Below are 111,476 nucleotides of genomic sequence, written 5' to 3'. Positions count from 1 at the left end.
ATCTTAAGTGGCCATAAACCCAGCCAACTCCCTGGGAAATCAGAGAAGGCTTTTCTGAGAAAAGAGCATTTGCTCCGAGGCCTGACGGAAGAGCAGGATTAACGGGTGACTGGAGGGCTGGGAGCCCTGGGGCTTGAGGGGGAACACGGCCTGCACAAAAGCCCGGAAACTGGAAGGAGGCTGTTTGTCGATCAGGGGCCAGGGCCTCGTGAGGGAAGCAAGAAAAGATGGCACATCGAGGTGCGCTCTAGGAAGCTCTAGGCTCCCGGGTAGGGAATGGACTGTGTGGCAGAGGGTTTAAAGCAGACCAGGGAAGGGGCTGCGGCTACCCTCTTGGGGAGATGTGACCAGTATGGGGATGAAGAGGTGGAGTACCGTAGTAGTCTGGTGGTACTGGTTCTATTCAGTGATAGGAAGTTTCTCTTTGATTTCCAAAAAGCCCTCCTCTTCTGTCTCTACATGCACACTGCACTAGCACCCACAAATAGCATGGTCCAATCCTGCATTTTAGCAAAGTGCTCCATCTTCCAGCTCACAGCCCAACCACAAACCCAGGCAGCCTCCTGGACCCCTCCCCCAGAGCCAGGGGCTGGAACCCCCTACTTATTCTTGGGATCTGGCTCAGCAACATTCATATTAAAGGTGGTTCTCAGTGGGGGCATTTCAGCCCCTATGAAACTTTTTTTTTTTTTTTTTAAATCGTAGGGATATATTTGGTTGTCTTGCTGATGGGGACTGGGAGGCCACAGACATTTAGAGGGCAGGAGACAGGAATGCTAAATGTCCTGCAATGCACTGGACAGTGCACCCAGAGAATTGCTCCATTCCCACTGACCTTGACCTTATGTTGGTGGGAAATCATTCATAATTCTGTGAAGCTAGAACCTAACTCCTTTAGATATCAACACAAAGTCTCTTTCATTGAATTTTCAGAAATGCAACTATGTTTAAATAGAGGGAAAAGTATACTTGGAGAGCTTTGTCTGGAGTTGTTTACCATCTGGGAAAAATTTATGGATACCAGCACTACTCCTAATATTAGAGTAGTTGACCCAGCACGTTTGATTTTGTCGCTGTGATCTTGGCTGACCAATGGTCATACTTATATAGGGTTTATTATAAAATATCAGTTATAACACAAAATTAGGGACAAAAGTCAGTTGAATGATGAATATCTTACTCCCCAAACATATTCATTAAAAACAGATGCACACTGCAGTGCCTGGTTGGCTCAGTGGGTTAGTCTCTGCCCTCGGATCAGATTGTGACCCTGGTTCCTGGGATCAAGCCCCACATCCAGCTCTCTTTTCAGCGGGGAACCTGCTTCCTCCTCTCTCTCTCTGCCTGCCTCTGCCTACTTGTGATCTCTATCTGTCAAATAAATAAATAAAATCTTAAAAAAACAAAACAAAACAGACACAAGCTTCTGAGACTCTCCTGTGTCCTGGGAAGTTGTGCCCAAGTATTTACATACCGAAATATGTGTTTTGCTATGATTTATTTTTCTTTTATGTCAGTATTACAGTTGGTGGATTATGGATTTGGGGGGTATTTTTACATTTTTATTTTATTTATTTGAGAGAGAGACAGAGACAGCACAAGTGGGAGAGGGAGAAGCAGACTCCCCACTGAGCAGAGAGCCCAATACAGGACCAGACCCCAGGACCCTGGGATCATGACCTGAGCCAAAATCAAAAGTGATGTGGGGCATTATGGTTCAGAGACTTTTGCCAACGTGTCTTTTTAATTTTTTTTTTTTTTAAGATTTTATTTATTTACTTGACAGAGAGAGAGAGATCACAAGTAGGCAGAGGGAGGGAGGAAGGAGCAGACTCCCCACTGAGCAGAGAGCCCCAGGAGCCTGAGATCAGGACCTGACCCAGCAGCCTGAGATCACGACCTGAGCGGAAGGCAGAGGCTTAACCCACTAAGTCACCCAGGCATCCCAACACTAGCATTTTATAGTCAAGTGTTTGAAAATTCCCTGGAGAAAACACAGACCTCTAGGCCCCAACCTTTAGAGTTTCTGGTGCACTGTTTTCATGGGAGGCTGGAAATCTTGCATTAATTTTAAACAATTCCCTGAGGAAGCTAAAGATCCCGGTCTGGGGATTGGGTAGTAGGTAGAACCACTACCTACACAAAGGTCAAGTCGTCCCTCTGCTCTTCATTCTATTCTCTTCCAGCCCAGTTTATCAAGACAGCCTCTGGTCCAGGTTCCGCGTCCTTTCCAGGATCTCATAACCCCTATTCTATCCCTGAAGACACAGCAAGTGTCACTGGGTATTGTCATAAGTATCCCTGTCTTGTCACATGGTCCCTAAAAAAAAACCTCAGGGGCAGGGCTGGGACCAAGGTGAGGGCACAAAATTTAAGGGGGCACCAAAAAACAAACAAACAAAAACCCACCTCAGTAAGTAACCTGAAAAATATTTTCATGCAACATATTCGGGAATCAAACTTGATGCCAAAATCCATGAGAGAGATCCTGCTTTGATTCTGTCCTGATTTCAAAGTCTGGTCACTCTAACCTCCTGCGCAAACGGTCTGGGGGCTTGACTCAACCTTGGCACTAAGGGGGTGATGGGGAAAGGAGAAGTGAAAGCTATTTTCCGCTATTAAAAACAATATTTTGTTGAGTTATTTGCTGTCTGCTAGGTGCTATGCAAAATGCTTGGTGTGTGTGCTGGGGACACAGTTTATTGACACGTGACTGCCCCCACTCAGGCTGCAGGCTCACGTCCTCCAGGAAGCCTTCCCTGATGGAGGCTGGATTAGGTGCCCCTTCTCTGTGCTGCTATGGCCTCAGTATTCTTTCTGGGTTGGGCTGCTTTCTTTATTTCTTGTCACTACTGTTGTGATCCTTATTTCACGGCTGAGGAAATTGACGCACAGAGTTGTCAAGTCACACACCCAAGGTCACATAGCTAGGGAGCCATGAAGCTGCTATCCAAGATCATGTTTTCTGCTTTCAAGTTCAAGACAGAGGTCTTTCCAGAACTCTATGGACCATTCCCTTTTTAGTTTATTATTATTATTTTTTAATGATTTTATTTATGTATTTGCTAGAGGGAGAGAATGAGAGAACACAAGCTTGAGGGGTGGGGAAGGAGCAGAGGGAGAAGGAGAAGCAGCCTCACTTGCTGAGCAGGAAGCCGGGCAGTGGTAGAGGGGCTTGATTCCAGGATCTTGAGATCATGACCTGAGCCAAAGGCCAAAGCTTAACCAACTGACCCTTCCAGGTGCCCCTTAGAGCAAACTAATTTGCAATTCCTCTTTAACTATTCGGAATTGAAATTCAGAGGTAATGAAGCTTTGGTAGACTAAATAATGACACTCCAAAAAAAAAAAAAAAATGTCTGTATCCCATTCCCTGGAATTTGTGAATATGTTACCTGATCCTGGTAAGAGGGATATTGCAGGTGTGATTAATTAAGGCTGTTGAGATGGGGAGAGTATCCTGGCTTATCCAAGTGGCCCCGATATAATCCCAAAGGTCTTTATAAGAAGAAGGTAGCAGAGGGCGCTTGGGTGGCTCAGTGGTTTAAAGCCTCTGCCCTCGGCTCAGGTCAAGACCCTAGGGTCTTGGGATCAAGCCCTGCATCGGGCTCTCTGCTCCGTCGGGAGCCTGCTTCCTTCTCTCTCTCTCTCTCTCTGACTGCCTCTCTGCCTACTTGTGATCTCTTTCTGTCAAAATAAATAAAAAATCTTTAAAACAAACAAAAAAAGAGGTAGCAGGATCAGAGTGAGCAGAAAGAGACCTAACAACAACAACAAAAGGAAGAGGTTGGAGGGATGTACGCAAGACCCTGAGCCAAGGCCTCTAGAAGCAGAAAAAGGCAAGCAAATGGATTCTCCACTCACTGTCTCCGGAAGAATTCAGCCCTATCTGATTTCAGAATTCCAGCCTCTAGAACTACAAGAGAAAAAAATCTCCTGTAGTTTTAAGCCACTATGTTTCTGGTAATCGGGGATAGCAGTCATAGACAATGAATATGAAAACCTACCTGTATATATACTGTAAGAAAAAAAATCATTATAATGTCATAATGCAGTATATACCAGACACTTTCTGGATGTTGTATCACTTTCTCATTTACTCAGTTCATTCAACAGGTGTGTATGGAGTGTCTCTGCTGTCCATAGGAATTTGGGGTCCACAAGTGAACGGAACAGTCACTGTGTGTTGAGGGCATTCAGTCAAGGTGGGGAGGGGGATAGAGCGAAGCAACATATAAACAAATATATTTGCTATAATACATGGGAAATGTCTCTTGCTTAAATAAATATCAGCAAATTTCTTAGACTAAGGCAGGTACGGATAAAGATCAGATAAATGAAATAGGATGTCAAGTAGTGAAAAGGGTTTGAGAGAAAAAGAAAGCAGACCAAGGGGAGAAGGGTGATGAGTACGGCTGTTTAGGCGAGTGATCAGGGAAAGCTCTGGACAAGGTGGCATTTGGGCAGAAGGAACACATGACAAGCCCACCGGGGAGGTATAGAAACGTTGGGATCTGCTGGGTTCAACCCAGCGTCCTGACTTAGGACCTACAGAACTCCCTCATCCGAGGCTCACCTTCCTCCTCTGTAACACGTGGATAAGAATGACAGCACTCATTTATTTCACGGGTTGGTTGTGAGGACTGAACCCCACCAGGCACGTCAAAGGAATAGGCAGCTGTTCCGCTTGTTCATGTTACCTCGTGTAGTGGGTTGAACTCTGTCCTCTCCAGGGAGATGTCGAAGTCCTCCCCGTCAGGACCTGCGTATGTGGCCTGATTTGGAAGCAAGGTCTCTGCTGATGATCAAATGATGATGAGGTCCTTGGGGTGGGCCCTCACCTGATGTGACTGTGTCCTTATGGAAATGGGAAATCCGGACACAGAGGGGGACACACAGGGAAATTGCCATGTTGAGGTACGCTGCCACAAGCCAGGGAAACACTGAGGTCCCCAGCAAACCACCAGAAACTAGGAGAGGAGCATGAAACAGATTCCCACAGTCCTGAGAAGGAGCCAAGCCTGGCAACAGCCTGATTGCAGACTTCTGGGAGCCAAAGCTACGAGGTGACAGATTTCTGTTGCATAAACCACATGGCCTGTGGTTCTTTGTGGCAGCAGCTCGAGGAAATGAATACCCCTAATAATGTCATTTCCCTGGTGCAGAAACCAAAACTCCAAGCAGAGCTGGTCTTCGAACCCAGGCCAACCAGCCCCCAGGGGCCACATACAGGTTGTCAGCCCTTCTAGCCCAAGAGGTAATGGTTTGGATGGGCTCCCCTGTGCAGGGAATGGTGTTCTGAGACCCAAAGCCTCAGTCACGGAGTGTGGTGTCCAGGAATGGATCTGGCAATGGGTGGTATCCAGCACTTCTGGTCAAGGTGTCTCTCTGGGCTGATGGGCACCGGCGGCCAGGCAGTCTCAGAGTCCAGTGTTCCTGGATGTTGGCTAGAGGCTCCCTACCTCTACCTACTTCCTGCTTCAACCTATGGGTTTTCTCTGCTAGGTGGGGAGGCCCTGCCTGCCTCTAGGCATCCCCAAGGCTCCCCAGTGTGTCATTCACAGGCAACAACCTCTATGTCCACGCTGACCCTTCCTGGGCCTTGGAACCTCAGCTTGTGAGACAGAGGGATTAAATGTTCCCAGGAGGGGAATGTTCCCAATGGGGGTATCTGCATATGACGGCCCTCCTAGAAGGCCCTCCATATCCCCATCTCCTGGTACCCGCCCCCTGTGGAACATTGTCCATGATGAATTGGGTTGATCTGCGTCATCACAGCTGTGACAGTGCGTGATTTCTGAGGCGAGGTCATACAAGATACCATGGCTGTCATCTTGCTGTCCCTTGGATCACTCCCTCTCAGGGAAGCCAGCTGCCACGTCATGAGGACACACTCCAACAGCCCTGTGGAGAGAGGTCCTCCGGGGCAGGGAATGGAGGCCAACGACCAACACCAATCTACCACCCACATGACCGAACCACCTTGAAAGTGACTCCTCAGGCCCCATTCAAGGCCTCAGTGAGACTAGAGCCGTGGCCAACATCCCGGATGGGACTAGAGAGAGAGACGCAGCCAGAACCATCTGGCAGAGCTGCTCTCAGATTCCAGACCCACTGAGAAGGTATGATAATACATGTTTATTGTTTTAAGCTGCTAAATTACGAGGCCATTTGTTATACAGCCACAGAAAATGAATACAGCAGCCATAGAAAAATATGTCATGGGGTGCCTCGGTGGCTCAGTGGGTTAAGCTGTTGCCTTCTGCTCAGGTCGTGATCCCAGGGTCCTGGGATTGAGCCCTACATCGGGCTCTCTGCTCAGCGGGGAGCCTGCTTCCTCCTCTCTCTCTCTCTCTCTCTGCCTGCCTCTCTGCCTACTTGTCATCTCTATCTGTCAAATAAATAAATAAATAAATAAATAAATCTTAAAAAAAAAAAGAATAGTATGTCATAGTATGTCATAAAACAATGCATTGCTGCAGAAAGATTTTCATAAAATATGAAGTCGGCCGTGGGGGAGAGGAAGTAGGTCACCATATAGTATAAGACAGGATCCCAGTTTTGGAAGAAAAGTATGAGCAGTTAGAAAGCTACCAAAGAACAAAAGAGGAGACATACATGGAGAGATGGAAACATTTTTTTTTTTTTAAGATTTTATTTATTTATTTATTTGACACAGAGAGAGATCACAAATAGTCAGAGAGACAGACAGAGAGAGAGATGAGGAGAAGCAGGCTCCCCGCCGAGCAGAGAGCCCAATGCGGGACTCGATCCCAGGCCCCTGGGATCATGACCTGAGCCGAAGGCAGAGGCTTAACCCACTGAGCCACCCAGGCGCCCCGAGATGGAAACATTTTAAAAAGATTTTATTTACTTATTTGACAGAGGGAGAGAGATCACAAGTAGGCAGAGAGGCAGGCAGAGAGAAGGGGGAAGCAGGCTCCCTGCAGAGCTGAGAGCCCGATGCGGGACTCGATCCCAAGACCCTGAAATCATGACCTGAGCTGAAGGCAGAGGCTTAACCCACTGAGCCACTCAGGCGCCCCCCAAAATAATAATTTTTAAGTAATCTCTATGCCAGTGTGGGGCTTGAACATACAACCCCGGGATTAGGAGTCGTGTGCTCCACTGACTGAGCCAGCCAGGCGCCCTGGAAAAGGTTGCCTGTTTTTGTTGAAAAGACTTATTATAGTAGGATTATCCGTCTCTCTCTCTCTCTCTATTAAATCAAATGCAATTCCAGTGAAAATCTCAGCCTGATTTTTTAGGGGTGTAAGGGGTCCTGACGAGAGATAACAGAACAAGCAAATGTTTGTTGGACACATACTATGCACTGCGTCCTCTGACAATCACTATTTCATCTTAATTCCACAGTAGGAGAAAGTCCCTAGTTATGTAATTTTTCCAATAATAAGGAGCAGTTCCCAGGCCCCTCCCCTATTTCACATGAAACATGGTGGGGGAGGGGCCACTAGCTGGAGATCGGGAGGACCATGAGGTGTGGAGCTGGGGGTTAACATGTCTGATATCAAAGCGTGTGCTCTTGGACCTCCTGCCATGTGCCTCCCAATTGTGCTCTGATTTCCTTTTTGCCTTCTTTTGGATAATTTCATAGTTGGCATTTATGATGATTTTTTTTTTTTAAAGGAAGCTCTAGGCCCAACGTGGGGCTTGAACTCATGGCCCTAAGATTGAGAGTCCCATGCTCTACGGTGCTCTGGTTTCCTTAAACATCAGTGCAAGACCACACAGGTAGAGAGGGCAACGCTGGGCTGCCAACCGAGTCTGCCTGTGCACTCCAGAGTCCATGACCTTAACCACTCCCCGCACCTCCCCACCCCTGGAAAGGTAACTGTGGGAGAAGATGGAGGGATAAACTCTGAGAAGGAAAAGTAAAGAGAAGGGGTCTGTTCTACCAGATATTAAAACACATGATGAAGCTGCAGAAATGGAAACAGAATGGACACTGGATTAGAAAGCCACAGATAGATCGATGGAGAGTTCAGGAATAGACTCAGACATATGAGGAGTTTAGTGAATGATAAAAATCAGGTAAGTATTTCTAGAGAAAATCTAAGTGACTTACCCAATGGTTTTTGTGCCATTAGCTAGCCAGTACAGCAAGATCCATATCCCGCTTCTAGTCTCCAAAATTAATTTCAAATAAATCAAATATCTAAGTGTAAGAAAAATAAAAAGGGCACCTGCGTGGCTCAGTTGGTTAAGTGCCTGCCTCTTCCAGAGGTCATGATCCCAGGGTTCTAGAATTGAGCCCCACATCAGGCTCCCGAGGTCATGATCCCAGGGTTCTAGAATTGAGCCCCACATCAGGCTCCCTGCTCAGTGGGGAGCCTGCTTCTCCCTCTCACTCTCCCACTGCCATTCTCTCTCTCTCAAATAAATAAATAAAATATTTAAAAGTTAATAAATAAATGTGGAAAAAAAGCCCTCAGAGGTTCTTAAAAGTCTGGGCAAGTAATTTTTTAAAAAAGATTTTATTTATTTATTTGACAGAGATCACAAGTAGGCAGAGAGGCAGGCAGAGAGAGAGAAAGGGAAGCAGGCTGCTGAGCAGAGAGCCCGATGCGGGGCTCCATCCCAGGACCCTAAGATCATGACCTGAGCTGAAGGCAGAGGCTTTAACCCACTGAGCCACCCAGGTGCCCCTGTGCAAGTAATTTATAATAAGGGGAGGGGGGAAGGGAGGAAGCAGGCTTCTAAATATGACATTAATGGCAAAAGCCATGAAGGAAAATAAAAAGATGAGTAGATTTGATAGCAAAAAGTTTTAAAATCTTTGTATGACAAACAAATTGGGGAAAATAATTGCAACAGAAATTCTCACAATTCAACAGGAAAAATAGCCAGCTCAATTCAAGAGAAAAATGATAAATACATACATAAATGCATGAGTACATACAAACATACCGACATAGGCACTTGGTAAAGAAATCCAAAAAGGGGGACACCTGTGTGGCTCATTCATTAAGCGGCTGCCTTTGATTCAGGTCTGGGATCAAGTCCTGCATCAGGCTCGCATCGGGCTCCCTGCTCAATGGGAAGCCTGCTTTTTCCTCTCCCACCCACCCTGCTTGTGTTCCCTCTCTGGTTCTGTCTCCCTCTGTCAAATAAATAAATAAATCTTAAAAAAAAAAAAAAAAAAGGAAGGAAGGAAGGTAGGTAAGGAAGGAAAGGATCCAAAAGGGCCCATCACGATATGAGAAGATTTGCAATGCCACCAGCTGGGTTGGACGGAGGCTGAGGCCTGTGCTGTGGGGGCGCTGGGCAAAACCTAGGAGGCTTTCACTCTTGGGATGGTGCAAGTACAGGGTGGGCACCTCCTTACATTTGTCAATTGATAGAGCCCTTCTGGAGGGCCATCTAGCAAAATAGATCAACATTTTATTTTTTATTATTATTATTTTTAAAGATTTTATTTATCCATTTGTCAGAGAGAGAGAAAGAGAGAGAGAGAGCACAAGCAGAGGGAGCAGCAGGTACAGGGAAAAGCAGGCTCCCCGCTGAGCAGGGAGCCCAATGCAGGACTCGATTCCAGGACCCTGGGATCATGACCCGAGTCAAAGGCAGACACTCAACCGACTGAGCCACCCAGGTGTCCCTGGAGCAACATTTTATTGTTTTTTTTTTTTTTTTTTTGAATATTCTACTTATTTGTCAGACAGAAGGAGAGAGGGAGGGAGCACACAAGCAGGCAGAGAGGCAGGCAGAGGCGGAGAGAGAAGCAGGCTCCCTGCTGACCAGAGAGCCCGATGCAGGGCTCAATCCCAGGACCCTGGGATCATAACCTGAGCTGAAGGCAGTGGCTTAACTCACTGAGTCACCCAGGCGTCCCTGGAGCAACATTCTAAACAGGCAAACTCTTTGGTACAATGATTTCATTTTTAGGGATTGAGTCTAAGGAATTAATTAGACAGGTGTGCCAAGAAACATGTTCAGGATATTTCTTTGTAACATCAAAAAAAAAAAAAAAAGAGTATAGGGACAGCCCCCCATAGGGACTGACTTGAAAAACTGTTACATCCGTAGACACTTGTACCCTGTGCGAGATGGATGCTGTTGTTCCCTAGTTGCTCAGAGAGATATTCCAGGACCTTCCACACTGGTAAGTGAACAGAACAGGAGACACGGCAACATATAACACAATCCCATTTTTTCACTTGGATGTTCATCTGACATTTTTTTTTTGAAAGATTTTATTTGTTTATTTATTTGACAGAGAGAGACACCGGGAGAAGGAGAACACAAGCAGGGGGAGTGGTACAGGGAGAAGCAGGCTTTCCCACTGAGTGGGGAACCCAAAGTGGGGTTTGACCCCAGGACCCTGGGATCATGACCTGAGTAAGGCAGATGCTTAATGACTGAGCCACGCAAGTGCCCTTATTTATTTTTTTTTAAAGATTTTATTTATTCATTTGACAGATAGAGATCACAAATAGGCAGAGAGGCAGTCAGAGAGAGAGAGAGAGAGAGAGGAGGAAGCAGGCTCCCCACTGAGCAGAGAGCCCGATGAGGGGCTCGACCCCAGGACCCCAGGATCGTGACCCAAGTGGAAGGCAGAGGCTTCAACCCACTGAGCCACCCGGGCGCCCTTATTCATCGGACATTAACAGCCCTATTTGCTAGTGGTGGGATTGGTGGCAGGTGATGAGCCCTTTCTTCTTTACCCCTCCACTGTTGTACAAGTTTACAGAGGTTCTGATGACCTTCATACTTAGAAAAGTTAAAGTAAAACTTCAGTTTCTCTGAGGGAGAGCAGCTATGTGCTAACTTGTTCTACAGCTTCACCTGCCCCACCTCGAATTCCCTGCGGGACGCAGAATTCTGCCTCCCGCAGGGAATTCTCTAGGTGAATGATTCTTTCGCCTTAACCAAGAGTATTTCAGAGCTGCTACGAGGTCACACTGTTTGTCAACCAGCCACTGGAACAGAAGGATCTTTTACTCCCAGAGCTCCATCCAAATATACAGAAACTGCTTCCAGAGGTCCTTTTGGGGGGCTCTTTGGGAAGCTTCTACCAGCACAAGCAGCGAGCTTTGGGGATTTAGAGTAGATTTTTAAGGGCCTTAATGATCACTGAGACCACGTGAGCCCTATACCCAGTCTGTGGGACTTCTTTTCTTCTTTCTTTCCCTCTCTCCCTCCCCCACTTCTAAAGATTTTATTTATTTATTTGTCAGAGAGAGAGAGAGAGCACAAGCAGGCAGAGTGGCAAGCAGAGGCAGAGAGAGAAGCACGTTCCCTGCCAAGCAAGGAGCCCAATGTGGGACTCGATCCCAGGACCCTGGGACTATGACCAGAGCCAAAGGCAGCAGACCAACCCACTGAGCCACCGAGGCGTCCCGCCCCCCTCTTCTAATTGATCTTAATTTTAAATGTGCAACCGTATGAATTTTTATGTATACATATTCCCGTAACCACCAACTTATTAAGGAGCACATTTCCAGCCTCTCAGAAGATGTCTTTGTGCCCTGTTCTCCTCAGTGCCTCCCCCAGAGGCAATCGATCTTCCCATATCCTCTATGACCATTAATTTGTTTTGCCTTTTTCTTGTGTTTCACAAATACGGAAGCATGCTGTTTGGGTTTCCTCCACTGTATGGCTTCTTCTGCTCAACATAGCAACTATGGCATTCCTCCGGGCTGTTGCATGTGGCAACATTTGACTTTTTCATCACTGTGTAATATTCCATGGTAGGAATTGTACGAAAACTCTACCACTGGTTTCATTCATTCTCTAGCTGATAGATAATTTGAGTTGTTTCCACTTCTGGGCTGTGAATGTTCTTGTACAAGCTTTTTGGTTGAGGCATGTTTTAATTTCTCTTGGGGATGTGTGTAAGATTCGGGGTTCCTGGGTAGGGGGATAATTGTGTGTCTAGCATGAGTGGACATGGGGAACAAGTTTTTTAACTGAAGGGAGGGCTGATCATAATAACCCCTAGTGTATAGGGCAATTGTGAGATTAAATGAGATAATCCAGAGCACCTGGGATAGCTCAGTCCATTAAGCGTCTGCTTTTGGCTTGGGTCATGGTCCCGGGGTCCTGGAATCAAGCCCAGTATCAGGATCCCTACTCAGTGAGGAGTCTGCCTCTCTGTCTCCCTCTTCCTCTGCCCCCGACCCCCAGCTCGTGCTCTTGCTTGTGAACACTGTCTCTCAAATAAATACATAAATAAACTTTTTAAAAAATGAGATAATCCAGGCAAAGTATTTAAAACTGTCACATCATGGGGTTCCTGGCCGGCTCAGTTGGAGGAGAACAGGACTCTAGATCTCAGGGTTAGGAATTCGAGCCCTGTGTAGAGATCACTTAAAAGGAAACCCTTTTAAAAAAACAATACATAAAACTGGCATACTGAAATTTATAAGATATACATCATTGCTGGTATAAGAGTTGGCGGGCACGTGAAGCTATCTGGTGAATTTCTGTTAACTTTAAATTAACTGTTAATTTAAAATATTCCCATGATGAACTAGGGGCAAAAGGAATTAGGGACACAAGGTCATGTGATATGAAAGTGATACATGACTATTATTTTAAAAATTCAATTGAAATAGAAATATATAGAGTAAAAAATAAAGTTCACTCCATCTTTTAAAAAATTATTATTAAAAAAGGGACACCTGGGTGGTTCCATTGGTTGGGTGTCTGCCTTTGGCTCAGGTCATGGTCCTGGGGTCCTGGGATGGAGCCCCGCATCAGATTCCCTGCTCGGTGGGGAGCCTGCTTCTCCCTCCCCTGCTCCCGATGCTTGTGCTTGCTCTTTCTCTATCTCTGTCAAATAAAGAAAAAATTTAAAATTTAAAAATTAAAGTTATTATTGAAAAATACCGTGCACTAAGTTTTTTCTATGCATTTTCTTATTTTATCCTCACTTGTTTATTCGATGATGCTGAAGACAGGGAAGTGGAGGTTGGATCTTCAAAGCTGACCCAAAGGATGCCTGACTTGGGGCTGGTTAGTCCGTGTCTCCGGGCCTCAGTCTCCCCATCGACACAGTAGGCGCCTGGTAATCCTTAGGCTCCAATAATCACAACTCCACATCTAGCCCTGGCAGAGGAGGGACCTGGAGTTCTGCCGCCCGTGTCTCTGGGATACGGCAGCAAAGAGCCACGCATCCTTATGGCCCAAACAGGCGTTGCCTTGAGTCTCTCCTTGGCCTCGGGCATCCAGCATCCAAGAATGGCATTAGGCTGGCCGGCTGGCCGCTGGAGGCCCTGTCCTGTATCTGTGGCCTCCCCACAGGGCTGCCAGGCAGACCAGGCTCACAGTGGCCCAGGGAACAACCCTCCCTTCCCCCAGGGTGGCAGCAGGAAGAGGGAAGAAAGGATCGTCTCCAGCTGGCCCGAGAGACAGACCTCCTTGTCCCCATCAGCCCTCCCGCCCCCCCACCCCCCCACCGAGGGCTGTCCCCAGAGGCTTAGGATCAGCCAGAAAAGTCAGGCAACTTTTCAGGGACCAGAAGGAAGGGAGCGAGGGGAGGTCTCCCAGCCTGTGAGCAGCACAGTGCCAAGCCCCGCCCCTTGCTGTGCCCTGTCCGTAACTCCAGATTTTGACCCTGAGCTCCAGTCCCAGTTTGGGGGCAGAGGGCTGAGGACAGGACGCCCCAGAATCAGGAGGCTCCCCTCAGGAGATAATATCCTGCGTCTACAGCAGCTGTCTCTTCAGAAGTCTGGAAATCCAGGTGAGTGGGGGTGGCGGTGCCCCGGGACTCAAATTCCTCCCAGCGCCAAGGAGAAGGCTCCATGTCAGAGCTCAAGGCAGGCGACAGCTCAGTGGCTAGGCAGGTGCCTTCACCTCTCCAGATCTCCTTCTCCTCTGGAAGACAGGGATCATAACCACCTCTTACAGGGCTAGTCTGAATATCAAAAGAGGTGATGAACAGAAAGATCTTAGCACAGAACTGGGCATGTAGCAAGTACTCAGTAAATGGTCATTATTATTTGGGGACAGGGGGCTGGTAGCCTGCTTGTCAAGCATTTATTGAATCCTAGCCACTAGACCACCAGGGAGCTTCAAGCATTTATTGAATCTGTTCCTTTTAAAGGTAAATTGTGAAAATATCAGCGGCAGAAGAAGTAGCCGTATGGGACAACCTGATTTAGTTCAGTCAAATACCTTGCCCGATTTTTTTTGTAACAAGTGTCTCTCTCTCTCTCTCTCTTTTTTTTTTTTTTGCTACACGCAAATAGAAATCAAAGGCACAAGCTGCCCTAAATTCTTTTTGAGGGACAAGGGAGGTTATAAGCAAACAAACACAAGACTAAAAAGCAAGCAGAAAGCGTCAGGTGCCCACTTACCGCCTTACCGCCTGTTGGCTAATAGTTACCTAGCACAGTGTGGAAAGCCCAGAGCAGGGTCCAGGTCCCAGTGCTGTCCCACACTGGCTGTGTGACTTTGGCAGTGACTTCCTCTCCCCGAATCTCAGCCCCACATCTGTAAAACCTCCCAGAGCAGTTGAGAGGAGAAAGCAAGAGGACCATCTGTACTGAGCCTACATGTGCATGGCGAGGGGCAGACGCCCAAAATTCCCCTCCCGCCCCACGCTGACAGAGACATTAAAATGACACACACACACACACACACGCAGAAAAATGTGAGAACCTCGGCATCTTCCTGAACGTACCCCCTCCCCATCCCAAGCCTGCATGGTTGAAGTAAGGGCATAAGACACAGGAAAAGCCACACTAACAGGAACGCCAGCAACAGCGAGAAATGGCTGACCTAGCAGTCAAGCCGTGTGCATGCCAGTCCCCAAGTTCATGATCCACATGCATGAATGATTTTAACCGGAGGCTGGATCTGTCCGATCCTACAGCTCGGCTTCTGCTTCGTGGAAGAACGTCACGCGTTTATACTGTGCTTTAAAGCACACCACAGGGACGCCTGGGTGGCTCAGTTGGTTAAGCAGCTGCCTTCGGCTCAGGTCATGATCCCAGCATCCTGGGATCGAGTCCCACATCGGGCTCCTTGCCTCACAGGGAGCCTGCTTCTCCCTCTGACTCTGCCTGCCACTCTGTCTGCCTGTGCTCGCTCTCTCTCTGACAAATAAATAAACAAAATCTTTAAAAAAAAAAAAAAAAGCACACGCACAATTTGCTCTAATCAGCATCAGATTAGATTCACGCAGCTGAAGATGATTGGCTTTAGGAAACATTCTTCCTTCTCGAGTCTGTGCGTATCAGCAACACGCTAAGAATTCACACGCACGTTGTATGGTATGGGTTCTTTCAATGCAGGACCCTGAAATACTGTCTCTTTATGTTCACCCGCTTAGCTCTCGGATGTTTTTTCAAATAGTGTGATTTGCCAGCTTCTCTTGGTGTTGTTTAGGGACATGGGCTCTGCTGCTGGGTGTCTGAGCCTCACTTGCTTCATCTGAAAAATGGGAATGATAACCCCGAGGGCTGTCAGAGGATGAAAGCAGATAAAAGCACATAAAGTTCTTAGTGCAGTGACTGGAACATACTAGCAGGCTTATTGCCGTCTCTGTATGGCCCGTTCTTTTCCTGATTCAACCTACGGAGACTTTTTCATCCCAAGACCACACAAACCCTTTTATCACAAATACAACATTGGCTCAGTCCCTCCGCTTTTCTGGACCTCAGTTTCCCCGTCTGCATGACAATGTCTAACTCATCTTTAGAACTTTACCCGCTGGAGAAACTGAGTCCCACGCTGTGACTTGTCCCTGTTCGTATTGGCCATTTGGTTCCAGATGTTGTTCTGGGTGTCCCCCAAGCTCTTCTCTTCGGCACGTGCTCCTGCTCCTAACCAGAGGCTTTGACACACCTGACCAGCCTGGTTATTGAAAGACAGGCAGTGTGCCTGCTTTGCTCTGTCCGAGGCCTCTTTCTCCCTGCCCAGAAACCTCTGGAGGGTTTTCACGCTTTCCTCATCCCTCACAACCTCCCCTTTAGAAGCAGCTTCTTTTTCTCCATCCTTTGCTGGTGGCATGAGAATGGAAAAAACAAGAACAACAAAAACTCGGGCCCTGGAAAAGGCAGAGTGGGGTTCACACCCCACTTTTCCTCCAACCCTTGTTATGACTTCAAATAACTTAGCTTCCTCTCTCTGCCCTTGGCTCCCTCCCTGTGAACTGGGATGGTGAAAATCAACTGCGGTAATTTATGAGCTTCCCAGCACTTAACCAGTATTTTCTCTTTTGAGTCTCATAAAAACTTGAATCATTCATTCATTCATTCATCCCTGCTATAGGCAGGGCATTATTCTGGGCCCTGGAGATAGGGCAGTAGATTAAAAAACCCTGCCCAGGGTCCAGTTGGTTAAGTGTCTGACTCTTGGTTTCAGCTCAGGTCATGACCTCATGGGTTGTGAGATCGAGCCCCATGTCAGGCCCTGGGCTCAGCAGGGTGTCTGCTTGAGCTTCTCTCCCTCTGTACTCTCCCCGCCCCCACAAACTTGTGCACTCACTCTCTCTCTCTCAAATAAATAAATAAACCTTAAAAAAGGAATGCCCTGTCCTCCTGGAGCTGATACTCTGGTAGGGAGACAATGGGCAGGAAGCTTTGTTAACCCTTAAAAGTCCTCAGTGAGGATGACCAACTCAGCCCTGTTTGCCCTAGGACTCCCCTGGTTTTCTCTCAGAGTTCACGTCCTGGGAACATCCTCAGTCCTGAGAAATGGAGGAAATTGGTCATCCTCACTCAGTTGAGTTAAGCGACTTGCCCAGGGACACACAGCTGGTGTGGACAGATGCCAGGCTATGAACCTTTGCATGCCTGACCCCCATCCTGGGCTGTTACTACCACCTCTGGGATTCATTCAGGGTATTTGGAAATTACAGGAAAGCCCTCTATTCTTGCCTTCTTATTGTTAATGCACAAAAGTGGTCAACTCTCCGGAGTTTCGTAGAGAGAGTCAGAAGGCCCAGAGAGGGGAAGTAACTTGGTCAAGGCCACACAGAGAGTCAGAAGTGAAGCCGGATTTGATTCTCCCTTCTTCCTCTTCTCCTTCCCTCGGTGTTCTTTCCCTTGTTATCTTCAAGATGCCGTGGGACCTAAGGAGTTCACTACATACCAAGGGCCTACTCTGTGCCAAGGGCCACACCAGAAACTTCCGCCAGGCTAGTGGATTCATTTTTAGGGTGACTCTCTGAGGTCAAGGTCATTCTTAGTTTACAGAAGAGGATATTGAATCTCTTAAGTCAAAGTAGTGGGGAGGAGGGATGGGAAGAGCCTAGGGGTCCCTGAGAGGGTCTGCCCCTGCAACCAAGCCTCTCAGCGGGAAGGACAATGAGCAATGCCTTTCCGTTTCCTGGTTTTACCTCCAACTTGGCTGCTGAAACCCCAACGGAGTCCAGTTCTTGTGGGCTGGAGCCGTTTTCCCCTTTTATAAAACTAGGCCATATTGAGAATGTCCTGCCGTTCAGGGCCACCGGGTTGCCAGGAGGCTCGGTCTGTGGGAAGAGGGCTGTGAGTGTAGAGGAGGGAAAGTTGAATTTGGCCCTTCCGGGCATAAAAAGTCCTCTTGTTCTGCCTCAGCAGGAGCCCACAGGGTATTTCCCTGCTGTGCAGGGCCCAAGCAGCTTCAAGGTCAAAAGCTGCTAGGCCTTTTCAACTTCTGAGGACCCAACCAGCCCAGCCACTGAGGCGTTCCCTGAGTGGGTGTGCTGGAAGACCTGAGTTCTATAAGTCAGACCTGCACCCACTCGCTCCCAGCTTGGCACATAGTAGGTGTGCCCTACGTGGACATTGGGTTTTCTTGAATTGAAATGAAATCCCAGCAGCATCACTTACTGGCTGTGTGATCTCAGGTAACTTACTTCACCTCTCTGAGCCTCTTTTTCCTCAGCTGAACAATGGGGCCACTAACACCAGCCCCAGCCTCCTAAGGACGTGGGGAGAAGCACTCAGCACTGGGGTTGCACGCAGTAGGTGCTCCACAAATGTCAGTAAACATCTTCTTTCACACTTGACACTATGTTGAGATTTTCACACTGGCCATCTAGTTAAAAGTCCCATCTCTTCTCCAAGGCATAAGTCCTTTTCCCCACCGTTTCCCGGAAGGTGAAGGCTCATGAGCATCCTGCCCAAAGTCAATGGCCAGTAGGTGGCAGAGTTGAGGCAGCGTTGAAGCTGAAGCTCGCTGCTACCTCCCAGTCAGCGGCTGGCCAGAAAACTCTCTGGTCCTAGTTACGTTCCTGGCTTGGGGCAAGGTCTTTGGGCAAGGCTCGCCAATCACAGCTGCTTCACTTACCCACTGTGTGACCTTGGGCAAGTTGCTTTGCCTCTCTGTGATTCCATTTTTCTGTTTCTGAGGGTCAGTAGGAGGATCAGGTGTAGAAACGCTTGGTGGTGTCTGGCACTTTCCAAGCTTTCAGGGGACAGCGGCGATGGTGGTGATGGCACACTGCAACCTTTCCTCCCTGTAGGCTGGCACGATGCGCGTGGTGGTGATTGGAGCAGGTGTCATTGGGCTCTCCACTGCCCTGTGCATCCACGAGCGTTACCATTCGGTCCTGCCCTTGCTGGATGTGAAGGTCTATGCGGACCGCTTCACCCCGTTCACCAACAGCGACGTGGCTGCTGGCCTCTGTCAGGCCTACCTCTCGGACCCCAGCAACCCACAGGAAGTGTGAGTGAGGGTCCCAGAAGGCGGCCCGGGGGAGTGGAGGGGCTGAATTCGAAGAGGGGACACTCCCTCTCAGGGTTCCCATCAGCAAGAACTAGCTCCTTGTTGGGAATGCAAATTGGTGCAGCCACTTTGGAAAACAGTGTGGACATTCCTTGAGAAATTAAAAATAGAGCTTCCCTATGACCCTGACATTGCACTACTGGGTATTTGCCCCAAAGATACAGATGTAGTGGAAAGAAGGGCCATTTGTACCCCAATGTGCATAGCAGCAATGGCCACAGTCTCCAAACTATGGAAAGAACCAAGATGCCCTTCAGCGGACAAGTGGATAAGGAAGATGTGGTCCATATACACTATGGAGTATTATGCCTCCATCAGAAAGGATGAATACCCAACTTTTGTGTCAACATGGATCAGACTGGAGGAGATTCTGCTGAGTGAAATAAGTCAAGCAGAGAGAGTCAATTATCATATGGTTTTGCTTATTTGCAGAGCATAAGTAATAACACAGAGGACATTGGGTGAAGGAGAGGAGAAGTGATTTGACACTTCAGAGGGGGTGATGAACCAAGAAAGACAGGGGACTCCAAGAAATAAACTGAGGGTTTTGGAAGGGAGGTGGGTGGGAGGTTGGGAGGGCCTGGTGGTGGGTATTAAGGAGGGCACGGGTTGCATGGAGCACTCGGTGTGGTGCATAAACAATGAATCTTGTAACACTGAAAAAATAACATAAAAAAAAAAGAAAAAGTGCCTTGTCAAGGCTTAGAAGAAAATACTACTAAATAGTAAGCCCTACTATGTGCTAGATGAATGGAGGCTTTCCTCCATGCCTCCCATAAACTGGGTGGCTGTGGATGCCATGTGCATGGATGGGTCAGGAATATTGGGATATTTTTTCCTAGTTTATTTATTTAAAGGTTATTTTCATCTGATTTCTCCAGGGGCTAATAAGAAACAGAGCCCTTTGGGGGCACATGGGTGGCTCAGTCATTTAGGCGGCTATCTTCATCTCAGGGTCCTGGGATGGAGCCCGACATGGGGCTCTCTGCTCAGTGGGGGCTCTACTTCTCCCCCTGCCGCTGCCCCTCCTTATTCTCTCTCTCTCTCTGTTTCTCTCTCTCAAAAAAAAACAAACAAACAACTAAAAAAAAAAAAAAAGAAAAAAAGGAGACAGAGCCCTTCGAATCCCAGCAATCATTACAAAGAAGGGCAAAATGCACTAAAGTCCTTGATACTGGGTACAGTAGGGGGCAATTTTGCCCTTGGAGACATATTTTTTTCCATATATGAATTCATAAAAAGATCTTTCGGTTTATTTGAACTCATTCCAATTGCCATTTCTAACAGTCTCTCGGCTGTATTTAACAGCATAGAAATGTATCTCCCCCGAATTTGCCCATTGCGACAATCATTTTTTTTAAGATTTTTTATTTCTTTATTTAACAGAGAGAGAGATCACAAGTAGGCAGAGAGGCAGGCAAAGGGGGAGGGGGAAGCAGGCTCCCTGCTGAGCAGAGAGCCCGATGCAGGGCTAGATCCCAGGACTCTGAGATCATGACCTGAGCTGGAGGCAGAGGCTTAACCCACTGAGCCACCCAGACACCTGCGACAATCATTTTTATTTAACAATTTTTAAATGTGTTTATTTTAGCTCCAGTCAGGTAACATACAGTGTTACATTAGTTTCAGGTATGCACTACACGGACGGAATGCCTGCTGCTTGCCCCAAGTCTTTTCCTTCATCCCCATCACCTATTTCCCTGCACCCCCCCCACCTCCTCTCTGGGAACCATCACTTTGTTCTCTACAGTTGAGTCTCTCTTTGTCTCTTTTCTCCTTTGCTCAGTTGTTTTGTTTCTTTAATTCCACATAGGAGTGAGATCATAGGGCATTTGTCTTTCCCTTATTTCGCTTAGCATTGTCCTCTCTAGCTCTGTCCATGTCGTTGCACATGGCAAGATTTCATTCTTTTTTATGGCTGAGCAGTAGTCCATTGTATATATAGACCACATCTTTATCCATTCATCAATTGACAGATGCTTGGGCTGCTTCCATATCTTGGCTATTGCCAATAATGCTGCTATGAACCGGATGCATGTACCCATTCGAATTAGTGTTTTTGTATTCTTTGGGTAAATACCCAGTAGTGTGATTGCCGGATCGTAGGGTAATGTTAGTTTTAACTTTCTGAGGATCCTCCAGGTGGATGTTTGGGTAGGTGGATGACCAGGTGTAGCAAAGGTTATTTTGTCTGTTTAGAAACTGCAAACTGCTGGCTGCTTCAGGAAAGAATCCCCAAGTGTGTAAAGACTCAAACAGAAGTTACATTCTCCCATAAATTCTAGAACTGATGTTCCTGACCAGTGGCTGGCAATTCAGGGGCCCGTGTTCCTTGCATCTCACAGCTCTGCTGTCCTCCTCTGTGGCTTCTCATGTGACCACAGTACCTGTGTCATCAAGCCTTCTGATGTCACTAGGCTTTGGTTTTGGAAGGAGTACAGCATGAAGATGACGGGTGCAGTCTTAGGGTCCATTGGGTGGAGTGCAGTCAAGTGACCACACCCGGCTGCATGGGAGCCGAAGAGACGTAGCCAGGTTCTGTGCCCAGGAAGAGGAGGAGGAAAGTATTTGGGAGCAGCAAGCTAAGGTCTCCTGCTGGCATTTATATGGAGGGGGGAGTGCTTGGAGTGAGCCTGAATTATGGGACAGATCTCAAAGCGGACCGAAGCCATCATTTAAACTTGCAGCTACATGATCCCAAGGCTGAAGTGGGCTCCAAATGGTTGTGCTGGATTATCCCTTGCTTCCTACCTTCTCTTTCCTATCAATGGGGAAAACTACTAGAAAGTCTGGGGATAGGGAAGACCCATAAGCATTTGAGATATTGCAGAAGGGAACGTGGTGGGTTTCTGAATTTTGACCTATCCCCACCAGCCTGGTCACAATCTCAATGCAAGCCAACCCTAAGAGATTTCTCATCCAGTTTGGGGTATTAGGTGACCGAGAATCTGCGGGATCCTTCCAGGCATTGGAACCGGCAGACCTTCGACTATCTCCTGAGCCACATCCATTCTCCCAACGCTGCAAACATGGGCCTGGCCCTAATCTCAGGCTACAACCTCTTCCGTGAAGCTTTTCCGGTGAGTGAGGTGTCACAGACCAGAGCTGGGAGCCCAACTCTAGGGAGTACTTTGAGCCTTGTAGATGACAACCTCTTACATTCAAATCAGGTTTCCTTTAAATTCTATTTCCGTTTTAAAATTATTTTTGGTTCTGATTTTGTCCTTAAATTGGCAGAGACCAAAGAATTTTCTGATGAACCAGGGGAATTAGCCTTTGGTAGAGGCAAATCCAGACACGTTCTGTACTGGTGGTGATTTCATGCTGAAGTCACAAGGTTGCCTGAGCCCTTGGAGATGCCAGGACTTTCCACCAAGAGAGACTAAAACACTCATCATGACACAGGAGCCTTACTTTGTACCAGGCCCTGTGCTAACTACTTTACAACTAGTGACTTGTTTAATTCTCATAATTAACCAAAAGTGCTATCATTAGCCTCTTTGTGCAATGAGGAGATAGAAGCTCAGAGAAATGGAGTAACTTCCTCAAGTCACAAATCTCTTACATGATAGACCTGGGATTTGAACCCAGGTTGTCTGGGACCCCATGGTGCCCAGTGCGCTAAGAAGGACACAGCCTTGGGGGATGTTCTCAAGTTGCTTCGAGGAGATGGTTTTGGCTGGGCGTCCAGAAACCCAGGCCAGCTCTCTAAGGCTGAGTCAATGTTTAGCACTGGGTGACGGGCATCACCCATATTATCTGTTCTCTTCCATGGGACCAAGAGTGATTATTAACTCCATGATACAAGAAAATGGAAGTCTAAGAGAATTCAAGGTGGTCTGTGGGGAGGCCCAAAACTCCACCAGGTTGTCTGATTCTATGCTCTGCTGCCTCCCACCCTCACCCGTGGTATAACCCTCACTGTCAGTGGTTTCTGTCCTATTTCTGACTCTTACCCTATCACTTGCCCTCAGCCTTATTCTCACCTTACCCTTCCTTCGTATAGCATCATGGTTAAGGCCATGGACTCTGAAGCCAGACTGTGTTGGTTCAGCTCCATTGTTTATTAGCGGTGTGACTTTAGACAAGTTGCTTAACCTCTTTAATTCTCAGCTGGCCCATCTGTGAAAATGTAGATAAGAAAAGTATGTATCTCAATGAATTGTTGGGGATATTAAATGGATAGGTATAAGTAACGTACTTGGAAAGGCACCTTACACATGGTACACATTGGACAACTTTCAATTCACTTCCTCTCATCCCTGTTCCTCCCTCTCTCTTCTCTTGGCAGGATCCTTCCTGGAAGGACACAGTTCTGGGATTTCGGAAGCTGACTGGCAGAGAGTTAGACATGTTCCCTGATTATAGGTGAGGTTGTTGTCAGGGGCAAAGGGGCTGTGGTCCCATGATTCAGACAGATTTACAGAGAGGCTGACATCCCAAGGTCACACAACCAAGCAACCAAAATGGGATTCCAACCCAGTCTGTGCGACTCCAAACACCTCTATTCTTTTTCTTGCAGCCTGATGTCTCTTTGGCCCTCCCCTCACCCCACCCCATACCTGAATCCCCTCTAAGAATGCACATCCAGTCTCCATGTGCACACCCCAATGTCAGAGATGGGTTTTCTGATAAAAAAATTTTTCTTTGCGCTGAAAACCAGTCCTCATTTGAACTTCACTCAGTGGTCCTCACTCTACACTTGGGGGTCCCCCAAAGTGAGACTCTTCCCACCTCCATTTGAAAGTCTGAATATCATTCTGATTCTGATTCTTTATCGCCTCTCTTGCCTGGTTTTGCCTTTAGCTATGGCTGGTTCAACACAAGCTTGATTGTGGAGGGGAGGAGGTATCTACCATGGCTGACTGAAAGGTGAGAATTTCAACTTTGGTGTAAGGAAAGCATCTCCCAAGGACCAGGGTGTCTACAGACAATTGTTTATGGGATTTGTTTTTGTTTTTGTATTTACAAACCCCAAATGTTAAAGGAGAGCTCAGTCTTGGTGGGAGCTATCATTGGCTATGATCACCTCTGTGTACTAAACCATGGTTTCCATATCTGATGGGGCATCAGAACCACCTGGGCAGCTCTTGACCTGTGATATTTATTATTGACCTCACCAAAATCCATAGTGTTTGTGTAATTGTTTTAAATGGATTCTCTTAAGTTTTCCAGATATATTTACATCATTTGCAAAACATAAGTTATCTTTTATGTTTATACCTTGTTTTTTTTTCTTGTCTAACTGATGTGGCCATTACTTCCAGAACAATGTTAACTAATACAGGGGATAGTCATTGTCTCTGTCTTGTTCATGATGTTAAAAGAAATCCTGCAGTGTTCTAAATTAGCAAACACTCGCTTGAGAGACATATTTATATTTATATTAGTATTAAGGAAGATTCTATATATTTCCTATGTTTTACTATTTTATTAAGATTTTTAAAAAATCTAGAGTGGATTGCAGTTTTTGTCAAATGACCTGAGGAGAGTTTTAGAAATGCAGATTTCAGGACCCCACTTTATATCTACTGAATCAGATCCTCTGGGGTGGGACTTAGAAAATTGTGTTTTAAGAAGTTCCCTTAGTGATTCTAATTATCAGCCAGGTTTGGGAATCATCACACTAAATCATAGTTATTTTTCCTAACATTAGGATACTTGTGACTCCTATCCAGTCTCTAACTAAACTAAAAACCCCACTTTTTCTATCTTTAGGAAATAGTCCTGGAGTTATGCTTCACCTTTCATAGGATTTATTTCCTGTTCTTTTCATGTTTCTTTACATCTCTAAAAATGACAGTTATTTTTCCTCTGGGACATTTTGAGGGAGGGGTGGATGTCTGCAGCCCACCTTCCTCCTCATGCCTTGCTTCTGACGAAGGGGTTTTTAGCATTGGTCCAACTCTGCCCCTCCGCCACCCTGCATCTCATTCTCTTTGATGGTACAAAGCAATGTGGTGGTAGTAAGAAGAGTTTTGAACTAAGAAGTCTGGGTCTAAGTCCCAATCCCATCATTAACTCACTGTATGACCTTCACCAAAGCTCTTCTCCCATCTCCATCTGCTTGACATGGGGCTTGGGCCATCTCAGGTTTCTCAAGGGACATTTCATGGACCACTAGTCTATCAAGGTGCTTATGAATTGATCTGATCTGACTACACAGCCATTTTCTCAAGGAGCATCCTGTGGGACTAACATCCACAGAAGGTTCTTTGAGGGAACACCCACCATGCCATCTTCTTGGAGAGATGGGACAAAGAACTGAATACTGGGCTTTTTGATGTGTCTGATCCCCCCAGGTTAACTGAGAGGGGAGTGAAATTCTTCCACCGGAAGGTAGAGTCTTTTGAGGAGGTGAGTTGAAGGGCTGGAAGGGGCTGGATGTGGGAGAAAGGTGAAGAGGGGAGGCCTCTGCTTCCTGTTGCTGGGTTGGGAGCCCCCTGATCAGACTCCCAGGGTCCCCTCGAGGCCTGTTCTTGTCTCTAGACCTTTCTTCAACCGCACAGGGACTCAAGCATTCTGTCTTGATGGTGGCTAGAACAAAGGGATGGTAAGATAGTGGTGGACATTAGGGGCTAATCTACCTCTGAGCCTCCATGGGTTTTAGTGCCAGAGAGCTAGCTGCCTCTTACGAGTATCAGCTGCACTCCACTCTTGAGTTCCAGATACTTGGTTGCCTCCTACATAAATCAGACTTAATGTTTCTGCAAAGTTAAGGCTCTTAGCTGACTTGGTTCCAGAGTGACACCATCATCAATAACAATGATAGTAGCAGCTATCACCATCAGGCACTGGCTCAACACCAGGAGCTTTGTTGCAAGTCTTCACTCAATCCTAGCACCTAGAATGTGCTTGGCATGTGAAGGTGTTGGTAAATACAGTTACTAGCATTATGTATGAGTACCTACTCCAGGTTGAGTCCTAATGGGCACTTGGGATACATGGTTAACTCAGACACAGCCCCTTATTCCCAAGAAGCTCACAGTCCACGGTAGCAACTACTGTCTCTTGAATGACAACAGTGCCTTACAATGTGTATGTCCCATGACTGCCCTGTGAGGGGAGTCCCTGGCACTGGTCTGGGGGGTTGGGTGCCCATGATGCTATACCCTTGAACTGTCAAGTATCCCACACCTGCACAGAGCCTGGGGTTCCCACATGCCTTCTGAAAATGCCTCAGCAGAGCAGAAGGCAAGAGAATGAAATAAAAAGGAGTCAGAAGGAGGAAGAGAACTATCTCTGCATCTGATTTCTTCTGGGAAGTCCCAAGAAGCTTTCCCCCACTCCACAGTCCTCCTTGCTGAACACTTTCACATCCAGGGTCACACTGGATCCTCACACAGCCTAAGAACAGATATTACCAGCCCTACTTAATAGGGAAGGCAGATGAGCCTTGAGGAAGTGATAGGACATTTCTGAGGTCACATAGCAGGTAAGTGGGTGGAGTGGAGATCTGGAGTCTGTTCCTTGTGTTCCTCATTGAGTCCCCTCCCTGTTGTTCCATAGGGGGCAGAGAGCTGCAGGGTGAAGGGTGGAGGGAAGGAGGATGCAGGGGATTCAAGCCCCCCCCCCCATGCCACCTGCTCTGTTCATTGCTGTCAGGTAGCAAGAGATGGTGCTGATGTGATTGTCAACTGTACCGGGGTGTGTGCTGGGGCATTGCAGCCAGACCCTCTACTGAAGCCAGGCCGGGGACAAATTATTAAGGTGAGTATGAAGGTGAGGGGTGGAACCTACTGATTTTCTTGACAGAGAGATTGTAGCTGCCTGTTTATTTCCTTTGTGAAAATAGAGGATGTGTTGGGGACATCTGTTAGAGGAGCCTCACAGATTTTGGGCAATTGACATATTAAAGAAATAAGAAGGACCAACATAACCCCTCCAAACATTCTCTCTTTTTTTTTTTTCATAATATAGCAAAGCATGCATGTATGTGTTTGTATCTATGTAGGAGTTGCATATTCCTGTATTACAATGAAAAGAGCAAACAATTTTGGAGTGTTTATTAAGTACCAGGTACAGGTGTGAGCACTTTATTGTGTTATTAATTTCATCCTTACTGGAACCCTTTGAGATGAGATCTATCATATAGCCATTGCTATTTTACAGATGAGAAAACTGAAGTACAGAGGAATTAAGTAACATGCACACATTCTCATGGTAGTGGGTTGTGGAATTGTGATTGATACCCTGGCAACCTGGTTTAAGAGCTTGTGTCTTATAAACATCATCCCACATTTACCTTCACTGTGTATGTGTGCCTATGTGTGAAGGATTCCCATTTGTGGACATGTGTGTATATGTGTGCCTGTATGACTGTTGGTGTGTTCCTGATGTGGGCTGATGTGTATGCATATTGTTCATGTGTGCTGGGCTTTTCTGTGGTCATGTAAGTGAGAATGTGTGATATCTCAGGGACCAGGGATGGCCTGCAAGGGCAAGCAGTCAGTGCAGACTTGGAGCACAGGGGTCAGTGGAGTGCTGAGGAATGGGTTTTGCCACACTTGTCAAAACATCTAGGCAGACAGGGGAGCAGGGCAGGGAAGCCCAGTGATCCAGCTCCTCTAATGAGACTTGTCTGCCCTCAATCAATAGGTGGATGCCCCTTGGATGAAGCACTTTATTCTCACCCATGACCCAGAGAAAGGCATCTACCAGTCCCCATACATCATTCCAGGGTAAGAATTTGACATCTTAGGGCAGAAGAAGGGACACCTTCATGGCCTCTCCATGCTGCCCACCCCAGGCCCTTTGCTTAGTCCCTGCAGGTTTTTTCTTCCAATGTTTTCTAAGTGAGGATGAACCATTAAATCCCTGGAAAGGCAGGACTCAGCCTTAACTGGACTCCATCTTGAATACGCTTTTGGACAACGGGAGTGGTGATCCTGGAGACAAGGGTAGTGGGTGTGAGGGCAATGACATTGGAAGATGTGAACAGAAATAACAGGAGTGTGGTGGAAATAGGGATCTGGGTGATTGGTGATGATGGTATTAATGGGAGAGGTGATGATGTTAGTGAAGATGATGGCCATGTTGATGGGATGACAATGTCATTGAGATAGTGGTGATAGTGGAGATAGTACTGTCATTGTTGGGAAAGTTCACAGGGGATTGGGACAAGGATGGTAGAGTGCTAACATTAATGGGGTGGTGTGGTGTTGATGAGGATGTCAGTGATGATGGCAGTGATTGGGAGTGTAGACAGTGTCTGGTGCTGACTGAGAAGATGCCATCAATGATGATGTATAGTGGAGATGTGGAGGCAATGTTAATTCATGTTGACTGGGACATTAATGTTAAGTGGGGCTGTTCTATCTTCATGAAAACGTTAGTGGTGTGGCAGAGATGACATTATCAATGGCAACATGAATGCTGATGGTGGAAATGGTGAATGGGGTTGATGGTGATGACATATTCATGGTAGCAAAGAAGGCAATTGTGAAGATGATGTTGTTGACATAGATGACATTTTTTCCAGTTTCATTAAGATATAATTGACAAATGGTGAACATTTACAACGTATGTGACAATTTGATATATGTATATATTGTGATATGATTACCACAATAAGATTAGCTAAGACATCTATCATGTCACATAATTATGATTTCCCTCTGTGTAGTGAGAACATTTAACATTCACTCTCTTGGGGCACTTGGGTGGCTCAGTGGGTTAAAGCCTAACCTTCTGCTCAGGTCATGGTCCCGGGGTCCTGGAATCGAGCCCCGCATCAGGTTCTCTGCTCAGCGGGGATCCTGATTTCCCCCCGACCTCTGCCTGCCTCTCTGCCTACTTGTGGTCTCTGTCAAGTAAATAATAAAATCTTTTAAAAAAAAAGATTCACCCTCTTAGCAATTTTCAAGTATGTAATACAGTATTGTTAACTATAGTCACCATGCTGTGCATTGGAAGAGATGATGAGGTTGACAGTGGCATTAATGATGACAGTGGAGATGGTGGTGGGTGCTGATGACAGTGGCAATTGCAATGGTGTTGATGGTGGTGTTAGCAAGGATGACAATGCGGATGGTCATGGGGATTTAGGTAGAGATGGCTGGAAGGGTGAACATAGCAATGGCCCCCATTCACCTCAAAGACTACATGTCCCTTCGTCATTGACCCTCGTCACTTTTACCTAGGATGCAGGCAGTGACCCTGGGAGGAATCTTCCAGCTGGGGAATTGGAGTGAGGTAAACAACATCCAGGACCACAAAACCATCTGGGAAGGCTGCTGCAGACTGGAGCCCACACTGAAGGTAAGGCGGGGAGGGGTATCAGTACCCTAGACCAGGGTCTTGGCAGCTTGATCATTAGGCCCCTTGAGGATGGGAAGACACTGTCCCTGGGATAACTGGGCAGATTTATTCCAGCAAGGGTCTGTGAAATTCACTAGAATTTGATAATGCACAAGGAAGTCCTACTGTGAGCTGGTGACCCCTATTGATCCTTGACTAAGAGTTACTGTCTTTCGAGGTGACATCCCTAAAAACACTTTTAGTCTGTCTGCACAAGGAGCAGATACATTTGTCCTAGAAATCTCAGTGTTTGCTGTTTGTGTGTTTTGAAATCTCAGTTTTTTCCTTTGCCTGTTGGTGACAATGACCCTGGTGGTGATGATGGTGATGAATGTGCTCATTCATGCAGGATTGTTGACATCATGGTGGTGGCTAGTAGTGGTGGTTGATGGAGATGGGGTCATTGATAGAATCGGTAGTGGTGTGGTAAGAGTGACAATAATGATGTTGGTGGCTGATAAAGGTGGTAATGGTAGTGACGGTTAATGAAAGTGATGGTGTTCTTGTTGGTGATGATAATGAGACTCCAAAGGTAACTCTATCACCCAAAAATGGCAGCAGAAAAAAGAAAAAACCCAGAGATTAATTCTTAACATCTTTTTTCCAGGATGCCAAAATTGTTGCTGAATTTACTGGCCTCCGGCCAGTACGCCCCCAAATTCGGCTAGAAAGAGAACGGCTTCACTTTGGATCTTTAAACACAGAGGTATGTTCTCCTGATAAGGAAAGCAAAGTCCTTTCCTACCCCTGATAGGCTCTGGAATTTCCAGTCTTGCCTGACATCCAGCTTCACATAGCCTATTGGCAGACCAGGACAATGCTGGCTAACCTCCCCTCCTCTGTAAAGAAACTGAGGTTCAGTGATGGTAAGGGACTTATTAAAGATTACAGAGAGGACAGTGCACCTCGGTTTGTCAAAGCCTGTGGTCCAACGACCTCACTGAATCTTTCCTCCAGCTCTTTGGGGCAGGGATTGCTTCCCCACGCTTCAGGTGAGGATAATGGGGATCTAAGACCCGAAATCATTTGGCTAAATCAGACAACTGGTGAAGGGCATGGCTGGGAGGTGGTTTGAACTTGACTCCAGAGCCATTTTGCAGATGTCCATTTTGTGGCTGCTCTATCAGCTCTCTGGGGTTCTTCTTTCATGTTCCTTCTTCTGGGGTAAGAAGGGGGCTTATTGAGATGGCAGAGGATGCCCTGGCTTAAGGAACTGACCTGACCAGGTGGTAGCTGGGGTCGCCACAGGAACGCCATCCTCCTTGTGTAGGTCCTCCTTCCTCCGTTATGCCGGGGATGTGATGTGTGTGTGATGTGTGATGTGTGTGTGTGTGTGTGTGTGTGTGTGTTTGTGTGTGTGATATGTGTATATGGGATGTGTATGTGCTTGCATGCCTGTGTACACACATATAGAGCAAAGGGTCACATATGGAGTCAGACTCCCTGCTGATGGTTTTAGCTTTAAAAAAGGCCCCAGGGGTCTTGCCTCTGTCCCTGGGACAAATTAGCATGCTAGCCAGAGTACCCCCTGTAGGATGTCCTGGCTTTTCTTTCCTCCCGAGGTGGGTAGAAGAGTCTATCTATTAACACAAGAGGTTTGGCATTCCGGAGCAGGATGGAAACAAGAAAGGTGATTTAGAGAACTTCAAACAATTTGATTGGGGGAGGGAATCCCTGACCTCAAGTTCTAGATGACTGTACTTTTCCCATGCTGAGTGTATAAAGCAGGTCCATCTTCTAAGCAAAAGAGAGCCTAGGGTATCGATCTCTAGCTCCCCAAACAGTCCCCTTACTGGAGTTCTTGGGGCCCCACCATCCTGCCAGGGAACTCAAAGTCCCTCTGGTGCCTTCTGGCTTTCCCCAGAACTCTTCAGGGAGCTCCTGAGTCTTCCAGGGCCCTCCTGGCTACCTTCTCTCTTGCCTCTCCCAGGTCATCCACAACTATGGTCATGGAGGCTATGGGCTCACCATCCACTGGGGTTGTGCCATGGAGGCCACCAAGCTCTTTGGGAAGATCCTAGAAGAAAGGAAGTTGCTCAGGATGCCACCACCACACCTCTGAAAACACTGCCGCCCCAAGGACTCCCCATGCCCCTCAGCCAACCAATCAATGTTGCCCCCCTCCCCAGCTGACACTTACCCTCCAATTCTACCCTGGTTCCTTTCTGCAAGAAACACAAGATGAGACGGAGGCAAGTTGGGCCCTACTTGGGACTCACTCTGATCACTGGGGTCTCTACCCACTCCGGGATGCACAGAATAAAGAATAGCTGGGGGCTGTTACATTCTAAGTCCTCAGAAGAAAGGAAAGCTCAGAAAATCAAAGGGGCCAGCAGAAAATTGAGGACAGTTGAGATTAGGTAACTTGAGGACAAATTACATTAACATATTAAAAAGGATCTGAAAAGTCCTGCAACAAAGACAACTAACTGATGTTCTTTCATCTAGACCTAAACTTATTTAGCTATGGAACCCTTTTTGCCCAGAGCACTGATGCCACAGAGTGCACTTGAGGGAAGCCTTTGATAGATCTCATTGTAGGAAGTCATATGCAGAGCTGGAGTGCAGGGAGGCAGAAGAGGGAAGGCATTGAACTAACAACATGATACCCATTTGACATCCGGGATTCCCAACAGCATCAGCGGCCTGCTGAATGGTCCCACGGTAACCCCTAAGGAGGGGTCGCCAGAGGTTTCATCACACAAGGGACTGAACTCACCAAGCATAATCCTTGTTTGGGGGCAAATTTAATGTCTCTCTTCTGTTCTGACTGATACCCTCTGAGATGATAAACAGACTTCCGGATGTTTCTGAAAGCCTTAAGTGAACCTAGAGGGCACCTTAGCTACTTTATCTCTAATTATCTGTATCAGGCTCTGGGGTGGAATTTGCATCTGTCTGGGTTTTTGAGAAAGACCAGAACCTGGAGGAGGCCTTCATGCACTTGGGACCCGTGGCACCCTATGTGCTGTGACGAGGTCTTGATTGGCCCTCATCATGCCGTCTACATCCATGCCATCACTATCTGCTCCTTTCCACGCTGTGCCACCTGGTGGGATCTCCATGAAGCATCTGCCATGATTTTGACTGACGCTGAGCTAAGTAGAGTGAGGGAACCAAGATCTGTTAGAGTTCCCATCCTAATCATAAGAATAAGAATAAATTATTAATTATTATTATTATTATACCTAAAACATATTGCCTTCTCACTGGGCATCGGTACTCAACTCTTGCACACATTACTTGTGTAATGTGCAGTCACACACACACCCGCCCACAAAGTAGCTCCCATTCCCATTTCACTGGTGAACAAGGTACAGAGAGGCAGTTCTGGCCAATGGCTAGGAAGGAGTAGGAAGGAGATCGAGAGCCAGGCGTTGGGTGATTCAAGTGCCCCACTTCCAACCAGTGCACAACACCGAATCCCGGGCTGGGATGTGAAGATCCAGCTATGGAGGAAGCTGCTGAGTATTCCCTTGACTCCTTTAGAAGGAACTAGCTCCCTCCTCCTCAGAGCCTCATTGGGTCAAGTCTAGGGTCTCGCCCAAGATTGGTTGGGGGCATCTCCCAGTACCGGGAGTGGAACACAGCATTCAGTATTGGGCCAAAGTGATGACTTTTTAGATGACAATCTAAAATTCCCAAGGGAGAGAAACCCCTACCGGTCAAAGCTAGGTGGTCAAGCAGGAACCCCATGGAACTTAGAAGACAGTGAACTGACAAAAAAAATACAGGGGCCCGGAAGTCCACCCTACACCCTTCCTCTTTTCTTTGTAAATGGTAAGAACCTCTTTGCAATGTGGTTTCCACTCCATTCTGCCTGAAATTCAGAGCAGAAGGAGCATGGGGAACATTCCCCAACCCACGTGACGTTGGAGGAGGTTTAGCAAGGCTTGATTTCTCCACCTTCCCTTCACCTGCCATTCCTGCTCTCTTCCTGAAGGTGATCTATGACCATATTTTTCAATGAATTCTTGGCAGCTTGATGAATTTAGGGAATATTATCATTCCTTGTGGAATCGCCTGAGCGCTTTTGACGAGAATCAATTGACCATAACTATATGGGTGTATTTTTTGGAATTTCAATTCTATTCCATTGATCTATGTCTATCCTTGCGCTAGTACCACACTATCTTGATTACTGTAGCTTTGTAAAAAGTCTTACAATTAGGAAGTGTGAGTCTTCCACGTTTATTCCTCTTTCTCAAGTGAGTTTTTTTTTTTTTTTTTTTTACTCTTCTGCATCCTTTGTAGTTCCATATGAATTCTAGATCAATTTGGTGGGTGCGTATTGATGAACACCTCAACAATAGTAAGTCTTCTAATCCATGAACATGGACTATTTCTCCATTTATTCAAATCTTCAATTCCTTTAAGTGATGTTCCGCAGTTTGTAAAAGGTTTGCCCTCCTTTTGTTAAACTTATCCCTAAGAATTTTACTCTTTCAGACAGTATTGTGAGTGGAATTTCTTTCTGATGAATTTAGAAAGTGTTCTGTTCTCGGGCATGGTGGGGGGAAGGGGATTTGAAGTGGTTCATCATTGAGTATCTTGATTAATCGTGAGTATGTGACATATCTGTATGTTTAAATGTCACGGGGGGAGCCTGGGTGGCTCAGTGGGTTAAAGCCTCTGCCTTCGGCTCGGGTCATGATCCCAGGGTCCTGGGATCGAGCCCCGCATCGGGCTCTCTGCTCCGCAGGGAGCCTGCTTCCTCCCCTTTCTCTCTGCCTGCCTCTCTGCCTGCTTGTGATCTCTGTCTGTCAAATAAATAAATAAAATCTTAATAAATAAATAAATAAATAAATGTCACGGAAGCAGAATACGGCATTGTACCACCAATGACTAAAGTCTGATTGAAACCACTGAATCTTTGAAGAGTGAGAAAGGGCTTTATTTCTGAGATTTTTCTAACCTCTCAGAGGTGCAAACTGGCAACCCATCAGTGAAACTTGGCCCGCAGGTGAATTGTACGGGCTCACACATCACATAAATGTTTTTGATCCAACATACTAAAATTGGGAAAGTTCATATAAAAAACCAGATTCCAGTCTTGGAAACTGGGAGCTCCCACCATGCAACAAAATCAGGTAGAGGTGAGCAATAGATGTCCCCTTTGGAGGGGGTCTGTGCTTCTCACTCTGCCACAATTCTTCCCTCTCCCTGTTGTTCCTTACACCTGTTCCACTCACTTATGTTCCCTGGCTGTCCCCTGGAGGAAATTCACTATTGATCCCAGCCTGAAAATAAAGCTGTACTTCTTCATTTGAATGAACACGAGTCCAATTTTGATTCCTTGCAATTAAAGCAGCCTTGATGAGAGCTCTGTAGCAAGGCTCCTCTCGACCATGTCCCATCACCATCCTTCTATCTTCATGCTAACAGAATCCCAATTTCGTTGTCAAGAAGTTGTGGGTTTCCCTTGATCCTGTGGGAAGGAGGTCCTTCCTTCTCCAGCTCTGGGGGAAGACTCATGCTTTTAGACTCAGATCTTTTAGCAAGAAAACTTTTTGTGACTGTTCTTTTCCCTTTCTGCCTCCTTTGAAAAAATCGGATACCTGGTACCCTGGCAGCCATCCTGGAGTCATGAGGTTTCCTGCATAGGGTCAAATGGCCAACAGGCAGAGGAGGGCGGAAAAGAAAAACAAAAAGAAGCTGGGTTCTTGATGACTTTCTTGAGCTGCTGAACCTTCCTTAGAACGGCCTGACCCAGTGCTTGTTGTTAAATGAGAAATTAATATTCAAATGGGTAAACTATTATTATTGACTGCTTTTATTGTCATTTGCATCTCCCTGTTATCCCAAACTAATTTACTAGTAGCAACCAAGGGAGACTCTCGATCTCACCCTTCAAGGCTCTCTGTTACTTAACATTTGCCCCAAATAATGAATATCCATATTCATTTCAAAGTCTGTACTCAAGGTACTCTAATGTCATTGCCAACACATCTCACTTCTGTGTTGTAAGAATACTCGCAATAAGGGAAAGAAGTAAACCACATAGTCTTAGCTACATGACCATCTTCTATGTTTTCTGAAATCTTTCCTAACACTGAGAGAAACTGCTGACATTTCCATTAATGGAAACAGAAGCTTTTGAAAAATTCGAAATTAGATACGAATGTCTTCAGCTAAAGACCTTGTGTAATTCAGAGCTTGGACAGTTTTGGTGGCAGCTCTTCTATCATTCAATAATACTAATTTTTTTCTAAGGGTAGGCAATCTAGAGGGCAAAGAGATTTAAACTTTCATTTTCTGAGAAGAGAAAGTCCTCAACTGCAAGCCTCTTTACCCTGGGGCCTGGAAAACATTCCTTCCCACCAAGCATTTCTGTTCCACTCCAGCCCCCAGCTCTGCCAGGTTATTTGAGGGGGATGGGAGTGGACATACTCATCCGGCATTGTCTGACTAGCTAGAAGGTGAAAGAAGGAAGGAAGGAAGGCAAGCTAAGCTTCTATTACCCAGAAGAGCTCAACAGGCCAGAAAGAATTAGAGCCACAGCCACCATGGCTCAAGGAAATGGGGGTGTTGGGGAGAGGTAGATCTGCTAAGCTGCTTCCTCTCTGGCTGCCTGGGCTGAGGGGACTATAGTCTATATTTTGGGAATGTGGGATTGTTTGCCATTGACCCAGGACCTGAACCTGCAAGAGTTACCCACCCATGCCATTGGAAGAAAGTATCTCCGACAGGCTCAAGGTCACAAAATTGACAGCCAATGGTGCAACTTGCCCAGCTTACTGGAAAGAGTATCATATTAAGGCATTGAGATTACCTTGAATAGATAAAGTTGGCAATTTGAACCATCACTAAGACATCGTGACACACGGACAAACTTCAAACTTTACAATGTCCATCACCAACATGTTTTAATAAGAGATGAACGTACACATTTGGCTTCCTCAAAATGTTGACTTCAAGCAGGCGTCTCCACGCAGAAGGTCAGTCTTCTCTGGCCTTTGATGGGATCCAGCAGCTTCCACCCTCCTGTTCTAGGTTCCCTGCCTTCAGGATGGGGAAAGGGCTCATGGAAACCAGATCCTGGAGGTGCATATTGTCTGCTGAGACAATGGCATCAGCCCTTCCTCCCGAGGCCAACCGCAAAACCAACTAACTGCCCTCTTTTCCTTTGCAAATGTACACATGTCACACATGTGGGCCCTCCCGGTCCTCCCCACTGATGGCGGAGAACTATTGCTGGACCCCCAGGAGCTGCCTCTATACAAAGACCAAGCCGGCCCTTGATAGCAGGGGCAAACAAGAAACCAAGGGGCGGGCAAGGATTCCTGGTTCCCTGACCTTGCTGGGAGGGGGTGGTTGGTATAGAATCTTTTCCATTTCTCTGCCCGAGTAGCCAGTTACCCACCCCCAACATCCACAGCACTGAAACCTGAGTTAACTATTTTCTTTCTCCAAGAGTCACCAACCAGCCTGACCAACGAGGGGGTCAGAAAAGAAGCCCCTGGCATTGGCCTTCGTTGTTTCCAAACGGGAGGCCCCGGCTTTGGCTTTGGACTTTATCCTCACCTCCTCTGGCCTCAGTCCCCAATTCCTGGGGGAGGGGGAGGGCGACAGCTCTCTGAGGTGGTCATCTGGTCGAAGCCCAGCCGTCCCCAGACCTGTAGATCCGCTGGATCCAGAGAGAGCAACTCCAGAGGGGACCAGGAGGGGACACGTGGCTCAAGTTCAAACACATGTCCATATGTCAGAGTCTCCGCTAATCAGGCCCTGGGGAGGCAGACCAAAGGACCTCTTCGGAGACAGCATCTCTCAGACCCAGGAAGAAGCTGTTCAGGCCACAGCCGGGTCACCTGCAATTTCAAAGAAGAAGACTCCGGGGCTGGGGATGGAGAAGAAACCTCCTGAACAGATCCCGTTGGCAGGTGTTGAGTCCCTTGAGGCGGGTCTCTACTGGGCCCTGGGCCTGGACTGTATCTACAGAGATGTGTGGGGGGTTGTTCACCAAGGGTGTGACTGGCTGACTCTGGGCGGCATCTGGTTGGCGACCGGTGAAACCGGCCACTCCTAATGTGGCAGTTTTCCCCATGCAGGTCCACAGGTTATTAACAAACCTCCCCCCACACCTCCAGAGAACCCCCCGGAGCAAATGCCTCCCCAGCCCCAGGGGGATCTCAGTGAATATGAGCAAACGGAGTCAAGACACAAAACCCTGTAGGTCCAGGTTGTCCTTTGGGGTGAGTTCTTGACGTGGGCTGTGAGGGTCAGTGCCCCAGCTGGGCTCCACAAGCTCCCTGCGTTCTATGGCCTCAAAGACCAACTCAGCCCCGCATCAGTCACTACTCCTGAGAGCCAGAGTTCGACCTGGTGACGCCTGTGCCATGCGTCCCTCGGCCGACCATCTCCTGGCCCCACTCCCGGTGGCTGGACTCCTGTAGTCCGCGGCCTTTGGTCTCGATGGGCAAGAAGCAGGAGGCCAGGGCGGCCAGGAGGCAGCAGCTGCTGTATACCGCCAGGGTCAGGTACACGGAAGATTCCAGCATGACCTGGGGGAGGGAGACATGGGCCCATGAGAGGGGATATTCAGCAAGTATGGATAATGCCAGGCCGTCTTATAAGCCCTCTGTGGGATTACCCCATTCAGTTCAGTCCCCACGACTAAGAGCAAGGAAATTGTCCCCATTTTTCAGACAGAAAAACTAAGCCTCAGAGAGGGCCAAGCAGAATACTCTACTCACACAGACATGAAGGATGGGCCTGGGGTTTGAGCTCACACCCCATCAGGCTCAAGGGTCTATATTCCTTCAACTACACTCTCTCAGAGCAGTACCTGTTTACTTTCTAGCTTAACAGCAGAGCCAAACCCCATTTTCTCACCTGCCAAATGGGTAGGGCAGTATCTACCTCCTGAGGATAGGATACCCGAGAGGACTTGGCACAATACAGGCATGTGGCCGGCCCTCTGCAGCGGGTAATAGTGTCTCACAACGGCCACACACAGCGGCCCAAAACAGAGACACTTGGCTAAAACTTGTGGTGGAATTCTGTTTATGTGAAATATCCAGAACAGGTAAATTCATGCAAACGGAATGCACAGGGGGCGCCCACCTGGCTTGGTCAGTATGGCACGGGACTCTGGATCTCAGGGTTCTGAGTTCGAGTCCCACGTTGGGTGTAGAGCTTATTTTTTAAAAAAACTCACATTGGTGGGCTATGGGAGAGGAGACACGGGGAGTGGCTGCCTCACGGACATGGAGTTTTATTTGATGGGAATGTTTGGAAACTAGACTATGAAATGTGCTAAATGCCACTGGATTGTTCACTTTAACATGGTTAATTTTACATTCTGTGACTTTTACCTCGGTAAAAAAAATAAAATAAAAATGATAAAGACAGGAAAAAAAAAAAAAGAATTGGCTATCAAAAAAGCAAAATGACTTCAAAATAAGATCCCTGGAGGAAGAGAGAAATGTTCCAAGACCTACCAGGGGCTACAAAATTCTGCAAATACACCCGATCATTCAACTCAGAAACCAGGGCCTGAGACATGTTTCCCACCAAATCATGTTGTTTTCAATAGTTTGTTTTCATCTTACTTGTTCTAATCCAATTAGTTTTTGGCCAAATCATATGGCACCCCCAGGGTCTTCTGGGGTCTCGGATCTAAGTCCCAGCTTCTCTGCTTCCTAGCTGTGTGACCTTGGACGAGTCTCTTTACCTTTTTGAGCCTATTTTCTCATTTGCAAGCGATATGACTCCTTTCATAGGATGGTTGTTAGGTAAGAGAAGGTGGTGCACACCACTGTGGGCTCTGCAGAAGGCTCAGCGTAGAGGAGCTGCTTACCATGCTTTGGCTTTTGTCATGCCCCACCCCCTGGTATTTGAGGGTGACACCCACCTGAGCAATGAACGGAGTAATGAGAGCACCCACTCTTGCCATGCCGCTGCAGGTGCCCAGGCCCAGCGCTCGAGTGGCCGTGGGATAGACCTGAAACACAGGCATCCATGTGCTGTTGAGAAAATGTAGGATCCTCCCTCCTCTCTAGCTCAGGAGTGATGGGACTGCCCCCCGTGGGCAGGTCTGAAGTTAGCGTGAACCACACAGGTGTTGGTAACCACTTCAAGGGGTGGGAGACCAGGTGGGGAGTCTCATCTCAAGGGGGATAGGAAGTTCAACTGAGAAAGAAGGCAAGAGACCAAGCTGTGGATGGGAACCCAGTGAGGGGGTCCTCCCTGCCCTGGGAGGTTCCCCCAAACCTCCACCAGGAACTGGCGCACATTCAGAATCCAGACCCTACCCCACCTGCCTCTTTTCGTTCATTCACCCTGAAGGGTTGTGAGCTGCATTTCATAAAGACAGAGGTAGAAATGTTTACACGGTGTCTCAGTTTGTCACCAAGGGGCCCCCGTGCATAGCTCTCCCTTTGGCAAAGTGAGATGTCACTGCACATCTTCCAGGCCAAGGAAACTAAAAAGTAGGCACGTCTTCTCCACTCCCTTTCCCAGTCTGCTGGGTTGAAGGAGGACTCAAGGCCTCCGAGGCCCTGTGGTAAGATTTCTCAACCTTAGCACTAGGGACATTTGGGGATGGGTCCTTCTTCATGGTGGGGGCTATCCTATACATTGCAGGATGTTTGACAACACCCCTGACTTCTACCCACTAGATGCCTGTAGCACCTTCTGCACTGCTCTCCCGAGTTGTGACAACCCAAAATACCCACAGGCATTGTAAATGTCCCCTGGGGGAGGGGCAAAATCACCCTTGATTAACAATTACTGGATGAGGAATTGGCAAGATGCAAAGAGCTTGGGTCCCTGAATCACACTGTGGAAGTGAAAGCACACCCATATTGGCCTGTTTCATTAGTGAGAAACTTCTGCTGTGTCAGTACATTGCACTTGGGGTATCTTTTGTTACAGCAGCTAGCACACCTCTAACAAGTACAGTCCTCAGTGTTAGAAGCTCAGGAAGAATGAATATACAGGGAAAAGCAAAGCTCATGCAGGATCCCAACACTCAGAAGTAACCATTGTCACATTTCCCTGTACATCCTTCTAGATTTTTCTATGACTGTAGATACATTGACATTCATTCATTTATTTATTCACTCAACAAATACTTTTGTTTTGTTTTTTTTTTGTTGTTGTTGTTTTTTTTTTTTTAAAGATTTTATTTATTTATTTGACAGAGAGAGATCACAAGTAGGCAGAGAGGCACGCAGAGAGAGAGAGAGGGAAGCAGGCTCTCTGCTGAGCAGGGAGCCTGATGCGGGACTCGATCCCAGGACCCTGAGCCGAAGGCAGCGGCTTAACCCACTGAGCCACCCAGGCGCCCCATCAACAAATACTTTTGAGTGCATACCATATGATATTTTAATTCACCCAATGATACAGCAATATAGAAATAAATTCTCCTTATCAGAAATTAAGACACCTGAACTCCCTTTGACCCAGAACCTGTCCAGGTTTTCCTATATTCTTCAGAGGTCCCGACTGTTATGAAGTTTGGATGGTATCCATCCAGATGCATTAAACATATGTGTATACAAAATATAGCATTATTTTCAAAATATAAATGGTGTCATATCATACTCACAGTCCAACTTGCTTTATCCATTCAGCATTATGTCTTAAAGTCCTATGGACAGCAGTATATAGACGTTTACCTCATTTTCTTTCACTGCTGCAATTATATTCCATGATGGATATTCCACAGTTTACAATTTAATACAGATTGATAGACGTTGGATTAAATGAGGGACACAGGCACTGACCAGCAAAAGCAAGTCAGGGGAGGGGGAGATCTGGGAGGCCTCCTTGGAGGAGGCAGGATTGGTGATAGGCCTGAGGTGGGGTGGAGGAAGACGGGTTCAGGATGATGACTCAGAGTGAGGGCTCTGGAGTGTTGTGGGAATGAGGGATAATCTAGACACCCTCCTTCCCCTGGCACAGCATCTGTTACATAATATTCTCCTCCTTCTTTTGCTCCTCTCTAAAATAAGGTGAAATAAAATATAATAGGTATAAAAAAATTAACCCATAATCCCTGACTGTGGGAAATTAGAACTGCTCAGGCTCTGCTGTGTGAAGTGTAAATTCGTGCCACATTTTAGGGGGTGAGCTTTCAATTCCACTTAATGTTTATAGGCTTTAAACTCAGCAACTCCACCTTGACATTTATTGTAAGGGAAGCACACACATGCACAGGACTATATAAAGCTGTTCACCTTGGTATTGTTTGTGATAGTGAAAAGTTGTAAAAAATCCAAATATCTGTTAGTATGAGAATTATTATAAAATTATGATTTGCCCACACTATACTATATAGTATGGTAAAATGTAAAATATATATGCATATATGTACCATATAGTATAATATAGTATACAATATAAAGTATATATACTGTTTAGTGAAGTATATATACATAATATATATAAAGTATATACCCATAGTATATACCATGGGTATATACTATGTGTAACATATATACATATATATAGTGAAGTATATAAGCATAGTATATATAAAATATAGCATAATAAAATAGAGTATATAATATACACTTATATACTATATAGGAGTAAAGGGATAGCATATAATACATATGTATATACTATATAGTGTACTGTATAGTATGTAGTATACATTAGTATATTATATGTAGGATATACCATATATAGTATATACTGTTTACTTCATAGCATAGTAGAGCAAGGGTTGGAAACAACAAAGTAGATCCACGTGTCTTGTGCGCACTGTCTTCAATCTTCTCCTCCAAAATTCCCTACCTCATTCCCTGCCCTGGGCCTGGCCTATGTGGATCGTTAAGGGCTCCTGGCCCTCTGGCTTCTGGTTGGGAAGATGGGAGCCCCAGTGGGAGATGGGAAGGAGGTAGAAGAGAGAGAGGTCTGGGTATTTATTCTCCTGCTCCTTCCCTTCCAGGTTGCCTCAGGCCACATGTGTCCCTCAACTAAGGACCACAACTTCTCTCTACATCTCTCTCCTGGAACTCTGGAACACTCCCCTCTCCTCATCCCAATGGCTTCGGGTGACAGCTGTGTCCCCAGCCACCTCCACCCCTATTGCAAGCTCTGGGGCACTGCTTTATTGTTTTTTTGTTTCCCTAAGTCTTGTCCCACACCATTGCAATTAGTTTCTTTATTAGGAAATAGTTGTTCACTTCTCCAGTTCGGTACCTGCACTAACATAAATCAGTATGTGCCTAGAAAACACTGAACTATTCAGAAAGGTGGTGTCTAGGAAGGGGGACCATGGGGCCCTTTAATTTTTGGTTTTATGCAGTTCGATACCATTTGGAACTTTTACATTGGACATCAGATTTTATAAGAAGCAAAAAAAAAAAATGAAAAAAACAAAAAACAAAACAACTGGAAGATAGCCTGCAGGAATGAAGAGCTTCACAGTCACTACTCAGACAGACTCCTGGACAAATCCCATTCTGAGGAGCCCAGGCTGGGTGTTTCTGGAGGCAGAGCTCACTCCTTCCCCTTCCCAGCTGTTCCCAGGCACCCCTCTTACCTCAGGTGTGTAAACATAAGCTGCCTGGAAGCCTCCAGAAATAAACGCTCTTGCAATGAAGAGTAACAGAGTGAGCATGTTTCTAGGGAGAGAAATAAAAAAAGAAGATGATCACTTTTTTTTTTTTTCCCTGTCAGCTTGTTTCAGCAAAGTCCTATCTGCCCAGGCAGAATTTATAACCTAGAAATTGGCACAGCCCACCCCCACCCAACACATCCACACAGACACACAATCCTGGTGCCTTCTCGAAAGTCCTGCCTTTATAAGTTTATTATTCTCTGAAGTTCCGGGCTAAGAGCTGCAAACATCTGTGGTGCCCAGGTTGGTTGCAAGGTCAGAGAGAAGTGATACAAATCATTGAAAACCTAGACGGGACCTGATAGAGTCAGGAGCCAGCTGAGCCAGGGACAGTAAACTTCTATGCATTATTTTTAGGATAATCCTGGTCCCTGACCCCCTGTTCCGTGGTTCCCCAAAATGCCTAAGAACACCAACATGTCAGGGTCTAAGCTTCCTCTCCAGACCTTCCACACAGTCCTCATCAGCTTTGGTCTGGAGCCTCTCTGAGGTCAAGAGAGACACAAGCCCCTTCCATATTTTGAGGTCCTTGATAGATGGAAAAATAAAGAAATGCCAGAAAAGGGATTATACAACAGGACCTTGAAGTATTTCCCTTAAACAAAGGAATGCTTTTAAACCATACATAAACAGTTGTACCCATGATCTCACTGGGAGACAATGTCAAAAGTCTAAATGTGACGGTGTTGGAGCAAAACCTCCCAGCCCTACCCCCTTCAGAGGCCCCAAATTGAGTCTGATCTTGTGGTCAAGAGTCTCAGTCCCAGTGAGGGGCTGGGGCAGGGGGTGATCTCTCAGATCACTGACAGGAGTGCAGCCCACAGCTTACAGGCCCAAAGAGCCACTGACTATGACCTGAGACGTGAGCCTGCTGGTCGGAGAGAGCCAGTCTCTTGACCCACCTTCCAACACAGATGAACAGCAGGAGGCTGCAGAGGGAGAAGATGACGAAGCACAGGGCCATGGTCTTCTTGCGGCCCAGGCGATCGATGATCCACAGAGTCACAAGGACACCTGGGAGAGAGCAGGGACACTATAGCAGGCAGCTTCCAATATGGCGCCCAGCAGCCCCCACCTCCTGGTATTCACACCCCATAGAATTCCCTGCCCCTGGAGTGCCTGGCTGGTTCAGTGTTGGTGAAGCCTCTGCCTTCGGCTCAGGTCATCATCTCAGGGTCCTGGGATCAAGCCTTGCATCAGGCTCTCTGCTCAGCAGGGAGCCTGCTTCCCCCCTTCTCTCTGCCTGCCTCTCTGCCTACTTGTGATCTCTCTCTGTAAAATAAATAAATAAAATCCTAAAAGAATTCCCTGCCCCTGAGAGCAGGCTGGACCTAGGGAGTCTCTTCTAAAGACTAGAATACAGAAAAACACTAGAGGTCACTTCTGAGATGAAGTTATAAAAGAATGTGGCTTCTGTTTTCCTAGCATTCTCTGTCCCCCTGACTCTTCTTAGGCAGTGGCCTATAAGTGGCCTCTGGCCAACAGCCAGTGAGGAACTGAGGTCCTCAGGCCAACAGCCCTTGGAGGCATTGAATCTTGCCAGCAAGCACGTGAGTGAGCGTGGAAACAGACCCCGCTCCCGCTGAACTTCCAGATGTGACTACGAATGTTGGGCCAACACCGCCATTGTCATCTTGTCGGTTACGCCAAAGCAGAGGACCCAGGTAGGCTATGCCCAGCTTCCTGACCCACAGAAACTGTAAGTAATAAATATGTTATTTGAAGCCACTAAAATATGGGATAATTTGTTGCATAGCAACAGATAACGAAATAGGCGTCAAGGGATGTAGGATTCATTGGATCCAGGCACGGGACACCAGGGATGGGAATCAGACCTGTCTCTGACTTGTCCTGTGGTCTTGGGTTTGTCCCTTGCCTTTTCAGAGCCTTAGTTACTTCACTGGTAAAATGGGGCTCAATAAAATAAGACTCCCTACTTCAGTAGAGGCAGTATAGTATGGTGGTTTTTATTAATAATAATTAACTCTGGGCTCAACACTTTTGCATCTATTATCTTGCTTAATCATCAAAAGCAACCCCCTAAAATAAATGCTGTTAATTTCCCACACTTCTTCAGTCAAAAAATTAAGTGGAACTGATTTTTAAATTAAATTAAACTTTTTAATAAATTAAAAAGGAACTATTCTAGGAGCCTCGGGATGTGTCAGGGAACAGACACAACAAATCATAAATGTAACAAATAAGAATATCTGAGTTTCAGAAAGATAACATCATGAAAATTGTTGGAAAATCATGGTGAGTGCCCAAAGTCATGGAAATGGTTATTGGCAACGTGGTGTCTAATTCCATGTCCCTAGTCTTACCCACTGAGCCTATAGGGAAAGGGTTTTAAGAAAAAGATAGACAGGATCATACAGGAATGAAGACTCTGGGCTCTGGGGTGGGATCCCAACTCTTAGCTCTGCCAGGTGAAGGACACTGAGTGTTTTAGCTGAGCTCTCCCAGAAGCAGACCGTGGACAAGGGTCCAAGTACAAGTGTTTACTTGAGAGGTAACCCAAAGAAGCACCAGTGGGAGGGTAGGAGAACAAGATAGGGAAGGGAAGGCAAGAGAGCCTGTCAAGACAGTTACCACTGTGGGCAGTTACTCTCAGATTCCACTGGGGAGTTCTGGGACCCAGTGTGGAAAATGTGTCTTAGCATTCTCCTGCCTAAGGAGTGAGGAAGCTGGGGTATTTGTACACCACTAACTCCTGCATTTATTATTCAAAGGCAGCTCCCAGGTTTTAACTCCTTGGCACTCTCAACTCCCTGGGGTGCTTTTAGATTCCGAGGCTTTCCATTCCTCTTGAGTTAGCCCTCAGGCACAAAGATACAGAGACTGGCACCTGAAAGTTTAGGAACAGTTTTTGCTACCCCTTTCTATGCCTTAGTTTTTTCAGTTGTAAAATGGGGGATAATCATGTACTTCACAGGATGAAATGAGATATATCTATAAAACACTGAGCATAGAACCAAACATACACTCATTGTATAGAGAATAGAACCAAATACACACTCATTTGTTGAGTAAGCACTCAATAAATACTAAATACTACCATTGTTGTAATAATTACTCGGTTTCTTAAAGGAAAAAGATAGATCACCTTCACTCTATGTGCAACTTTGGATTTTTTTATGCCCCACTGATCCTTCCAGTGTGAGTGCTGATGGGGGACAATTCTCCATGGGTCTCTTGTATTTCTTGCATGCAGAAGCAATTTGTTCCAGGAAGCCTTTGTTCCAGGCTGTCCTTTCATTTGGATAGTCAACAACCTTGGAAGAGAGAGATACTGTCTCCTTCCAGAGCAAAGGGCAGTTCTGTTTACTGTCCAATATAATAAAGATGATGTCTCTCTCTGGACAAAAGCTGGGCAGATTTCTGGGAACCCACTACAGAAGATTTGATTTCCCCAAGCCTGGGATGCCTCAGGGAAGCAAAGTGAAAAGGGGATTGAGAAATATGTTGGGAAGGCAAGGAAAACTGGAATACAGGGTCAAAAATATAGGGAGTAGTAGATCAATCAGATACCTGGAAGGGAATACTCAGGTAATTCCTCAGGGAGCGACCATCATCCATTATCAGCATTTGCATGCATTTGGGTGAGCTAGTTCTTGTCGTAGGACAAGAGTTAGAGCCCAATAGCTGTACCCACTACTTCATTGCATGTGCAGCATCCACCTGGACCCTTTGTCATCATCCCTGTGAGATTTGGGAGCAAGGGGAGCTGACACTAATATACTATTCCTGTTGCTTGCTGTGCCATGCATAGTAGCCTTTGTTTCTGACCCAGGAAGTCTTGTGTCTTCTGCCAATGAATGTGACAATGGACGGCTTAATTTGCTAGCCTTCAAGAAGAGGAGCCTTCAGAGTTCTTTTCAACTTGTAGCTAAGTGTTGAAAAAAAAACAATCTCCAGCTCCCCTGGAAAGGGGATTTGCTTCCAGACAGCACCAGCTGGAACCACCACAGGACCAGCTGCCACGTTCACAGGCTTGGCTGCCCTAGCCCCACCTTGCACAGGTTCCTCACCTGGGAACTCAGAGAGGGTCGTCCACAGCAGGTCCATGTAATCCTCCTCACTCAGGTACTCACAGGCCAGGCTGCATTTTGCTTCCACTGCCTTCTTCTGGCTGGAGACTGGGAGGTGGGAGATGGGAGAAAGAAGAGCCATGTATAGAACCTTGAATCATACCCTCCTGCTCCTGTACCTCCTTCCCTGGGTATGTTTCCACGGGATACCATGGAAAGATCCCAGGCTCTGGAGTCAGACAGATTCAGGTCTGAACCCCAACCAGCAGACCTCAGCTTTAATCTCTCTGAGTCTCAGTTTCTTCATAAACCTGGAGCTAATAAAACCACTGGGTAAAGTAGTTGGGAGCCTGAACTCAGCCTGTGCATATGAATGTACTTAGCCCAAAGCTGGCACATACCAGGTGTTTTTGTGGCAGACAGACTCTAGGTGGCAGACAAACTCCAGGGAGGCCTCTATGATCCCCACCTATATTATCTGGCCATTCCTTGATCCCACCTTCAATCTCTCTCCTTTGCTCTGCTCTCTCCATCTCTCTCCCTTGACCAGCTACACTGGTCTTCTTGCTGTTCCTTCAACACCCCTGCCTCAGGACCTTTGCACTGGCTGCTGCCTCTTCCTGGATTGCTAGTTATATATCCCTATGACTAATCTCACATTGTTCATGTCTTTATTTTTTTTTTCATGTCTTTCTTTAAATCTCACTTCATGGAAGCCATTCTGACCACTCCATTTAAAAATTCAACTTAATCACTGCCCTTTATTCTGCCTCACATTTCTGTCCTCCCTTATCCTGCTTCACTATCTTTTTTCCCCATACATTTGTTAAGAAATAGCATGAAAGACTTTGAAATGGGCAAAATGCTTTGTCTGGTGCACCCTTACAAGTTGTATCAACTTTCATTATCTGTGAGCTATGCACATTATAGAATATTGACATTAATGCAAATGATTCTTGTCCATCAAAATGAAAATTGCATTCTAACCAGTTTTGCCCTCATTGTAAAGGCTTTTCAGGATTTCTGATTGCCTACATACATGTATTCTTTTGTATTCTCCTTTGAACTAGTTGAAACCTCTTCCAGCCATTAGGAGACAATTCTCCATGAGTTGCTGACATTTCTGCATGTTTTATAAGCAAAGACACTAAAGGTCTTTGTTCTGAACTATCTTTTCAAGGATCTTGGTTCAACCAACAACTTTGACAGGAAGTGTCTACCTTTGGAGCAAGGGGCAGGTTTGCTTATAGCCTTCGATGACATAGTGTCTCCCCACAGGGCAAGAACAGGCTTGACCTGCTTTAAACCTTTACCATCCAGTAGAAGAGAGTGAGGTGCCCTAAGGTCTGAGATGCTCTCTTATAACATAATTCAGCTTCTGCAGCTGTGGTCTCCCCTCTTCACATCACCCTCTGGGAACAGGAGCTCCTTGCTGGTGTAAGGAAGTACTGATACTTCAGCCACTGCTATTATTATGAGTAACAAAGTCCTTTGTCTCTGACCCAGGAGTGTTGTGTGTCTTTTGCAGGCATCTGTGGAAGCTATGGAAGGCTAAATCGTTAGCTTATAAAAAGATAAATCCTTGGGCTTTTCACAGTTCTTAACTGGTTCATTTAGTAATTGAGGGGTTAAATAAAATAAAATCTTTGACATCTGTTCATTGCATATTTGAAGGAGAGGCAGGAGTTTACCTTTTCTTAATTTTTTTCTTTGATGCACCTATCACCTTCCAACACACTATGTTATTTACTTACTTATTATGTTACTTTCCCTCTTTTTCTGTTTCCCCACCAAAACATGAGCTTACATGGTAGGGACATGTGTCCTTTGTGTTCACTGATATAGCTCAACACTTAGATCAGCATATAGAAAATATCAAATGAATGACTTGTCCAAGGTCTCATAACTACTGGTGCTAGAACTGAGGCTCTGATTTTCAACTACGAGCTCATTCATTTTCTCACTCAGGTATAAGAGAGAGCTTTAAACATGAGTTGGTAAACTATCACCTGCAGATTTGACATCTGGTCTCCTGCCTGTTTCTTCCTGGCCTGCATGCTAAGAGTGGGTTTTACATTTTAAAATGATTTTTCACAATCAAAGAGGAGGAGAGCCTGGGTGGCTCAGTCATTAAGTGTCTGCCTTCAGCTCAGGTCAAGATCTCAGGGTCCTGGGATCGAGCCCCGCTTCGGGCTCCCTGCTCAGCAGATAGCCTGCTTCTCCCCCTCCCGCTCTGCCTGCTTGTCTGCTTGTGTTTCCTCTCTCACTGTGTCTTTCTGTCAAATAAATTTTAAAAACTTAAAAAAAAAATCAAAGAGGAATAGTGCTTCATGACACGGAAATGATATGCCGTCCAGATATGTATTCACAAAAAAGGTTTTGTCAGAACACCAGCAATGTTTGTTCACTAACCTGTTATCCACGGCTACTTTCCTGCTCCAACGGCAGAGGGGTATAGCTCCCAAAGCCTAAAATATTAACTATCCGGCCCTTTATAGAAAAAGTTTGCCAATCCCTGCTTTGTAACATTCCCCTGGATCCTCTGCTTTGCTTCAGTGGGTCCCCTGATAGGGGCATGCAATTTATACTCTCTCAATACCAAACCCCAAATCTGCAGCTGAGTCACTAGCTCATTAAATCTTTATACCAATAAACCGAACTATTAACTAAGATTACAGAGGCTTATGAAAAAGATAACTGGGAAAATCCCAAACATAAGCAGGAACTTGATCCCTTTATCCTCCACCCCAGGTTCAATGCTAAGAACCTGTTCTTGGAAATAGAATGGTTCGAAAGCCCAGACATCTGCATAGAGACTTTGCTTTCTGTTTTGTTCCTTTTGTCCAGCGGTTCCCAACTCTGGCTGTACAAGAGAATCTGCCTTCAGCTCAGGTCATGATTCTGGATTTCTGGGATCCAGCCCCGCATGGGGTTCCCTGCTCAGCAGGGAGTCTGCTTCTTCCTCTCTCTCTGCCCCCCTCCTCCCTTGCTCATGTGCTCCCTCACATGCATGCTTATGCTCTCAAATAAATAAATAAAATCTTTAAAAAATAAAAAAGTAAAACTGCTCCAGGTGATACTGTTGTGTGGCTAGGGTTGAGATCCAACCTGGTTCTCAGACTTCTTATGCACGTGAGAACAGCTGCATAGGGTCATGGGCATCAAACACAGTACCGCGTCCTTTAGGTGACATAAGATATGACTCTGCTGCAATGTCACTTCAGGATTATTTGGTTTTCCACAGAGTTTCTTGGGGACCACAGTCCAGGTCTTCTATGCTCAGATTTGGCAGAGAATTTCTCCCGGGAGTCAGCAGGGTAAAGTCATGGGCATCTGTGCAAGGCCAAGCTCAGGAGCGGTGGAATCTGGGGTGGGTATGCGTATCTAACTGTGTAGAGGGGAGGAGGGTGGTCTGATACTCACTGCTGCAGACATCTCCTGCCTGAAAGAGCTCAGTGGTGAGCAGAACTAATCCGTAGTAAGAAAATGCATTGGAAAACCTGCCAGGAAGAAAGCAAGAAGATAACAAGAAATGATGGGAGACATGCAAGTCCCCTCTCCCCAACCCCTCAGGAGGGACTTGCTTCTATAGCAGTGAGGACCAGTCTTTGGGCATGGGCGACAGTGGACATTTGGGGGCTTTCTTGGGGCCCTTGAGAAGGAAAATGGCAGGTACAAAGCATAGCAATGTGATGAAGGGACATGATCTTGTGTCCTTTGAAAGACTAAGAACTGTATTGTATCACAGAAAACACCCAAGGCTGTTTATTCAACTGGCAATAGGGAAAACAACTTTGGGGTACCAATATTTGGAAGAACACAGTCATGAATGACATCAATCAGGACTTCTGGGCCAATTTGGTCAACATGAAGAGAGAAGAAGAGGGGAAAGCTTTGATAATATTAAGAAGTGGGCTCCAGCTCTTCCCTTGAACTCCTGAGAGCTGAATCAACTCACCAAGCATTTACTAAACACTTGCTGTGTGGCCCGTATAAGTGCAGATTCTGTAGACTTCCCTAAAATTTCAGATCAGAATGAAACAGTTGATTAATTCCTGATTGTCCGAGGAACTAGAACACTCAAGTGTGTAGGACCAGAACATTCTTATCCTGTAGTACAGTTATGTGGGAACTGTCATAACCAGATAGCAGTGATTAATTTCCTTGCATTGCAATATGGGCTAGCAAGTTTAGCAATGTCTATAGTGTGCAAAAATTAGTCTCCAATTAACCACTTCATTATTTGGGTAGTTGTTGGCCCAACTGAATCACTTGCCTGCAAAGACAGATACTCTCAACTCTCATCCCCACTCCCTTTTTAAAAAACCCTACAGACTCTACGCTTGTGTTGGGCACACAGCAGGTGTTTAATAAATGCCTGGTTCAGTTCGTAGGAATGCAGGGACAGAGCTAAAGCCCAGTTCTATATATTATCAAAGCTTTCCCTTCCACTTCCCTGCAACTGACCACTTTTCAGGACAATCCCCTGCTATTTAGCCCCTCTACTCAAAGGTACGTGGGAAAAAGTGAGCACAGGTTAAACCAGAATGCAGAGTGTTAGCCAGGTCCCTTCTGCACACTGTTCATGCTGTGTACACGATTTGGTAGAAGAAGGTTCAAAGAATAGCTGAGATTTAACTAGTTGTGGATTTTCAGGGGATTACCCATTACAAATCCCTCCCTTCCATCCTGCCCACATCCACACATCGCCAATGGCTGTTATTTAAGGAAGACGGACCAGGATCAGGACTGAAAGTTCTAAGGATGCCTGTGTTGACCAAATCAACGGTTCCCCAAATATGGCAGGCTCCATGCCGCTGCTGGTACCCAAGGCAATATGGCAATATTAAATCTCAGTTGTGACAAAAATCCCATTTTACGTTTCCTTTCAATCACAGTCAACCCTGGGACAGCATGGCTTTGAACCACACAGGCCACTTATAAAGGGATTTTTTCCAACAAATACAGTACACCACTGCAAGTGCATTTTCTCTTCCAGGTGATTTTAATAATATTTTCTTTTTCTCTAGCCTACTTTAAGATATAATATATAATACATACAGCATATAAAATATGTGTTCGTTGACTGTTTATATTGCCAGCAAGGCTTCTGGTCAATAGGAGGCTATTAGTTCAGTTTTGGGGGAGTCAAAAGATTTTCGACTACTCAAGGGTCTGTGCCTTTAACCCCCTTTCTGCACTGTTCAAGGTCAACTGTATTTTGACAGTTTCCTCTCACTTACTTGCTAATGAATGTGTCCTTGACACCTACGTTCTTTCTGCGTCTCTCTATTAAATACAGCAGCTCAGTGCCTCGACAGATCATCAATCCATAATTCTAATCTCAGGCTGATTTCATGGGTGATCAGAGTTCTTTGGGAGGTAATCAGCTCACTTTAGGGGACAGGTTGAAACAGCGCCTCCTACTTCTCTGCCATCTTGTCTCCTCCCTCGGCAGATCATAAATCTAGCTACGTTTTCCTGTATATCTCTTAAAAATATATGGCCTGCAGTTAAGGTTTTTTCCCTTTAAAGCAGACATATAAAATTGCCTCTTGATAGACATTTATCTGAACCCTTGTGCACTAATGGTGGGAATGCAGAGTGGTACAGACGCTCTGGAAAACAGTATGGAGGGTCCTCAAAAACTTAAAAATACAACTACCCTATGATCCAGTAAGTGCATTACTGGCTATTTACCCAAAGGGTACAAAAACACTAATTCAAAAGGATATATGTGCCCCTATGTTTATTACAGCATTATTTATAATAGCCAAATTATGGAAGCAGCCCATGTCCATTGACAGATGAATGGAAAAGAAGATGTGATACACACACACACACACACACACATTTATATACACACATAGATATACAATGGAATATTATTCTTCCATAAAAAGAATGAAATCTTGCCATTTGTAATGACATTGATGGAGCTAAGTGAAATAAGTCAGTCAGAGAAAGACAAATACCGTATGATTTCACTCATACGTGGAATTTAAGGAAAAAAACGAAGGAAAAGAAAAAGGGACAAACCAAAAAACAGGCCATTAACTATTAGAGCAAACTGATGGTTGCCAGAGGAGAGCTGGGTCAGGGGATGGATTAAACAGGTGATGGGGATTAAGGATACACTGATCATGACGAGCACCGAGTACTGGATAAACTTGCTGAATCACTGTATTGTATACCTGAAACTAACGTAACATTGTATGTGATCTATATTGGAAATAAAATTCATAACTTAATAAAAAATAAGACATTTATCTGAGTCGGAAGTGAGTCCAATTAAAGAAAAAGGCTAAGAAAATAGTAGTACAGGTTATACCTGGGTAAGGCAGAGATCAGGAAAGTGATGTTCAAACCACCGAATTTTGTAAATGTTGCCTAAGCTCAAAGAGTTCTCTGTGCATTGCATAAAAACAGAACCCAAAACAGGGCCCGGGTGAAGGGGATCAAAGTGTCAAGAGGTCAAGAAGCAGCTCTTACCATATAAACCACAGCAACAAGGTTGTCCATCTAAAATGGGGCGTGAAAAGGTCCCTCATTCTGCCTCGGTCTTCCTGTTTCAAGACAAGGACATGCTGTTTGCTCTCGTCTCCTCCAGCAGCGCTGACCATGGCCGGGGACTGGTGAACACCCACGGCTGGGAGGGAGGCTGCTGGTGGGCTGCATGCTCAGGATCCAAGAACCCAGCACTCAATCCCATAGCACCAAGTCGCCCAGCCCGGTGAGGCCCTCTAGCCAGGACCCACCAATGTTTGCAGGCTTGATTCCCCAAGGAGGGAGACATCCTGCAACCCCCAACCCCAGCCTGAAATCCTGGAGCCAGGAAGCAGACTCCCTGCCCTGAGGACTCTCAGGTAGTCCCATGGACCTGGGGAGCAGACACAGTCTGTCCAAGCTGTGTCTAACCATTTCATGCCCTGCCTAAGCCAGCTCTAGGTTAATATGGCAAACACTCTTGTGCTGAAAATCAATTCACCAGAAGCCAATGTGCCGAAAGATTGATTAGTTGAATGTCCCACTTGCCAATTTCATATAATTTGCTAATTTATCAAATTTTTGCTCTATAATTTTTTTTAAGATTTTATTTCTTTATTTGAGAGACAGAGAGAGAGCCTGAACAGGGGGAGGGACAATGGGAGAGAGGAAGAGGGTGAGGTAGGCTCCCCACTGAGTTGAGCTGAAGGCAGATACTTAACAGACTGAGCTATGCTACAATATTCTTTTTAAGAGTATACTCTATGGGGGATGCCTCATAGAGCCTGGGTGGCTTATTGGTTAAGCATCTACCTTTGACTCCAGTCATAATCCTAGGGTTCTGGGATCGAGTCCCACTTCGGGTTTCCTGCTCAGCGGGGAACCTGCTTCTCCTTCTGCCTGCTGCTCCCCCTGCTCTCTCTCTCTCTGACAAATAAATAAATAAAATCTTTAATAAAAGCATATACTTTTTTTAAGTGTATTCTTTGTGATTATATTCTCCTTAGATATATTTAACAAATATATTTTTCTTAGTTTGAGAAATGCTTGCTTATTTAAACATATAAAAACAGATTATAGACTATAGGTGGTTTAGTCTACCTGTGAATATTGCTTTCATGAATAAAAATGTATTTTTTAGTATACTCTTGAATGAAAAGATAACACTCTTCAAATGGTAATTGAATATATTTGAGAATGTTTGTTTTTGTTGAATATATTTTAAAATAGGCTCATTAATATATTTATAAAGAGGACATATTGAGGAAATAAATATATTAATGTATATTAGGAAAAATATATTCCTATTTACTACATATATTAAAAAAGAAGGATCCCTGAAACATGTTTTTGGTAAAAAGATATATTCCCAAGTAAATTCAGGAAAATTGGCTTTTGGAGAATTGGTCTGCTTACTGCTTCTGCTCTTTTGGTGTGTCTCAGGATTTACCCCACTTCACCCATGTACACATTCCCATGCAGGTGCACGAACACACACGCTACAGACAGTGGGCCAGGCACGGACCTGTCTGGAGATGATCAGTTTCCCCAGTGGCATGGGGGCTCCATTTTCAGTTGCTATCCTCTTTAAGGTGGCGATGGCCTTTTCCTGATTCCCAGACAACACATCGTACCTTGCGCTCTCTGGCAGCCACTGTGGGGACAGGAGTGACAGGTTAGCGTGGCACAGAACACTGGGTCCCAGCCACATACTCTCATCTAGGTGTGGAGTCTTTAAGGGTGGGGTCTCTGGACCCAGAGGAATGGAATGGGATGGGTTCTTGTAGTTATGATTGCTGCTGTTGTTATAATTATTATTAATTGGTGTTGCTGTCAAAGCCCACCTCCCCAAAAAAACATCTTAAAAATACTCCTTATGGGACGGTGTCCTCCTCCACCTTCTCCCCACCAAAATATAGTGAACAGCAGAAGGCCAAGAGGGCAAAGTTTGAGATGTCTTAAAGGATACCTACAAAACACAAGACTGCAAAGAGGAGCAGCGGGACAGCTGAGAGGATGAGTAGCCAGCGCCAGCCCAGGCTGGGCATCACAAACACAGCCAGGATGACCTCGAACACTGTCCCGATGGCCCAGAAGACCTGAGATGGGAAAATGGGATCAGTGATGGGAGCAGCATGGTCAACGCATGAGCAATGTCAGCGACATGATAGACGACACTCTCAATTGGGTAAGAGGTCCTTGGGGTCTGCAAAGTTGGAATGACCACCACTTTTCTTGTGGTCCATATGGTTCGGCCAGGGCCACTATGTTGTCCATCTCCCGAGGGTGCCATGCACATGGTCTAATATTGGCGTGGTACCCACTGGAGTGTACAGTGTGGTAGCTCCGGTTAAGGAGACCTATACCACCTTGTGTAAGGTCAATATGGTGATGGACACATTGGTTTTTATCTACTGACATCCACCTCTCTTGCCCACTAGGGCCCTAGTATCCTTGTCACAATTGCTTCTTCCCTGCAGAACTGAGTATCTTCTGTGCCTCTCCCAGTCACTCCCCATCTTTCCCTACCTTGCTCTTTGTGTGCACTGCTTCCATAGGTTCTCTGTCTTCTGGCTTCCCATTGGGCGCAGCCAATGGGGAGCCCTACAGGAAAGGGTGGGGGGAGGAAGGTAAGAGAGGTGGGACTCTGGCTCCCTCTCTGCAGCATGCTCATGGGCTTGCTGCATCTCTCAGCAGAAGGGCACAGCTCCTGTCCAACAGCCCTTGTTATATAACTCTCTCTCGGGACTGCTAACTACTTCCTGCCTTTGCCTGGCAACCGGAACTTCCACCCTGGGGCTACTTAGAAGTAGTCCCTTTACCAAACCCTCTTCAGATTACTCTAATTTGAGTATGCTGGTTCCTGCTGGGACCCTACAACCATTGGCAAACCTGGTCCTTCAACTTGCCCATCAGTTCTGGGAGCCTATAAGAGCCTTCCTAAATCCCCTTTCGCTTAAATTAACCAGTCTATTTCTGTTGCTTACAACCAGGGATGATGGCTAAGATGTCTAACAAATTGATACAGTACCGACCAACCAGAACAGATACTAGACACTGGTCATACACACCCTGCTCCCAACACACACACACACACACACACACACACTCCATGACTGTGCCAGGAGTTAACTCTTTAGTTGCTAGATCATGGGAAGTTCTAGGGGGTCCTCTGAGAGGACAGGGTGTGTCAGGTGATGAGGGGTAATCAGCGGCCAGGCTCTGCTGGCGCAGATAAAGTCTCAATATTTAAACAGTTGGTTCATCCATACCAGTGTGGACCAGCTGACTACCATCCTTACTGGTCAAGGATAGATGCAATCAGAGTGGTAAATTGGGCTGTTGGGTTAATGTAATGAATATTGTCAGTATGGTCGTGGTGACTAGAGAGTGGCATCATAGTCATCACTGTGGACATTGGTGTCCAGAAAGGACAAGTAAACACTACTGCTACTGCATGGTGTCATGGGGGCAGTTACATACTTGCCCCGAGAGATTCCAAGATCATGATTAGAAAATGGGTCATCAGACCCTGGCAGAAAGAGGGCTTGAGAGGGACTAGGTGGACCAAGGGTCTTTTAAGGCAGCTACAGAGGTGACCACTCACACAAGACGCAGGTGAGTCCAGATACACATAGGGGTGGAGGGGGATGCTATCGACAAGAAGCAGGAGTTTTGGTCCCCTAGTCTCTGTTGTTTGGCTGCAACTCTCAGATAAAAGCCATGTCCAGTCCAAGAATGACATACCACCTGCCTGCCACCAGTTTAAGGGACTGGATTGTTTTGGTAAGTTGAAGAATTTATCCATATAGCAAATAAACCCCGCAAACCCAAAACAACAACAACAAAGTTCAAATTAACAAACCCGACAAAATCCCATTTCCTTATCCTGAGGCTCAGGATGTCTGAGGATCTCTTGCCCAGAGACTGGGCTCTCTTGGGGGAACCCAGACCACCTTCCTTACCTCAATCAGCAAAATGCACTTAGCTCTGGCCTTCATGGGAAGGAACTCAGCATACAGTGTCACCCTGGGAAAGCAGAGAGATAGGAAAGGAGTTAAGGTCAGGACTGAGAAGATTGCCACAGCTTTCTGACTTCCTTTTCTTTCTTTCTTTCTTTTTTTTTTTTAAAAAAAGATTTCATTTGTTTATTTATTTGAGAGAGAGTGAGAACAGGGCATAGCGGGAGAGAGACAAGCAGACTCCACACTGAGCATGAAGCCTGGACATGAGGCTCAATCTTACAACTTTGAGATCACGACTGGAGCTGAAACCAAGAGTCTAACACTTAACCAACTGAGACACCCAGGCACCCCACTTTCTGAATTTCTAGGTCAGGATTCTTCTGAGGATGGTCTGTGGACCACTTAACTTCAGAATTTCCTGGGACAATGGCTGAGTGCTTAGATCCCCAGACCCTATCCCAGACCTCTGTCTGTCTCTCTTTCAATCTATCTATCTTCCTATTCATTCATTTAATCATTATGGATCTGTGGATTCCTGTTTCCTTCAGTGGGTTGTAAGCCACTACTGCCATTATTCTTTCAATGCTCAGACTGTCCCAGTCTGGCCATTGGAAGATCTTTCAATCCAGTCCCTGTTTCTTTTTTATATGCCTCCATTGTTCTTTACATTCTGGCACACCAATATGTCCAGGCTCATGGTGTACTTTTCTTGCCCCAACAATGAAGTCAGCCATTTGTCTAAGAGGTCCTGGTTCCTTGCGGTATTTGGTATTTAGAAACCAAGATCTGAGCACTCAGTGTGTTCATTACTACTGGTCTGCCATTGTTTCTAGGCCTTCTCAGAGGACACAGCTAAGAGATCTAGCTATCTATCGATCTTGTTCTGTCCCTTTCTTTCTTTCTCTCCACATGCACACCATACATCTATGTCTGTTTCTATATCTATCTGTGTATATGTATTTAAAAAAACATTGAGTTCACACTGATACTTTCAATTCTAGTACAACCAGAATGTTAGGGCCCTTTCTTTCTAAGTAATCTCTATACTCAATGTGGGCTTAAACATACAACCCTGAGATCAAGAGTTGCATGCTCCACTGACCAAGCCAGCCAGGCACTCCAAGTTTAGGGTTCTTTCTAGCCTGCTCCAGTTTCCATAATCGTAATTCCCTTCTCCAACATTGAGACACCCAGGCCTCATTATTCTCTGTATATTTCTTATTTGCCTAATCCATTTATTAGCTTGCTGAATGTAACCAATGCCCTAACTACCTAACTATACTGGCTGCCTCTTCCATCTACTACATTCATGCCCCCTCCCCTATCTTTCACTTCCTCAGCCACTGGCCATGCCAGAAAGTGAAGGAAACCTCTAAACTTCTTCTCCATGCTGCCTCCCATTTTCTAGGAAGAGGGCCTCTTTTTTCCCACATCTCCCACCTAAGTCAAGCATCTGAGCAACTAGATGGCTTCATGTTACTCTCCTGGCTCCTCATAAGGGAGACGGGATAGAGAGAGGTTCATTTCCATTGACCATTTTGAGGCAGATGTTGCTGATGACCTATCTAGATCTCCTGTGATCATTTTACTAGTTCAGTTTGCCTGACTCCCAGCTGCTGCTACTAATGGCTCATACCCACAACCTTCTCCTAGCATTTCTTTTGAACAATTGGAGCTGCCTCACCAGAAAGATGTCTTTCCCTCCATAACATCTGACATTTGAAAAGTTGGTCTTAGTAATACCACTGAGATTTAGGAAGCATTCTATCTCCATTAGAAGTCCTTCTCAGGGTTATGATAAAAGATACCTCTGTCCAAAGAAGGAAGACTTCTTAGGAGCCTCAGTGAAAAGGCCAGGACTTTAGTAGTTTAGATATATTCTATTTAGAGAAAAACATGAACAGAAAGTCGATATCACCTAGTTTAATTCATGGGATAAGTATTTTAATATATTCTCTCTTCCTAGCTGGATGTTTTGTCTTGATCTTTCCCCCTTTCTCCTTCTCAATCTCTCGCTGTAGCTGAGCTCATACTCAAGAATTTTGAACCCTACTTTTTGATTTATAAATAGCATTTCCATGCCATTTAAAATCCTCTTACACACATATTTTTTTTCACACATATATTCTATCCTATGAATGAACCATACTTTTCTTAATAATAGCTACTTTTTATTGAGGACCTACTATGTGCCAAACATTCTTTGAGATGTTTTACATGAATTATCTCACTCAAATATTTCTTTTTTTAAAAAAATATTTGATTTATTTGTTTGACAGACAGAGATCACAAGTAGTCAGAGAGGCAAACAGGCAGAGAGGGGGAAGCAGGCATCCCACTGCGCAGAGAATCCTATGCGGGGCTCGATCCCAGGACCCTGAGATCATGACCTGAGCTGAAGGCAGACACTTAACCCACTGAGCCACCCAGGTTCTCCTCACTCAAACATTTCAAATCAAGGGGAGTAGATACTTATTTATAATCCTCTGTGTGTGTGTGCATGTGTGTGTGTTTGATTCTCATTTTCATCTCTAGATCTATGTCAGATAAATTGTTAGTTGACCAGGAACCTTCAGCTAGTAAGTTAGTATTAGAAGAGCCAAAATTCTAACCCATATCTGTCTACATTTTGTAGACCACCAACCACTTCCCTATTTGGATAGTTTCACAATTATAAATAAATATTTTTATCTATTATATTATAAATAGATATTTATTTATAAATAAACAAACATCTTTAGGCTAAAGACATTTTTGCTTCATGTGGTTTCCTGTTAAGTAGAATTTATATCAAAGAGCATGCACAGTTTTAAGGCTTTTGATATATATAATACCATAGTTGTTCCCAAAAAAACTTGTTCTAGTTCATATGCCTACAAGTAGCTCTCTCAACAAAAAACATTAGGAATGTCACTAACTCGGCTCTGAGAAGAGGCATCAAGATAATAGTGGTTACAGAGATTACAGCAATTACCATGGAGGACTTCTTTGACATCGTTATGCTATTCTCCAAATGGTGTGCTTATAGTATTTAAAAAATCAATAATAATAATCATAATAAAATGAGAAGCATGCTTACCTTTCCTCCACCAAATTAAACTACTAGCCATGCAAAAACATGCAGCAGCATATTCTAAGGACAAAGTTATGCCTGTCCTTAGACAGCAAGGATTTCTTTTTATAATGAAGCTATAACATGCAGTCTTCTTTTCTTTGTTCTTTTTTAGTTACAGAAGTTGTACGTGAATACATTTGCACGGTAAAACAACTAAGCAGTACACAAGTATACAGAGTATCTGATAATTCTTCCTCTTCTCCATTGCCCCTACTTCCATTCCACTCCCCCAAAGCCATAACAACCAGGAGTTTGCTTTGCAAACTTCCAGGCCTTTCTCTATATAAATAAATAAATTTAAGCAGCTTATCTTTCCTTTTTATTCCCTTCCCTTTCCTTTTCTCTCCTTCCTTTCATCTCTCCCTCCTGCCTCCCTCCGCTGTTTCCTTCCTCCTTCCTTCCTCCCTAGTCCCTGCCTCCCTCCCTCCCTCCCTTCCTTTCCTCCTTCCTAACACGTGCAGCACACTGTTCATGTTCTACCCATACAAATGCTCCAATTCTTGCCACTTCCATGCATGCCTGTCCAGTTTCCAATTGTCAGTACCTGCAACTCTCCCCTGAATGCATTCTCTGGTTATTAAAGGTTACTCTGCCATCCTCTGTGGCAGACCAGGGAATGCCAAGGAATTTAAACTTCCCAGGAGCAGCTCTCAACAAATGATATTTCCAGGACAATCTGGAGATGCGAACTACAGGATCTCCCAGATTAAACTACTTGCACTAGCATCTCTGTGTCAGGATCTGCTTTCAATAAGGCCGTTTGGAGATCTTTCCATATTAATATATGTAGACCAGCGGCATTATTTTAAAACTCCCGCCACCCGGTTGATTAATACTTAGATTGTTTTCAATTTCTTATTTTTGCCACCTCTGCCAAAAGAAACCTTTCCTTGTTGTTGCTGTTGTGCCCCCCACTTGGCCATTATTTGTAGCAGTTCATTATGAAAACGAGCTGTTTGATCTTCATCCAAAGTATGGTGATTATGACAATCACACTGAAGAATAAAAGAATGAGCACTGAAAGTAGCAATGCCAGGAAGCCGTTGATACTGGAGTCAATAAATTCTCTCTGAAGATAATCACATTTACAGCACTTGGCAATTAGAGATTTGCCATCTGGATCACATGCTTGGAAAGAAGTGACCTGTGATCTCCATTTGGCATTTCTGCTTGGTCTGGAGGGGAAAGAGCAGTGCCAAGGGCGGGTCTGTGAGCAAGATCTACCTAGACGCCAATCAGGAGAATCTTCGGAGGAGGTTTCAAGGTGGAACAGGTGGGCAGCTACCTGGAGTCTTAGTCTTGAAGCATGGCTAGCACACAGGCAGGGTGCCAGTTAAGGTGGGGTTCCAGCTCATCACTTATCCAGGGGGCATTTTTGCTGAAATACTCAGTACACTCTATCCGGAACAATAAACAAAATGCCTTGGTGCCACCATGTCTCTTTACACGTATTTTGTGTATGTTTTGCAACTAGAGGCAATGATCATTTTTTTATGCTTATCTGCATTTTCTAAATTTTCTTTCTTTTTTATAAAAGTATTTTATTTATTTATCTGACACATGGAGAGAGAGATCACAAGTAGGCAGAGAGACAGGCAGAGAGAGAGGAGGAAGCAGGCTCCCTGCTGAGCAGAGAGCCCAATGAGGGGCTCAATCCCAGGACCCAGATCATGATCTGAGCTGAAGGCAGAGGTTTCACCCACTGAGCCACCCAGGCACCCCTCTATATTTTCTAAAACAAAAATGTATTACTTATAATGATAAAAATTAAATTACTTCTAATTTTTTTGCTCGAGTTAAAGTCTCTTCCCTCTTGACGCTCCTTCATAGACAGAAAAAGTAATTACTTGGCATCCTAAACACACTCCTCTTTCCTGTCTTCTTAATTAAAGGGAATGGAAACCACTCAGAACCTCCAGTTTTACATCCCCGGAATCATCTTCCAATCAGTACCAGGGACCCAGTGGACATTACCGATTTACCAGGACTTTCTGACTACATAAGCTCAGAATCTTTTCATGACATCTGTTCAAATGTAAGAGCTTTGGCATTAGATGGGTGTGGATTTGAATCTGGTTTCTCCACGTAGTAGGTGGTTTGCACCAGATGCCCCACTATTTTCCCTCCCTGTGTCTTGCTTCCTTGCAGGTCACTCCATCCAAAGTCTATGTCCGTATCCCTTGAATCTAGGCCTTGCGACTTGCCCTTGTTCAACAGAATGTTGCAGACATGATATTGTGCCCGTTCCAAGCTTGGGTCTCAATATGTTCTTGGCTTTTGCTTGTTCACTTGGACCCTCTGCCCAGGTGACCAGGTGCCTGGGCTAGCCAGCTGGAGTTTGAAAGGCTTATGGAGCATAGATGAGTCAGCTGTGGCCATGCTAGCCCAGCCAGCCCCCATCCAATTTGCCAGCTGACTGGAGACACACAAGCAAGCCCTGCTGAGCCCAGAATAACCAAACTACCCAACTGCAGAACCAGGAGTTCAATAAATTGTTGTTAAGCCATAAATGTCTGGATGGTTTATTACAAAGCAAGAGGTAATTCCATGCTCCATTTTATAACCATCTGGCCTTAAGCAAGCCATTTAATGATCGTTGAGCCTCAGTTTTCTCTTCTGTAAACTGGGGATGATAGGGTTGTCAGTGAACAAGATGAGGTAGTGGGAAGAGAGCACTTAGCATAGTGCCTGCCACTTGGTAAGCACTCAATGGACATGATCATCATCACTATTAATGTTACAGTGGTGGGGCGCCTGGGTGGCTCAGTGGATTAAGCTGCTGCCTTCAGCTCAGGTCATGATCTCAGTGTCCTGGGATCGAGCCCCACATTGGGCTCTTTGCTCGGCGGGGAGCCTGCTTCTCTCTCTCTCTCTGCCTGCCTCTCTGCCTACTTGTGATCTCTCTCTCTGTCAAATAAATAAATAAAATCTTAAAAAAAAAATGTTACAGTGGTTATCACCAAGGACCAATATTCCCACTTCAGGGGAAGAAATAAAGGAAAGAAGAAAAAGAGGAATGGGGCATCTGACTGGCTCAGTCAGTAGAGTACATGACTCCTGATCTTGGGGTTGTGAGTTCAAGCCCCATATTGGGTGTAGAGATGACTTAAAGGAAAATCTTTTAAAAAATTACAAAAAGAGGGATAGAAGGAAGCCCATAGAAAAGCACAGATCAGGGCTGAGGGATGGGCTCTTTATTAATAATATAGTTTATAGACAAGATGATGTGCATTAACTAAACTTATTTTGCAAGATAGGTAAGTCATTATGCTCTATACCTTGAATTCTGGATGTCAGTTACACATGGATAAAACTGAAATAAAGACAGTTTTTAATTTAAATTTAACAATTTTCAATTTTAAGTAATATAATTTGTATTTATACTAAAAATTCATTATAAGAACTTCTTGCTTGTTTCACTTTAAATAATTACACAGCAAAGTCTTACTCATTTGGTTTTTTGAGGTGGTGCAAAGCCTAAATGAATGGAAACTCTTGGTTGCATTTAATTACATAAAAATATCTTCAACTAAAAAAAAAAATCTTCAACTCAATGTTTCCAAATAATGAACTTAAAGGAGCCATTTTTATAACTAGTTAAGAACATTGCATAATTAAACCATGATTATTTTTACATAAATGGCTGGAGTGGAAGTTCTGGGAAGCCAATGGCTCTCTTGGGTGGCTAAATATTTCTTCTGTAATTTTGTTTGTTTTTACTTGCTCTCTTCATGGACAAAAGAGCTATAGAGTGGAGTATTCAAGAGAAAATATTTGTAGGGTCAAATGATGTTTGAAACTTAGCTCTGTCCTTTGTTAGCTGTGCAGACTTGGGCATGTTACATAATCTTCAAAACCCCAGTTTTCTTATCTGTAAAATGGGGGTGATAAAACCTGTGCTTTGAGGTTTGGAGAGTTTTAAAATGGTCATGTGGACAATAGTTATATAAACAAGAAGAAGGGCTGGGCTAGGGTTAAGTAAAGGAACAGCTAAGTGGGGAGGCATGGTGTTTGGGAGGTGGGGGTAGGGAGCAGGCAGGTAAGCTGAGGACCCTCATGACAGATGAGTAAGGGGCAAAGGCCCTCCCAGCTGCTCTGTGTTCTTAATTTTATTCCCCTGGTGTCCTGTCCTCTCTCCCCGATGATCTCTCCCATTTGCAGGTTTAGGAGGTGGGTGTTCTCTCTTCCGGTTACTCTGCCTTTGGAATCCCATCTGCCTACAATCTTCCAGAGGCTCCTCAAAATTTCTGGTTGGCCGATGGTGCCATTTTCTTGTTTCCCAGCACTGTCATAGATCTATTCTAATTCTTAGACCTTTGATGACATTTTCAGACAATGTGGAGAAGAAGAAATGGAAAGTAGCTCTTCTCATTCCCCCCATTTCAGACAAGAATCGCTGGACATTCTGGATTTGTAGTTCCTTTCTCTTCCCTCTTGTGGGAGGAAAATCCAGGTAGCTCTTTGGGGGCTGGTTCTGCTGTCATTTCCCTGGGAAAGGAATTTAATGGGTACTTCCGTGAGTGCCTTCCTTCCAGCCCCTAGAGGAAAACTGTTCTCTAGTCAATGAGTGGCTCATGAATGGGACAGTGGCTGTGTCCGCAGGAATTCCTGGAGTTGGTCCAGACGTGGAGGACATTGGCCCCAAGCTCCTGCCAGCCCAGATTTATGGGCTTGGCTTAATGGCTTCTGTCTCAAGCTCCAGTGGTTTTTAAGCCCATCCTAGGTCCAGGAGTGTATGTCAGATGTCTACTCCATAGAGCCCTGGAGGGATCGATAATGAATAGGGAAGGAAGGACTGGGGAGAACTGAGAGCTACTCAGTGCCCTTCTAGCCTCTAAGTGGCAGAAAGAGTCTGGGGATTTGTTGTGTTCACTCCATGTGGTTACATCTCCCATTCCCATTTACTCTTTCCATAATTACCCACGGAGTCCAACATCCATCACACTGACACCTGAGTTTCATGGCCTTTGGCAGACCCGACACGTGCTAACGCTCCCTGAGCACTCTGCCGGGCACTGTTGCGGACACTTCACATGTGTTGCCATGTAATATCCTACGTGACCCCATGACGTAGGTATGCTATTATCTCCATTTTAGAGATGAAGAAACTGAGGCACAGAAAGGTTTAGGGACTTGCCTAAGGGCATACAGCTGTTACGTGACAGAGTCAGGATTTGAATCTGGTGGTCATGACCAAGTCACATTACTTCAGTGTTAGCCTTACCCTTCTGGATGCCCTTTCCTGGTCTTCCCCACCCATGACACTCAACAGGCTCAAGAAGCCAGCCAGTGAACTCTTAACCCTCGAGAGGCAATTGGGCCAGATTCTCATGCACCAAAGCCCATCTTCCACCAGCAGAGGTCAACGCAGACCCCCCAGGATGGAGCCATCCCATGTCACGTGGTCGTGAATTATTTATACTGAACATCCTTCCATTGTGGAAGGAACAGTGACTCATCTTGAAGGAACTGGCACATATCCTGGGTATCGGTTTGCCTTTCCTGCCCCTGGGGCTTCACCCAGCACCACTATCTGAGGGCTTTTCGATGTTTGACTCACTGACACAGAATCCCACATTTCAGTGCTTGGGACCAAGGGAGCTGATACATAACAAAGGAGATGCAGCAGTGGGTATAGGACCATGGAATCCACTGGTCCTATCATATCTTATGGTACCTTGCAGCTGCTGGCCAGACAGGGGAATGGAACAGACTCTTGGAGGTGGCACTGAGGCATCAGCTTGGAGATGATGCTCTGTGAGGATGGGATACTGTCTTCCAGGACATAACACACCCTTAAATCAATGCCTATCATATTGTGCAATGTAGAAGGAATACATCGTTCAGAAGTCAAAGGGTTGAAGGAGGAATTTGTACTTCTACCACCTGTGGGCTTAGAGGTCCTGGTTTCCAGAGAGGGCATGCTTCCCTCAGGGCATGCTTCCCTGGCAAGAATCCCATTAGATGGGGCGCTTGGGTGGCTCAGTGGGTTAAAGCCTCTGCCTTCAGCTCAAGTCATGATCCCAGGTTCCTGGGATTGAGTCCCACATCGGGCTCTCTGCTCAGCAGGGAGTCTGCTTCCTCCTCTCTCTCTGCCTGTCTCTCTGCCTAATTGTGATCTCTGTCAGTCAAATAAATAAATAAAATCTAAAAAAAAAAATCCCATTAGACTTTAGGCAAAGTTTCCCACTTAGTAACTTTGGGTTTCTCTCGAGAAAGAGAGTCAGCATTCGGTCTGAAGAGTTGACCTTGAGAATCAGGAAGCGGTGGGGCTGCTGTCATCTAATGGGACACCCAGGTGATGCAATGGACATCTCTTGGCAACCCCCTGCCCAATTTTGGTGTTAAAATGGACAAGCAGCAGCTACAGCCTGGGAAGGACACAGTGACTCAGGCATGGGGTCTGGATCATCCCACCAGGTAAACCATGTTGACTGCAGAAGTGCTGGCCAGAGGTGATGGGAACATAGAATGAGTAGCAAGGGTGGAAGATACTGGGCCTCAGGGGTAGCCTGGAGGCCAGCAGCAATAACAGGGACTTTAGTTTATTCCACTAGCCGCCCTCTTTTAAATCTTTTTAGGGAAAAGATCAAGGGGAATCCTGGAGAAACTGTTCCCAGATGGGATGAAGAAAGGGAATCCAAGAGGTGCAGAGGGTAGACTGTGGAGGGTCCTGTGATATACCACCTGGACTCACCCTTGAGGACTGAAGCACACAGTCCCTCCGGAATGACGAGGAATGTTACCTGCTAAGAGCTCAGAATTGGGTTCCTGGCCTTGACCAAAAGCAGCTGCCTTGCCCAAGGTCATGCTCGCTCCTTAAGGGCAGCCCATGTCCAATGGGGTTGATGTGAAGGTACAAAAGTCCAGCCCCCATGGCTCATTTTGGAACAACTCTAAAAAGGCATCCTAGCTCTGGAACTCCTACAGAATCAGCTGTGCTCAACACCTTCCTCTGCCCATTCCAGCTTTACTCACTCCCTTGCCAGTGCTGATCTCAATAACCACTTGCACACTCATCTCCAACCCACATTCTGTTTTGCAAGGTCCCCACCTATAACAGGACCATGTCTGTCTTGCTCACTGCTTGCTATATCCCCAGCATCTAGTACTAGGCCAGTGCCATAGTAGGCACTCAAGAAATATTGGCTGAATAAATGAATAAACTAGTCCTTTTGGGAAATTTCTCTAAATTATTGCAAGAGGAAGTATTATTCCTTACCTTCAACCCATCCTACCCATCATTGCCGGATGACTACTTCTAAAGTACTTCCCTTGCTCAAGAACTCTCAGTGGCTCCCCAGTGCCTGTGGGCAATCCCTTGGGCCTGACATTCAAGAGTTCTAGTAAGCTTGCCCTGGTCTACCTATCCAACCTCAGCTTTCAGTTCTCACATATCTCACCCCAACAAACTAACCAGAATGGACACTTAGCCTTCCTTGGACTCAGCTATGGATCCCTCTTTTCATTCAGATCACTTCCTATGAAATATCCTATATCATTCCCAATGCCTTTGACTCTTTCCCAGTCCTTAATAGAAAGGCAGTACAATGCAATGGTTAGAGCCTAGGCTCTGGAGTTAAGAGGGTCTGAGTTAAGATTCTGACTCTGCCTCTTCCTGGCTGTGTCACCTGGGCCAAGTCACTTTACCTTTCTGTGCTTCAGTTTCTGTATCTGTGAAATGGGATGAACAATAGAATTTACCTAGGAAATTTTGGGGGGGGATTAAAGGAAATAGTCTGGTAAACTGTTTAGAAAAGTACCTGCTTCTTAGTAAACACTAAATGTTGGCTATCATCATCCTCTAGGTTGGGGTCAATGCACCTTTTCTACAAGGGGCTGGATAGTAAATATTGTTGAGACTATTCAACTCTGTTTCTGTACATGATAATGAGCATAGTTCACATGATAATGAAGGATGTGGTTATATTCCAATAAAACTTTATAAAATGACTCAGCAGGTTGGATACAGCCCACATGACAATGTCTGCCCATCTCCCAGGACAGGGTAACTTCTTCCTGCAACAGTGACTTCTCTCAGTACCTTAAGAACAGCACCAACAAACTAACACTCAGTTTGCATATGGTTTGGCCCACCCCACCTTGAGCTTAGATTAAAGTGGGGGGAAGGCGCCTTGTGCCCCTCATGATGGTTAAGAGCGTGGATGCTGTAGGAAGATAGACTCGGGTTCTTAGTTCCACTATGCACCCCACTGCGTCTTGGCTTCAACTATAAAATGGAGATGGCAATCACTTGATAAACATGTACCTCCCAGAGCTGCTGCGATGTGTCCCAGAGAAATGCCTAGTCAATGCAAATCTATCATTTTTATGATTATTTCACATTTATGACCTTCCAGCTATTACAATGCATTTTTTTTTTAAGATTTTGTGTGTGTGTGTGTTTTTAAATATTTATGTAGTTATTTGAGGGGGGATGGAGAGAGAGAGCAGGAGCAGGAGGAACAGAATGAGAAAGAATCCCAAACAGAATCTATACCAAACGTGGAGCCCAATACAGAGCTCTATTCTAGGCCCCTGAGATCACAACCCTAGCCAAAACCAAGAGTCAGATGCCTAACAGACTGAGCCACCCAGGTGCCTCTTAGGATTTTATGTTTAAGTAATCTCTACACCCAACATGGGGCTCAAACTTACAACACCGAGATGGAGAGTCCCACTTCCACTGACTGAGCCAGCCACATGCCCCTACTGTGTGGCTTTTGCATCGTCAATCATTACAATACTGATAATGGTACTCCTCTCTGGCTACCTCCTTGACCCCAGAAGCCCTAGTGCACCATCTCCACATCTGGCCCAAGGTCATGAACATAGCTGACTGGCTGTCTTGCTGGATGGCCAGAGCTGGGTGTTTACTTACGACTGGGGGACCCCGCCGATCCCGAAGCCCACCAGGCCTCGGAGCACCAGGATCCAGCTGTACACAGGCGCGAAAGCACTGAGGATGCCATAGTACAGAGTCCAGAGCACGCTGATCTTCAGCCCCTGCAGAGGAGGAAGATACCGAGTCACAGGTCTTCTCAGCACCTCCAGACCACATGGCCCTGAACCTGTTGAAAGCCATCAATGGGGTCATGCTCAACAGCGGTCCACACTGCCAAGGGAATACCAGGGATTCTCTATGTGATGGTATCAACCCCTGGGGCTGGTGGTGTGGGAGAATTATGGGACAATCTTGGTCATCCCCAATGACCGTCATTTAGTACCTAGGACCCTGAGATGTTAGTTGCCAGACAGGTCACGAGACTCAACAAAGACTTGTCTTGCATCCTGTACCATCTCAAATGGAATGTTCTACTTGACTGTCATGCAGGTGAAAACCAGGATTATCTGCACCGTGACCTTCACTCTGTTTTATATAGAAATAAGATTTGGGGGGAGGGACATAGTTTGAATATACACTTAATTTTGCAGGGGTACAACTTATAGGTAAATCAAAGGAAGTCTGTTGTGGTTTTATCTGGAACTTCAGAAAATTTTTCATTATTCCAGAAATCCATACTGTGAAATTCAACACTACATGTGGTATTTGAGTCACGGAGTATCTGTACACAGTCACTGGGTTTCCATGTGTTATCTATGAATAGACTGAACTAATCCTATTTCAAAATGTCAAATATAAAGAAAAAAATCAATAAAATTCAGTTAAATACAAGCTTATTTATAATCAGGGACAAACATTAACCACTTCCTTTGATTATCTAGGCAATTGTGCATGCATATTTGCATATTGAAAATAACCCTTATTTAATTAATTGACTCCTTCAAAAAAATCATCCATCATATCATACTTGGGGCATTCTACCTGATTGATTTTATTATTATTATTTTTTATACCTGGATTCTTTTGGAGATTATGTGAGTGGCTATTTCAGTTTAGTTTTGAAATTACTCCTGGATAATTAAGGGGCATTATTAAGAGTTTTCATTACAATATCTAAGTAAAAGGAACATTGCATTTGATGGGTTGAGAACCACCGGGGACACAATGCTATAAGACAAAACACACATATTCCTGCAGTGTTCATCTAGAGACTGAGAAAAAATTAAGGATGAATGCAATTTAAAATGTAAATTTTGTATCAAAGCCAACACCAAACATATTATGGAGTAGAGACCAACTTTCATGGATTTTAGACCAGCAACATGGTGTCTGGGCAGATCTCTATCTGCAATAATTCTCCCAGATCCAACCTTGAGTTCACTCTCCTGTCCCCCTGGGGACAATTCAGAAGGAAAATGTGAAGCGCCCTGATTTTAGCTTTAAAATTAAAATGAACTGGGGCACCTGGCTGGCTCAGTTGGAAGAGCATGCAACTCTTCATCTCAGGGTTATGAGTTCAAGCCCCATTCTGGGTGTAGAGATTACTTAAGAAAGTTTTAAAAAAAAATTAAAATGAATTAAAAGGGACTAGAGAGGAAATATGGAAGTCCCCAGTCTTCTGGAAAGTGTTTTTTAAGTGGGAGAGGGAATATTTTAAATAACTTGCATTAGCTTGCAAGAAAGTGATTTCTTTTTTATTTCAATCATTATTCTAATTATCTCCAAGAAAGTATCCATGTGGAGCTAGTCTGTCTTTAACACCTTTTTAAACACCCACTGATCTCTCTTTTTAACAAACAGGGCAGGGGAGCAACCTGACCAACTAGAATTAGCAACATTGTCTTATTTTCATTGTATTTATTTTTGCAGATATTTTCTAATTAGGGCAATTGCTACAGATTTCCTATTTAAGGCTCTATAAAGTTTCCTTTTTCAAAAACAAGCATTTAAAGTCTCTCTCTCTCTCTCTCTTTTTTTAAAGATTCAATTTATTTATTTCAGAGAGAGGGGATGGGGGAGTGGGGGAAGGGGCAGAGGGAGAGGAAGAGAGAGGATCTCAAGCAGACTCCACTTGTCAGTCGTGGGGCTTGATCTCAGGACTCTGAGATCATGACCTGAACTGAAATCAAGAGTTGGCCACTCAACCAACTGAGCCCCCACAGGTGCTCTGTTGTTGTTGTTGTTTTTTTAATGAAATGGGTATAAAGATAGATATTAATTATATAACAAAACAGGTAGGATAGGAATTATTAAAGGCTAGGGAGCTCTGGATCTATTGCAACAATAATAAAGCAACATTTCTGCAACCCTAAAACACATATCTATGAAATTAGTAACTTGCCACACATATATTTACTTCTCTTCTTTTGGCTTAAACTAACTTAGAGGGGTTTGCTTCTTTGGAACCCAAGGAGCCTTGAATCAGAAATCGGATATCATTGGGGTGGCACCTGGGGGGCTCAGTCAGTTAAGTGTCTGCCTTTGGCTCCCATCATGATCCTGGTGTCCCAGTATGGAGCCCCAGGTCAGGCTCTCTGCTCAGTGAAGAGTCTGCTTCTCTCTCTGCCCCTCCCCCTGCTCCTTCTCTCACTCACTCATCTCTCTTTCAAATAAATAAACACAATCTTAAAAAAAAAAAAAAGACATCATTAGCAGTAGAGAAAATGAAGAGAGGGAAAACAGAGCAGGAGAGGAGAGGCTAGAGAAGAGGGCCTCCAGACGGGTGCCTGAGAGCTAAGCCTCCCTCCAGGGACTGCCTGGGAGCTGCGGTATCCCACTGGGGTTCTCACACCAGGCAGCAAAGACCTGCTTGTCGCCTGCTCTGTAGGGTCAATGCAGGCTGCAGGTGGCTTGGCATTTGTCTGCTGATGCTGGGGCTTTCCAGTTGGCCAGGGAATGTGGACTCAGCAACCATTGGTGAGTATCATCATGGCTACTGCAAAGGCATGGGTACTACAGCAAACCCCATCCAAGCACTGCTTGGGACTCTGCAGAAATGTCTCCTGGGCTTTTGAGCTTTTCATTAACCACATTTGTCATTCTGCCTAACATCAGTCCTACCTTTCAGACTGTTGGTCCCTTCTCCCTCCTACCTTCTCTTCCTTTCTCCTTTTCTTCCTTCCATATTCGTTTACGAGCATTCCCTGTATGCCAGGCTCTAGACATTGTACACTCATTAAAAATTGCTCACTCCATTATTCACTTAATAGTAAACATATATCAAGTCCCTGCTGTATGTCAGACACTGGAAATAATATTATGTATTACTCATTCATTCAATACGCATGTATCAGACACCTGCTTAAACAAATGATATGCATCACTCATTCAATCATTTGTTCAATATGCATGTATTGAGCCTGGCAGTCAAGATGCTATTATTCATTCATTCATCCCTTGGCCATGCATACATTGAGTGCCTGCTGTTTGCTAAACACTGCACTTTGTCTTGGACTATAGCAGGGAAGATGACAGCCATAGTCTCTGACTTCAGGGACCTTTCATTCCTGTTTTATAAATCACTGCCCCATCATTATACTGGGTCCTCACAGCCTCTTGTGGAAAGAAGCTTCTATTTCCACTCCTACTTCACAAATCAGCACAGTGAGGGTCAAAATAGTTGAGCGATTTGTCCAGGATCAGCAGAGTCATACCGGAAGTCAGAACTTCCAACCCTGAATGCCATACTCTGAATGAGCCACTCCCTTCCTCCTGGGGCTTTGATGGCTCCAGTTGCCTCTGACAGAGAACATACATGACAGTGTCGTGCAGCAAGGACAGGTGGGTACAGGTGACTGCAAGAGAACTCGGCCTGTCTTGTCAGTCTCTACTCAGCTCTAGCCAAAAGTTGCCACATCACAGAATGTGGACCCCGGGTTGCCAGGTAGCTGAATTAAAAAAAAAAAAAGCCACAAATGTTTATTTTTATGCAAAATACATTTCTGAAGCAGAGGCAGTTGATTCAAAATCCTGTATAGCATAGCATGGGTTAAATAAAACACATCTGTAGACCATGTTCAGTTCATGGCTCACTGGTTCACAACCTGTAGCCTGGAAGGACTTCAAGTTTCTGCTCCAAGAAGCTGAGGGTCTTGTCACCTCTTGGGCACCAGGTATGCAGCCTCGAAAAGGAGCTGATGATGTCATCATCATAAGCATCGCTCAGTTCTGGAAGGCTGAAGACTCATGCCTTGTGTCCTCCAGGCATGCCCAGGGCAAGGAAAACAGTCATGGGACAAGGAGGTCTGGGGATCTTCAAAATATTGAGAGGAAAGGCTGTTGCCTGCCAGCCACCTCCTTTTCCCTCGCAAAAGATAATAGGGACCTATAGCCTTTGGTCTAGCTAGTGACCTGATCATATTCTGAAATGTTTCTTCTTTGAGTCGCAGGCAATAATAGTTACCATTGATCACGGGCTAACCATGCATCAGTAAATACTGTTCTAAGCACATTACCTCCATTTCTCATATAACCCTCCCTGCAACCCCCTGAACTATTGTTGCTCTCGTCAACCCAATTTTACAGATGGAGAAACTGAGGCTCAGAGCAGTGAAACAACTTGCTTAAATTTCCCTCACTCGACAGAGGGGATGGAGAATTTTCATCCCAGCAAGGCCACACACCCACAGCTGCCCTTCCTTTGTGAGGTTGCCATAAGCCTTCAAGGTGCAGAAACTTCTGTAGGAATCAAAGTGGCCCACAGCATTCTAACCTCTTAGGTGAGTCCCTTGCAAAGTCATGCAGCGGACGCCCTCCCAGAAGCCTCCCAGCTGGGCGGAGGTAGATCAAGGAGCTAGGAGGAGATTCTTGGCACTTGCTAAAGCTCGCCAGCTGCCCAGCTCACCCTCTGTTTCTGGAGGAGTTCTACAGAAGCCATATAATTAGAACCTGATCCATCCTCCCTGCGGTTGGGCCAGAATTCCATGCAAGGAGGAGGGGGCCCTGCAGTCTGGGGGCGCTTTCTCCTCTCTCCCGTCGGGAGAGCTAGAGGACCACTCCAGAGGCATCCTCTCAGGCTTCCTCTGTTGGGAATGGATGAATGTCGAACTGCTCAGCTGAGTTCGGGGGGGACATTCAGTTACGTCTCTCAACAGCCACAGGTGCACACCTGCATTTCAACACTGGCATTTCCAATTATTGTCATGAGCTTGGTCAATGATAGAAACAATAATGGGCATTTATGAATCACTTCCTCTGGGCCAAGAGCTTTCTGTGCCAAGGCCCATTGACTCCAGAACACCCCTGTGGAAGGTAGAATATTATTATCGTACTAACAGATGAGGGAACTGAGGGACAGGGAGGTCGAGTAACTTGTTCAGGGTCATGCAGCCTGTCTGCAGAGGAACCTTAACAGTCTGACCCCAGAGCTCCTGCTTTCACAGGGATGGCATGTTAGTATTTGTCCAGATGAGCACCGGGAGGTAAATAGGAAATCAGGGTGGAGTGGTCCCAGGTGACACAATCAGATGCTACAGAATGAACTCTCCACTATAGTGCAAATTGGCATCACCTGTGCCTTCACTCTGCAGCCTGGTTTCTCAACCCTGGTGCCCTTCACAGTTTGGACAGTCCTGTGGACTTTTTGGAAATCGAGCAGAATCTGACTCACTAGATGCCAGGAGCATGCCTCCCCTCCATTGTGACAACGAAAAAACATCTCCAGACATTGCTGAGTGTCCCCTTGGAGGAATGGGGAGACAAAAATCTGCCCATTCCCTCCTCCGGTGAGAACTACTGTTCTAGAAGTTGCCAAAATGTGTTCAGAACTCACAAAATTCAGTAAATGGCGTTACTGAAAACCCGTCTAGGAATCTTTTTAAAATCTGAGCTATAGTTTTCTCCTCCTTCTCATAAAACGGAGACATCTACATTCTATAGGGCTCCCTCCTGGGAACAGGGTAGGCATGACTGACCTTAGTGGCAGAACGAGCACACTCTTCTGAGGGATGCCAGAATCATAAGCTAGTGACCTTTTGGGGCTTCTCGGCAAACAGAAAACACTCAGCAGTAAAGTCCCTTGCTGGTCTGGAGAGGATGAGAGAGCAGCAGAAAGTGGCAACAAGGAGGTCTGATTTTCATCTATTGAGCTCAGCCACTCGAGAGGTAGTTATGGAGTGTCTGCTATAAGGCAGGTCCTCTGCCAGGAGCCCAGGGCCACTTCAGGGAGCAAAACAGGCACAGCCACCTTCCCTATGGGGTTTACGGCACTCACCTGGCCGCCCTCCTGCCCCTGGCAGACATCACTGATCGATCACGGCACCATCCCACTGAGCCTTCCCACTCCTCCAATCCATGTGTCTGGCATCCCCTATGGAATGATTAGAACAGACACAATGGAGGACAAACCAATTTGCCCTTTAGTTTCGGGAACTCAATAAATGGTAGCTGTTACTATCACTATTACTAATCCAATCTCCCCCGACATAACTGAGGCCCCAAGACGGGAGGGTGACTTGCTTTACTCTCCCAGTGGCAGACCCAGGCTCCAAATGCAGGTGTTTTCACTGAATTCCCCCTGTATTCCTCACGGCTTCGTGATTCGGCAATGGGGTAAGAGGATTTGGGGCACAGTAAAATTCCTTGTTACGGACTCCTGAATATTTTGTGTGTGCAGATGGATGTTTGCCTCAAGAATAAGTAAACAAAAATTGTTTTTAGCCAGAGACGGAGGGACAAGTCGTCCACCCCGTGCCCAGTCTGAACAGGAAGAGACCACGTGAAGACTTCAGAAGAGCTTTCTCCTTCGATTATTTTAAAACGGCGAAGGCTAATGTTAGTTCCAGCCTCAGTCACATATTTATCGTTTTCAATGCTCAAGCTACCCAAGAATCGCTCTGCTTCATTTTAAGAGGGGTTTTCCCTCTCTCCCCACCTTTCTTCCTTCCTTCCTCCCTCCCTTCTTTCCTTCTTTCCTTCCTTTCTGTCTTCTTCCTTTCCTGCTCTCCTCCCTCCCTCTATCCTTCCCTCCCTCCTCCAGCCTTGGCTCTGCTCTATCTTCCAACCAGAAAGTGGCTGAAGCAATGACTTACACCCTCCAGAAAAAGGAAGTGGGTAGGAAGAGATGTATGGGCAGAGTTTAGAGAACTATGGCCTGAAAACCAGAGTCATCCAGGTTCTAGTCTCCTTGGGAGGCCTGGAGAGGTCTTCCCAACTGACCTCCCCAGCCTCTAAAACCAACCAAGAGCCCCTATGCTACAATGGCTGTAGCTGGTTTCCCAGCCTGGTCACCTCTGATCCTGGCCCCAGGTACTTCTTGGTGGTTGTATAAGACAACGCCGCCCAGGTGCCTGCTGGCCCATGTGTTTCCTGTCCAGCCACAGTGGGAGGGGCTGCAGCAGGACTGCACTGTTCAACTATCCATCCATCCATCCATCCATTGAACCAACATACATTGGTTGAGCATCTATGGATTCAAGCCAGTAGCATCATGGTTAAGGCAAGAGTTTAGACTTAGAAGGAGTGAGACCTGGCTCTGTGAAATAAAAACCGTGTGACTTGGGCAAGGTGCCCACACCCCGTGCCTCAGTTTCCCCTTCTGTAGAACCAGATTGACAACAGTACCGTGGTTTGGGTGAGCTAATGCATGTATCATGCTTGGTACAGGGCCTGCCATACAAGGCACTGTGTTATTATCAGTCCATGGCATGCTGGTTACAGTGGGCCCCACCTGTTACCCCTCAGCATCCATACCTCCTTTCTTCCTTCCTAACAAAATTCCAAGTTTGTTTAGATCTCTACACTAGACTAAGTCAGTTCTCAAAGTATGGCCCCAGACCAACAGCATCAGCATTCCCTGGGAACTTGTCAGAAATGCTATCATCGCAATGCCAGCTCACATGTGTCCTGTGTCTAAGCTGTGCCTCGCTTTGTGCAAAGCTGTTCACACCTAGGCTCTCAATGAACCCTCCACTGTAGACTCTCTTATTTTTTTCTTTATACAGAAGAGGAAACTGACGCTCAGAGAGGTCAATTCACTTGTCCGAGGTCACACAGCCAGAGGTGGCAGGGTCACAACTGTACCCAGACCCACCTGATTCCAGAGCCCCAGCATGTAAACAGCTACACCATCCTGCCTCAGAGAAACTGCAGACAGAGGAGGGGAGTCCAGAAAAGAGAACGATAAAGCAGTCAGGGCATGTGATCACTCAGTATTGCACAATTAGTCCTGAGCAGGGTACTTAACCAAGTAGAGCTTGCCTAGATCTCCAGAGATCTTTTCTCCCATAAGGCCCAAGTTTATAGTTTGGAGGACTGTAGCTTCACCTGCTGAAGCATTCAAAGAACCCAGGGGCAGCCTAGCAAAGCAAGAGCAGCATAAAATACAAAGGGGACCACGAAGTGACAAAGAAAACAGTAAGAGCTCAATGTGATGCCAGACCTGTAAGTTTCCTCCTTCTTCCTTCTTTACGAATCCATTTCATGTCGTCTCTGAGGCTGGGCTTCCCCCAAAGCAGACCCTGACACAAGAATTCTAGTACAAACAGTTTATTTAGGTGGTGATCCCAGGAGGGCTGGGGAAGGCAGACAGGTTCCCACAGTGGGCCCTGAAGCTCAATGCTGCTGGGATTGAGAAATGATTCATTTAGGGCAAGAAAGTTGACATCTTTACCTACCAGCTCCTGACTGCCCCCAGTCTCGTGTAAGGGAATGGTGAGTGCCAAGGGGACCAGGAAGGGCTGATAGAATCTTCTGCATTCTGAAACATACATGCTTGGGCCCCACTAGGCACGTGTGATTTCAAGAGTCTACAGCCTCAGAGCAATGTCTTCTCATTGCATTTTGACAGAGCTAATCGGGGCTCCCAAATGCTAAGCAGCACCATTTTGCTGCATGAAGAGAACCCAGAGGACATGCACTTAGGTGAGGTCACCTTACCGTTTTCCTGCCGTACTGGTCTGAGATGTTTCCCCAGAGCGTGGAGCTGGACATCATGCCGACAAAGACTACCTGTGGATGGAAAGACAGGGTGTGTTAGACAGTGACACGGAGCATCCAGAAAAAAGAACAATGACGTGAAACTGTGCTATCACAGCCCAGGAACACCACAGAGCTGACACTGGCTGGGATCCCATGCTGGTCTGTGTGCTTCCTGTTATTGGTTAAGCCTCACAATGATCCTGTAGAGGTGGGTGATATCATTATGCCGCCAGGACTGACAAGGAAATGGAGACTCAGAGAGGGGATGTCCCCTGGCCAGGGTCATGCAGTTGTAAACAGTAAAACCTGGGCTGGAATCAGGCAGGATAACCATAGAACTAAACTCTTATCAATTTCTCACCATACCGAAGAAAGGTCTTGCCCTGTTGCTAGGACAAGATCAAAGTCAGAGTTTGGAGGGTGCGAGAAACAGAAGACAGAAAGGTTGGGATGAGAACCGTAAGTTATTTCTAAGAGAAAAAATACTCACGGTGTGCCCCGCAATTCACTGTTAACTTCTTAATTATAGAACAGAGTCAATGAGGTTTGAATTGTCATACCCATTTTATAGATGGGGAGCCTGAGGCTCAAAGGGTTAAGAAATCTGCTCAGTACCCCAGGGGGGCTGGGGAAGAGCCAGGTCTGAAACCCAGGAAGACTGAGTGGAGCTTTCATCCCTGTGTCCTCTTCTTGTCCTCTCCAAGTGCAGGACAGTGCGCTAAATGTTTTGTACTCACATCCTACCTAATGTTCACGGTGGCCCTATGAGGTAAGTGCCATTATCATCCCCATTTTTCAGATAAGGCAACTGAGGCCCAAAGAGGTGAAGGCACTGCCTGGTGCTGTCTCCCCAAACCACAGGCATGTCGTGGGGCAGCTGGCTGCAAACCGGGGTGACGCAGAGGCAGGTGCTCCAACCAGACATGGCTAATTTTAAAGGAATTAATTTCCAAGTCCTCAACTTCCATATAAACTCTTTCCTGAGGACAAGCTAAAGATCTTGCCTATTTCCTGCCCTCTTCCTTTCTCAATCACCCCCTCCTCCTTCTCAGTGCCTCCACCTCTCAGGGCAATGCTTCGAGGTTAAACCTTCTAGGACACCTCCAAAGGGACACCAATGACAAGTTACAAATCATTGTGCGAGTCATCATGCTTCCAAATCCTTTTTAGTATTTTTAACTGAATTGAAAGAGAGCTTAATCAAGCTGTCAGCAAATTAGATCCCTAAAAATAATCTTTCATAAGCAGTTGCTGTGTGCTCTTCAGCATATAACTTGGAAGTTGGTGAAAAAAATAATAAGTGGCACTAGTTTTTTGAGCTATTACAAAACTCCTTCAGTTCCCCCTCATTTTTTACATGAAACGAAGTAAAAATGAAAAATAGGAAGGAATTGATGCTAAGCCCCATCTCACTTTAATAGAAAGTCCTCATCCAAGAATATGGGATGTAATTGGATGCTGCACGCCACTCATTACAAGGTAGATTCCTGATAAAAACTCACTTGTGTTTAACCGTTATCTATCAAAGTAATTCTTTCTCATTTTGATCTATTGCATATTACTAAAAACTATCATGATAACTCAATGCAAGAGAAAAACGTCAACACTGGAGAGCTTATGAGCTCAGAAAATTAAAAGCAATAATTTAAAATTTATGTATTCTGTCCCGGAAAATTCTGACAGGTGATAAATGGCGTGTTTTCGAATAGAGTAAAACATTGCTATGATGAAACACAGAGATATGGAATGGAAATGCCAGTCCAAGAAGAAAACAAGACAAGGCAAAATTTCCAAATACTTCTGAAGACCTTATTCCTGTTATTTTAAAATGGGACAGTGGGTATCAGATAAATATTTCAATTCCATTTGGTACATTTTAAAAAGTGACATGAAAGTTTACTCAATTTTTAAAATATGTCAATATGCCAGAAACCTTTGAATCTGCAATGTACAATTTAAAAACATTTAACATTGGGGCACCCAGGTGGGTCAGTCAGAGGAGTGTGTGACTCTTGATCTCAGGATTGTGAGTTTGAGCCCCACTTTGGGTGTTGAGAGGACTTAAATAAATAAAAGTTAAAAAAAATAAAAAAATAAGAAGAAGTAATGTCAAAAAAGTTATAAAAATAAAATAAAGACAGATAATGTCAATTTTGAATTCTATGAGAGTCCTGGCACATGCATAGTTTTCATAAAATTCTTTTCTAGATAACCTAGAACAAAAATGTTTGAAGGCTGGTGTCTTTGGGTGCAGTTTTGTCTTAATCATGTACTAAGGGATATCCCTGCACCCTGGAAGAATTAAGCATTCCCCGTAAGCACGCAGTCCCATTTTCCCTCCCTGGAGGGAGAGATCTAGGCACAGCAGAGCACTACTTTATTCCACAGTCATTACGGTAATCGTGCACCGTATTTCTTATGACAATAGTGTTGGTCTCTCTTATCCTCTGTATGTACCTTATAGAGGTAAAGCAACTCCTGCCATGCTCTAACTTTTCCATAGAATCTTGGCCATGAAACTTCATAACTTTACCCAGCCCATGAGTCTAAATTTTATGCCATAAGGAAGTAGTCCAGGGCAGTGGCTGGGAATGGGGACTCTGAGTCTTACAGACCTAGATTTCAATTCTGCCTCTGCCTCTTATGGGCTGTGTGAGCTTGGGCAAGTCATCACACCTCTCCGAAAATGGGAGTGATAAGAGCACCTCTTTCACAGGGTTGAGAAGGCTAAAAAGATTTGTATGCCAAACCCTTAGCGCAGAGTCTGGAACATAGTAAGTGCTCAGTAAATGGTTTGTTTGTTACAAATAAAATGGTTCTCAGAGCCAAGAAAGGTTCCACATTGCAAAAACACAGCTTTGGGGGTATCAGTGAGAATCAGGAACACAGAGAGAAGTATCAAGCACACAACCCTACCACATGCTAGGCACTGTATATTTTCATTGCTCATTTGCAGAGAAACAGGCGTCATCACACCCATTTTGCAGGAGATGAAATAGTGCCGTAAAGCACCTTGCTCAAGGTCACACACACATCCAGGTGACTAAACCACAAAAGGCAGCAGTATGTGTTTATAAAACTCCTCCCATGGGGCTGCACAGTTTTACTGATAATAGCAGGCCTGGTTGCTGAAGGCCATTTTAGAACAGTTACAGCATCCTGGGAGGAGCTCCTGACTAACAATTACTGTACTCTGCCAGTAGCTAGGCTGTGTGACCTTCGTGAGTGACTTAACCTCTCTGTGCCTCATTTTCCTCATTTAATAATAGTACCTACTTCCTAGGTTTGTAAGGATTAAAGAGCACAAGATATATTATGCATAGATTGCATGCAATATATGTAAAGCCCTTTGCACAGAAAGAGCTCAAGAAATATTAGCTTTTGTACCATTATTATTACCCTCTTCTCCAGCCTGGCCATTCCTCACCCTTTTAGAGGGTTGCCACTGGACTCCCCTAACAAATATTGAGGGTTCTCTGTCACTCTCCATCGAGTCTTCATTCAAGGAGCAGCGCTCCCCACCATTTATTCAACATCTACTATGGGTCAGGAATGGAGCGGTTTCAATCCTCAGATCACACTCGTGCTGGTGTCTCCATTTTGTTGTCAGGTGAGGTTATGAGATTTATGAGCAGGTGGATTCCAACTTCCCAGCAACTGCGCAGAAGGTCTGGGACCCCAGGTTGTGGGGCCCCACGGGGGGGTTGCATGATTTCCAACGAGGGCTTCATTCTTTCCTGCTGAGCCCTTGGCAGCAGAAAAAGAGGGAGACACCCCCACAGAACGCCCTGGGGGGAGGTCCTGACTGTGTGCGCACGCCAGGAGAGAGCTGCAGGGCTGCCTACCGAGGTCAACAACGCCACCTGCCAACTGGGGAGTCTCCACTCGCAGTGCAGCTGTGGGGCAAGGATGCTGAGGATCATCATTTCCATGGCATCGGCCATCTGCAGGGAGGAAGCAAACGTTGTAAGGCCAGAGTCTGCCCAGGGCTGGGGCAGGCTGTGACCAAGTCCACAACCCCTGAGAGGGCATACAGAAGCCCCTCTTCTACTGGCTGCTGAGTGCCCTGCTGCACATCTAAACACTGAAAGGTTCGAACAGTATGAGTACCATGCGGGAATGGACAAATAGGCAGTTAATGTTCTGTGTGTGTTTCTGTTTTTCAAACCATAGGGGCAGGGATGCCTGGGTGGCTCAGTGAGTTAAGCATCTGCTTTCAGCTCAGGTCATGATCCCAAGGGTCCTGGGATGGAGCCCTGAGTTGAGCTCCTTGCTCAGCAAGGAGACTTCCCCCAGTTCATGATCACACATACACACACTCTCTCTCTCTCAAATAAATAAATAAAATAAATAATCTTAAAAAAAATAAAGCAATAGGGGCATTCCCCAAATGAAGTGGGGGAGACATTCTATTTCTAAAATCTGAGAAAAACTTTTTGTAGAGGTAGAGAGAAAATGATCTTTTCTCTTTAACTCAATGGAAGACAGGTTTATCTTTGGTTTATAAACCTCAGGCGGAACTGTCAGTGTATTTAATAAGTACAACCTTTTACTATATTAACACATACCAGGAAGTCCCAGTAATTATATATCATGGTATCTTTATGAGACGAGACAGAAATGAGAGACCAAAAGCAGACCCGCACGGCCGTGGGAATGTGATGGATAATGCTGGTGGCTTTTTAAATTAAGGGGGTGCTCGGGATGCCTGGGTGGCTCAGTTGGTTGGACGACTGCTTTCAGCTCAGGTCATGATCCTGGAGTCCCCGGATCGAGTCCTGCATTGGGCTCCCAGCTGCATGGGGAGTCTGCTTCTCTCTCTGACCTTCTCCTCGCTCATGTTCTCTCTCACCTCCTCTCTCTCAAATAAATAAATAAAATTTATTTTATTATATAAAATAATATATATAATATATAATATATTTAAATATTATATTATCTATATTATATAATAAATTATATAAAATAAATAAAATTTATTTTAAAAAATTAGGGGGTTGCTCAGTGACGTGGGGAAACTGGAGATCCATTTGAAAAAAAGTGGGTCATCTGGTCACTATCTTACAGCTTTCATAAAAGTCAGTTTCATTTGTATTAAAGGTCTAGCTATGTTCCTTGCTAGAGGTAGATTAGGGGATTTTAACAAGACATCATGAACCTCTTGAGGCAGGAGGCACATTTGGGGGAGCTCCAAAGATGACATCATCATCCTATGGCAGCTCTGAGTCCCAAATGGTTGAGAACCCCTTAATTAGCCAGAAGCTTCAAATCCACCTTGAGGGCAATCGCCAATTACCCGCAAACTCCCACCAAGGGCAGATCTTCATGGTCGCCAAGGATCATTCAACATAAACTTTTGTTGATTCAAGCAAAGCCTCCATGTGGAGGGAACTATGTCCTTCCTTGTGGCCCCCAGAAGTCAGTCAAGCAGCATGAGGTTTCCCGGGGACCGAATATGAGGTCACCGTTCCTGGGAATACTTGCCCAAGCCAAGCCGGTGAGAACAGACAGCTTCCATTGAAATTTTCCAAACCCAATGGCTTCCACCGCATCTTCCACCATGAAAGTATCTGGAAAAGAGAGAGGGAGATCAGAGGAAGGAATGAGGGCATCCCGCAACTCTCTGCATGTGAAGGGGCCTGGGGCGGGGCAGTCTACAGCCAAGCTTAGTAAAGGCAGCACACGCTACTTCTAGAAATGTCATCCTAAAGAAACATTCCCGCAAATGCAAAGAGATGCCTTGCTTACAAAGTCCACGGCAACATTGTTTATAAAAGGGAAAACAGGAAAACCCAGACTGTCTGTCAAAGGGGTTGGTTAGATAAATTATTATATGTCTCATCATCATATATACACATGTATATATGCACATTACAAAATATGACCTGCCTGTTAAAAGGAATGTGCAGATATAGGAAGATGTACCCAACATATTGTTAATTAATTTTTAAAAACGAAGCAATCTGTGCAGCCTGTATGGTATGACTCTCTTCTCAGAAATGTACACGCCTACGTGTATATGTATGCATATGGATGCATGTATGTGCTGATGCATGGAATGTATACCAAACTTCACCTTACGGTTTCATTTTTGTTGTCTTTGGAGAGAGGAAGGGAGAGCTCCTGTGAGATTTCAACTCTCTTCAATAGTGTATTGCTTCCTTAGTTGGGAAAGAAAGAGACTTTTTAAAAGCTAAATGCCCCTGCACTCAGATGGAAAGCTATCCACGTTAAGTCGAAAGGTAACTGGGAAGAGGTAGGCATCATTAAGAACGGTCTTCATGGGGCACCTGAGTGGCTCAGTGGGTTAAGCCGCTGCCTTCGGCTCAGGTCATGATCTCAGGGTCCTGGGATCGAGTCCCGCATCGGGCTCTCTGCTCAGCTGGGAGCCTGCTTCCCTCTCTCTCTCTCTCTCTCTCTCTCTCTCTCTGCCTGCCTCTCTGCCTACTTGTGATCTCTGTCAAATAAATTTTAAAAAAAAATTAAAAAAAAAAAAGAACGGTCTTCATGAGGGGTACCTGGGTGGCTCAGTGGGTTAAAGCCTCTGCCTTCGGCTCAGGTCATGATCCCAGGGTCCTGGGATCGAGCCCCGCATCAGGCTCTCTGCTCAGCAAGGAGCCTGCTTCCTCCTCTTCTCTCTCTCTCTGCCTGCTTCTCTGCCTACTTGTGATCTCTGTCTGCCAAATAAATGGGTAAAATCTTAAAAAAAAAACACAAAACTTGAATCTAAACATTAAAAAAAAAAAGAACGGTCTTCTTGATAAAATGAGATGTGTGTGCATGTGTGCCATGCAGGGGAAGTAAGATTGAATGTCCACAAACTGTTAACAGAGTCATCTTTGAGGCTGGCACTCACTTTCCCACTGGGTAACTTTCTCTCATGTTGCAATGCTTTCCAAAGGAACATTTGTTATTTGTGTGTTCAGAAAAAGTAGGATATAATTAATACACGAAGTGTTTTGGGAAAATATGGAAAGACCGAACACAATCTAGTAGGCGGGATGGTGTCCGGCAACAGCGCTGCTGGAAAAAACTGGTGAAGTCTGAATGAATTCTGGGGTTTAGTCAACAGCATGGTACCAGTGTTCTTTCCCCCATTTCGACAAACGCATGGTGGCTGGGTGAGGGGTACCAGCAGGGAAAGCTGCATGGAGGGTGTGCGAGAGCTATGTCTGCAACCTTTCTGAAATCTACAAGGGTTTCCAAAAAAACTTAATTACAAAATAAAAATACTAAAAGGGCACACTGGATGGCCCTTCTGTGAGCTGCTTCTGAGGCTCTCATCAGCCCCTGCTGGGAGCTGTCATCTTTGCAGAATTTCAATCATGTGCCTCTCACATCAATCATCATTTTCTCCCGAGGTGTGAGCGGTGTTTATCATATCAGCAGGGGCTGATTTCCTCCAGCAAAAAAATACTGAGGAGAAAGCAGAGTGAGTCCTGGAGAATCATCAGTAATAAGAAGGGGAATACGTAAACTAATGGTGTGTGTCTGATTGCTGACCGTGGGCCAGGCACTGCACAAAGACCTTGATGTACCCTATCCCATTTAGTCCCTGTCTCAGCTATTACTTCAGGACCAGTCCCAGCTCTGGGTTGCAGAGGAGGACATAGACTTGCCCAGCATCACCCAGAGGCCACACTGTGGCTCTAGGACCTAAGTCCAGATAAACCTGAGAGTAAAGCTGCTGCACCCACCCACTGTCTGCCCTCTCCCTGGCCACTGCCTCCTTAGAACTCCCTCCCACCCCAACCAGGCTTTGGGTTGAAGACATTAATCCTTTCTCATGGTGGGAATCTGAAACCTTTTGGAATTGCATGGAAAGTTTCCATCCACCAGCAGCATGTGTGAGGGCAGACCAGGTCCGACGGCCCCACCTCCGGTCTCTTGTTTGACTAGTTCTACTCGGAGTAACCCAAGGTCATGGGTTAGCATACGCACTCGGAAGTCGGATGGCCTGGATAGAGACTCAACTTCGCTCATTTTTATCTATGTATCCCTGGACAAGATGCTGAGTCTTTCTGTGCTTTAGTTTGCTCTTCTGCAAAATGGGGAAGATGAGCGTACTAATTCCAACTGGAACTGGTGTGAAGATTAAATGGGTCCTATGTGTAAAGTGCTTCACACAGTGCCTGGCCCAGAGTAAATCCTCATCCAATGTCAGCTGTTCCTGTCACCATGGTCATCATTACCATTATCATTACACTATCATCACCACCACCAGAGTCGTCATCAGCCTTGCCATCATCAGCATCATCACCACTACCATCATCATCCTCACTATCATCCTTCTCCTCCTCATCACCACCACCACTAGTGGCATCAACATTATCATCGTCATCACCATCATCACCACCACCACCACCACCATCATCACCATCACCACCATCCTCATCATCATCACTGTCATCACCACCACCACCACTACCACCAGCACCACCATCAGCACCATCACCACCAACATTATCATCATCACTGTCATCACACCACCACTACCACCATCATCACCATCAGCACCACCATCACCATCAGCACCACCATCATCACCATCACCACCATCCTCATCATCATCACCATCATCACCACTACCACTACCACCACCATCAGCACCATCACCATCAACATTATCTTCATCATCACTGTCATCACACCACCACTACCACCATCATTACCATCATCATCACCACCATCACCATCACCACCATCATCACCATCACCAACATTATCAACATTATCACCATCATCACCATCACCACCATCACCATCATTGTTGCTGTGGTCCTCAGCTGTGTGTTATGCAATGAAGCTGACTGGTGGGGATTGTGATGTAACCTTATCTGCTGGAGGAAGCCATGTAGGGTCAGCCCATACTTCCAGCATCACCTCTGAGCCCTCTGGCCCCTCCTACCTGTCCCTTCCCTAGATGCCTCTGAGAGCACGATCTGGGGTGGTAACCCTGGCACCTCAGAGCCCCTGACAGTGGTCCAGGCTGATGTCCCAATTGCAGAGCGCTCTCACCGTCAGTGGGATTGGCAAACTCCTTGGGCACAGCTGCCCCATCGTCCAGCTCAACAGCCTCTAGGCCCACGCGGACCCCTTCAATCTGGACCTCATGCTCTCCTGAAGCCGCGTCATCCTCTGACCTTGCACTCTCGCCGGTGCGACGGAACTTCACCACCCTAGAGGACAGAGAAAATCTGGTCATGATAACTAGAACTTCCCTTCGATGGCCCTGCTGCACAGCTCTTGGGCCCAAGACAGGTGAAAGGTTTTTCTCATGGTCCAGAGAATAGAGTGGACATGGGGCAAGAGGTGTTGGCATTTCTATTGAGTTGGACTGGTGGGGGGTGTGATAGCTTCAAGAGTTACATATCAGGGCTGCCACATATGTTTGCGTAGGTTGGGCACTGCACAACTCCAGGGGGACCGTACTTACATGTTAGGCAATATGAAAGAGGACATAATCGTTCTAGATGTAAATACTGTTAGAAATCACATTTTCAGAATTTAGATTTATCTCTCTGTATGGAACAAAGGTAAAAATTTGGTCACCTAGGGGTTACATTATGCCCACAAAAAATTGCCCACACAGTTGGTTTTTTTTTTTAACTTAAAGTGGATACCCATATTTTTAAATTGAGAAAACTAATGTAAAAAGCCAGATTTCTCATGTCTCTTTAAAAAGTAGAGTATCTGGAACACCAGGCTGGCTCAGTTGGTAGAGCATGTGACTTGATCTCAAGGTTGTGAGTTCAAGCCCCACATTGTGTGGAGAGATTACTTTAAAAAAAAAAAGAGTAGAGTATCTTGTCATCTGGGGCCTACATTCCTATAAGGGAGCCATGTGGCTAGATCTGTCCTCCCTATATACAGGATGTACTGTGGTTGATCAGTCTCTTCCTATCCAAATTATCTCTAACCCTGAGGGTCTCTTGCCACTTAGCCTGATGTGTGCTCCTTGTTCCTCTTAGTTGGCACTTAGCCATTTGTCTGACCTTGTAGGCTTTTGAGTTTGAGACCCACAGACTCCACTTTGCAATACATTACTTCAAATTATGCTGTTTCTTGTTACTCTGGACAAACCTTGGTTTCTCTGAGCAGCAGTCTCTTCATCTAGGGCTCAACAGTGAAAGTACCTGTGTTCCTTCCAACTCCCTCACTCCCAAACACAGAACCCCTGCTGCCTGCCATCCCTGTGCTGGGTTTTGGGGCTAAAACAGAGACAAGATAGACCTGTTCCTCCCATCACAGGAGAGAGTGATATTTTTTAAAAATACATTTTATTTATTTACTTGAGAGAGAGTAAGTGCTAGAGAGAGAGCAAGAGAGCACACACACAGAAGGAGAGGGAGAAGCAGGCTCCCCACTGAGCCAGGAGCCCCATGCAGGGCTTGATCCCAGGACTCTGAGATCATGACCTGAGCCAAAGGCAGACACTTAACTGACTGAGCCACTAAGCACCTCCAGAGAGTGATATCAAATGAGTAATGCCCATTCCTATCAAGGCTTTGAGGAAAGAAATCTGGGAGGTCACAGGCATGAATGGCTAGGAGGCAAATTTGAGCAATGCTTTAACAAGGTGAGAGGATGGGAGGGGCAAGATGGCTGAGGAGTAGGTGACCTGGGTATTGTTGGGTCCCAGGAATTCAGCTAGACAGTTATCGAACCATTCTGAGCACCTATAAACTCAACAGGAGCTGGAAGAGAAGAAGAGCAGCAATTCTAGGAGCAGAAAAGCAACTGCTTTCTGGAAGGTAGGACATGTGGAGAAGTGAGGCGATACACGGGAAGATAGACAGCGTGGGGAAGGGGCCAGCTCCCGGCAAGCAGCGGAGCAGCTGACCACAAAACTGGAACTTCTAGAAGTCTTCTCCCCTGAGGAACGTCACTCCAGAGGCTAAGGGAGGGGGGAATGGGGGGGTGGGAGGGGGGAGGGGGGGTTAGAGGGGTGGAGCCCTTGCAGGGACAATGTGGTATCAGGATTTGTGGGGTCACAGAAAGACTAGGGGTGCCTGAGTGTGGCAGAGCCCCCAGGTATCGGAGCAGGGTAGCTGGCTGTAGAGACGGAGCTGAGGAGGAGCTCTCAGATTGGGGTTAACTTAAACCATGACCCAAGGCACAGTTGGGCAGCTGCTCTTTGAGCAGTGACCCCGCAAAAGGCAGATCTGAGGAGACTCACCTTCCTTCTCTGGGAGGAGTGGTGTGGGAGCGCATGGCAGTAACCTGCTGGGTTTGGAGACTCTAAACGGGACCGTGGGCAATAGAAAAGCTCAGTCACAGGCCAGGTGAGCTCCAAGTGTGGCCAGAAACCAGGGAGATGGGAAGGATTGACGGCTTTTCTCTGAGAGTGCACTGAGAAGTGGCGCCCTGAGCTCTCCGCTACTCCAGGCCTGATATTGGGAGGCCGCCATCTTCATTCCCGTCCTCCAAAGCCGAATGAAAAACGTTCAGGGAACAAAAGCTCCCGAGAGAGTGAACTCGAGCGCATTGCTTAGCCTGGCCCCTAGCAAGGGTGGTACAATTCCGCCAGCGGACAAAGACATTTGAGAATTCCTGCAACAGACCCTTCCCCCAGAAGATCAGCAAGAACATCCAACCAAGACCAAGTTCACGGATCAAGGAGAACTGCGGAACTCCAGAGTTAGGGGAAAGCAACATACAGAATTCATGGCTTTTCCTCCCATGATCATTTAGTCTTTCAAAGTTAAGTTTTTTAAATTTTATTTTTTTTCTTGGGGCGCCTGGGTGGGCTCAGTGGGTTAAAACCTCTGCCTTCAGCTCAGGTCATGATCCCAGGGTTTAAGATCGAGCCCCTCATCGGGCTCTCTGCTCGGCAAGGAGCTTACATTCCGCCCCCCTACTCTCTCTGCCTGCCTCTGTGCCTACTTGTGATTTCTGTCTGTCAAATAAACAAAAAAATCTTTAAAAAATAAAAAAAAATTTTTTTCTTATTCTGTTTAAAAAATTTTTCCTCTTTCCTATTTTAACCTTTTTAAAGTATTTTATCTTATTGATACCTTTAAAAAAATCTTTTAAAATTTTCATTGTTATAGTTATATTCTATCTCTTCATTATACTTAACCTTGTTTTTTGTATACATGTAGGTTTTTCTTTCTTTAAAATTTTGGGATACAGTTTCTTCTAACATTTCAAAATATACCCTAACTCTAGTGCATGGCTGTGTTCTAGTCTCCAGCCTGATCACATTCTTTCTTCTTCTTTTCTTTTTTTCAACCAACTTCTTATCTAATCAATTTGTTTATAATCTTTTTTTTTTTTTTTTTTTTTTTAAAGATTTTATTTATTTATTTGACAGAGATCACAAGTAGATGGAGAGGCAGGCAGAGAGAGAGAGAGAGAGAGAGAGGAGGAAGCAGGCTCCCTGCTGAGCAGAGAGCCCGATGTGGGACTCGATCCCAGGACCCTGAGACCATGACCTGAGCCGAAGGCAGCGGCTTTAACCCACTGAGCCACCCAGGCGCCCTGTTTATAATCTTTTTTAATCTTCATCTTTACAGTCATATTCCATCCCTTCATCATGTTTACCCTTATTTTATATATATATATATATATATATATATATATATATATATATATATATATATATATGTTTTTCTTTCTTTAAAATTTTGGGAGGCAGTTTCTTCTAACAGACCAGAATACACCCAGAATCAAGTGTGTAGCTATGTTCTATTCATCAGTCTAATATATATACATATGTATATATGTGTATATTTCTTTCTTTCCTTCCTTCCTTCCTTCCTTCTTTCTCTTTTCTTTTCTCCTTGGTTTCAGAGCTCTTCCAATTTGGTTAGTGTATATTTTTCCAGGGTCGTTGCTACCTTTTTAGTATTTTGTTCTCTCATTCATCTATTCTTAGCTGGATAAAACGACACAGTGGAAAAACTCACCTCAAAAAAAAAAAAAAAGAAAGAAAAAAGAACAAGAGGCAGTACCAATGGCTAGGAACCTAATCAATACGGACATTGGTAATATGTCAGAACCATATTTCAGAATGATGATTATCAAGGTGCTAGCTGGGCTCAAAAAAAGCATGGAAGATACTAGAGAATCCTTTTCTGGAGAAATAAAATCCCTTCCTGGAGAAATAAAAGAACTAAAATCTAACCAAGTTGAAATTTAAAAACCTATTAATAAGGTGCAATAAAAAATGGAGGCTCCTACTGCTAGGATAAATGAGGCAGAAGAAAGAATTAGTGATATAGAAGGCCAAATGATGGAAAATAAAGAAGCTGAGAATAAGACAGACAAACAACTACCGGACCATGAGGGGAGAATTTGAGAGATAAGTGATACCATAAGATGAAACAATATTAGAATAATTGGGATCCCAGAAGAAGAAAGAGAGAGAGGAGCAGAAGACAGCAAAAAAAGGGCAAAAATGAACTATTGGGATTTAATCAAGATCAAAAACTTTTGCACAGCAAAGCAAACAAAACCAAAGACAACCAACAGAATGGGAGAAGATATTCAGAAATGACATAGTATCCAAAATCTGTAAAGAACTTATCAAACTCAACACCCAAAGAATAAATAATCCAATCAAGAAATGGGCAGAAGACATGAACACACATTTCTGCAAAGAAGACATCCAAATGGCCAATAGACACGTGAAAAAGTGCTCCACATCACTCAGCATCAGGGATATACAGACCAAAACCACAGTGAGATACCACCTCACACCAGTCAGAATGGCCAAAATTAACAAGTCAGGCAATGACAGATGTTGGCGAGGATGCAGAAAAAGGGGAACCCTCCTGCACTGTTGGTGGGAATGCAAACTGATGCAGTCATTCTCAAAAACAGTATGGAGGGTCCTCAAAAAGTTGAAAACAGAGCTACCCTATGACCCAGCAATCACATTACTGGATATTTACCCTAAAGATACAAATGTACTGACCTGAAGGGACACATGGACCCAAATGTTTATAGCAGCAATGTCCACAATAGCCAAACTATGGAAAGAACCTAGATGTCCATCAACAGATGAATGGGTAAAGAAGATGTGGTGTATATCTACAATGGAATACTATGCAGCCATCAAAAAACTGAAATCTTGCCATTTGCAATGATGTGGGTGGAACTAAAGGGTATTATACTAAGCGAAAAAAGTTGGTCAGAGAAAGCCAACTATCATATGATATCTCCAATAATGAGGGATTTGAGAGGCAGGGCGGGCAATAGTTGGGGGAAGGGAGGGAAAAAAATGAAACAAGATGGGACTGGGGAGGGAGACAAACCATAAGAGACTTTTAATCTGAGGAAACAAACTGAGGGTTGCTGGGAGGAGGGGGTGAGGGATAGAGTGGTTGGATGACGGATATTGGGGAGTATGTGCTATGGCGAGTGCTATGAATTGTGTAAGACTAATGATTCACAGACCTGTATCCCTGAAGCAAATAATGCATTATATGTTAATAAAAAAAAACAAGGTAAAAGAGGAGAAATGTCTAAGTAAAACATAGTGCTATTATTTTTTTATTTTTAAAATTAATTTATTTTTTTAATTGTGTTATGTTAGTCACCATACAATACGTCATGAGGTTTTGATGTAGTGTTCCAAGATTCATTGTTTACGTATAACACCCAGTGCTCCATGCAATACATGTCCTTAATACCCATCACCAGGCTCACCCATGCCCCCACCCCCTCTAAAATCCTCAGTTTGTTTCTCAGAGTCCGAGAAACAAGCCTCCCATGGTTTGTCTCCCCGTCCGACGTCCGCCCACTTCACTTTTCCTTTCCTTCTCCTAATGTCCTTCATGTTATTCCTTAATTCCACAAGTAAGTGAAACCATATGGTAATTGACTTTCTCTGCTTGACTTAATTCACTCAGCATAATCTCCTTCAGTCCCACCCATGTTGATGCAAAAGTTGGGTATTCATCTTTTCTGATGGCTGAGTAATATTCCATTATATATATGGACCACATCTTCTTTATCCATTTATCTGTTGAAGTATTATCATTATTATTATTATTACTATTATTATTATTAATTAACTTGCATTCTTCCATGTATTTCACCAAAGAGTAACTGGGGTTCTGACACAGAAAGAGTAAACCAAATCGCAGAAGCATGGGAAACATAGCCTGCTGGTGCACTTGGAGAGGAGAAAAACAGAAGAAATCACAGCAATTTTGTAAATACCTGTACCCCCACTCACTAACAAGCCTGTGTCTGGAAAACTAGAGCCATCAAGCTCACCTTGGGCTAGAACCAGAGCACAGAGCACAGAGCCCGGAATTTGTAGGTGGTGGGGTCCCACTGAAGCCTAGATCTAACACTCCATCCCCTCGAGCATCAGCAACACGGTCCAGCAGCATCGAGCTCATGTTCCAGCTCTGTGCTAGCTGCTGTTTTCCATGCACTTGATCTGCTGAGGTTGGGATTATGACCACCCCTTTCCAGACAAGAAAACTGAGGCCCTAGACGTCTCATGACTCATCCCCAGTCACGCAGCTCAAGGGACATGGATCCAGGGTTCCACCTGATGCCTGTCAGATCAAACCCTTATATTCCCAGCCAAAGTCAGGATACTCCTCCTCCAAACCCTTCTGTCACTCCCTACATACTCTAATTTTTATTCCATAAAAATATCTTATTTTGTCAATCAGAGAAATACAATTATCATATGATCTCACCAATTTGAGGAATTTGAGAAACAAGACAGAGGATCATCGGGGAAGGGAGGGGAAAATGAAACAAGATGAAAACAGAGGGAGACAAACCATAAGAGACTCTTTTAAAAAAATTAATTTATTTATTTTCAGCATAACAGTATTCATTGTTTTTTTGCACGACAACCATAAGAGACTCTTAATCTCAGGAAGCAAACTGAGGGTTTCTGGAGGAGAAGGAGGTGGGAAGGATGGGGTGGCTGGGTTATGGACATTGGGGAGGGTATGTGCTACGGTGAGTGCTGTGTATTGTGTAAGACAGAAATTCACAAACTGGTACCCCTGAAACAAATACTACATTATACGTTAATTTTTGAAAAATGGCAAAAATGGGGGAAAAAAAGAAAGAAATATTTTATTTTGAGATATTTAAGGCATTGTCCCTAGCTGAAACCCTACACACCCAGCACTAACTCCCCATACCCCTCTCCCTCCAGGCCCTGCTAATCACCATTCGACCTTCTGTTTATGAATTTACCTATTCTAGGTTCCTCAATGTAAGTGGAATCATACAGTACTGGTGCTTTTGTGACTGGTTTCTTTCACTTAGAATAATATCCTCAAGGCTCATTCATGTTGTGGCAAGCGTCAGAATGCCCTTCCCTTTTTAAGATTAAATAATATTCCATTGTATGGATATGCCATAATTTTTAAACCATTTATGCACCGGTGGACACCTGGGATGCTTCTGCCTTTTGGCTGTTGTGAATAATGTTATGAGTGTGGATGTGCGAGTATCTATTGAGTCCCTGCTTCCACTTCTTCTGGTTCTATACCCAGAGTTGGAATTGCTGGATCATATGATAATTCTGTGTTTAATTTTTTGAGGAGCCTGCATATTCTTTTCCTAGGCAGCTGCACCAGTTTACATTTCCATCACCAGTGAAGGAAGGTCCCAATGCTTCTACATCCTTGCCGATATTACTATGTTTCATTTTTTGGATAAAATCCACTCTAATGAGGGGGGTGGGGTTATGGACATTGGGGAGGGTATGTGCTATGGTGAGTGCTGTGAAGTGTGTAAACCTGGTGATTCACAGACCTGTACCCCTGGGGATAAAAAATATATGTTTATTTTTTAAAAAATTTTTAAAAATTATTTTAAAAAATCCACTCTAATGGGTGTGGAAAAGGATCTCATTGTGGTATTGATTTGAATTTCCCTAAAACTGAGCATCTTTTCATGTGTTTACTGGCCATCTGTATATCTTCTTTGAACTAAATGTCTGTTCAAGTCTTATATCCATTTTTAAATCAGGATGTTTGGGGATTTCTGTTGTTGGTTTATTCTGGATATTAATCCCTTATCTGAGAATTGACTTACAAATATTTTCTCCCATTCTGCCGGTGACCTTTCAACCCTGTTGACTGTGTCCTTTGATGCACACAAGTTTTTTATTGTGATGTAGTCCAGACAACTCCAACTCCTTGTATTTTCTTCTAAGAGCTTTTCATAGGGTTAGGTCTTTCTATTATGAGTTGACTTTTGTATATGGTATAAGGTGAGGGTCCAACTTCATTATTTTGCAGGTGGATATTCCAGATTTCCCAGCACCAGTTGTTGAAAAGACTGTCCTTCAGCCCCATCGAATGGTCTTGGCATGCTTGTCAAAAATCACTTGGCAGCATATGTGAGCATTTATTTCTGAGCTCTCCATTCTCTCCATTGGTCTCTGTCTTTCTTGTGACCACTGTAGTCAGTTGTAGACAGGTTTGAAGTCACAAAGTGTGAGGTCTCTAGTTCTGTTCTTCTTTCTCAAGACTGCTTTGGCTATTCTGGGTCCCTTGAGATTCCAAATGAATTTTAGGATAAAGTCTTCCCTTTTGGCAAAAATGGGTTGGGGATTCTTGTGCAATGATTCGTTAAGGATGTACTTCCCTTGGGAAGTGAGGGTGGCTGGGCCAGACGGGGACAAGGTCGGGGGCAAGCTAAATAGGGAGATGGTTTCTGGGGGAATCTGATCCGATGTGAAGCTCTGGAATGTGAGTTATGCCACTGAGAAGGTCCTACCCAGAGGTCTGGGGTCTGGGCTCCCAGACCCCACAGTCTGGGTCAGGCCTTGGTATGTCTGCCCGGGGGTGGAGGGCATAACCTCCCAGGTTGTCCCCAGGTAAGGCAGCTCCTCTGGGCTAAGGACAATTTTCTAAAGCCAGTGGCAGCTGTGAGCTATTAGCAGCCAACCCTGGAGGCCCCTGGGAGATGCACCAGCCCAGTAAAGGGGATCTGGGACAGACACCAATGGCATCTGCTACAAACCAGCCCCTCCAGAGTGATTAGGCAGACAAATCTTAAGTAGCATACAAACATTGAATTTCCCTTCCTCAAAGTCCCAAGTTAATAGCTCTCAAACCATACATCAATTTTAATTGAGCACTTGTTATATGCACAGAGCTATGCTATAAGCCTTTCATGTTCTCTCCTGTTACCCAGACAAGTCACCTATGAACTAGATATTGTTATTTGTCCTCATTTTATAGATGAGGAAACAAGGGCTTAGAGAGGTTAATGCACTCATCCAAGGTCACACAGCTTGAAGGGACTGAGGACCAACCTGGTTGGCTTTCCTATTAGAGCCCTGGTCTTAATCACTGGGCATCACTTTCTCTCCCCAGAATTCACCTGTGTCTGGGGAATGAATGTGAGGCCTGAACTGAGCTGGCCGAGGTAGGAGACTTTGCCAGACAGTGGGAAACGGTGTGTTCTCGAGCAGGAATCAAGAGGCACAGCTTCATCCCAGCCTGGCTGACAGCTCTGCAGGTCATCACATTGGTGCGGGGGTTTTGATCTGGTTGCAGCCTTAGAACCCCCACAAGGCTGGTCACAGCACCGGTGTCTGGGCCCCACTCCCAGAAGGTCTGATTCAGAAGGTCCTAGCCAGGAACTGAGATTTTGCATTTCTGACACATTCCCAGGTGGTGCCACTCTTGCTCATCTGGGGACTGATTTAGGGCATCAGACGAACCATTCTGCTGTCGTCCTGCCCCATGTTGATCATGAAGCTGTCGTGCTGCGCAACGGAGCCCCCACTCTGTTGGCAGAGGTGGGTGCCAGCAGTTCATCTACCTCATTTGACAGGCCCAGAACCCCTGTGATAGAGACCCAGACAAATGTCCCGGCCATCTGGAGCTGGGTCTCCCTGAGACCCTGGTGGCGGGTATCACCTGGGAGCAAAGGCCAGGAGACAGATGAAATCTGCTTAGAAGCTGGGGTCTCGGGCTTCGCTTAAGCAGCTCTTGCCAACAAGAACACGGTTTTATTCTGAGTATGTATTTATCCGAGGCAGCTTTAGGGGGCCTGCTGATGGAGATCATGGGCGTGTTCCCAAGCCAGTGGTATGCCTATAAATGGAATCTCAGTGAAAACCCCCCAAACCATGAAGGTGTATAACATAGGACAATATCCAGAGTGTATATGTGACCAATTTCAACCTGCCAATGGTTAAATAATGGGCTCCAAAAATTCCAAACATTTAACAATCAATCAATCTGCTCTTAGAGCTGGTATGAATGGTCTGGAGCACACCACTGCATGGGAGTCCTCTAGCCGCTGACACCTGCTACAACACAGAGGGGCCTTGATATTGAGTGAAAGAAGCCAGACACAAAAGGTTGCATGTTGTAGGATTCCATTTAGGTGAAGTTTCCAGAACAAGCAAATGCAGAGAGACAAGACAGAAAGCAGAGTTGTGGTTGCCAGGGCCTGGGGCGGGGGTGGGGGGTGGGGGTGAAAAGTATCTTCCTAATGGTGCAGGGTTTCCTTTAGGAGTGATGAAAATTCTCTGGAACCAGGGAGAGAGGTGATGGTCACACACCCTTGTGAATGTACACCCCTGTTCACTGCAGTGTTACTCATGATAGCCCCAAAGATGGGAGCAATCCAGGGGGTTATCAGTAGCTGAATGGAAAGATAATCAAAATGTGGTCCATCCACACGAGGGGACACTCTGTAGTCTTAGACAAGAAGGAAGTACCAATGTGAGCTACAACAGGGACGAACCTTGAAAACGTCATGCTAAGTGAAATACGCCAGTCACAGAATGACAAATACTGTATGATTCCACGTTTGAGATGCTCGGAGTTGTCAATTTCATAGGCACAAAATAGAACAGTGGTGGCCAGGGGCTGGGGAAGGAGGAACAGGGGATTAGGGTTTAATGGGGCCAGGGCTTCAGTATGAGAAGATGAAACGGTCCTGGAGAAGGATGGTGGTGCTGGTTCACAACTGTGAACATATTTCATGCAACAGAATTGCATGCTTGCAAATGATTAGGATGATAAATTTATGTTAGGTGTATTTCACCATCCAAAAAAAAAAAAAACAACTCCACCTTTAATACTGCCACCGATATTACTGGAACCCTCTGTTTCATTTATTCAACAAATACATATTGAGCTCCTGCCTCACATATCAAGTCCAAGGTACTGCTGGGATTTCTAAGGTGAGCCAAGCAGACTAAGACTCCTTCCCGTGGTGCTCATAGTCTGCTGGAAAGTGGGGGGGTGTGTGTGTCAGACATTTATTTATTTATTTATTTATTTGACAGAGAGAGAGAGAAAGATCACAAGTAGGCAGAGAGGCAGGCGGGGGGTGGGGGAAGCAGGCTCCCTGCTGAGCAGAGAGCCAGATGCGGGGCTCAATCCCAGGACCCTGAGATCATGACCTGAGCCGAAGGCACAGGCTTAACCCACTGAGATACTCAGGTGCCCCAGAGGGGCCGACATTTAAAAAGGCGTGCACACACACACACACACACGTATGTGTGTGTGTGTGTGTGTGTAACATAGCTATCTTGCACATAATGAGAAATGCTACAAATAACAAATGTCATGAAAGGTTGCTGGAGGTGGGAGGGTGACATGTCCACTCCGCTGCCCACTGAATAAAGGGTGGTATTCAATTAGAAGGAATTGCAAATAAGTGGGACTCTCTAACCTCACGAACCAACTCCCCAATCAGAAACATGAACAGCCCCCAAGGTATTCATGGGAGATGGGAATACAGAGGAGTATCAGAGGATGGAGGGGGAAAGGGACATTTATGGGCATTATCCTCTCACTTTCAGGGATGAAGGAAGGTCGATGGATCACCCTTGACCCTGAGGGGAACCTCACGGAAGGAAATGACTCTGCAGCCTGATAATCTTCCCTGAATTCTGTTTGCATCACATCCTCTCCTCAAGGACTGTCTGGAGCTCCACACCTCTTCCCCGTGACGGAACAGTGACCACTGCGACTCTGGAGAAGGTACTCTGTGATAGCTTTCAAAATGTTAAGTCCTCTGTGCTCTCACTCAGAATTGTGCAGCTGGCAGTTCATTGCAGGGACAGACATGAGTAGGCAATGACTTACCATTTGAACAATGGCTGATAGGCATTGTTAGCTGGCCGTGTGTCAAGTGCCATGTTTGTGCTCTGCATTGATTACCTTATATCACCTTTGCAGTTGCTAACCCCATTTTACAGATGAGGACAGTCATGCCCAGAGTGACCCAAGGTCACAAAGGACGTGTCTAACCCAGACGCTGGCAAAGCCACCTGCCTGCTGAGTCCCCATGCCCAGCCATTTTGCTATAGTCCCTTCTGGTGCTGTTTGTAGCCAAACCAGAAACAATCATCAGAAGAGGAATGAGTATATAGATTATGACACATCCGCATAGGAAAATGTGGGGAAAAAAATTTTGTCTGTTGATCCATGTCACAGTATCACAACAGCCCAAGTGTCCATCGATAGATGAATGGGTAAAGTGCGGTGTATACATACAATGGAATATTAAGCAGCCTTAAAAAAAGAGGAGAGTCTCACACATGCCACAATGTGATGAATTTTGAAGATATTCTGCTTAATGAAATAAACAGAATGAAAGCAGGTCTTTTCTGACCTGAAAAGACAAATACTGTGTGAGTCCACCTATGTGAGGGGGAATAAAATAGTCAAATTCACAGGGATAGAAAGAAGAAGGGCAAGTTGTCAGGGGCTCGGGAAAGGGAGAGTTGGTGTTTAATGGGGACAGAGATTCAGTTGGGGAAGACGAAAAGTTTTGGGGATGGATTGTGGTGCTGGTTGCACAAGAACGTGGACAGTGTGAATGTACTTAGAGAAAATTTATCATTTTGACAATTATGCTTAGAATTGTCGAAGTGGCAAATTTTTTCTTATGTATATTTTACCACAATAAACACAGACACAGGCACACGCATGCGCACACACACACACACACACACACATAGACACACAGGATCTGATCTGTAAGAGCCAACAGGAAAAGATTGTTGGGCTTATTATTTTATTTTTTTAGAGAGAGAGAGAGTGCAAGCGGGGACGTGAAGAGGGGCTGAGGGAGAAGAAGAGAATTTTAAGCAGGTTTCACACTCAGTACAGAGCCTGATGTGGGGATTTATCTCATGACCCTGAGATCTTGACCTGAGCTGAAATCAAGAGTCAACACTTAACCGACTGAGCCACCCAGGTGTCCTGGGGCTTATTATTAAATATGCTAGAATATGGTCCCATGATCTAAGTCCTTTGTTACTAAGATTTAAGTGTGGTCTTGAATCAGGGCCCCAGCATCCCCCAGAGGCCTGTTAGAAATTCAGAGTCCCAGGCCTTGACCCAGACCTTCGGAGACAGCATCTGCATTTTAACGCAGTCCCTAGACAATCTGTGTGCATGTTCAAGTCTGAGAAGCGCAGCTGCCGAGTGCTTATGTTTCCACAGTCTTGGGTGATCTGGAAGGATTCCTAAGAAACCAAAGACTAGTTGCTTCTGGGGAGGAGAAGGACTGCATTGGGAATGGGAACTTTTTGCATGGGAAGGAAATTTTTTTTTTTGCTTTCTGCCATGTTTGCGATTTTTAACCTGCGCATCTATTCCTTTAGTAACCCATATAAATAATGATAACAACTATTTACAGAGTTCTTGTTGATCATGTGGCATCTGCTAAGCATGTGGGGATGCTTTCATCCGTGGAATGGGAATGACAGTGGGATTGCAAGACTGCTATGAAGGTTAAAGGGAAGACGGTGGGCGTTGAGCTTCCCTTGACCTGGCCCAACTCAAGTCACCTTCCTGCCTGAGCTGGGAGTATACAGACCTTTGTGCACTGTGACTCTGAGAAGGCAGCTTACCTCCCTGCAGTTGTAAATCAGAATCTGTTCATATTCCTACTCTGGTATATCACTAGAAGCCAGGGCACCTGTATTTAGGAAAACTTGTTTTGAGACAGAGGTGCAGGGGTGCCTGGGTGGCTCAGTGGGTTAAAGCCTCTGCCTTTGGCTCAGGTCATGACTCCGGGGATCTGGGATCAGGCCCCGCATCGGGCTCTCTGCTCGCTGAGGGGCCTGCTTCCTCCTCTCTCTCTCTCTGCTTGCCTCTCCGCCTACTTGTGATCTCTCTCTGTTAAAAAAAAAAAAAAAAAAAAAAAAAAAGAAGAAGAAGAAGACAGAGGTACAAAGAGGCCTTTGACACTAACTTATACTCGGAAATTGGCCAGACTACATTTTGATTTGGTTGGGTTCCTGAAAGTATCTATCAACTACCAGAGCCAAGGTTTCCCAAGACGGGGGATGGGGAATGTGATACAAAAGATAAAAATCGAAGGGACATCCGTTAAGTGTATGAGGGCTCTGAAACAAGTTGGCTCACAATTTCTTGGCATTTGTTGTGTATATACAGCATGTAATTTACCAAAATAGCAGAGAACATTTATTTCACATAATTTTGCTATTTAAAGAAGGGAAGAGCTCGAGGAGATGGCTGTCAACTTAAAGGTCTTATTTGTACCATCATGTAATTCTCTCCAGTACCTTAAATTAGGGTCTGAGGCTTGGTTAGGGTATTTTAGATAAGGAAGCTTCTTCTCTTTTCATCTGAGCTTCTGGACTTTGATCCTCTGAGTTGATGAATCTACCAGACAGAAAAGGAAGCTTACTCCTAACTGATTTTCACAGGGTGGTGTTCAGTGTCCTATCATGAAGGGAGGTGGTCTGCCCCAGAGGAGAAGATCGGGGACTGATCGGGGTTTGGATCCCTTCTCATGCCCCTCCATTGATGTGTAACCCTGGGTAGGTTACTTTACTTCTCTGAGTTTTCATTTCGTCCCTGATTGGATGGAGATGATAATGCCCACCTCACAGGTTTGCCATGGAGACAAAAGGAGTTGATATTGACAGATTGTGTCCAGAGCATGGCATAATCGTTCAGTATTTCAATGTTTACCGAGTGAGTGCTGACTATGTGCTGACTGCTGGGATAGATACCAAAGGAAACAAAAATAATAGATGTGGTCCCTGCCCTCTTGGGTCCAGTGCTCTAGTTGGGGAGATGGTAAATGAAGAAATTATAATAGATTTGCAAACACTTTGATTTTGAGAAGGAAAAAAAGGGGTGCCAAGATAAAGAACAATTGGAGGAAGGAGGAGTCAGCATAGACTTTCCTACAGAGGCTGAGATAAAGATGGCAAGGCAAGGAGGGTGGTGCACAGATGGTGGGGAGACAGTCGGGAAAATGGCCGGTGCAAAGGCTCAGAGGCAGGACCAAGGTGTGGAGGTCGGAGAGACAGGCCGTATCATGCAGAGCTCTGGACACCACAGTGAGGATTTTCCATATTCTCCTGAGACCAGGGAGACACCACTGAAAGTTTTCAAGTAGGCGAGAGAGGACGGAAGATGATCAGAGTTGAGTTTGAGAAGATCACTCATCAGACACATGTGTCCACAAGAGGAGGAACTAGACTGTAGAGAGTGTTTTAAAATGCAGGTTTTAGGCGCACCTGAATGAGTCATTAAGTGTCTGCCTTCTGCTCGGGTCATGATCCCAAAGTCCTGGGATCGAGCTCTGCCTCAGGATTCCTGCTCGGCAGGAAGCCTGCTTCTCCCTCTCCTACTCCACCTGCATGTCTCTCTCTGTTAAATAAATAAATAAAATCTTTAAAAAAATAAAATAAAATGCAGGTTTTATTATTATTTGGGTATAGCGAGGCCAAAAGATCAGGAGATGACTGCCAGGGGGAAAACTATACCCTGTAATACTCCTAGATCACAAGTGCAATAGCCTGTCACACCTCAGGCACCCTATGGGGAAGAACCTGAGTTGGTAAAAAGGCAGAGGAAGTGGAAGGGGAAAGGCAGGTAAGAACCCTTATCCTGGTTTCCACAGGAAGAAAGGGGCGAGGCAGGGTACCCAGGTTGAGGAACTGGCCAGTTGGAATAATGTCAGTGGGTTCTGGGGCACAGGGGCTGTCTGGTACTTGGCCCTGGGGTGTTGAGAACAGGTGGAGAGTGGCTCTGGATTGGTTACTTTGTGCACGGACACTGGCAGGTCAATCATTACAGTTAATTCGGGGAGGGTCAATCCCCTCAGGGTCAGCAAAGCCCCAAGATGTCAAAACACTAGAGGACAGGAAATAAAAGGCATGCTTAACATAGAAGGATGGCAAGAAAGGAAGCAGGGAGGCTAGAGAGGAGGCTCTGTGGTCAGCTGTGTGAGAGGGGACAGTGGCTTGGTAGAGGGACTAGAGTGAGGGAAGGATGGAGGGAGCTGAAGCTTTTGTCATTTGTCCTCCCTCCCCACTGGCCCCCATTAGTGGCAGAAGACACCTTTCCTGGGAGACCCTTCTGCAGGGCATGACAAGTGCCCACTTATCTGGGGAGCACAGTCAGCAACGCTGATGACCAGCACCCCTCTGTTTTGTCCCAGGAGCTCAGCTGTGTCACACAGGGGCTTCTTTGGAATCTGAGGCCTATTGACAAACGGGATTAGAGGCTGTGGACCCGAAGCAGTGGAAATTGCCAAGGTCCCTTAAAATAGGACTTGCTTTTTGTTTCCTTCAAGACAAGACGTGGGCACTCCCTGATCTGTGTGATTTGGAAAGTGTCTTTTCAGGGGCTGGACCTCTGTCTTCAAGTACTTGAGGTCTGGGCAAGTGAAGAATGGTGCTTGTTCAACTTGGACCCCGAGACCAGAGCTTGAGCTTCTGGGTTTAGAGAAGAGGGGAGCAGATTTCAACACAGTCTGGAGAGCCTTCTTGGGCAGAGAAGTCCAGAGGTGGAAAAGGCAGCTTTCAGAGGCAGTGAGCTCCCCTTCATGAGAGATGGTCTTAGGACAGGAGGGTATCCATCTGGATGGACCCGGGGATGAGGATATTTAACATGTAGCACTTTGATATGCCTACATGCTATATTTACTTACTCTCTTATATGATCTCTTCAACCCTGAGAGAGACATGTTATTAAAATCCCCAAATTATAAACAAGTAAATAGAAGCTCAGATATTACATCAATTGGCCCGGGTTCCCCAGATAGTAAATAAGGCACTACAGTCACTGGTCTAGGTAGTCCCACAGCCTGTGGTCTCAACCAATTAGCTGATGCTTCTCTGAGGCCAAGAATATCCCTAGGGAACTGATTAAAATGCCAATTCCTGGGTCATTGCCCTGATCTAATGCTACTGCATCTCTGAAGTGTAGAGCCCAGGGATCTGAATTTTAATAAGCTATTAATGGTGGCCTCAGATGTTTGAAAGGCCCCCCTTGATGCCCTCCTGCTCTGGATTTGGGGAGATAAGGTGTGAGGGTTTGGATACAGTGACATTTAAGGTCTCTTCCATTCCTGAATGTCTAGAAGGCCATCATTAAAGGGGACTTTAATTTTCTGTGGATTTTATTTGTTTGTACTTTCCTGCCACCCCCATCGACCTGAATAGCATCGATCTTGTTCCCTGGGTAGTGGACCACTGGTTTATATTCTGGACAAAAGGTAACAATCACAAGTAAATAATAGTTAACATTTATTAAGCCCTTAACATGTGCTGCTAGCTCCACTAAGCACTTGAACCTGAGGCCTGGAGAAGAAAAGATTACCTTCCAATTTAGCAGAAAAGGCAGGATTTGAATCCAGGTCTGCCTGAGTAGAGAGGCCTCTACACGTGATCATTCTATGCCATGGCTTCAGTGGGGAGGGGGAAGGGGACAGAGGTCTTTGTGACAACTTTCTGGGAAGTTTGTAACTTATTCATTCAGTAAGCATGCCATGAGGACCTTGTGTGTGTGAGACCAAACTCTTGTCCTCATGGATCTGACAATCTTTTACCAAAGGTAAACTGAGGATGGAGGGAAGTGCACAAATTGCTGGTGGAACACATACTAGGGTCCTGACATGACTAAGGTCAGAGAAATGAGGTTGAAAGAGAGACCCAAGGATGCTCTAGAAATAGAGAGACTGAATAATTCATTGCCTCTGCTAAAATACTTTAGAGCTGTGGTTCCCAATGGGGCGTGATTTTTTTCTCCTAGGGAACATTGGCAATGTCAGGAGACATTTTTGATTGTCACAACTTGGAGGGATGGCTGTGATATCTAGTGGGTAAAGCATCCAGGGACGGTGCTAGACATCCCATAAAACACAGCACAGCCCCCACTGCTAAGTATTATCTGGTCTACAATGTGAAGAGTGTCAAAGTCGAGAAACCGGGTACTACAAGGTAAAAGAGATGTAATTAATAATTACAGCAGGAAAATTTCCCTGAAGCAGAATGGTACCAGGCACACCCATCTAGACAGCTTAGAATCATAAAGTTAAAAATGCCCTTAAAGTTGGCCCAGGCACCCCTTAGGTCTCAGGAAAGCAAATACATTGCCTAAGATCACACAGTGACTTGCATACAGATCTGTATAATTCTTTTAGACAGCCAAAGAGGAGTTTGACTGGGGCGGTAAAGCTACTCTCTGGGCCAGCAGACCCTTGGACGATCCTCCCTGAAACCTAAAATCACCCAAGCAATGGCTTCTTTGCCAGGGAGCTTCTTTATTTGGACTCCAGATTGATTGTTCCCCTTAAGTCACTAAAACACATATCCCCTAGAGGTGAGGCTGGGTGGCATGTGTTGGAAATGATGGGGTGTGAGCAGCTTTGAGCTTGAAGTTTTAAAAGGTTCTGGTGGGTTGACCTTGAGGATCCAGACCTAAGCTATTGCAATAACTCTTCTTTTCTTTCCTTTTCTTTTTTGTCTGTGAAGTGAGTGATTTTGAAACCCCTTTCTCCTCCTTGGCAAGGAATCTTCCCCTTTGGGGAACATTTTCTTAGTGTTTGGAGAAGGAGGCCATGGCTTCTAGGTAATGTTGGAGGTTAAGGGAAACTAAGCTAGTGTGGAGGTACTGTGCTAAGAACTTCCCAATGATGACTATCTTGATCTTCACAACAGACCCGTCATGCAGAGACTGCCATCATCTTGACTTTAAGGAGGAACACCCAGCCTTCAGGAGGTGAAGTAACTAGCCCAAGGCCACTCAGATGTTTGAACCCAGGTCTGCCTGCCTCGGAGCCCACACTTTTATCCCTACTGTTGATTAAGCCCAGGAGAAGTCAGTGGGAGATTCACTGAGACAATGGGCTTAAGTTTAATCTTGAAGACAAAGGTTGTAAGAAAGGAGGGAGAGAGAAATTTGGGCAAACAGAGGATAAAGTTCCAGCTCATTGTCACAGACTACAGGGTCTTGTATGGCCTGGTCTAGGTCATCCTCTGCAGCCTCCCTTAAGTTCCTCATTTTGTATGCTCCCTCCACTGGCCTGATTTTGAGATGCAACACTTTTTCCTACTTCAGTGCTTTTATCTACACAGTTTCCTTTGTCCATAATACTCCTCATCCCATCTCTTTCCTTGGATGATTCCTACACATCTCTGGGGGCTCAACAGCAATGTCACTTCCTCAAGGAAACCTTCACTGATCCTCCCCTCCTTCCCCACCTAGTACTAGTCTCACCGTATCCTGCACTTGTCCTTTGAAGCCTTAAAACAATCTTCATAATTATTGGGCAATGATATGTGTTTGATGTCTGCCTCTCCCAGCACCAGTTCAGCGCTATCCAATAGAATTTTCTGCCATTATGGAAATGTTTCAGGCCTGCGTGGTCCAATATGGTAGCCAGTAACCACACGTGGCTATTGAGCACCCGAAATGTAGTTAGTGCAATTGAGAAAGATGATTTTTTAAAATTTCACATATTTTAAATAATAAATTACATTTTATGTTGCATATTATACTATAGAAATGATTTCATATCCAAATTATATAATTTAAGTTTAAATTTAAATAACCAGGGGCACCTGGGTGGCTCAGTGGGTTAAAGCCTCTGCCTTTGGCTCAGGTCATGATCTCAGGGTCCTGGGATCGAGCCCCGCATTGGGCTCTCTGCTCAGCAGGGAGCTTGCTTCCTCCTCTCTCTCTGCCTGCCTCTCTGCCTACTTGTGATCTCTCTCTGTCAAATAAATAAATAAAATCTTTAAAAAAAATAAATTTAAATAACCACATAAAGCTAGTGACGACCATATTGGACATTGCAGCTCCAGACTGTGACGACCTTGAGGGCAAGGACCGTGTCTATATTATTCAGTTGCAGAATCCCTTGTACTATGTGCCCAAATGAATATAATGAATGAATCAATCAACCAATTAACCAATGCTGTCTGCAAAAGTTGCTTTCAAGAAATCATCCTAGGGGCACCTCGGTGGCTCAGTGGGTTAAACCTCTGCCTTCAGCTCAGGTCATGATCTCAGGGTCCTGGGATGGAGCCCATATTGGGCTCTCTGCTCAGCAGGGAGCCTGCCTCCCTCTCTCTCTGCCTGCTTCTCTGCCTACTTGTGATCTCCATCTGTCAAATAAATAAATAAAATCTTAAAAAAAAAATCATCCTAGAAAGGAAAGACCCAGAGAAGTCTGCCTTGTACAAGGTCACACAAAAGGCAGAACTAGGCACAAAATCTTAGCCTCTGGAGTCTCCTGTACATGGTACTGTGCCTGAAAGGACAACAGGTAAAAGACAGAGGTTGTTTGGGGCTTAAAATGAACCATCCTTGAGTTGTGTGAAGGAGCTTCCAAGTGCAAGGAGGGACTGTTTCCTTAGGCACCTTCAACTCCTTTTCCCCTCCCCAAACCCTGTAAACTACTTAGTGGCTTATAATCTATTAACACTTCGCTTCCCATAGGACTGAGGCTGTTCCGAAGTCCACTCTTGCCAACCCTCTCCAAAGCATTCTGATTTTTTTAAAAACCATATTGCTCTCGGGAAATCTGTTGCGTGCAGTCTGTGCACAGTATACAGAGGGTGTGGTTTAAAAAAACATCTAAGTCGTGATTTGTAACCCACTCAGATTCACGTGGCTGTTCCTTTTACTTCACTCCCTTTTTATAAATAGACGTCAACACGTTTCAGGGCTAATTTTGACTTCATTCAAATTGCAGATTACAGTTTTGAAGACTCCAACATAGGGAGTCTATATCTATTTTTCTAAATGATTTTTAAAGATTTTTCTAAATGATTTTTAAAGATAATAATAATATTAGTTAATATATGTCAAATGCTTTATGTCTACCAGGCATTCAGCATACATTTTCTCACTTGGTCATTACAATAACTCTGTGAATCAAGGATGATTGTGAGCCCCATTTTATGGCAAGGGAAACTCAATCTCAGAAAGGTTAAATCACTTGCTCAAAGTCCAATAACCAGAAAGTGGCAAAGCCAGGATCTGAACTCAAGTCTGTCTTACTCAAGAGCTAATGCTCTTAGCCAATACACAGTTTCACCTCGCTAATAGATATTACATGTATTTTTGTGTTAAAGTATCAATGAGAATAACCAAGAAACTTAACCTGTGGTTTGGGAAGAGAGAGACTAGATTTTATTCTTGTACTTCTTTTTGAACTTTATTTACTCTATGCAGAGATTATATTAGTACATTATATTATATACATTAGTATAAAAACTAAATGATTTTTTAAATTTAAGTTAATAAAACCGTCATCATTTTTACTTTCTTTTTAATTAAGGAAGGACTTGTCACAATAGTGTCATGTCTATAGCTGAATAGATTAAATATACATGGGCTCTGAGTAATCTGCAAAGTTCACATGCTCTGACATTATTTGAAAACTCATCTCAGTAGCTGCAGTTCCAATATGTATTGTATTCTTCTTCTGAGTACGAGATTTCATATTTCATTTTCTGAATTATTTTTTTTATTTTGAGATAATGGGCTGTTTTTTTTTAACATGATATTATTTTCATTGAAAGTGGTATGTTTTCCTCGAGAGATTTACACTCAGATATGTGTATTTTTATGTATTCATACATCGACCTCTGGATATTATAACTGAGCATCTTTTGGCATTTGTGAAATAATGGTGATTACATAAGATATGCTATTTGTGGATCAATTAATAAAAACTTGAGAGTAAAATTTAATTAAAATTTTAAAATGAAAATTAATTTTTACACCAATTGAGAAGTAAACATTTACAATACCCTTCAGTATTCAGAGCCTCAGAGAGCTGTATCAATCACACTAAAAGTCACTTGGGAGAATTTCTCCGTGGCTTAGAGAGGGGGAAAAAATTTAAGTCAAGAAAATACACACACTAACAATGATGTATCTTTTACAACAACTCCAAACAGTGTCTAGTTTTACAACAACTCCATCCAAATGGCTAGTGCGTCTGAGAATTAAAACAAAAATCCGCATTAATGCCCCATCTCATAGTCTTGGGATTTGCTTAACAAATCACCACTGGCTTGTAGTAGGAGAAATCCGTAAACCCGTCCACAAGGCCCCTGTCCTTTCCATTGCTTGGTTGTATTTCTCCAAGATTCTCAGAGCAAATCTGATATCCCCTAAAAATTCCCATCCCCTAGCTTTGTATTCCTGATGTTCTCAAGGATAGCCATAGACAGAGTCTCACTCTAGCTAGCTCTTACAAAAACCTTTCATTCAGAAGAAGGCAAGAGGTTTCAGCCCTCTCATTCACACACTTCATAAACAAGACTTTGTCCAAGCCTCCCCTCTAGGAAGGCATTCCAGCCTTTTAGAAACCACTTTGCAAGAGCAGTACCATTCCCTTCCATAAGACCTTGCAGAAAAATTGGGAATTTCACGGCATAGGAGAAAAGGCTGGGAAAAACCGATGTCATTGCATGGACTCATCAATTCAGTCCACATTTCAAAACAGCAGCTAATGCTTTCTTAAAACACAGACCTCAAAAATCCCTTTAGGACTGAGAGCAATTACAAGGGAAAACACAATACCCCTAGCTCCCCATAAGATTCTGACGGATCTGAAAAATAGAACTGAGTCAGAGATACAGAGGCTGGACTGCTGGAATAGGAAAATGGCTTGTCTCCTCGGGGCCTAATTCTTTCCTCTCCAACAGTTCCTTGTACATTCAAGAAACCATGCAGAGATGCCCCCCTGCAGGTTTTCATTTTTTAAAGGAAAGCCTGCCTTCCTCTCCCTCGCCCCCATGATACTCACGGCAGCTGCCTTAGCTGGAATAAGTCCTCCTCCATGTCCGCGCTGAGCCAGGACGAGCCCTTTTCATGGCCCTTACATGGTGTTGGTGGATGACGGGCGGTCAGGGTTTCAGCACCGGGGTGCTGGATAGCTCCCGCGCCGCTTCCTCCCTCGGCGGCAGCTGTTCGGGGGAGGGAGCCGCCAGGGACCAGCCCACGAGACAAAGCCGCCGCCGCCAGGAGAGTGGGCGGAGAGGAGGAGGCGGAGGGCAGAGCGAGCGGCGCGGGGAGAGGGGGCGGGGAAGAGCCCTTCGGGTTAGAGGAATTTACAGGCTTTCTGTGATTGGCGATGTTTTACTGGGTGCCTATAGGGCACAACAGTCTGTGAAATGGCTGTCGAGGTACCAATGAGCACTCTTTGGTTGACAACGCCTCTCTAAATGTTTATTTGTGGGGATTCATTAATGTTGTTACCGGTGTAATATTCTTGAAACCCAGGCTGGTATAGCAAATGAAGGGAATGAAAAATTCAAAGATGTGGGCATGCATTAAAACACCGTTTATTGAGCACCTACTGTGCCAGGCACTGTAATAGGCACCAGGCATATGCAAGACAAGTTAGACATGTCATTGTCATCATGGAGCTGTCTAGTGAAATGAATCAAGAAAAAAAAGATATAAGTTAAGTATGAGAAAGCCAAAGGCCACTCATTCATTCATTCATTCATTCATTCCACAAACAAGCATTATTGAGGGGTTGTGATTCCCCAGCCACACTGGGGAATCAAAGATTAATAAAACCAAAGATTAATAAAACCAAATCCCCACCTTCAAAATCCTCCCTATCTGTTTTTCCCATCCTCCTCCAGCTAATCTCTGCCGTCTTAGAACTGAAGCTCGGTAAAGGCTTGCTGATGTACCCCCAAGGGCCTAGAACCATAAAGCTCTATTTATGGACACTGAAATTGGAATTTAATATTCCCCACTAAATGCAACCCCAGGGCTTTGCATTGTGTACACTCAATACATGCTTGTTAAACTGAAAGCAAACTGATCTTTCACTCCAGGTGAGTAGGGGTTCAGTATCTATTTTAAGCTATGGAGAGGAAGGGTAATGATTTCTATTAGAGCTGACAGGTTGGAGGTCTATTGGTAGTGTGTCCAATTCATCCTGGTTTGTCGAGGAACTTGAGTCTTTGCCCTGAAAGTTCCAAGTCCTCAGGAAGCCCTGAGTTCCAGGCAAGCCTGACAGTTGGTTATTCGACAGTCATAAGCCAGATTCACAGAGAGATGCGTTTTGAGTAGCCTGAAGGGTCAACAAGAATACTTTTAAGTGTAAAGATTCAAAACTATGAAACTCTTAGAAGAAACCATAGGAATAGATCCTCATGACCTTAAATTAGGCAGTGGTTTCTTAGACACAACATCAAAAACACAAGTGACAACAGAAAAATTTAGGTACATAGGGCTGGATCAAAGTTAAAAGCTTTTCTGTCTCAAAGGACGCTGTCAAGAAAGTGAAAAGACAACCCATGGCATGGGAAAAATATTTGCAAATTGTGTACCTGATAAGAGACTTACTTCAA

General features: G+C 45.2%; 2 protein-coding genes across 5 annotated transcripts; one reads left to right on the top strand and one right to left on the bottom strand.

The window, feature by feature from the left end:
• The first annotated feature begins 13,536 nt into the window (after positions 1 to 13,536).
• On the top strand, positions 13,537 to 33,432 carry DAO (D-amino acid oxidase). 4 transcript variants are annotated; one of them, XM_032310998.1, is made up of 12 exons: positions 13,537 to 13,705; positions 17,529 to 17,671; positions 18,416 to 18,618; positions 21,644 to 21,758; positions 22,970 to 23,046; positions 23,485 to 23,550; positions 24,981 to 25,035; positions 26,284 to 26,388; positions 27,277 to 27,359; positions 28,821 to 28,938; positions 29,585 to 29,683; positions 30,908 to 33,432. In XM_032310998.1, exons 3-12 carry the CDS (start codon positions 18,425 to 18,427, stop codon positions 31,037 to 31,039), a joined length of 1,044 nt encoding a protein of 347 aa, XP_032166889.1. In that variant the 5' UTR covers positions 13,537 to 13,705; positions 17,529 to 17,671; positions 18,416 to 18,424; the 3' UTR covers positions 31,040 to 33,432. The 4 variants fall into 4 exon arrangements, with proteins under 4 accessions (XP_032166889.1, XP_032166888.1, XP_032166887.1 ...); XM_032310997.1 differs by having other exon boundaries at positions 17,526 to 17,671; XM_032310996.1 differs by lacking the exon at positions 17,529 to 17,671 and having other exon boundaries at positions 13,538 to 13,705.
• A 2,385-nt stretch (positions 33,433 to 35,817) lies between these two features.
• Positions 35,818 to 110,208, bottom strand: SVOP (SV2 related protein). The gene is made up of 16 exons (XM_032310935.1): positions 109,913 to 110,208; positions 86,927 to 87,087; positions 83,393 to 83,478; positions 81,754 to 81,852; positions 77,867 to 77,938; positions 69,029 to 69,153; positions 57,033 to 57,096; positions 55,041 to 55,166; positions 54,593 to 54,721; positions 53,074 to 53,147; positions 50,005 to 50,081; positions 46,582 to 46,689; positions 43,453 to 43,564; positions 42,473 to 42,554; positions 38,831 to 38,920; positions 35,818 to 37,478 (listed from the first exon to the last, which is right to left on the bottom strand). The coding sequence occupies exons 1-16, from the start codon at positions 109,945 to 109,947 to the stop codon at positions 37,272 to 37,274; spliced, it is 1,647 nt and encodes a 548-aa protein (XP_032166826.1). The 5' UTR covers positions 109,948 to 110,208; the 3' UTR covers positions 35,818 to 37,271.
• Positions 110,209 to 111,476: the final 1,268 nt, after the last annotated feature.

Source organism: Mustela erminea, chromosome 13 (assembly GCF_009829155.1).
Source record: "Mustela erminea isolate mMusErm1 chromosome 13, mMusErm1.Pri, whole genome shotgun sequence".
NCBI lineage: Eukaryota > Metazoa > Chordata > Mammalia > Carnivora > Mustelidae > Mustela > Mustela erminea.
Note: the sequence above shows the minus strand (reverse complement) of the source record. Positions and strands in the feature narration are given on the sequence as shown.

What these genes read in the sequence shown, in the direction of transcription:
- DAO (XM_032310998.1), top strand. Translation starts at nt 18,425, where the DNA reads ATGCGCGTGGTGGTGATTGGAGCAGGTGTCATTGGGCTCTCCACTGCC. An exon ending in CCCAGCAACCCACAGGAAGT is followed by an intron (nt 18,619 to 21,643) that starts GTGAGTGAGGGT and finishes GGATCCTTCCAG; the next exon opens with GCATTGGAACCGGCAGACCT. An exon ending in CTACCATGGCTGACTGAAAG is followed by an intron (nt 23,551 to 24,980) that starts GTGAGAATTTCA and finishes TGATCCCCCCAG; the next exon opens with GTTAACTGAGAGGGGAGTGA.
- SVOP (XM_032310935.1), bottom strand. Translation starts at nt 109,947, where the DNA reads ATGGAGGAGGACTTATTCCAGCTAAGGCAGCTGCC. An exon ending in TTCTCACCGGCTTGGCTTGG is followed by an intron (nt 81,853 to 83,392) that starts GCAAGTATTCCC and finishes TCCTCCCTGCAG; the next exon opens with ATGGCCGATGCCATGGAAAT. An exon ending in GACCCTCTCTGAGTTCCCAG is followed by an intron (nt 43,565 to 46,581) that starts GTGAGGAACCTG and finishes GCTCTCTCCCAG; the next exon opens with GTGTCCTTGTGACTCTGTGG.